This window comes from Erinaceus europaeus, chromosome 14, assembly GCF_950295315.1.
Source record: "Erinaceus europaeus chromosome 14, mEriEur2.1, whole genome shotgun sequence".
Classification (NCBI taxonomy): Eukaryota; Metazoa; Chordata; class Mammalia; order Eulipotyphla; family Erinaceidae; genus Erinaceus; species Erinaceus europaeus.
Window position 1 is genome coordinate 86,251,616 of NC_080175.1, and position 144,179 is coordinate 86,395,794.

Below are 144,179 nucleotides of genomic sequence, written 5' to 3' on the forward strand. Positions count from 1 at the left end.
TGAATTTGGTGGCATAGGAAGAATATTCACTACAAATGAGAAGGGAATTTGGGGATGATGGTGAGAATTTTCTATATCTTTGTTGTGACGATAGTTATGTAACTGTGTATGTTTATCAAAACTCATAAAGCCATGTCTCTAAAAGCATATGTTTTATTGCATTTAAATTGTGTTTCTATATACGTGTTTGAAATGGGATATATTTGCTTTAATAAAATTTCCCTTCACATTTAACTTACTAATAATGGATATAAAAAAAAATTACAGAAACCTAAGCCCGTATAACTAAGTATAGACAAAGCAAAGATTCATCTATATACAGTGACTTGGCTAAAACAAGTCACATTCAAATATCAAAGGGAGGAGTTTATAGTCCTATAGAGCAGGACAATCAGTAAATTAAGTTAAATATTTTTAGCATTATGATTCAACAGACTCATCCTGGACTTTAATCCAAGAGGAGAGGAGATATATATATATGTTTGGAGGGAAAGTAATTCATGAATATAATAATAGAATCTGATAAGCACTATTTAAATATTTAAATTGTCAATAAAGAAATTTAATTTTTGTTTGTTTTGAAAGGAAATGATTCTTAACATATAACTTCAATCATAGATATTATGACCTATGTGTTTTGTTAGGGAGTGGGCCTCAGTAAATAAAATGCTTCTGAGTAATCCTTATTCCCTGAGAAATATTGCGTAATCTAAATAAGAATTGTTACATTTTAATGGGCATAATATTTTAATTTGGTTGTTGTACAAAATTACGCTAGCAGTTTGTAAAATGTGTGAGCATTTGCAAATTAAACTGACATGAATTATTCAAGGACAAATAACTTTCCAGTTAGATGAAAATGAGTGAGGAAAACGAATGTCTTTGTCTTTCTCATTAAAAAAAAAAAGTAAATACAAAAAAGTGAAAAAAGTGGATATAATTATTTATTTGCATTATTATTTCTCTTAATTTGCAAAAGTAGTCTATCACAACATATAGACAATTCAAATCTTTGTTTTTTCAAAGTTGTCTTATATGATTTAAGTCAGTTGAAAAACTTATAAATTAACATAGATAAAAATTTAACTAAGCATTTTAAAACATTTACTATTTCAGCTGTGAGGATATATAATTGTATGTTTCTCAAAACTCATAATATTATTCCCTTAAAAGTGTACATTTCATTCTATGTAAATTAGCAGAGCTCACATTGATTATTTTGGTATAAAGAAGGAATGGAGAGTGGGAAGGCTGAAATTACCAGTGACTATTATGTATTCAATATTTATATTATGATGTATGAACAACCTCTCCTATGGCCTGAATTACTAGAAGTATTTTTTTTTCTTTTTCTTTCTTTTTTTTTTTCCCCTCCAGGGTTATTGTTGGGAATCGGAGCCTGCATCACGAATCTATTGCTCCAGAAGGCTATTTTTTTCCCTTTTTGTTGCCCTTGTGTTTTATCGTTGTTGTGGTTATTATTATTGTTGGTGGTGGTGTCGTTGTTGTTGGATAGAACAGAGAGAAATCGAGAGAGGAGAAGACAGGAAGAGAAAAACACCCGTAAACCTGCTTCACCACTTGTGAAGCGACTCCCTTGCAGGTGAGGAGCCAGGGGTTCGAACTGGGATCCTTGAGCCCGTCCTTGTGCTTGGTGCCATGTGCGCTTAACCCGCTGCACTACCGTGTGAACCCCTAAAATATTTTTACTAGTTTGTAACTAATCGCAATACTAATCTGTCTTCATGAGTTTCAAAATAGCATAATAGTAGTACAGCTCTGATTCCTTCCTTTTTAATCGGATTTTGATAAAATCTTTTTTCTTTTTGAATTTTTAGTTAAATTATACTTGCTGTTAGTGTAGGATTATTATCCTTTCTGTTTAACCATTAAGTGCATCATTGGCACTGAAGTCTCCACTGCATTTATATGGACTAATGCCTAACAGTGTGTGTACTACAAAAGCATCATAGACTTTGATTTCTCTTCCAGTTCCTAAAGCACAAACCTTTCAAGGGCCAATGGCATTGTTAAGAAGATAGTCATTAAAAGTCTACTTTTACCCAAATATCCACCTCTTCTCTCATAAAGTTGATTAATTTAGAATTGGCAAAGCAGCTCACTTGAATAGCATGCTGCTTTCCAGGTTCTAACCTGACCCCCAAATATGGATTTGAATCTATTCTCAGTAATAAGTGATGTACAATCCATTTGGCATGCAAATATCAGCACATTTCTGGGTAATCAACCTGATGAAACAATCACATAATCTGACCAAACAAGCCTAAAATAGTGTGTGAAGGTCATTGCCCTTAATCACCCAAAGTTTAGTCCACAGGAGCAAAAAAGCAATTTCCATGATACAGTAAGTAGACACTACATTGAAGTTGTGTTTCTTGTCCAGCAGTTTTGGTGCATAAAAATAGCACTTACAAAATTTGTTGGTTTGTTTTTTATCAGAGAGATACCAGAAACTCTGATTTATAGTGGGCCAGGGGTTGAACCTGGGACTCTTGTGGTCTTGAACATACAAATGCAATGTTGTAACATGTTAAGATATTGCTCTGCCCTAGAATAACACTTCTTAAAAGATTTTTATCCCACTGTTCTGCTCCAGAAATTTTCAGTCTCTTTGTACTGCAGCACTAGCTGGTTTCTGTTTATAACTTGGACAAAAGAGGCTCTACTGTTAGGAGGATGGTGAGAAATAAACAAAATGCATCTTTTTAAAAATGGAAATCAAGACATAATATAGTATGTAATTTGTGTAACTCCAGTCTTGACTCCATCCAGGGACAGTTACATAGCACAGAAATGACTTTTCTCTGTTTCAGTCATGAGCTGTTTTTTCCATTGTGCGTTTATTCCACAGCTAATAAAACAGAGCAATTCTACTTGTTTTAATGTTTTGCCAATGAATATATTGCTAAGAACAATAAGTATGAAATAAATTCTCTCTCTCTCTTTTGTTTTTCCAGAGAGAATTAGTCTCTTACCATAACGTTTGGCCAAATCAGGCCAAAAAACTATAGAGCTTCAGCTAGACAGTTTACATAAAATAAATTTACGTTTAAACTTTCTAGACTTTTCTAGCAGTTACAAAAGTCAGCAGATAACATAACAATATACATCGGTCTCTGATTTTAGCCGACTTTTAGTAGGATATGAGGTCTGAGACAGAATTGCACATAATACGTTCTAACTATAAATTACGATTTGACACATAACAAGGCATATTATTGAAGATGCTGTTTTTGTTCAAAATTATTCATCCACCCAGTCACTCAATGTACTTCTTTACTAAGTTGATTTTAAGTTCTACCACAGTAAGATTTTATTATCTTAAATGAGCCGCTAAACTCTAAGTTTCAATCTCCTATTTTTAACTTTTTTGTTGTAGTTATTGGGGTTAATTGAGTGAGTACATGCAGTGTACATCAGAAAAGATCTGGCATGTGATAAGATGTCAGTAAATGTCAGACCTTTTTATTATACTGCAGACACTGTACTAAGAATTGAAGGTATAGTAATGAAAAAACTAGGTCTATTGTGATACAAGATGTCTTATAATCTAGAGGGTCACAGACAATTCTCTATGAACTTCTAGTGTTTCTATAAGTCATGCAAGCAAAAAGCCTTTTGTTCTACTTTTCTTTGTAATGTTTATATAGAGAGGACATTTTTGGCACATCAGGATAGTAACCTTCCTTTTAAAGCAGAGAGCAGGTTTGTTTGCTGTTGAAGATAAAATAAATTAATGCCTTTCTCTGGGAAAAGTGTGGGCAGGCTTGTACACAAGCCTGTTCTGAATGCCTGCCATTTTGTGAACTCAAGATTCCATTTCTATAATGCATCTCATTGCAAGTGCATGTGCCACCTGAACTTCCTCACTCTTCCTTGTAGGAACCTGGGCTCAAGCAAAAAGAGTACCTGTGGGTAGTTTTGCTACAAGTATTGCTGTGCTTTATTTCTAACTCCAGAATATTTTGCCTTCTGCTAGCTACTTGTTATATATAATGTGGGGGAGGTCTCAGATTCTTTGCAGTCATTAAGTAAATTACTACTGTAAATCATGCCTATAAAATACAAAATGTACTGTTTCTCTCACATAGAAGACATGAAAATGTCAAATCATAGAGGCTTCAGGGAAACTGAATAATGGTTAATGAAAAGACTTTCCTGCTGGGGTCAGATGGTGGCCACCTTTGAGCACACTTGTTACCACGTGTGAAGACGGGTTCAATCTCCTCATTCCCACCTGCAAGGGGGAAGCGCTACAAATAGCCATGGATGAGTGCTGTGGGTATCTCCCTTTCTCTCTTCCCCTTCTTTCTGTCTCTATAAGAAAAAAAATAAACGCAGCCATTGGAAATTGCCACGCAGACACATTCAAGCCCCAGTAAAAATCCTGACGGGGAAAAAGAGAGAGAGAGAGAGAAAGAAAGGAAGGAAGGAAGAAAGAAAGAGAGAGAGAAAAGGAGGGAGAGTGAGAGAGGGAGGGAGGGAGGAATGAAGGAAGGAAGGTAGGATGGGAGGATGGATGGAAGGGGAAAAAAGGAGGGAAGGAAAGAGAAGAAAAAAATAAGTGTCATGCTTGAGGCTCTGAGATCCCGGGTTCAGTCCCTGGCACCAGCATAAGCCAGAGCCAAGCAATACTCTCGCCTCTTTATATGTTTCTCTCTGTACCTGTCATTAAAATAAAATATTGAAAAAACATAAATTTGATAGGAACTCCATTTTAGAGTAAGATATAGTGGCGACAGTATTCTAGTAGTTCATTAAATTGGTCCTAAAAAACATAGAATCAAAATCAAACAAAAGAATAGTCTAGTTAAAGTTATCGTTCAGTGCTAAAGGGTCATGCTGATCTTGCTTATCACTGACTCTCCAACATAGAGCAGAACACCTGATGCAGCGAATACATCGTTTATAAATATATAAAAAACCTTTATTAACATAGTTTTAACACGTATGTTCTGTACTTGACAATATCTTCCTTGAAACTTTCATTGACAGGGCAGGTGGTTCTCCATGAGGAATATAACCTACTGCTGAGCTTCTTTCTTTCCTCCTTCCTTCCTTCCTTTCTTTCTTTCTTTCTTTCTTTCTTTCTTTCTTTCTTTCTTTCTTTCTTTCTTTCTTTCTTGTTGTTATTATTGATGTAGTTGTTGTTAGATAGGACAGAGAGCAATGGAGAGAGGAGGGGAAGACAGAGAGGGGGAGAGAAAGATAGACACCTGCAGACCTGCTTCACCACTTATGAAGCGACTCCCCTACAGGTGGGGAGCTGGGGCTCAAACCGGTATCCTTAAGCCGGTCCTTGTGCTTTGCACCAACCTGCTTAACCTGCTGTACTACCGCCCGACTCCCACTGAGCTTCTTTTTTTTAGAAGTTCTTCCTTATGTGACATTTCATAAACTATGAGAAGATACTCGATGGTAATGTAAAGATCACAAAGTACTAAAGAATGGCACTACATGATAAATGAATCTTCTCTCCCAGTCACCATTAAAAATGGACAAGGAGGCTCACTTTCCCAGGGACTTTCTCTTTCAATATTGTCTCAAGGAGCTGGAACTCTTCTACCATGTTGCTCTATTGAAAAGTAAAATTAGTGGTCCGGGAGGTGGTGCAATGTATAAAGCATTAGATTCTCAAGCATGAGGTCCCAAGTTCAAACCCCAGCAGCACATGTACCAGAGAAATACCTGGTTCTTTCTCTCTCACCTTCTATCTTTCTCATTAGTAAATGAATAAAATATTAAAAAAGTAAAATTAAAACGGCAGTCTTCTCGCTGTCATTCTTAATGTGAACTAGAATTTGACTTCTTTAACTTAATGCATTTCTTTCAATTCCTTGATTCCTTTACTTATTTATTTTTTAATAAACCATCACAACAAGTTTGTTCCTGTCCATATACTAGGATGTAAATTCCAGTATTTATTTTTCTTTGGTCACTAGTCCTTCTAAATGAGACAGCCATAATGCCTGTAAGCAGGCCTCATATGAAATCATTCTCAGAAAATCCTTTTTTTTTTTTTTTTTGCCTCCAGGGTTATTGCTGGGCCTGGTGCCTGCACTACAAATCCACTGCTCCTAGAGGCCATCCCCCCCCCCATTTTGTTGCCCTTGTTGTATTTATTGTTATTGTTGTCATTGCTGTTGTTATTGTTGGATAGGGCAGAGAGATATTGAGAAAGGAGAGGAAGACAGAGGGGGAGAGAAAGATAGACACCAGCAGACCTACTTCACAACTTATGAAGTGACTCCCCTGTAGGTAGGGAGCCAACGGGGGGCTCAATCTGGGATCCCTACCTTGGCCCTTGCGCTTGGTGCCATGTGTGCTTAACCCGCTGCACTACTGCCCAGCCCCCAGAAGTGCATAGAATACTTCAGATATTTATCAGACAAATCAGATCTGAGTGAGTCTAATTCCCTACGATCTAACCTCCAGAGCTCCGTGTCTATATATAGCCTTTTATACTTACTCAGGAGAGTTATGGGAAACCAGAACAGATAATATTCTTACCAATGACCAATGTTTGCTTTACTTCATTTCATTTCACCCTTGTCACCTTTCCTCCATTTAGACCACTGCCTTCAGGCAGCTATTGTGTGTGTATGGGTGGGGGCTGGAAGGGTGGAGTGGCCACCACACAAACTGAAGAACAAAGACATTAGATTTTCAGCTTTTGCAGTGGGGGGGGGGGGACCAAGAATACCTGGAGATCTAGTTTTTCCTGCTTTTGAACAGATAAGAATTTTCTGGGCCAGAAGCCTTTCTGGAAGAGTCTTAAAGGAAGCCAGAGAGTTAGAAAGTAGACAAGACCATTTGGCAGAGTTTGAGCAATCTGCTGCCTCCTCTCTCCCCTTGCTTTGAAATCAATTCCTGAGAAGGAAAGTCAGTCATAAGTGGAATCCGAAAGGACAGAATACCTGTCCACCTTCCTTTCCTCTGGTAGGCTGTGAGGAGCAGCCTCTCAAGAATACTACTGGAGGGAGTCAGGTGGTAGCGCAGCGGGTTAAGTGCACATGGCGCAGGGCGCAAGGGCCAGTGTAGGGATCACAGTTCGAGCCCCCGGCTCCCCACCTGCAGGAGGTCGCTTCGCAGGTAGTGAAGCAGGTCTGCAGTTGTCTATCTTTCTCTCCTCCTCTCTGTCTTCCCTTCCTTTCTCCATATCTCTCTGTCCTATCCAACAACAGCTATGACAACAATAACAACTACAACAAGCACAACAAGGGCAAAAAAAATGGGAACAATGGCCTCCAGGAGCAGTAGATTCATAGTGCAGGCAAGGAGTCCCAGCAATAACCCTGGAGGCAAAAAAAAAAAAAAGAGACTATTACTTTAATGTAGGTGGGGGTGTCAAAACTAAACATTACGGTGCCAGCTAAACACACATTCTCCTACTCACCCCAACACAGAGTAAATAGCATCTATTACTTTAGATAGAGGAAGAAAAACCTGAAATGTCCAATATAACCAGGAATTGCTAAATACACACCAAAAAAAAATGTTGAGAAAGTCTCAAACTGACTGAGTTTACCTGTGTTTGACTATGATGACTTTCCTGCTTTCAAAAGAAATGGATTCTATGATGGGGAATATATTGTATCTTAGAAAAATGCTTTCAGGTATTTTCCAGGTCCTGGAACAGGATGAGAGAGGACCCAGTGGAGGTTGTATTGTTGTATGGAAAACTGAGAAATGTTATGCATGTACAAACTATTGTATTTACTGTCAGCTATAAAACATTAATTCCCCAATAAAGAAAATTAAAAAAAGAAAAAAATACTTTCAACTGTTTAGCATACATAAGAACACATTATTCTGACCACTACATTGTAAATGGAAAAGGTAGTGGATTTGGATTTAGAAAATCTAGGTATAAGTTACTCCCTATGTGTATTTTATTCCCTAATAACTTCTCTCTTAGGAACAGTTTCATGTAAAACACATGTGTATTCTGACATTCTTCTTTTTTTTCTTTTCCTTCTTCCTTCCTTTCTTTTTCTTTTCTTTTCTTTTCTTTTTTTTTTTTTTTTTTACTTTTAATGACTGAAACAAAACATTTAGTTTTTGGAAGAACCATTTGTTCTTGCCGGTCTTGTACTTCTCCTCAAACTTGACTTTTGCCTTTCAACGTGCCTTGCTTGTAAGGGCAGGATTTTGGAAGACATCCTTGTTGACAACAGTTTAGTCCAAGGGGATAGCCACACAGTACCTCATGGGCATAAGGTGACTGTAATTATAAACTTTCACGAAAGATTTGATCTTTGACCTCTTGGCGACTTTCTTCTTGCTCGTGGTAGCTGTCACTTTGTGTGGGAAACGGTCAATCCCAGCCACCAGAGCATGGCTGTATGGGTGGTCTGAGGTACTTTCATCAATGTTCTTCACGATGACTGCTATGTACAGAGTAGCATCCGGCCAAAACCAGCACTACCTTCCCGGGTTTCATAAACTTGCCCATTTCGACAGCAGCCACCCAGGCCTACAACAAAAAAGAAGAGCCAACACTTCCTGATATTCTTATAGACAGCCTGAGGATATGGAATGAGGCAAGTGGTTTCATAATATTTAAATAATTCAATACCAAACATCTACCACATCACCACTAGTCTATTTCCACCAGCTGGCTGTGGTCTTGAAATTAGACTAGATTAAATGTAAGTGAGTCAATGTTACATATTGATATTATTGTAGTCAGGGTTAGTGTGCCTGCAATTATTCTTTTCTGCATTGGAATCACTTAAATGTTATCAAAATACAGAATTGCATTCCGCAGGTACAGGCCAAGGCCTGACATTTTTTACTTCCAGCAATTTCTCTGATAATAATAATCCTGCTGGAACATACATCACACTTTTAGAAGCAATGCTTTAATTCATATGAATGTTTTTCACATTTCCTGAGTCTGAAGTAACAAGAATTTTATTTCATCTAATAGTACCTCAAAATATCTCCCAAATTTCTTGGTTTCTTTCATCTGTTGATACTAAGTTCTTCTTATTCTCAGCATGACTAAAGTTGATGATGCCATGACTTTTAGGCTTTTAAAAATAAATATTTGCTATTATCCATAAAGAGCATAGTGTACTTCTAGAGGAAGTATAAACAGTTCTGTCCTTGAAACTTTATGTGATTTTTAATCCTGAAAATTTGGCAGCAGGCATGTCATTATTTCAGTTATACTCTATTTTAAAAGAACAGAATTTATAGGAAACTATAAGAAAGAAAACTAAGCAGTTATTAAGGCAGTAAAGATACACACTTTCATTAGTTGATTTACTTGCTTTTCATGCTTTTATCTCCTTGAGATTCAAGAAGGTGGTATATGTAGGTTGCGGGTCATCGCCAATATTTTCTCCCTTTGGATGAAGACTATTGTCAAGTGTGTGGATCAGGACAGACATCAGAGTAGTGCTGTCTGTTGAGTTGCTAATAAACAATTATGGACCAACAGAGTGCACTTTCCTATGACAGAACAGGCAAAATTATTCAAAATGACAGAACTCTTGCATCAACTTATTTCAACATCCCTTTTGAACCATGTACACAGCTTAAGTGCTGGCCTGTGGAAACAGATGGCCTGGGTGGATCATGCTGAGCAAATCCCTTAACCATTGGGTGTCTCAATTTCCTAATCTTTGTAATGAAGATGATTACTGTATTTACTTCATGGGGCTAGTGTGAGGCATAAATGAGCTAATATATATAAAGTGCTTAAGACCTGCCAGGTATATAGCAGGCACTATGTAAAAATCATCATCATCATCATCATCATCGTTACCACTATTACTACTGCTACCTTTTCTCCTTACCTTAACTAAATATTTATTGTGGTTTGATAATTTTAGGAACTCTACCCCAAACTACATTAAAAAGATGCGCCTGATTTTGCAAGTAAAGTTGATATATATTTCCTGAAGTAGCAATGTATTTTATACTTTCCAGTTGTACTAAAGAACTGTTATCATTAAAATCCTAAAAATAAAAGTGTTTTCAAAATTATCATTCACCACACTCAACATCTGATATTATTTTATTGCAAAAATATGAATAAGGCATATATGAAAATGTATCATTTACCTATCCAAGAGACTGCAAAATAACAAAAAGATGTATTTTCTGACTACAGATAACATTAAAAAATCCTTAACATATATGTTCTTCCTCTTTCTACTGAAAGAGACAAAAGCAAATTATATATACATACAAAACAACGACCCCACAGAATTCACAGATCATAAAGTCTTCCAGTTCAAATCAAAACTAACACTTTACCTACCTCTGTTGCTATGAGAGTCACCAAAGAAATATACAACTCTGTCTTCTTCCGTATGGAGTTTACTTTACATATGGAGATAATGACTATACATTCACAACAACAAAAAGAGCAATAATAATATTAACTGCACCTAATTATGTCATGAAGTATAAGGTGCAGGCAACACAAATTACAATACGTAAAGGAAATCTATTTTCAAATATTAAATACTTTCTAGAAGCAGTGCTACTTACAACGAACCTTGGAAGTAGGTGAGATTTTGAATATATCTTGGACATCTATCAGCACAGGGACAGTAATGTCAAAACATCTTTTTTTAGTGTCCTGTTTATATAATAAGACTGAAATAGACTGCCAGGATGAAACTAAATTAGTTTCAGGATTTGATCTTGGGAAAGTATATAAATATAGCATTGTAACAACAAAAATTCTTTAAATCAACATTTCCTCAATAAAATAACATTAAAATATAAAAAGATACTTTTAAGATTTGAACATACATGAGTACTTTTTTTTGGATTCAAGGCAATGCATAAGAACATGTTAAAAGCAAGCACACAACAAAAATAGAGGTGTATTTGATCCTGTTTCATAAAAGTTATTGACCTGAAAAGCACTCCAAAAAGCATTCTTTCAAAACAAAGCATCTTTGTGCTTTTCAGACATTAAACTACTTATAAAAATTGGGATTTGCTCCCAGTGTTCCAAGCTTACATCTCTATACTGGAGAACACTGTCAGTAACGCTGCTTTGCCCAGTGGTTGTGGGAAACCTTGTGAGATAGCTTTTTCACTTTTCTTTCTCTCTTCACAATGACAGCAACAAGGGCCTTTGGCTTCATTTAGCCTAAAATATTTAAATCGAATTATGAAGCAAATATATTAAAATTAGAAGTAAATTTCAACCAGATTGTTTTGGTTGCTGTGATTTATTAGTCCAATTGGTCTTTGTCTGTGACTAGTTAGCCTGGTGGGTTGGAGCAGTGTTAATGATGCCAAGATAAAGGGTATACTCCCCTCTGGCTTATTTAATTATTGCTGTTGTTGTTCCATTCCATGAATGGAATTGCCCCTCCACCCAGACCAGACTTCATATGAATATATTCCACTTCTCAGAGACTGACAGAAAGCGTGTAGTTAGATGAGCCTAGATCTGTCTTTACTATCAAAAACTAGCAAAGAAGTCAACATCCATGTCAAGGTAGAAAATGTACAAGTAGTCTGTCATCTTCCACAAACACAAAGGACTCTATTCCATCGCCAAGTACACATTCTCTACTGGTTCTGTAATGTAAGTTAACAAACATTATATCACCTTTACATCTGTCTTCCAACTTTAATACTATGAAATCTCTATAGAACATACTAGTCAGTGGGACTGTGCACACTAGTCTAAAAACTTTACAACTGAGTAACTAAATCAAAGTAGGAGATAGTTTGCTAGATATAGAAAAATCACTGGGAAATCCATGCCACCTTTGATCAGAATACAGATGATATTTATGAGAAGTTAGGAATAATAAACTCTCACATGAATGTTTTTAAAACAGTCTACGGACAGTACATGCTGACTGCTATGAATTTACACATTACATCTCACCAGGCTGAAAAGCAACAGAATAATACAAAACATAAGAGGCATACCCTATACACAGTTCCCACATGAACTGTGATTGAGGTTGTCTTTGAATTCACAGGCCAGGATAGTCCTTTCACAGGACTGGCTTTTACATTTTTAGATCAGAACTGTTAACTGTTAACTCTCAGTATTCCCAAGTATGCTCTTCCTTCTTTTGAAAAGATGTTTTTTATTTGTTACATGTGCAAGAGAATTTCCAACTGGGCAAAAAGAAAAGCAAGCCTTGGTACATGCAGTGCTTGGGACTGAACCAGAAAACTCAGTCATGCAATTCTGATGCTCTTCCAGATGAAATATTTCCCCTGCTAACTAATTACTCATTCTTAGGCTCATGTTTAATTTTTAAAGAGGTGTTTTTTTTTTTTTTTTTTTTTTTAGTGGTTCTTGCTGCTAGGTCTTGTTCCAAATTTTTGTTCTATTCCACAATTTGTCCAGGTAGATTTGTGAAAATAGAAAGTACCAACAGTTTGAAGTTCCACTTTGGTCAGGTTCTCCACTATGAGTTTTGTGTATATATATATATAAAATTTAGTGTTCCTCATCGAAATCCTATGAATATGTCTGTTACCACTTTGATACAAGAAACATGAATTTCATAGTTTTGTCTAAAGCCAGGTACTCCTTTTATTCTTCCTGCAAGTCGCTAAGGGCCATTTGTGACTCTGTTCTAGTCACCTGAAACACTTCAGCCACATCTTCAGGGATATCTTCCACCTGGTGAATTCTCTAGTCACTCTCTCACTGTATAGCTTACTGGACTGGCTTCCTGCTTACTTTGACCACTCTACTCAAGTTCCTGTTTCCTGAAACTAAGGTGATGTTTCTGATTATATCAAATGCTATTCAGTATTTAAGGAACAACAAAATACAGAAAAGCACTCTGCAAGGAAATTTCTCAATTTCTGTTGGTGCATTTTATTTTATTATTTTCTTTCTTTCTTTATTGAATAGAGATGGCCAGAAGTGGAAAGGAAGGGGGAGACATAGAGGGAAAGAGACAGAGAAACACCTACAGCACTGCTTCACTATTTGCAAAGCTTTTCCCCTGCAGATGGAGACTGGGGGTTTGAACCCAGGTCCTTGAGCATTGCAAAATGTGCTCTCAACCAGGTGCGCCACCACCCATCCCGTTGGTGCATTTTATTTTCCACAGGGGTATCGGCCTACCTGCAAGGTGCATTCTATTTTCACAAATAGACCTGGACAAATTGTGGACTAGAGAACAAAATCACAATAAGATCTGGTAGCAAGAACAACTAAAAGACTTTATTTTGAAAAAAAGTAAATAAGAGGCTAAGAATGAGCAATTAGTCAGCAGGGGAAAGAGCTCATCTGGAAGAGCATCAGACTTGCATGCCTGAGTTTTCTGGTTCAATCCCAGATTTCTGTCCAAAGGAAAAAAAATGTCATTGTTTTAGGGGACAGGTGATGGCTCTACAGGTGGAGCACAAAGGTCACTATGCACAAGGACTTGGGTTTGAGCCCAGGATCCCCACTTGCAGGGAGGAAGCTTCACCAATGGAGAAGCAGGCATGCAGACATCTCTTTATCATTCTCTCTTACTCTCTAACTTCTCCTAAAGGGGAAAAAAAAAAGGGCACTGGAAATGGGGGATTCTTAGTGCCAGTACCACACCCCAGAAATAACCTTAAACCTGGCACATGAAAAAAATACAATAATAATAATAATAATAATAATAAGCACTTGTATAACATCTTAAAGTACTTTTTTTAATTGAATTTGAAGATTTTTCAGAAGCTTCATATTTACTTCTCTCCAAATCAGATTTTTAGATTTTAGTTTTTTTCCTTCAAATTAAACATTGGCATTTTCATCAAATAGCATAGCTTTAAAAACACTTGCTAGATTTCAGTTGCATAATGTTATAATTAGACATCTGCATACTTTACATTGTGATCGCCACCAAAAGTCCAGTTTCTATCCACCATCACAGAACTAACACCCTTTAATGTGTATCTCCTTGCTATCCAAACCAGTTTTTAAAACTAGAAGCCTAGATTTGGGATTATATTTTAATTAATTCTATCAATTAAACACATATTTGATCTAGGAAGATGTATCTGAGCTTTTTCAATTCTTAGGTGGATCCGTTGTCTACCTGCTTCATACAAATACATGAAGTTAAATATATCCAGAAGCCATTTCTTCATAATTAGTACCATCTCATATAACATCATATGGTATTCTAGTAGTTTATTAAAATACTAATGTTTTGGAGTCAGACTTAGGATCTAATCCTAGGTCAGCCGTTCTTTAGATAAATGTTTGGATTTTTTTAAATTTAGTTTCCCTGAACTTCACTATTTTTATATGGAATTAGGTTATAACAACTATTTCTTAGGAGTATTTTGAGGATGAAACGATTAAAAAAGAAAGCAGTCAGTATAAATGCCTGGTTTCTATAGAAAGCTATTACAGCATCCTACAAAATTTCTGTCTCATTTGTCCTTTTCCCACAGAAACACAAATATTTTTAGACACCTGATCTATATAAACTTTTTTCATCTTTTCATAAAAACTTAAAATCATCTAACTAGTCTATCACCTACATTTAGATGATGAATATCTGCTCTTGAACAAAGCTTAAGGAGATTATCCCTTAAGAAAAGCATAAACACATTATTTCCTTTAATAAATATTTAACAAAAGCCTATTAGCTGCTATGATATGGTAGTGAATAAAACATGCTTGCTTTATGCCTTCACGGATTATAAGGGGGGGTGTATGATGGAGAAAAGGCCTGTATTTCAAAACATGGAAGGGTCATATGCAGTGCTATAGGAGAGGAGAATAGGGGGGAGGTGAAATTGAAACTGCGTAATGTTTGAGAATGAGACCTAGATGGTAACTTGGTCATGTGGGGAGAAGAATTTTCTAATAGTAAATGCAAAGACGAAGGCAGAGAGTTCATTCTGCCAAAAGCAACAGAATGAATGGTATGTGCTAGGATAAAATTGCAGCCTGGACAGGAGAAAATGGGCAGGAGGTTGTGGAGATCTGCTGGCAGTCAGAGAGAACTCAACTCCGTGGACAGCGGTCATGATCAGCACAATAAGAAGATGGGAGACAAATTGGTTTATTTGTTTGTTAATTTATTTTCTTTGCCTCTAGTGTTTTTGTTTTGAATATTTTTATTTATTTATTCCCTTTTGCTGCCCTTGTTTTTTTATTGTTGTTATTGATGTCATTGTTGTTGGATAGGACAGAGAGAAATGGAGAGAGGAGGGGAAGACAGAAAGGGGGAGAGAAAGACAGACACCTGCAGACCTGCTTCACCGCCTGTGAAGCGACTCCCCTGCAGGTGGGAAGCCGGGGGCTGGAACCGGGATCCCTATGCCAGTCCTTGCGCTTTGTGCCACCTGTGCTTATCCCGCTAAGCTACCGCCCAACTCCCTCCTCTTGGATTTTTGATGGGGCTCTGTGCTGACCCTATGAATGCACTGATCCTGGTGGCCACTTTTTTTTTCCATTTTATTGGTTAGGACAGAGAGAAATTGAGAGGAACAGGAGATAGAGTGGGAGAAAGACAGAGAGACACCTGCAGACATCCTTTGCCTTGTGAAGCATCCTCACCTGGAAACCGGATCCTTGTGAGGGTCCTTGGGCTTAGTACTATGTGCACTTAACTGGGTGTGCCACTGCTTGACCCCAAAGTGAATTTATTATTTCATGAATTGGTCTATAGTTCCATCTCTCGCATATTACTTGCATATACTCACAAACATCGACAACTTGAGTGTAGTTTAGCATTTTAAAATTAGCATATTTGGGGCCAGCAAGGTAGTTCTCCTGGATGCTATTGCCTGCTCTGTCAGGTTCACAACCCGGGATTGAGTCAGGCTTCCATCACATTTAAGGGAAGCCTCTGTGTTGTGGTGTCTTTCCCTCTCTTCCGTTGTCTCTTGGCTTCTGTCTCTATTTGAAAAAAATCAGCTTAAAGCAGTGAACTCTGGAGATAACTAAATGAGAGAGAGAGAGAGAGAGAGAGAGAGCACAATAGTTCCTAAACCAATACATCACCTGGAGGTCAACATTAGGAACAGTAGTGCTTTGAATGTTCATATTTAAGGTGTCTGTGCAAGACTTATTAGGACACAACATATTGTGTGCCCAGTTTGTTGTGAGGCATCAAAGATATTTTCAATAATTAGTCATACCACAAGCAAGCTTCTTTTTTTTTTTTTTCAGTGATTTACAAAACGAAAGAGATACAAATCTACATTGTTCCCACTACCAGAGTTCTGTGTCTCTCTTCCCTCCATTGGAAACTGCAATGAATCCCCAAAGGTCACAGATACGAGTTGACTATTATGTCTATAACCATCTATATTTATGTATATATTTCCCCATTTTTTTTCCTATGGTCCTGCCTTCTCTTCCTTTTGAAGTGACATCTGCATCTATTACTACTTGCTAATGTCCTTTCTTTTGTTCTCTTCTTTATCTAAGTTCTGATGGAATTGGGGTTCAGATCTCCCTAGTTGTCTTCCTCTAACATTTCTCTTCCTCTGGGAGTATGGACCAAAATTCTTTTTTGAGGTGCAAAAGGCAGAGATTTCCATCTTTTATAATTGCTTTCCCACTGTACATACTCGCATGCTGATCCATACCCCCAGCCTGTTTCTATTTTCCCTTGTCGGGTAGGGCTCTGGAGAGGTTTTGTTCCTGGACACGTTGGTGAGGTCATCTGTCCACAGAGTTCGGGATGAGATCATAGTAGCATCTGCAACTTGGCACCTGTGGTTTAGTAAGTTTCTGAAGAAGTCCTGTATTTTGTTGAGTTTCTAGGTGGCTTTTTGTTGTTTGTTGTTGTTGTTGTTGTTGTTTTTTCTAGTTTCACTGAAGAGCGGTCTGAAAAGGCTCCTACCCCACAGCCATGCCTTGGGAAGTTTGTCCCAGTTGCTTTATTTATTGGTTTTTGTACACCCACTGAAGATACATATTCACTATCCACATTTTGGGGGTATAGTCAGTGATGCTAGTGAAGGCCAATTTTGTAAATTATTTGAATGCAAAGATGGTTTGAAGATAGATTAAAAGTTTTAGGACAGTAAGATGGAAAAAGGGCTTGAGACAATCCCTAAGAAACTAGGCTAGGGGGTCCTGGGTGGTGGCACATTTGGTTGAAAACACGCATTATATTATGCAAGGACCAGATTCAAGCCCCAGGTCCCCACCTACACCTGTGGGGAGAAGGGTGAGAGGAATTTCATTAGCAGTAAAACAGGGCAGCAGGTGACCATCTTTCTTTAATTTTGTAGTTTCTTTCCTTCCCTCTCAATTACTCTCTGTCTCCATCCAAAATGAATAAATCAATAAATAAAGCTCATTTAAAAATGAGGTTGGGTAAGGGAAAAGTTGGAAAAGGAAAGAGAAAGAAATAACAAGCAATATGTAAGCAGACAGATTAAGATATAAGGATATAATGGAAAGAATGTCAAAAGAAGAGAGAAAATTAAGGGGATTAATCCACAATATCAAAATATAAAGCTTATTGGTTAGGAAAATATTAAAATTGAATTTAGAATTTGTGAACATATTGATATCTGATATATCAATAAATTTTGGTAGGAAGATGGGGCAAATTATGACTGTAAGCTAACAGTGAGTAGAATAAGTTTCTGTGGGAAAAGTTAATTTGAGGGATTTGAGAATGACAGAATATTGGACATGTATGTGTGAGGTCCTGAGCATACCTGAATGACCCCCTGGTTCTTAAATAAATATTTTAAAAAGTTACTAATTTCATCTGAGTCCTAAGTTGTTTTTGGCTCTACAAGATAGAAACAGTTATGGTTCCAAAGATTAAATTGCAATACCTTTTTTAAATACCTTTTTTCTTGACACTATTCAATCAAGAATAACCAAGTTTCAGTATTTAACTCCTGGACATTTCCTATGTAGATGATCCAAGTCCACTTCCTCAAATTACTGGAGTAGGCTGCATCAGCAGTGAACACAGCTTAGGTCAGAAAGGTGGTCAAGACTCAACTAATCGTTTATGAAGAGGGTTTGGGTAGAGAATTTGAGAAATCCATCCATGTTGTCTGACATTGGGACCACGAGTTAAATAATCATTGAATTCCAACTGGAAAATTCCGGGAAATTCTTAGAACATTCTGGGTGGGGTCAAAATGTAGTGACTGTAAAACCCTGACTCAGAAGAGTTGGGAATAATTAAGGTTATTTGGATATTCTATTGAAATGGCAGTGGTTGGAATTAAATATAGTAGGAGGACTAAAGCAAAAAAGAAGTAGGGCAGTGAGTGTGAATAGAAGATAAAAGATCCTGGGGAAAAATTTGAGGGACTTTAGTTCAGAAGTGCAAATGTCAAGTTCTATTCCACTACTATTTTTAGTCCTTATAATTGTGACACTTTTAGGTAATAGACATGACAAAAGCGTACACAGTGGTCAGATCTCATTCTCTGATCTGTGAGTCACTACTGTTAAATGCAATTGGCTTGCAGTTTTCCCCACACCCTTTTCCAGCAACTCCAAGTTGGTCAAAGAATGATCTTGCTTCATGCTTCTGTAAATACGTACGCATGAATACATCCATGCACATACACATACATGCCGATATATTCTTATCATGGGATGATGGCGAATTGAGCAAGGAGGAAAGAGATCTGGGGTTTTGGTTTGAATTCTGCATCCAGTTCCCTAGAAGACATTTTTTTTTTTTTTAGGATCCCATTTTTAGTTATCTATGAAGAATGATTTAGAAAAGTTTATCGGCTTTATTTTCTTATTTTTTAAAAAACTGTTTTATTAATTTTATTTTTGAGAGAGATGAAGACACACACACACACACACCAGAACACTGCTCAGCTCTGGCTTATGGTGGGGCGGGGGATTGAACCTGGGATTTAGGAGCCTCAGGTATGAGAGTCTATTTGCATAACCATTATGCTGTCTCCCCCGCCCTGCTTTATTTTCTTATACTAAAACCCTAAACAGATAACTGGGCTAACACAGGTATTTCTGCTCTCCTATCAGAGGACTTAGCTCTTCTTCATAGGAGTTAGCCTTTTTCTTAATAAATAATGATTCCAATCTTTTTTAAAATTTGTTTTCCCTTTTGTTGCCCTTGTTGTGGTTATTGATGTCGTTGTTCTTGGATAGGACAGAGAGAACTAGACAGAGGAGGGGAAGACAGACACCTAGACAGAAGGGGGGAGAGAAAGACAAGACAACTAGACAGAAGGGAGGAGAGAAAGACAGACACCTGCAGACCTGCATCACCGCTTGTGAAGCGACTCCCCTGCAGGTGGGGAGCCAGAGGCTCTAACCAGGATCCTTCCACCTGTCCTTGCACTTTGTGCTACGTGTGCTTAACCCCCTGTGCCACCACCTGACTCTCGATTCCAGTCTTTCACAAGGCATATTTGCTCACTCCTTTGTCTATCTTCCTTCTAGTCTCTAAGTCTGGGAAGATTTTTACATTTACTATCTCATTTTCTTCTGTAAGTACAAGATAAAAATAAAGTGAGGTTCCGGGAGTCGGGCTGTAGCACAGCGGGTTAAGCGCAGGTGGCGCAAAGCACAAGGACCGGAATAAGGATCCCGGTTCGAACCCCGGCTCCCCACCTGCAGGGGAGTCGCTTCACAGGCGGTGAAGCAGGTCTGCAGGTGTCTATCTTTCTCTCCTCCTCTCTGTCTTCCCCTCCTCTCTCCATTTCTCTCTGTCCTATCCAACAACGACAACAACAATAATAACTACAACAATAAAACAACAAGGGCAACAAAAGGGAATAAATAAATAAAATAAATATTAAAAAAAAATAAATAAAGTGAGGTTCCAAACAAGCATACTGTATTTTAGAAACAAAACAAGTGCCCCAATTTGTAATTGCCAGAACCAAGGAACAATCCAGATGTACAACCCAGATGTCTAGATAAGTAGCTAAAAATTGTAGTATATATACATGGTGGAATACTACTCAGCTGTTAAAAATGAAGTTCTCTCCTTCGTATATTCTTAGATAAACCTTAAGGACATCATGTTGAGTGAGATAAGCCAAAAAGAGAAGGGCAAATACCAAGTGATCTAACTATTAACGGGACTTAATAAATAGGGATGGAGAGGGAGAACACACAATGAAACATGGACTGGACATAGCGTATTGCACCAAAGCAAAGGACTCTGGGAAAGAGAAGCAGGAGAGGGTGAAAACTTTGGGGGCCTGGTACATAAGGAAATTGTACACATATGGCAATGACTGCACTGTCAAGCATTAACCCCCTCAATAAAAAGGGGGGGGAAGGAAGAAAAAATAGATGCCCATTATCTCTGGCATATTTCATCTAGGTAACTGTATCATTTGTCATATCACATAGTAAAGGCTAGATGAAACAAACACAAGGGACATGCAGAGGTTGGGTGGGTAGAATACGTACTTACTTCTGACTCTAGCTTCTAAATACTAGTTGTGTAAATTATCTTTGTAATAGACTAGTGGAAGAGACAAGTATTAACCATGCAATTGGACCAAACAATCCATTACAGATAGTTAATTATCTGAAGATAAGGCTGAAGTGCTAAGTGCTAAGGAGGTCAGGTATTGAGGCAAGATTACCATTGCGACCTAGCTTTATGGCCGAATCCAGTCATTTTATTCTCTAGCTCTAAATATTTTCCTATCGTAAGGATCTTTCTCAATCTAATGTAAAGATGGAAGTCTGAAATGGAATCTGAAGTCATTTTCCATGTTGGCATTCACTAACTTCAAGACAGCTTTGATACTTTCTGAGTTTGTAAGTTCTTTCTTCCCTTTTATTATTTTATCTAGTCAATGAATGTTCATGATGCCACACATTAGTGACTGAGATTCAGAGACACGAGTCTGGCAAAATGTCTCATCTGGATAGTTTGCTACTTTTCCATGTATGCAACGCAGGTTTAAGCTCAACCTCCATAAACACATGAAGGGAATTGTGGTGCTATTGTTTCTCTTATTCTATGCTTCTCCGTTATGAGAGATAGATAGATAGATAGATAGATAGGCAGACAGATAGTTCAGAGACAAAATCACAATCCCTTCTCTCAAGCATCCACAGTTATGTAGGTGATATAAACAGTTTTTCAAAAATAGTTGCATTATTTGGAAAGAGATAGAAAATGAAAGGGAAGGGGGAAATATAGAGGGAGAGAGAAAGAGATACTTCTTGTGTTGCTTCCACCACTTATAATCCCCCTCCCCTCACACACACACACACACACATACACCTGCAGGTGGGAACCTGAGACTTGGACCTGGTTCCTTGCACATGTTGATGTGAATGCTGTACTGGACACCCCCACCACCTAGATCCAGTCCTAAGAAATAAGTAATTTTAGATTAGACTGCTGATTATTAATATAGCAAGAACCACATTTGTGGGTTACTGCAGTTAAGTAGATCAGGGATGCATTGGATCGACCTTCTCGTGGTGCATCCCGTGAGTACCCATTCATTGGGGAAACTGACGATGCTTCCTAGCCGACTGAATCCACATGGATCCCAGTCACTTTCAAAGCCAGCAACAAGCAGCTCCTGACAGCTTTCAACCTGACCTGTTGACTGGCTACGGAAGAAGGGCAAATGCTAGAAGAAGAAGAAGATCAGGGGTTTCAAAATTGGTCTTCCGTAGGTATAGTTTTGAATAGTGCTCCCCAAGGAAGAAGAAAGGGGCTAGCAACAAAGAAGGTGAAGGATGTTGGCTGTCTATAAAATAACATGGTGAAAGGAGGGACTGTAGTTGCTATTTAGAAAGGGAGGTCTCAATTCACTTTACTGTACAGACAGTGGCAAGAGATAGGGACTTAAGCGGGGAGCAAGCAGGATTTGAAAGTCAAAGTGATGGGGCTGCAGACAGTGACAAACTATTAAGGAAAATGTTAAAGGAGAGATAAACATCATTATTCTTTTGGGTGTCCTCTGAATGAGACAGAAAGGGGCAGGAGCATAGATTGTGAAGAATGAATCAACACCCGGGGCCTGGAAGTCAGATAGAAGTCTCTGGTAGGAGCCTGGATGAGAGATGCTCAGTGCACTAAAGATTATAGCAGCGGAACTACAGAACTGAGAGGGGAGGGATAATACCACAGAAATGAAAAATTGATTGGGAGGAGTTGGATGGTTCCCAGATTTCCAGCCAGGAAACTGGTAGGTGGGCATCTCAATATTTGAGGTGGGCATTAAAAGTGGAGGATCAGCATAAGAATTGGCATAAGGATCCTGGTTCGAGGCCCTGGCTCCTCACCTGCAGGGGAGTCACTTCACAGGCGGTGAATCAGGTCTACAGGTGTCTGTCTTTCTCTTCCCCTCTCTGTCTTCCCCTCCTCTCTCCATTTCTCTCTGTCCTATCTAACAATGATGACATCAACAATAATAACTACAACAACAATAAAAACAAGGGCAGCAAAGTGGAAAATAAATAAATACTTTTTTAAAAAGTGGAGGATCGGATTGGTGCTGTAGAGAAAAAACTAGCACTTTTATGACACAGGCTCCTAAGGGATCTTTATGAGGTCATTCAGACAGATGCTGAAAAAAAAAGAATCTGAAATACAAAGAACATGTCCAGCCAGGAAATGTCACTTTAGGAAACTGCAGAAATAACCGTGAAAGGTCTTTATATATCTTACTGATGGCAATGATCCCCCATGATAAAGTACGTTTGGAAACTGAACAGGGCAGTTCATATATATCATGCACATGTATCCATCTTAATAGTCAAGGGATGAAAGACAAGTAAATAAAAGATGGTTCACATCACAGTTACTATTCAATTCCTATATTGTTTGTATATCGGAGCACACAGAATGGATACGTGCATAGAGATTTATGCACGTGTCTGGATCACTGTGCATATTATACACTTACAGATTTACATCAAAATGAAGGCTACAGTGACATTCTACTTCCGCATGAATCCACCAGAGCTGCTAACAAACATTTGCTCTAACAAAATGCCACAGACTGGGTGGCTCAAACAACAGAAATTATTTTTCTTGGTATGGAGACTAAAAACCAAGACTGAAATACTTTTAGAGTCAGTTTTTAGCAAGACCTCCCTTCCTAGCTACTAGATGGTCAGTCTCTCTCTCACTGGATCCTCTCAGGCTCTGTCTGACCTCTGTACTATTTTCCCCTATTTTTCCTCTTCTTATGAGAAAGCCAGTTCTAGAATAGAACCACATCCTTGTGAGCTCACTGAACTTTAATTTCTTCCTTATAGCCCCTATATTCAAATATATTGTCGTAATGAAGGTCAGGGCTTCAACATATAGATTCTGACAAAAACTATGCAATTTATAACAGCACCACGACATCTGGCATCCTGATTGACTTTTCCTGAAAGGTTTCTGTCAAAGTGAAAAAGAGATAGCAGTGTCACTAAAGAAGATACCTGGGGACTGACAAATGATCTCACCTGGTGGGACACTGGTCCACTGCCTAGTTCCAAGCACCAGAACCCACATTAGAGTACTACAGCACTGGGAGAAGCTCTGGTGCTATGATCTCTCTCTCTCTCTCTCTCTCTCTGCAAAAGCTGACAGTGATGGAATTGTACATACACACAGGCCTGTTTAATATTATATATAAAATAAATAAATATCAAATGTCATACACACACAGACATATTGTACCCTAGAAGCTGGGTAGGTGGCTCAAGTGATATGTGAGGCCTTGCACTCATTCTCCTCACAGGACGAAAGAAAGATAAAAAATATATATATATGAGTCTCTAGTATTTAAAAAAATAAAAACAATAGTAATAAGAGCATACAATAGTAATAAGAGCATATGTAGGAGGACACATTTGAAAAGGCCAGAAAGTTTGTTCATGTGTAAGTCAAATACTTGCTTCTTTCCTGGTTACATCAAAATGGAATTATATTCCTACAGATTGTTCTCATTTTGGAGAGGGTCATAAACTGCTTGCAAAAAAACTTTTAACCAGCAATTGAGCAGATTTTATCAATTGCATTGTCTATTGCTCCATGAAAGCCAAATTGGAATATCCAGAAAAGTTCGACATCTCTCAAAAATCTCAGACCATGAAGGTGCAAACTTAACGTGGAAACACTAGGAAACTGACTCGCATTCTTGGCGTGCAGGCACTTGCACTAAAGTTAACTTTCACTTAAGGTTTATTTAACATAACCAGATTATTTTGCGCCTGCTCTATTTGACCCCTTTATACTCTTGGCCCTCCTTTGGTCCTTTTTTTATCGCGTTACTGCTGCCTGTAAAAGCACCTTAGATTTGGGAAGTCTTTGCTCCCACAGCCAGGTGACAGACATTGGATGGGAACCTATGGAGCTCTGAGGGTGCCCGAGTTTTTTTTGAATACTATTCCCTGCTGGGAAGTTGAGAGCACTGCAAACTTCACTCCAATCCGCTACCATCCTTCCCTGGAGTCTCTCCCTGCAGGATGACCCACCCGCCAACTCTGCAGAGTTGGCGGAAGTTTGCAAAAGTCCTCGTCAGGGCCTGGGGAGGAGAGGTGTTCCCCCAGCTCCCCAGAGGGCCCCCTCCTTCAGCCCCCGCCTCCTGGTCCTCGCCCAACCCCGGGCAGCAGCGACGGGACGAGCCCCGGGCGTGCATCGTGTTATGTGCAAACCAGAGCCGGGGCTCCCCAGGCTGCGGTGCAGCGGCCGGCTCTGCGGTGCGGCGGCGGGCGCTGCCCTGAGCGCCGCAGCCCTCGCGGGACCCTTGCACTGTCATGACCCCGCCGCGTCCCGGAACCGCCGCGAAAGCGTAGTCGGGGGAGGGGTGGCGCTGGGGAGGTGGGGGACACACTGCAGGGGCTGAAAATGAAGGTGCCCGCGCATGGGCCCCCGCCGATTGCCAGCCCCTCCCGAGTGCGCGCCCCGCGCAGAGCCCGAGGCTCCCCGAGACGCGCCGCGGCCGCAGTAGCTGCTGGAGCAGCGGCCGAAGCAGCGGCGGCGGCGGCGGCGGCGGAGGCTGCGGTGGCGGCGGCTGCGGTGGCAGCTCGGGGGCCGCCGCTGCCCCGGCTGCCATGAGTTGTGCGGAGGTGATGTATCACCCCCAGCCTTATGGAGCGCCCCAGTATCTGCCCAACCCCGTGGCAGCTGCAACCTGCCCCACTGCCTACTACCACCCGGCACCCCAACCTGGCCAGCAGGTGAGTCACCGAGCAGGCAGCCCGCCGGGGGCGGAGGCGAGGGGGCACCGCGAGTATCGGTCTGGGGCTCCCCGGAGAAGTCCCGTCCCGGAGGGAGGCGCGCGGAGGATGCTCCCGGACCTGCGGGAGCGCCCTTGAGCAGAAAGCCACCAGCAGCTTGGCTTCTCTGCAAAGGGACACGCAGCCTGGTGGACGGACGGACGGACGGAAAGAAGGACGGACCGACGGACGGACGGACGGACGGACAGACGGGTGGGGATTCCGTGCGAGGCATTACCTGGCTTGGGGGCTTAGCTGAGCTCTTGTCACCTGAGCTGGGAGGCTGCGCCCTGTGGACACTTGTAGGTCTCAGGGCTCAGTTCTCTCGGAAGCTCACCAAAGACATCTGGTCTTGGGATCACTCTGTGAGTAAACTTCCTTTAAAGTGCATATTGTATTTCGTTTGAAAAGGTGGGATTTTGTTGTTGTTTGTTTGTTTGTTTTTTTAACTAAAAGGATGGAATATATTAACTGACTGAGGGAAGGATACCTGGACAGTGAACTAACTCATAGAATCACATTTTGGGGACTTTTAGAGGGTGGACGGACTAAGGGTTTGTCAAAATTTACCGGAATTTGTTGGTGGTGTCTTTCTTCTCAGGAATAGGATTTAGAGGAAGGGATGGATGTCAAGGTTCTTGGCTTATTTTTAATTTCATCAGAAAGCAGAGTTTTTATAGTCCAGCCTGTTAGATGTGTGTCACTCACGAAGAATTAGCCTTGTAAGACTGACTGGTCAGTGGGTTTCTACAGCAGAAAGTGCTGGATTAAAAGAGCTGAGAACCAGGAAAATGATGCAGTACTTTTAGAAATTACAGCAGACTAGGGGATTTTTGCATCAGGTACACGGCCCAGCAGCAGAATTGTATGTCGAGTCTTAACTTAGCTCCTTATAAAACACATAGGTGATTAAGTAGCACTGGTTTGTACTAAAATGGGAACCTCAGACTCTGAGAATTAAGATGGATTGACTATATATATATATATATATCTCACATATAACTCTCTGAGGTGGAGAGATTCATCAGGGCAAAAAAATGATGTGGTGTAGAAATTACCATTCACAGAAGTTATTTATTTATTGCCAGTTTCTTGGAAACTAATTTACTTTTATTGTAGTTATAAGTTTTCAGCTCTTTAATGTAGCATTTAATTTCTATGTCACCTCCACTTGTGTTTCCTGCTAGACTTATAGTGCTACTATGAAATCCATCTAGTTGTAGAAGGGTGTATGCCCCCAATTTAGCTGTTAAACAGGATGATCTTCTCCAAGACCAACTAGGGCAGGAGAGAGAAAAAAAAAAGGGTTCCGTTTTTCTTTCTATCATTAACAAAGATATTTAGCAACTTCAGCATTTTAAAGAAAGTTTGCTTTGGGGAAGGGGTATTAGAAAACATTTTTTAAATTCATGCTCAAGGGTGACACGTGAAATTTTGTTTATGCTATTTGTGTTTCTCTGGCTTTACTTGTAAAAGATAGAAGTAGTGGAGAAAACCATTAAGGTACAGGTGAGGCCGGTGAGGCAAAGTAATCCTGTGTATCAATTAGTACTTATGAACATTCTGTTCCAGATGAACCACCCTTTCCTTTCCTTCCTTCATCCATTCATCTCAGAGACAGTGGAGACCTTCAATTATCAATTGGAATGTGGATGAGCAACAGACTCAAACTTTACGAAACACTCAGGAAGGTGTTTTTTTTTTTCTTCTTCTGTTTTTTTTTTTTTTTTTCCTTAAAAATAACTTGAATCATGTTAAGTGAGGTAACTCAGAAAGAGAAAGACGAGTATGGGATGATCCCACTCATAAAAAGAAATTGAGACAGAAAAACAGGGAAAAACAAAGTAGAATTTGATTGAGTTTGGAGTATCTCACCAAAGTAAAAGACTCACTCTGGGTGGGTGGGAAAGGATAGATTTTTCAGCCTCACTCTAGGGGGGTGGAGGTGGGGACACAGACCATTGGTGGTGGCGACAGTGTTTATATACACTCCTATTAACTTATAACAAATGAAAATAATGATTAGAGTCAGTAGGAAATGGAGAGTAACTTCTAATTTCCTAAAGTTGTGAAGATGATTTCATTGAAACATGGTGGGTGTTAGAATGACATTACTTTTCTTGACCTGGAAGATTAAGTTAAATAGCGGAAAAAGAAAAATGTAAAATTAAGTTTTCATTAAGAAACATCTCTAACACTTTAGCTTTTGCAATAGGCCTGAGTCTCAGGTCCCAAATTCCTTTTTTTTTTTTTTTTTTGCTAAGTACATCAACAAACTGAGGAATAACCACCACCCTACCCACTCTTTTTTTATCACCTGAATTGTCCATGTCGAGTGGTGACATATATTATTGGGTTTTTGAAGTTATTGCTTAAAGTAGATACTAGATTGAATTGACTCTAAGGACTTGGTTGAAAAGTGTGTTTGGAAATTTTAAGGTTGCTTTTTCTAAAATAGCTTCTTTGGGATAATTTTTTGTTGTTGTTAAGTAAAAAATAAAAACCTATTTGGTTTATCAGTGGCTAGCACATATAGTTGATAATTTCACTACTGTTCTTTTTTTGTTGGAAGTTTATTTTGATGACCTATATTTTTATTGGAAAAAAGAGTAAATCAGGAAATTCTTATCAGACTGACAGCATTTTTAGACTATGTGGTGCGTGGGTGAAGTGGGACTCATATTGACTTGGCCCTAATGCAGTCATCTGAGAATACATATTTTGGTTGTTTTTGCATTCCATAAGGCTTTATCATTATTCTCCATGAAAATTGTTTTCTCCGTATGTGGGAAGTGATCCTAATAGCATCTTGCCTAAGAGACAGAAATAAGGACTATAATTACTGTGTTTGAAAAGTTAATTTGCTGAGAAAAAAAAAAAAGGAAAAGAAACAGAAAAAAAGTGATGGAACTATTAAGAAAATAATGATAATTTATAAAATATTAGAAAAAAAATAAAGTTTTATAATATTTATTTATGAAATTATAGTAAGGTATACTTTTGCTGATTTTTGTCCGCAAATTTGAGAGGCCCATGATTCTTGTAAATTAGTATATTGAGATGGTTCATTATGATGGAACTTTACACATAGATGTAGGGAGTCCGGCGGTAGCGCAGCGGGTTAAGCGCACGTGGTGCCAAGCGCAAGGACAGACATAAAGAATCCCGGTTTGAGCCCCAGCTCCCCACCTGCAGGGGAGTCGCTTGAAGCAGGTCTGCAGGTGTCTGTCTTTCGCTCCCCCCTCTCTGTCTTCCCCTCCTCTCTGCGTTTCTCTCTGTCTTATCCAACAAGGATATCAATAACAACAATAATAACTACAACAATAAAACAAGGGCAACAAAAGGGAATAAATAAATATAAAAAAATTAAAAAGGGAGTCTGGCGGTGGCGCAGTGGGTTAAGCGCACGTGGCGCAAAGCGCAAGGATTGGCGTGAGGATCTCGGTTCAACCCTCAGGCTCCCCAGCTGTAGAGAAATCGCTTCACAGGCGGTGAAGCAGGTCTGCAGATGTCTATCTTTCTCTCCCCCTCTGTCTTCCTCTCCTCTCTCCATTTCTCTCTGTCATATCCAACAACGACATCAGTAACAACAATAAGAACTACAACAATAAAACAACAAGGGCAACAAAAGGGAATAAATAAATATTTTTTTAAAAAATTTAAAAAATAGATGTAATTTTCCCTCTTATTCTGAGATCATATAGCTAAAAATTGATGAGATAATAGAAATCCATACATGTGTATTTTTAACTTTTTTCCATAAAAGCATAAATATGCATTTGAAATTATAAGCTTAGTTTCTTATAGACCGTATTTCACAAGAATAGTAAGAAGTTAGTGACTTTAAAATATAATGAATTGCACATTACTTCATGTTATCCTGTGATATGTTACTTAAGCTTGTCATAGGCTAAGTAAATTAAAGTGATCTGTAAGTAAGTTTAGAGAACAAAAATCTTATTTGCTCATGTTAACTATTAGAAATTGCATGACTGACTGGGTGGTGGTGCACTTGGTTGAGAGCACATGTTACAATGCTCAAGGACACAGGTTCAAGCCCCTGGGCCCCACCTGTGGGGGAGAAAGCTTCACAAGTGGTGAAGCAGGACTGCAGGTGTCTCTCTGTCTCTCTCCTCTATCTCCCCCTTCCTCTCATTTTCTGGCTGTCTCTATCCAATAAATAAATATAATACAAAGAAGTATTTAAAAAGAGAAACTACATGCAAGACTGGACATAATCATATAGTATCCTTTTTTATTTCTTTATTGGGGGATTAATGGCTTACAGTCGACAGTGAAATATATTACTTTGTACATACATAACATTTCCACACAACCATACAATCCTCCCACTTATCACAAAGTATTCTTTAAGGGACAAGTTTTTGCTGAGGGATGCTAAGCTTCCTGGTACCTGTGCCTATCATCTCTTCATACATCTGTGTCAGTACAAGTCTTGACTCAGTCACTCAGCACATGCTCAGAAAGCATGATGACGTGGCAGAACATGTGCAGAAAGGAATGCTTCTGCATTCTAACAGTGACAGTAGAAACCGAGAGAACAGATCTCAAACTGTGTCAGGAAAAAACTGAGGGGAGTAATATGAAATCACAGATTCCCTTCATACTCAGTAGACTTCTCATCCTCAGTGCAGACAATCCCTTATTGTCTAATGCCACCTCCCCCCCATACACATTATCTTCCTAAAGTTAACATTAGAAAAGAATACTAAAGCAAAGCTTTCAGAGTTGTATGTTTTACAAACGAGGCAATAGAAATAGAGGAGTGCCAGCTTTCTACTCATATGTATATACTTAAAAAAAAAAAAGAAAGAAAGAAAAGAAAGACACTCTCCAGTTTTTATACAAACCAGGAAATATTTCCTATCTTCTTCAAAGAATGTGAGGCTGTGTGAATCTGCATGCATGCTTGCATTTAACATGAGTAAGAGCTATTGGGAAGTGAGCTCCAGTTATATGCTTGCAAGAAGTGTTTATTGTTGTTGTTATCCTTCATCTTGACTGTCACTTTGGTTTGGCCATACAAAACCTTTGAGAGTGTTCTTCAGGAAAAAAAAAAAAAAAAAAAAAGGAGCCCAGGAAACTGTACTTCAACCCTTACTTTTGCAAACAGGGAGTTGAGTGGTCACAGGGCTGAAATGTCTAGCTAAAGATTTCACAGCTAGGCCAGGTGGTGGTGCACCTGATTAAGCACACACATTACAATTCAAGAGGACTCAGGATCAAGCCTCTAGTCCCCACCTGCGGGGGGGGGGGGTGTCTTCATAAGTGGTGAAGCAGGGCTGCAGATGTCTCTGTCTTTTCCCCTCCCTACATCCCCTCCCCTCTCAATTTTTCTCTGTTTCTATCCAATAATAAGTAAATGAAATTATTTTAAAAAAAGAAGATTGCACAGCTCCCTAGTGACAGCTTTCGGACCACTGGATCCCTGCTTCCCACTGTGGCATCTTTCCTAGTGCCATACAGACTCCCAAGATGTTTGTGTATGTGTGTTGCACAATAGGCTTATTTTTGTCTTTGGTGCTCCAAATCAACGTCTTGATAAAGATGATTAATATTCAGTAGATTCTTTGGCCTTGGAGTTTGAAATTCTTTCCAAGTCCTTGGTAGTGCACTTTCTTAGCTGAAGCATTCCAAAGCCCTTTTGCAAGCATTTATATTATGCTAATGGATTTTACTATCCATGTTGCATCCACTGTTGATGAAGTAAGATATACACTTAGCAAATGAACACTTACTTGAAAGAGATGCACAGGGATGGCTCCGTCAGTCAACTTTAAGTGCCTAATATGCATTTGCTAGTCTGGCTTAAGTTTTAAGTTCATTAAAGAGGAAAAATGCATTTATAGCCTAATTAATTTCAATAACCAGTCAACTCATTTAAGGCAAAGGATCTGATAGTCTTGTAATTGTAAGCAAGCACTTATGTGGACATACAGGGATCCCGACAAGACTTCCCTGAGAAAAATACAGTTCGTATTATACAACACTACACACATTAACTTCCTGAAGACTTAAAAGATTAAAGTGAACTATAAGTTCCTGTGATTTTGCACTCAGAAAATTCAAAGCTGGTAGAAAAAAAAAAGAGAGAAATGTCAAAATTGAACTGTTGCCTCTGGCGGTTAATCCAAATGGAGATTACATTAATAATTGTTGGGCTCACTTGAGATCCATAAACCATGGGCAGTGAGGATATTTTCACCAGGAATATATTCAAAAGGTTGGGGCATAAGTTTACATTCTTCTGATACTGCTCCATCTAGTACTTACATCTCCTGAAGTTGAAGAGAGCAGAATCCTGACTCATAGCATGGGAAGTGACAGTGATCATAGAGGAGACCCTTGTCATCCTATCTTCCAGTCTTTGAACTATTGAAGAAGTGTTTGCTGACTCCATTGGGTAGCAGATATATTATTGTTGTTGTTGTTAGTAGTAGTAGTAGTATATCGCTGTGCAAAGGGAGATTCCAGTAAGATTAAAAACATCAATACAGGGAGTCGGACAGTAACGCAGCGGGTTAAGCGCATGTGGCGCAAAGCGCAAGGACTGGCGCAAGGATCCTGGTTCGAGCCCGTCTCCCCACCTGCAGGGGAGTCAATTCATAGGCAGTGAAGCAGGTCTGCAGGTGTCTATCTTTCTCTCCCCCTCTCTGTCTTCCCCTCCTCTCTCCATGTCTCTCTGTCTTATCCAACAATGACAACATCAATAACAACAAAAATAACTATAACAACAATAAAAAAGACAACAAGGGCAACAAAAGGGAAAATAAGTAAGTAAAATTTTAAAAATCAATACTGACTCCTTGGGCATTGCCTGAAGCAAATTTGTTGCTATGGGACTGTCATTCTTATACCTGGGCACTTAATTTGGATCCCATATACTCTGTTTCTAGATAGCTAGTCTTTGGAAGTGTTCAAAGTAAGTATGTTCAGTAGTAGATAATTATTTAAGATTTTATCTGCAGGAAAAAGTCATTCAAGAAACAAGAGACACTTTAATATTTGAATTTCAGACTCTGGCAAAGACAGTGGAGGAAATAATTTTGGGGGAAAAAAAACCTTTAATCTTTTAAAATAGTACCACTTTTAGCAGATGGCTTTCTGTTTTAACTATTCATTTAGAAAGACCCAAAGAGTACCTTGAACTATTGGACCCAAACATCTGCTGCTAGAAACACGTCATAAATAGCTGTATTTATTAGATATCTCAGCGGATACCAGATTTATGCCAGTAATTTACAAGTTTGATCTGAACTGGAATAGCTAAACTGTTTTCCCCTCGTCTTACACTTTAGTTGGGAGAAAAAAGGGAAGATGACATAAATTAAGCAGGTGTTTTTTGCTCTTAAAATTTTATTGTTCTAGAATGCCAAAAACACTTGTCCTTGTGGGATTTAGTGGGTGGGGGGTTCAGTGTGCATTCTTTCTTGCTTCTACTATAAAGAGATAAAGGAAGTACCTAAACTAATTAATTCCAAAGAATTGGGCTAGATGACCCATGTCTGGAAATGAATTAGTCTTCAATAGCCTGTAGGGATTTTTTTTTTTTTTTTGGCTAGTGTCCTATATAATCAGAGAGAGTGGCCAAAGCAAGATACAAAATTAAGTGTGAATTTGTTTAGCACTCTAGTGTGTTGCTTACTAGGATACAAAGTTGGACACGATAGCCCAAATAATGAAATCTAAATTCCTCATTTCTAGAAAAGCTGAATGCAAAAGGGTCTACACAACTTCTTGTAACTAGTTTTGTTCAGGTCCACTTTTTCATCCCAGTTGTTTTTTTTTGTTGTTGTTGTTTTTGTTTCTGTTTTTTTTTTTTTTGGTATGTTCCTTACCCATATGAACTTCTATAGAAGAATGAATCAGTTAATAATTTAAGAAGACAATTATATTTAGTAATTAATAATTTTAAGAAGGCAGTGATGCTAATTTATTTTCTCACGTACACATTTCTGTTAAATCCTTACAGAAATAAGACAATGAGTGATATGAATAATCCGTGACACTTTTTACTCACTACTCTTCGTATATACTTTTTTAACCTAACCAAGTACAAACAGTCTGAGTTCAGAGACAGGCTGTGGTTTTCATCTTTGTGGAAAAAAAAGTCTTTGTATAATTATTGACAAAAACTAGAAATTAATTGATAATTGCATGAATAACAGATACATTTAAAAATGAAATCTTACCTTATGTCAACTAGCTGAATTAGACAACCATATCAGAAATTTACACATTGGAAACTGTTGTTCCATTAAATGTAGTTGGTTTAAAAGAGAACACATACCCTCAGGATGTGATCATTGCTTAAAACATTTTGGGAATGCAAATTTTGAAATTCTGTCTGAGCCTGTGGCACATTTTTTTTTTAACATCCTCAAAATGGGAGAAAATTCATCCTTAGAAGGAATAGACTCTTTTTTAAGTGAACAAAATTATCTAGAGGAAACTGTGCTCAAATATAGTTTTTGCAACTTAAAGTAATATTGTTCATAGTTTGCACCTCACTCTTATTAAGACAAAAACTAAGAATAAAAACAAGTAGGATCTCGAGGTGTGGCTGCATTTTACATATTGGCTCAGCTCACATTTCTAAATTAAGACATCCCCAGGAAAACAGAAGGCAATTGTATCAGACTTGCCAATGGGATAATACATTTTCAGATGTAGAATTTCAGTTTCATCTAGACGTACATAAGACAGCATTGTTTTATAACATCACTGGGATGTGTATCTACATTCCCAATTTTTAATGCTTTGTTAAAAGCATAAAAACAACATAGCTTTGTTTTTAATTTTTATTTATTTATTTTCCCTTTTGCCCTTGTTTTTTCATTGTTGTTGTAGTTATTATTGTTGTTATTGTTATTGATTGTTGTTATTGTAGTTGTTGTTGTTATTGATGTTGTTGTTGTTAGATAGGACAGAGAGAAATGGAGAGAGGAGGGGAAGACAGAGAGGGGGAGAGAAAGATAGACAACTGCAGACCTGCTTCACCACATGTAAAGTGACGCCCCTACAAAGTAGGGAGCTGGGGGCTCGAACCGGGATCCTAAAGCGGGTCCTTGTGCTTTGCACCACATGTGCTTAACCCGTTGCGCTACCGCCCCACTCCAGCTTTTTTTTTTATGACATTCATTTTTAAAACATTTTATCTCTTAAAAGATTTATTTATTTACTATAAGAGATAAAATAAGAAGGTAGAGAGAGACAGAAAGAAAGGACCAAGGCCCTGATCAGCTTTGGTATATAGTGCCTGGGACTAAATCTGAAGCTTCTGGGAACTAAGACATTAGAGCTGGTCCTCGGACCACCTGACTGTCCGTGCAGACCGTTGTGGATAGCCTTAGACCACGCTTGGTTAGATGTGATGCTATGCTAACTGCAAACTTCATTTTATTAGTTTTATGAAAATAAATGTGTAGAGACTTATTTTCCATGAGTAGTCCATTTCCTTGGCATATACTTTGTAGTCTGAAAAAAATATAAGATCTAACCCTATCTCTGCCATTTACTAACTTGAGAATTTTAACCAAGTAGAGCAGTTTGTTCCATGCCTAAATTGGGAATGATTTGTCTAACAAACTATTTCAATGTGTATGAGTTAAGGGAGAGAAAAATACATAAAAGGGCTGACGAATGTCCTTTTTATCCTGAGCCACTCTTAACTTGCTTCTTCCTCTTCTAAATAGACTGAAGAGCAAAATTTCAAGTAGTTCTGAGATAGTTTCAAAAACCTTTTATTAAAGTAAATTTAAAAATTGTGATTGGGTCCAGGTGGCGGTGCATTTAGTTAAGCACACACACTACAGTGCATGAGGACATGGGGTTCAAACCCTTGGGCCCCATATGCAGGCAGGAAGTTTCATGAGTGGTGAAGTAGAGCTTTGTCTATCTGCCTGCCTGCCTGCCTGCCTGCCTGCCTGCCTGTCTGCCTGTCTGTCTGTCTGTCTGTCTGTCTATCATCTCTGTATTTATCTCACCCTCTCAATTTCTCTCTGTCTCTATCCAACAAAAAAACGTGAACAAAGAGCATTGTGGGGAATCGGCTGGTGACGCAGCGGGTTAAGTGAACATGGCACAAAGCATAAGAACCAGGGGAAGGATACCGGTTCGAGTCGCCGGCTCCCCAATTGCAGGGGGGTCACTTCATAGGCAGTGAAGCAGGCCTGCAGGTGTCTGTCTTTCTCTCCCCCCTCTGTCTTCCCCTCCTCTCTCCATTTCTCTCTGTCCTATCCAACAACAACATCAATAATAACCACAACAACAATAAAACAAGGGCAACAAAAAGGAAAAAAATATATATATAGAGAGAGCGCATTGCACTGTTTTAATGGACTTTAGAATCTGAAATAGTTAACTCAGTGCTAGCCGTTCTTTTTTATAGACTCCAACCAAGGATTGGGACATAAAAGAATTGTTTCACCAACAGAAGATAGCCATGGCTAATAGCAAAGAGAGGGAAAAAAGTTGTTTCCAAATATCTAATGATTTATTAAATTATTTTTGTTTCTTTAGGGAAAAAGTGTCTATATTTGCACTGTAATTACTTGGTGTTTGGTAGGCCTGTATCTTGCGGAATTAATGACATTTGACTCCCAACACGGGAGTCTTTCTCCTGTCAGACAAATCCTTTCCTCTGAACATTGTGTGAGTTTGTTTTCCTTTGTTTAGATGGCAGGCTGTTAAAGTTCCTTTTGATGGCTTTTCTTACAAGAAAAGAATGAATATTTTTGGAGATCTGGATGTTTTTAGAAAGGGATTGCATTTTTTTTTTTAATTATAGGCTGGGTTGGCTTTCAGATTTAATTCAGGAAATAAATCCAGTTTCTGATGACTTGAGATTTATTCTCCATATTTTTAATTTTTTAAATTTAAGTTTATTTATTATTGGATAGAGACAGAAAGAAATTGAGAGGGGAGGAGGGTAGAGAGGGAGAGAGACAGATAGACACCTGCAGCTCTGTTTCACCACTTGTGAAGATTTCCTCCCTGTAGGCGGGGACCAGCGGCTTGAACATACAGGTCCATGGGCACTGTAATGTGTGTGCTTAACCAGGTGCACCACCGCCTGGCCTCTGAATAGTCTATATTATCTCAAAAAGAAGATAGTACTGGGGAAATTTCACCTCAATAAGCAAATATCAAGTGAAAATGGAATATGACAAAACTAGAGGTGGCATAGTTAGTTTAAAAAGACAAAACAAATTAATTTACAATTACCAAAGAATAAGTAGTAGACACTTGCTGAAGCTTCGCTTCTCTCATGACATGACTGCCAGCAGATGAATCCATTGCTGTTTCAATTTTGCATTTTTGTTTTCTTAGTGTTTACTATTAAAGTTTTAAAATGTCTGCAGATTAAATACTAATGTTTTTGCATGCATGTACTGGTAACCATTACATATATTGAGTATAAATAAACCATTACATATATTGAGGGAATTAATGCATTTACTGATAAGAATGTTTCCTAGAAAATAGAGCATATGATGAAATATTCTGCTGATTTTCACTACTTCATCTTGAGCATGTATAACTGTTAGATTAATTTCTCTGTTTATTGAAATATTATCTTTATTTATTGGATAGACACAGCCAGAAATCGAGAGGATAGGTGATGATAGAGAAGGAGAGAGGCACTGATTCACCACTTGCAAAGCTTTCCCCCTGCAGTTGGGGGCCCGGGGCTCGAACCCATTGCACATTATAGTGCATATTATAGTGCATTTTATAGTGCATGTACTTGCACATTATAGTGCATGTACTCAACCACGTGTGCCACCACCTAGCCCTGGGATTAATTTATTTGCATCCTGCCATTGAACAGTTGGTTAAAAAAAAGGCATGGTATTATATGGTCTTTATGCAATTGTGTGATACTAAACAGATTGAAAATCTGCAGCTTAAATTCTAATGTCAGCAATTAAAAATAAGAATATTTTATTATTGCCATTGTTGATCAATAATAATGATAATGCTGTATTGTCAGTGTATCTGATTTGCTGTTTTCAAATCTTTCACAAGGGGATAGCTTTAATTAATTTGATTTCATCTAAGGATATATACTAATTTGAGTAAAATCAAACATTGCCTTTCCTTGGATAATTAACATAGCAGGGCTCTTTCATTTGAAGAACTCATGTTAAAATTAAACAATTACATGCAAAGTCAAATTCCAGCAGTCTGATGCTGAGCTGGACATTAGCAAGAAAAAGAAACCATTTTCATATATAATAATGAACACCTGTGGACATTGGAGGCCCTCTGTATTTTTTAATTTTCTTATGATACAAAAACAAGACTTTATTCTAAAATGCCAGAATCTTGAGCAGAGTGTATGTACATATGCTTAAAATGGCACAACTTGGGATAATCACTCATCTGCACAGAGATTTATTGCTTGTATTTGACTACGAAGTCCAAATACTCATTTAATTTTATAATACATTGAAGGCAGGAGTAACCAGAGATCAAGTAGTCTGGTGTCCATATTTTAGACATGGTCTATGTGGTGTTTTCATTTATTTATTTAAAAAAGGAAATATTAACAAAACCATAGGATAAGAGGAGTAAAACCCCACACAATTCCCACCACCAGATCTCTATCCCATCTCCTCCCCTGATAGCTTTCCTATTCTTTATCCCTCTGGGAGCATGGACCCAAGGTCATTGTGGGATGCAGAAGGTGGAAGGTTTGACTTCTGTAATTGCTTCCCCTCTGAACATGGACATTGACTGGTTGATCCATACTCCCAGCCTGTCTCTCTCTTTCCCTAGTAGGGTGGGGATCTGGGGAAGCAGAGCTCCTGGACACATTGGTGGAGTTGTCTGTCCAGGGAAGTCTGGTCACATCCTGCTAGCATCTGGAACCTGGTGGCTGAAAAGAGAGTTAACATACAAAGCCAAACAAATTCTTGAACAGTCATGGACCTAAAGGCTGGAATACTGCAGATGAAGTGTTGGGGAAGTCCTCCATTTTGTAGATAGCTAGTAGGCATATTTTAGTTATATTTCAGAGGGTCTTTAGCTATACTAGTTTTTTTTTTTTTTTTTTTGAGCCTGAAATCTGATATGCAGGTGGATCCAAGTTATTGTCTGGGGAGGTGATATCATGGCTGGAAAAGGGCCAGAAAGCTGGATCAGGGAAGAGAGTAGCTCCTTAATATAAGAAAGGGGTGTAAATATTGTTGACTGTAAACCCCATCGATTTGCTTTGGTCTGGGGCCCATATTCAGCTTAGGAGTTTATGTGACCTCTGCATCCCTGTAGATCTGAGCTCACATCCTGTAGGAACATTCCAAGCAGCCCCAATATTACCCCAGCTGTTGGGGTGACCTGATAGTGACTAAAAAGTCATCTTTAAAACATGTCAGTCTCTTGCTTTTATTCAGCTTTTGCAGTCTTTGCTTTGCTAAGGTTAGCTTTGGAGTGAGTGAGAGAATTGTAATAGAAAGTAGGCGAGGAGGGTATCTAAGTCTAATTAGATACTATTTCATTAGGAACTTTATGCTGACTCACTGCAGACAATTGTGTACTTTTGCTTTTAGGTATATATTTTGCCCTAGTTTATGGATACATGTGAACATATGCTCTATCTCATGGAACCTGGTCTATATCTAGGTTTTGGGATTTTGTTAGGAAGTGAACTTCCTAGAATGGAATTAGAGAATACTATGAAAGGAAAGGTCTCGCGCAAAGCGCAGGGACCGGCGTAAGGATCCCGGTTCGAGCCCCCGGCTCCCCCTGCAGGGGAATCGCCTCAAGGGCGGTGAAGCAGGTCTGCAGGTGTGTCTATCTTTCTCTCCCCTCTCTCTCTGTCTTCCCCTCCTCTCTCCGTTTCTCTCTGTTCTATCCAACAGCAAAGCAACGTCAACAATGGCAATAATAACCGCAATGAGGCTGCAACAACTAGGGCAACAAAAAGGGGGAAAAATGACCTCCAGGAGCTGTGGATTCATGGTGCAGGCACCAAGCCCAGCAATAACCGTGGAGGAGAAAAAAAAAAAAAAAGAAAGGAAAGGTCTCACCTGGGTAATGAAGCTGAAGGGTTATCATTCCACACCTGAAGTCTCTGGACACAGTCTGAAGTGAAATGTGCTGAGGTGGTACTAGTTGCGTTGATTAGGTTGGGATCGGTGGATGCAATATTATTAGGTATGAGTTGAGAGAAGCATGCAGGAAAGTGAGCCCCACCCTAATTTTCCAGGACTGGGGGGAATATAGGCTCTATAGTGGAAATGAGAAGTTCATGCTGTTTTAGGGTTCAAGGAGACAATAGGAAGTTATTGTTATAATCACATTTGGTAATTGGGTTAACTTTGAAAAATTCCTTTGTTAGGATTTGTTGTATAATACCCAAAATCACCACAATTTATGTCCTTTGACATTATTTGTATGTAGCTGTGCCACCAGTTGCTTCTGTTCTCCCTGGTCTAAGCTTTTGAGAGAGTCAACATATCAAAGACTCAGCCTATGTATTAAAAAGACTCAGTCTGGGAGTCGGGCTGTAGCACAGCGGGTTAAGCGCAGGTGGCGCAAAGCACAAGGACCGGCATAAGAATCCCGGTTCGAGCCCCGGCTCCCCACCTGCAGGGGAGTTGCTTCACAGGCGGTGAAGCAGGTCTGCAGGTGTCTATCTTTCTCTCCTCCTCTCTGTCTTCCCCTCCTCTCTCCATTTCTCTCTGTCCTATCCAACAATGACAACAACAATAATAACTACAACAATAAAATAACAAGGGCAACAAAGGGAATAAATAAAATAAATATTAAAAAAAAGACTCAGTCTGTGCTTTAAGAAGTTTGAGACATTCAATCAATTTTCCCCTCTCATATTAATTAAATAGTGATTTATATGACTACAAATTAATAGGAGTGTACATTAACACCATTCCCACCACCAAAAGGCTGTGTCCCATCCCACCTACCACCCCCCCCACACCACTCCACCACATCCCCGCTGCCCGGGAAGCCAAATATCCACCCTCACCCTTGCTCCAGGGTTTTTACTTTGGTGCCTACTCCAGATTTAGTCAAATCCTGCTTTTAGTTTCCTTTCTGTTCTTCTTTCTCAAATTCTGTTGATGAGTGGGATCATCCCATACTCATCTTTATTTTTCTGACTCAGCTCCCTTAACATAATTCCTTCTAGCTCTGTCCAAGATGGGTCAGAGAAGGTGGGTTCATTGTTCTTAATAGCTGTGTAGTACTCCATTGTGTATATATACCACAGCTTTCTCAGCACTCATCTGTTGTTGGGCACCTGGGTTGCTTCCAGGTTTTAGCTATTACGAATTGTGCTGCTATGAACATAGGTGTACACATATCTTTTTGGTTGGATGTTATGGAATCCTTCAGGTATATCCCTAGGAGAGGAATTACTGGGTCGTATGGAAGGTCCATGTATAGCCTTGTGAAAGTTCTCCAGACTGCTCTCCAGAGAGGCTGGACCAATTTACATTCCCACCAGCAGTGCAGAAAGGTTCCTCTGTTCCCACATCCTTTCCAGCATTTGTTGCTGCTGTCCTTTTTGATGTATGCCATTCTTACAGGAGTGAGGTGGTATCTTAGTGTTGTCTTTATTTGCATTTCTCTGACAATCAGTGACCTGGAGCAATTTTTTATGTGTTTGTTAGACTTTTGGATCTCTTCTGTAGTATATGTTCTGTTCATATCCTCTGCCCATTTTTGGATAGTTTCGTTTGCTTTTTTGTTGCTAAGTTTGCTGAGCTCTTTGTATATTTTGGTGATTAGTCTCTTGTCTGATGTATGGCATCTAAAGATCTCCCATTCTGTGAGGGGTCTCCTTGTTTGTGTGAGAGTTTCTTTGGCTGTGCAAAAGCTTTTCAATTTGTTGTAGTCCCATTGGTTTGTTTCTGCTTTAGTCTTCCTTGCAATTGGGTTTTTTTCATCAAAGATGTCCTTGAGGTTTAGGTGGGAAAGTGTTCCACGAATGTTTTTATTTAACTGTTTGATAGTTTCTGGTCTAACATCCATGCCATTGATCCATTTGGAATTGATTTTTTGTTTATGGTGAGATAAGGTAGTTCATTTTCATTATTCTGCATGTTTCGACCCAGTTTTCCCAGCACTATTTATTGAAGAGAGCCTCCATCCTCCATTTAATAATTTGGGCTCCCATATCAAAGATTAGATGTCCATAAGTGTCGGATTTTAGTTCTGGGCTTTCAATTCTGTTCCACTGGTCTGTGTGCCTATTTTTGTTCCAGTACCAGGCTGTCTTGATTATGGTGGCCTTGAGACCTAGGAGTGTGATGCCTCCATTTCTGTTTCATTTTTTCAAGGTTGTTTTGGCAATTCTGGGTGTTTTCTGGTTCCAGATAAATTATTGCAGTTTATGTTCTATTCTATTAAAGAAGCTTGATGGAACTTTGATGGGTATTGCGTTAAATTTGTATATGGCTCTGGGGAAGAATATTCATTTTGATGATACTAATTCTTTCAATCCATGAGCATGGGATGTCTTTCCATTTCTTGGTATCATTTTCTATTTCCTTGAATAGTGACTCATAGTTTTCAGTATACAAGTCTTTTACTTCTTTGGTCAGCTTTATTCCTAGGTATTTTATTGATTTTGCTGCAACAGTGAATGGGAGTGATTTCTGGATATCTTCTTCTTCAGATTTAGTGTTTTCATAAAGAAATGCCACTGATTTTTGTACATTGATTTTGTAGCCTGACACCTTGCTGTATTGCCTAATAACTTCTAGTAGTTTTCTGCTGGATTCTTTAGGTTTTTCTATGTATACTATCATATCATCTGCAAATAGTGAGAGCTTGACTTCTTCCCTTCCAATCTGTATTCCTTTGATTTCTTTGTCTTGCCTGATTGCTATGTCAAGAACCTCCAATACTACGTTGAAGAGTAATGGTGATAATCGACAGCCCTGTCTACTCCACGGTCTGAGGAGGAATGCTTTCAGTTTCTGTCCATTGAGTATGATGTTGTCTGTAGGTTTGCTATATATGGACTACACTATCTTGAGCAATTATCCATCTGTTCCCATTTTTTGTAGTGTTTTGAGCATGAATGGGTGTTGGATTTTCTCAAAGACTTTCTCTGCATCTACTGAGATAATCATGTGATTTTTGTTTTTGCTTTTATCGATGTGGTTAATGATATTGATTAACTTATGTATGTTGAACCAGCATTGCATTTCTGGGACAAATCCCACTTGATGGTGATGAACAATCTTTTTGATATACTGCTGTATCTGGTTGGCCAGGATCTTGTTTAATATTTTCACATCTATATTTATCAGAGATATTGGTCTGTAATTTTCCTTTTTTGTTGTGTTCTTATCTGCTTTTGGTAACAGGGTAATGTTGGCTTCATAGAAGGTAGAAGGCTGTGTTCCTGTTCCATCAATCTTGTGGAAGAGCTTTAGAAGTATAGGTATTAGCTGTTTCCTTAAGGTATTGTAGAATTCGTTTGTGAAGCCATCTGGTCCAGGACGTTTGTTGTTGGGGAGATTCTTAATAACTGTTTCAATTTCTTTGTCTGTGATTGGTGCATGTAGTTCTTCTTGGTTCAGTTTTGGATGAGCATGTGTTTCCGGGAATTCTTCCATTTCTTCCAGATTCTCTAGCTTGGTGACATATAGTTCTTTGTGAGAAATCATGTGAGAAGCCTCACATGATTTTCTGGATTTAGGTCAGTTGTGATATCTCCTCTATAGTTTACAATTCTATTTATTTGGGTCCTCTCCCCTTTTTTTAGTAAGTCTGGCTAGGGGTTTGTTAATCTTGTTTAGTTTTTCAAAGAACCAGCATTTGGCTTCATTGATCTTTTGTATGGTTCTCTCATTTTTGATGTTGTTTATTTCTGCTCTAATTTTAGTGATTTCCGTCCTTCTAGTTGCTTTAGGGTTCCTTTGTTCTTCTTCTTCTAAGTCCTTAAGGTGTGCAGTAAGGTCGTTTATTTAAGCTTTTTCTTGTTCTCTAATATGTGATTGTATGGCTATGAGTTTCCCTCTCAATACTGCTTTAGCTGTGTCCCAAATATTTTGATAACTTGTGTCTTCGTTTTCATTTGTTTCCAGGAACATTTGAATTTCTTGCTTGAGTGCCTCTCTGCCCCAGTGGTTCTTAAGCAGTATGTTGTTGAGTTTCCAAATTCTGTGACTTTTAATAATTTTCTGTTTGTTGTTGAATGATAGCTTTACTCCACTGTGGTCTGAGAAGATACTTGGGATGATTTCAATGCTCTTGAATTTTTTGATACTCTCTTTGTGGCCTAACATGTGGTCTATCCTTGAGGATGTACTGTGTGGATTTGAGAACAATATGTATTCCAATTTTGGGGGGGTGAAGGACTCTGTATACGTCCAGGAGGTCTAGTCTGTCCATCTCTTCATTTAATTCTCTTGTTTCTTTGTTCATTCCCTGCTTCTTTGATCTAAGTTTTAGAGTAGGGTGTTGAAGTCTTCCACTATTACTGTATTACTATTTATGTATTTTTGTAGTTCTTTCAGTAGGTGTTTGGTGTATTTAGATGGTCCCTCATTGGGCGCATTGATGTTGATAATTGTTAAATCTTCTTGGTTGATTTATCCTTTACTTATTATGTAATGACCTTGCCTATCTTTTATTACTTTATTTAACATCTATGGTGTCAGAGATGAGAATGTGTGTTCCTGCCCTTTTTTGTAGTCCATGAGCCTGTATGATAGTTTTCCATCCTTTCAATTTAAGCCTGTGTTTGTCTTGTTGGGTCAGATGGGATTCTTGCAAGCAGCATATGGTTGTGTTGTGTTTTCTGATCCATCTTCCCACTCTTTCTGATCCATCACCCACTTTTAATGGGTGAAGTTAATTCATTGACATTTATTGATATTATGTATTGAATGTATTGTAGTGCCATTATTCAACAATTCTTTATTTGCTCTGATATATGGCAAGTATTATAGTGATGTTCTTGTTGATAAGAGGTCTTTTAGTACTTCTTTCAGGGAAGGCTTGGTGATGGTTGCCTCCTTTAACTGCTGTCTGTCTGAGAAGGTTTTGATCCCTCCATCTAGTTTGAATGAAAGTCTAGCAGGATATATTATCCTTGGTTGAAACCCTTTTTCACTCAGGTCTTGATAGATATCTCTTCTGGCTTTTAGAATTTGAGTGAAGAAGTCTTCTGATAGTCTTATGAGTTTTCCCCTGTATTTGACTTTTTTTTTTTTTTCTTGCAGCCTTTAGGATCCTTTCTTTATCCTTGCTTCTTTTCATTGTAACTATGATGTGTCTTGGTGTCTTCAGGTCTGGGTTGATTCTGTTTGGGACTCTCTGGGCCTTTTGAATCTTAATGTCCTTTCTGTTATTTAGGTCTGGGAAGTTTTCTTCCATTACTTCCTCTAGAATATTTACTTCCCCTTCCTCTCTTTCTTCCTCTGGCAGGCCAATTATATGAATGTTACTTCTTTTGAGATCATCCCGTATGTCTCTGTTGTTGTTTTCAGCGTTTCTCAATCTCTTTTTGAGCACTTTTACCTATTCCTTTGTTTTCTCTAGCTCGTCCCCTGTCTGGCTAATTCTGTTTTCTGCTTCTGTTAGCCTACTTTCCCTTCCCTCAGCTTCTTTCTTCATTTCAGTTATAGTATTAGCTTTTTCTACTAGTTGGCCTTTTAGCTCAGCTACTTTAGCTTTCATTTCTCTAATTACCTTGAGGTAGCTTGTATTTTCTTTGAGATTCTCCTCTGTTGTTTCCCTAATTCTGATAGCCCTTTCCTCCATAGCTGTCTTCGTTTCTGTGATTATTAGGCTTACTATTGCTTGCATACTTTTCTTATCTATGGTTACTTCTGACTCATTTGTAGTTTCTTCTGGGCCCCTGTCCTGATTCATTGTGGTAGCAGTTTTATTTGCTCTTGATTTAACCATTTTTTATTGATGTGTTTTTTTATTTCTCTGTTCTGTCGTTCTTCAGTTGTTATGTTTTGAGTACAAGCCATGCTATACTAAAGACCTTTATGACAAGTGCAGTCTTCAACCTCAGAAATTACAACAATAGTAACTGAGGCACGGATTGATGCAGTTCAACCAATAACATTTAGCCAAACAATACCTCCAGTCCAAGAAAAACTAGCAACTAAACTAAAGAGAAAGAGACAGGAAAAAAAGGAAAAGCAAGAATAGACAATGATGCAAATCTGCTGTCCACTATAAATTCTGGATATTGAAAGGGGAGAAAGGAAAGTAGAGAAGACGTACACACAAAGAGTCCACTCTGAGTCAGATTTCTTCCCCAAAATAATTCATAAGCGAGTGTCAGTGAATTCAGAAAACAAAAGAAGGAGGAAGGAAGAAAAGAATTTTAAAAAAAAAGAGTGGAAGAAAAAAGGAAGAGCAATGAAAGGAAAGAGTTTTTGTTTTTTGTTTTAATTAGCTAGGAGGAGGGAAAAAGGAGAGTGAAGAGAAGAGGTAGAGAGAAACAAATTCCTCTCACAATGGATAGGACACCCAATCACCTAGCAATGGAAAGAACAACAGTGGTTAATTTTGGTCAACCTGAAGAAGGTGGATGGAAAAGGGACATGCGTATATAATAATAGTAGTAATAAAATAAAATAAAATACAGTAGAAAACCCTTACAGTCAGTCTATAGCTTGGACAGCTCGATTGGTTGCAGGCAGCCTGAGCAAAGACAGTCAATTGTAAGAAGCATCCAAAAAAACAAAACAAACTTCCAGGTAGTCTTTCCCAGGCAGGGATGAGGCTTTGATTGGTCAGGTATTTTTTCACTCAAAAGAGCTCCAGCCACTTAAAAGAAAGAGAGGGAGAGGGAGAGGGAGAGGGAGAAGGAGAGGGAGAGGGAGAGGGAGAGGGAGAGGGAGAGGGAGAGGGAGAGAGAAGTTAAAGGAAGAGGCTTGGAATGACACCCCTGGTGATCAAGGAATCTTGGTAGAGAAAATAGCTTAGCAGGAAGCCTGCTAGGAGGGGCTGTGGCTGGGCTGCCCCTGGGGGCTGGTACTGGGGTATGGGGGTGGGTGAGATGAGTAATAATCAAAGGATTTTCCTTTGTCCCCCTGACCTCCATTTTTCAACCCAAAAGAGAGTTATGGGACTATATTTTGGTGTCACTCTGACCAGCCCGTGTTCACCCTCCTATAGACAGCCCAGTATCCTACCGTATCCAGCAGATCCCTGGTTGCAAGCTGCTGCCTCTTGGAGCTCACAGCAGCTGTGGCTCCAAAGTCGCCATTTTCTTACAGTGGTGTTTTAACTACTGAAATTTAGTATACACATTCAAATATGTGAGGTGTAAGTTATAAGGAATATAGCCATTCCTTTATTACAAAGGAATGTTCATCAGCAAAACTTGTCAACTGGTAAGAAATCAATTATCTATTCCTCAACAAGCAGTGGCCATGTTGACAAACACTTTCAATGAAAAGCAGTATGTAGAGCCAGGTGGTGGAATACACAGTACTATGTTCAAGAACCTGCATTCAAGTCCTTGTTCCCCACTTGCAAGAGGAAAGCTTCAGGAGTGATGGGGCAGTGCTACAGATGCCTCCTCCCCCCATCTCTGCGTCACCTACTGTTAGTGAAAGACACACACATGTGCACACATGTACACACACACACACACGCACACACACACCTCTACCTGGAACAGTGAAATATATAAGCCTGGTGGGGAATAAAGGCATTATATATGATTATAAGTAACCGTCAGTCAGCCAACAGCTGGTAACATGTCTGAACATTTCAGGACATACCTCACAGGAGAACAACATTTTGCCATTTAAGAAGTGTTTTGTTTATTGAATAATTCATTTACAATTTGGGGCTGGAGATTTTGAAGCAAAAAAAAAAAATTGCCTTAGCCATAAGAGTCTGGGTGACATGCTTCGAAAACATTTGCACAACTGTGTGCTTACTGAGCAGTTGAGAATGACTTGCTTTTTTTTCTTCTTCTTCTCATTCTAGCTCTAGCATGTCTTCCTTTCAGAGATAAGGAACTGGTGTGATAAAAGATCAGGGTTTTCAAGTATACAGGTGGCAGAAAGTAATGTCACCATTGGGAAAATGGATTTGAAGTCTTTAGTATAACATGTGTTTGTGTGTGTATGTCAATTTAAAGTTGTTGATTATAGGAGTAAAGTTTATGAAAGTAGTTCTCAGTGAAAAATGTTTGAAAACAGTGAAAATCAGAAATGAGAAGATAACCACATTCTTACACCCCAGGATAAAATGTAAAGCATAACATTCTATTTGCTTGTTTATTTATTTGTTTTTTACCCCTTCACACTAGAACCCCCAGCTTTTCTCCCACCTTTTCCTCTATTGATCATACATGCTCATGCATGTTTACACTTGCATATTTTTATTACACATTTGGGTCCCACCAGTTAGATGTTCTGTGAAATTTAGCATGTTAGTCCACTACTTCTTGACTTATTTATCTTTCAAATATGGACAGTGATAATAACTACATTATAGCTTTAAAACAATTAAATGAGGTAATAATAGATTGCCTGACATAAACTCTACATTATTACAGCCGTTGTCATCTATGTAAGAAATGATCAATTTTTACTCATTCCTGAAAGTCGTAGCAGCAGTCATTGTTAGTCTCTGGCATTATTTTCAGTAAGCTGTAATAATACCTTTCCCCCCTCTATGGAACATGGAACATCAGTAAAATATGTTCCATGCAAAATGGATCTTCACACAGACTTACTTTCCCATTTTAGTTTGATTTTTGAGAAATGAGTTCAGTACATCTGCCAAGTCCTTTCCTAAGATGCTACATTCCTGCTTTTATTTTAGTTTATTTCATTTATGAAAAGCTCTTTTCTCCATCCCTTCCCCAGATGGTTAAGTTCCCTTTTTCCCCATTCCTCCATGTCACAAACAATAATGTTTATGTACATTCAATCTTTAGAATGTAAAATGACAAGAAAAATTAGAATTTATCTGTCATTAAAAAAAAGGTATTCTCTATTTGATAAATCTAGATTTTTAAAAAGAAAAATTATTCTCCCCACATTGAAAATACACCATCTGATAATGGACATTTTTTTTTTTTGACCAAATTTGAAACAGTGGGTTTGTTTTGAAAGGGTAGGATGGAGAAGGTTGGATTGAGCAGGGCAAAACAGATGAAGAAGAATCAGTTTGTAAACAAATGTGAATATTTGATTTTTTCTTATTGAAAACTAACTAGGTAATGCCTTCTTTTTTACAAACTGTGTTTGATACTGTGTTTTGTTTATTCCATCCCAGAAGAAGTTAGCGGTATACAGCAAGATGCAGGACTCTCTTGAAGTGACCCTTCCCAACAAACAAGAGGAGGAGGAGGAGGAGGAGGATGAGGAGGAGGAGGAGAAAGACCAGCCTGCCGAGATGGAGTACCTTAACTCTCGCTGTGTCCTTTTCACTTATTTCCAGGGAGACATTGGGTCAGTAGTGGATGAACACTTCTCAAGAGCTTTGGGCCAAGCCAGTACCCTCCATCCAGAATCTACCATTTCAAAAAGCAAGATGGGGCTAACCCCCCTATGGCGAGGTAAGAATTGAAAAGCAGATGCTTTCCAGGGCACTGTCTCTGTTTCGCAACCGCTTGTACCCTGTTCCAGCTGGAGGCTTGCCCCTGGAGGATGGATATCCACTTGCTTTTTAATTTTTAAGGACAGCAAGGAATTTCTTTCAGACAAACAGCTGGATCGGTTTTGTCACATGTGGAATGCAGGGTTGGAAAGGATGCAGTCACACCCCTTAAATTCCTCATGAAAGTAGTGATGCAACCGTCAAGTTTATAGTGGCAGGATCGAGCTGCAAAGCATCATTCCTGAAGCCCCGATGGCCCAATTTGGATCTCTAAACAATGGGCGTGCCGGGATCAGCTTTATAAAATGAGCTCTTGTTCATTCCACTAGGTGTGATGTGGTGACAAAGCAGACATCTGATTCTGAGCCAGAAATACAGGCATTGAACGTCTCCTTTGGGTTCTCCGGTTAGCTTTTGCTCTCCTGTTTGTTCGTTTATTGTCCCAGAGCATTGCTCAGCTCTGGTTTATATACCTGGGAACTCAGATCCTCAAGCTTGAAACTCACTTGCATAACCATTGTGCTGCCTCCCATCTTACTCTTTTGAGTGACGTTAACTCTTTGTAGTGTACAATTCAGAGGTGACTGACTGTGTCTGCATGATTTGGACTATTTCACTCTGGCTAGAGTAAAGCAGTCTATATCAGGCATCATTCTCTTCCCTTCTATACTGACATCACAGAGGTATGCTTTAATCGCACTTCTGGCTCCCAGAAAAATAACTGCAAGGTGTCTTAATTGGGATAATTATACGGAAAGAGATGAAAACATTTCAATGACAGTTTAAGACAAACATGTAATACACTCTTCTATTTATTGGGTTGTTTTTTTTTTACATTTTTTAAATGATCTGTATTTATTTACAGCCAGAAATTGAGAGGAAGGGGGAGATTGAGAGGGAGAGAAAGAGACACCTGCAGCACTGCTTCACCATTTGTGAAGCTTTTCCCCTGCAGGTGGGGACTGAGAGCTTGAATCCAGGTCCTTGCACATTGTAACATGTGCGCTCAACCAGGTGCGCCACTGCCTGGCCCCACTCTTCTGGTCATTAGCAATATCTAATAAAATGGTTCTGAAAGTGTAATATCCAGAATCCAGAATTCTGGAACTTGGGCATCACATGGGAGCTTGTTAGAAGAGTAAATTTTTGGACCACATCCCAGAACTTGTGGATAAGAGACTTGGGGATAGATTAATCTGTATTTTATCCAGCTGTAGTGATTCAAATCACCAGGCTTAAGTGTAAAACATCATTAGTCTAATGTTATTGAAAACATGGATTGCAAACCCCCTCACCCTTACTCTCTGGGAATCCTGCTTTCCTATGTGCTCAGTGATCTTACGATGAGGAAAGGCTAGCCACTGTGATAGGAGACAGGTAAAAACTGAGGAGGAATTGGTGTCCACTCTGCATTTGCGGAGTTATTCTAGCCAGTGTTGGAAAGATCCTGGCCAGCTATGTAGACAGTGTTCTTGTCTTCCTTTCTTCCCTTCCTCTGACTGATCTTCCCTTCCCTGACCCTTACTCCCCTCCTTGTCATTTTATCTCCCATTCGTATTTTCTTCTTACCTGCCTTCCTCCTTTGGAGTAACTATGAACAACTCTAGGATAAGAACTGATTATGAGGGAGCCGGGTAGTGGCGCAGCGGGTTAAGTGCACGTGGTGCAAAGTGTAAGAACAGGCATAAGGATCCTGGTTTGCAGGGGGAGTCACTTCACAAGCGGTGAAGCAGGTCTGCAGGTGTCTGTCTTTCTCTCCCCCTCTCTGTCTTCCCCTCCTCTCTTGATTTCTTTCTGTCCTATCCAACAATAATGACAGCAATAACAACAACAAAAATCAAATAACAACAATGATGATAAACAACAAGGGCAACTAAAGGGGGAGGAAATTAATTAATTAATTAATTAAATAAATGACTATGAAAGAGAAAATGGGCTGCAAACCCAAGTGACTGAGACCTTGATAGAACTGAATTAAAAAACTTACTGCTTGCTTTATTAGTGAATATCAGAGGCATACTGTAAGAACTGAGAACGCAGTCCTTATAAGCCAACACTGTTTATGCAGCTAATCGCTGTCCTAATTGACAGCACTTACTAATTTTCATAACCTCAATGAAACAACTGGTGAATAGTTTAATGTATCAGTAAGAAATCCTATAGCTCAGGATAATCCAAAGAATAATAAATGCAATTCCTGCTTCTTGTGGCATAGTGGCATCTGTCACCTCCTACTTGTGGCATAGTGACATCTGTCACCTAGGAATCCCTTGTCAGAATATAGGGAAGAGAACCCCACATTATAGCTGTATGTGAGTAACTATGTGAGGTGTCACAACCAAAAGAGTTTTAAAATGATGCATTGGGCATATGAAAAAGCATTGCAATTCAGTATTTTTCCATAGCCTGCATGACTAAAAAGTCTTTTGGCCAGATGTTAAATTTTAGTATAGAAAGGGTTGATACTGATAATGTTTAGGCAACTATACTATGACTAGATTTCTTCTGGCATTAACTTTAATTTAGTCTTTAAATGCATCTCCTGTTTGTTCATTACCTTGTGTAGCAAACATCTGAAGTCTTTACTATGTACTCTGTGCTCTTCTAAACAGTGAAAAGGTGTCAATGAATATGAGAGTCTAAATCATTGTGGCACTTGCTAGTGAAGGTAAGAGTTAGTAAATATATAATGAAATGCAAAGTGTTCTTTTACTTACATGCTCTCTTTAACACCACATTTGAGCTAAAAACTGAAGAAAATAAATCCCCCCCCATATCATATGATAATATGGCACCTAGGGACATTATTTGAGGTAAAGGGAATAGCCAATACAAAGATCCTTAGGAAAGATTGACATCAATAGATGTTTTTATTCACCTCTTCTGCTTGAGTAATGAACACAATATCTGGCTCTCTCCTCCTCTATAATGCATGTTTTCGTTTGCCATCTTTCTTTGTGAGTTTAAAGTTATTTTACAGTATTATGTATTATATTTTATACACTCTTCAGCAATTGTTTTCTAGTATATTTTCTTCACATTGTGGATATTGTTGCTATTTTTCTTAGCAAACATAGTATCTTGCCTGTGTCTTATGTATTCAACTTTGGTATTACTTACATTTGAATAGATGCTTTTTTCTGGGGGAAACTATTACAAGGATGACATGAAGATTAGGTAGGAGAAGGCTTACCTAGCAGAGCATTTACTTTATTGTATGTGAAGGCCTGGGTTTGAGTCTTGGCACTGCAAGGGAACACCACAGAAGGCACCAGGGAGCTCCATGGATGGTGGCACAATGCTGTGCTGTCTCTATTGTTATTCTGTTGTTCTTCCTTCTCACTTGTACTAAGAAAGAGAGCGAGAGGGAAAGGAAGAAAGAAGAGAAACAGAGACGGAAGGAAGGAAGGAAGGAAGGAAGGAAGGAAGGAAGGAGAAAGAAAGAAGAGAAACAAGGAAAGAAAGAAGGGAGGAAGGAAGGAAGGAAGGAAGGAAAGAAAGAGAGAAAGAAGAGAAACAAGGAAGGAAAGAAGGAAGGAAGGAAGGAAGGAGAAAGAAAGAAGAGAAACAGAGAAGAAAAGGAAGGAAGGAAGGAGTAAGAGAGAGAAAGAGAGAGAGGGAGAGGGAGAGAGAGAGAACTGGATCTGAGACAGCTCAGTGGTATCTCATATAAAAAGTCTTGAGTTCATTCCCTGACTCTTGTCTCTTTCTGTCCCCCTGCCCCGCACCCCACTCTTTCTTCCCTTTATTACTGGATCACTTGTCTACTCTGGTTTACTGTGATGACTGGAATTAAGCCTGAAAGTCTAGAGCTTCAGGGATGAAACTCTTATACTACCTTTTGCCCCTGGCTTTGCATCTAAAAAAAAAAAAAAAGATAAAGAAAAGTGGAGGAGGCGGGCAGGGAGATAGAGTCAAGGAGTTTTGTCCTTCAGCTGTGTGTGTGTGTGTGTGTTCAAGGATTTTTATTGATATAGCTTATATCTCTTATCAAATGACCTACATTTTTTTGTTTTAATAACTGCATTCTTTTTCTTTTAATTTTCTTGAGAGATGCAGAGAGAGAGGGGAGGGGGAAATATCAGAGCACTGCTCAGCTCTGGCTTGTGGTGGTGCGGGGGACTGAACCTGGAACTTTTGGAGCTTCCGGCGTGAGAGTCTGTTTGCATAACCATTTTGCTATCTTCCCTACTCCAATTTTTTTTTCTGAAAGAAAAACTACCGAATGGTTTCTCTCATATGTGCAGTATAAAGAACTGAAACACATGAACTTGTAAAAAGAAATGGCTGCGAAATGGCCTCTAAGATTTTGTGAAAAGTGGTGGTTATCTTTTGTGAGAAGTTGATGGGAGCTGGGTGAGGAAAATAGAACTGTGTTAGTGGGTGCAGTATGGAGCTATACTCATATAATCTTGTGAACCATTATTAAATCACTGATAAAAGGAAATTAGATTAATATAGTTTTTATATATATTTTTTTAAAGTAATGTCCAGGAGGAGGGCTCAGCGGATTGAGTGCAGGACTTTTTTTTTTTTTAATTTTTTATTTAAGAAAGGATTAGTGAACAAAAGCATAAGGTAGGAGGGGTACAACTCCACACAATTCCCAACACCCAATCCCCATAACCCACCCCCTCCCATGGTAGCTTTCCCATTCTCTATCCCTCTGGGAGCATGGACCCAGGGTCGTTGAGGGTTGCAGAAGGTAGAAGGTCTGGCTTCTGTAATTGCTTCCCCGCTGAACATGGGCGTTGACTGGTCGGTCCGTACCCCCAGTCTGCCTCTCTCTTTCCCTAGTAGGGTGTGACTCAGGGGAAGCTGAGCTCCAGGACACATTGGTGGGGTCTTCAATCCAGGGAAGCCTAGCCAGCATCCTGGTGGCATCTGGAACCTGGTGATTGAAAAGAGAGTTAACATATGAAGCCAAACAATTTGTTGAGCAATCATGGATCCCAAGCTTGGAATAGTGGAGAGGAAGTGTTAGGAGGTACTCACTGCAAACTCTAGTGTAGTCCTGCTTTCAGGTATATATTTTGCAGTAGTTTATGGATACGTGTGCACATAAGCTCTCTCTCACAGAAACTGGTGTATATCTAGGTTATGGAACTTTGTTAGAAAGTGAACTACCTGAGATGAAATTAGAGTGTACTATTAAAGGAAAGGTCTCACCCGAGTAATGAAGCTGAAGGGTTGTCATTCCACACGTGAAGTCTCTGGATACATTCTGAGGTGAAGCATGTTGAGGTAGCAATCGTTGCTTTGGTTAGGTTGTGATCGGCAGATGCAATGTTATTTGGTTTGGATTGGGAGATGCATACGGGAAAGTGGGCCCTATCCAAGGGTTCCAGGACTGGGGGAAGTAGGGGCTCTATAGTGAAGATGTGAGGTTCCTGCTGTCTTAGGGTTCAAAAAGACAATCAATAGTTAATATTATCATCACATTATTTGTTAATTGGGTTAACTTTGAAAAGTCCCTTTGTTATGGTTTGCTGTACAGTACCCAGTATCTTGTATATAGCTGTGCTATTGGAAGCTTCTAATCTACTTGGTCTAGGCTTTTGAGAGAGTCCGCATATCAAATACATAGCCTATATATTAAAAAGATTCAGTTTGTCTTTTGAGAAACTTTGAGACATACAATTGATTTCCCCCTCTCATATTAATCAGCTACTGATTTATATGTCTACATTTTGCTAGGAGTGTACATAAACACCATTCCCACCACCAAAGGACTGTGACCCATCCCTCCCGCCCACTCCCACCCCCCACTGGCCCAGGAAGCTACATGCCTACCCCTCACCACTGGGTTTTTACTTTGGTGCCCTACTTACAATTTGGTCAGGTCCTGCTTTTAGTTTCCCTTTCAGATCTTCTTAGTCAGCTTCTGTTGATGAGTGGGATCATCCCATACTCATCTTTATCTTTCTGACTTAGTTCACTTAACATAATTCCTTCTAGCTCTGTCCAAGATGGGTCAGAGAAGGTGGGTTCATTGTTCTTGATAGCTGCATAGTATTCCATTGTGTATATATTACCACAGCTTTCTCAGCCACTCATCTGTTGTTGGGAAAGTGGGTTGCTTCCAGGTTTTAGCTATTATGAATTGTGCTGCTATGAACATAGGAGTACACACCTCTTTTTGGTTGGGTGTTATGGAGTCCTTGGGGTATAACCCCAGGAGAGGAATTATTGGGTCATATGGAAGGTCCATGTCTAGCCTTCTGAGAGTTGTCCAGACTGCTCTCCACAGAGGCTGTACCAATTTACATTCCCACCAGCAATGTAAAAGGGTTCCTCTGTCCCCACATCCTCTCCAGCATTTGTTGCTGCTGTCCTTTTTGATGTATGCCATTCTTACAGGAGTGAGGTGGTATCTTAGTGTTGTCTTGATTTGCATTTCTCTGATAATCAGTGACCTAGAGCAGTTTTTCATATGTTTGTTAGCCTTTTGGATCTCCTCTGTGGTGAATGTTTTGTTCATTTCCTCTGCCCATTTTTGGATGGGGTCATTTGCTTTTTTGCGGCTAAGTTTGCTGAGCTCTTTATATATTTTGGTGATTAGTTTCTTGTCTGATGTCTGGCATGTGAAGATCTTCTCCCATTCTGTGAGGGGTCTCTCTGTTTGTTTAATAGTTTCTTTGGATGTGCAGAAGCTTTTCAATTTGATGTAGTCCCATTGGTTTGTTTCTGCTTTGGTCTTCCTTGCAATTGGGTTTGATTCATCAAAGATGTCCTTGAGGTATATGTGGAAAAGTGTTTTACCAATGTTTTCCTCTAAGTATTTGATTGTTTCTGGTCTGACATCTAGGTCTTTGATCCATTTGGAGTTGATTTTTGTTTCTGGTGAGATAAAGTGGTTCAATTTCATTCTTCTGCATGTTTCAACCCAGTTTTCCCAGCACCATTTATTAAAGAGAGCCTCCTTTTTCCATTTAATCCTTTGGGCCCCCTTATCAAAGATTAGATGCCCATAGGTGTTGGGATTTACTTCTGGGCTTTCAATTCTGTTCCACTGGTCTGTGTGCCTATTTTTGTTCCAGTACCATGCTGTTTTGATGATGATGGCTTTATAATATAGTTTAAGGTCTGGGAGTGTGATGCCTCCATTTCTGTTTCTTTTCCTTAAGATGGTTTTGGCAATTCTAGGTGTTTTCAGGTTCCAGATAAATGATTGTAGTGTTTGTTCTATTCTCTTAAAGAAGCCTGGTGGAACTTTGATGGGTATTGCATTAAATTTGTATATGGCTCTGGGGAGAATATTCATTTTGATGATATTTATTCTTCCAATCCATGAGCATGGGATATCTTTCCATTTCTTGGTATCAGTTTCTATCTCCTTGAGTAGCGACTCATAGTTTTCAGTATACAAGTCTTCCACTTCTTTGGTCAACTTTATTCCTAGGTATTTGATTGATTTTGCTGAAACAGTAAATGGGACAGCAGGAACCTCACATCTTCACTATAGAGCCCCTACTTCCCCCAGTCCTGGAACCCTTGGATAGGGCCCACTTTCCCGTATGCATCTCCCAATCCAAACCAAATAACATTGCATCTGCCGATCACAACCTAACCAAAGTAACGATTGCTACCTCAACATGCTTCACCTCAGAATGTATCCAGAGACTTCACGTGTGGAATGACAACCCTTCAGCTTCATTACTCGGGTTCCAGATGCGACCAGGATGCTGGCTAGGCTTCCCTGGATTGAAGACCCCACCAATGTGTCCTGGAGCTCAGCTTCCCCTGAGTCACACCCTACTAGGGAAAGAGAGAGGCAGACTAGGGGTATGGACCGACCAGTCAACACCCATGTTCAGCGGGGAAGCAATTACAGAAGCCAGACCTTCTACCTTCTGCAACCCTCAACGACCCTGGGTCCATGCTCCCAGAGGGATAGAGAATGGGAAAGCTACCATGGGAGGGGGTGGGTTATGGGGATTGGGTGTTGGGAATTGTGTGGAGTTGTACCCCTCCTACCTTATGCTTTTGTTCACTAATCCTTTCTTAAATAAAAAATTTAAAAAAAAAAAGTAATATCCAGGAGGAGGGCTCAGCGGATTGAGTGCAGGACTTACATGTCTGAGACCCATGATTCACTTCCCTGCAACACATATGCCAGAATGGATGCTCTGACCTCTCTCTAAATAAATATTTTTTTAAAAAAATAAGTAATGAAATATTTTATTTCAAAGTTAAATATTTCTTCTTCTTCTTTTTTTTTTGCTTTATCTTTAGTTATTTTGTCACGCAAATGATGCAAGTTCAAGTCCAGTTTTCGCTGCACTGGAAGAGACTTCCATGCATTAGTGCCTTTTCTTCTCTCCTTTTGTCTGTCTTTTTCAATCTTAAAAAAAAAAAAAAAACCTTTTAAAAAACTATTAAGTCTGATGAAACTATTAGAAACTTGCTATTCCGTGGTGGACTCACCTATGTCTAGTATCAGTTATGCAGTGAGATTTCTGGCGGACTGGAGGTGTTTTGGATGGCTTCTATTGGATAATGTCTTGATTCTTGGTTGTTATTGAAAAAGAAGTGTGCATGTTTCTAAATGTGTGTGTGTCTGTGTATAAAGAGGACCAAAGCATACTCAGATTTCCGTATGTGTTATAGTCTGCATTAACATCATCCAAATGTCAGTTATCATTGAGCCCAAAGTCATCATGGAGTGTTAATATCATACAGTTCTGAATTGCCTCCACTAACAAAAAAGTAATATTTCATGGAAATTGCTCTTGCGGTTTTTCATGTGCCTTTTCATCCAGCAAATGTGGCTATGATTAAATACTCGTAAGCAAAGAGTCATGTAATGAAAAAATTTACATACATATGAAATAAGTACACTGATTCCTAGGCATGAAACAAAGCATATCATCTGTTTCTTTGTATCAAGATATTTTTTTTTAAATAATCAAAATACCAAATAGTGATTGTGAAACCAAGATTTGCCCATAAACATATTTTCTGTTGAATACTGTTTCATTTACTTGTAAAATGCAACATGTTTTTGACAAGGGCTGCCTAGGCCTCTGCACACTTTATATTAATCTCAAGAGACATTCTGACTAGGAAAATATTATGTTTCTTCTAATTTTATTTTTCCCTGGGTCATTTTCAAACTTTGTTCAACCTTTATGGAGTAAATTTTTAAAAATAAATGTTCATTTTCACCCATATCGTGCTCCCTAATCGCAGTATATTCTTCATAATTAGAATGATATATTTGGTTAGGAATTTGTTCATCATTAACGTTTGAGCATGTATATCCGAAGTTCTTAAGTATCTATAAAATAAACATAAATGAAAAAAAAAACACAAATAACTGAAAATGAAAGTAACCTGGGAAATGAGATACATTTTCCATTTTTTTTTTTTTTGCATTTTCATGAGACTTTTAATAAAAGGAACACTACCTCTCGGGAACACACCTGTGGGTTGAGGTTAGCAGTTCTCCTATTGAGATTCTAACTCCACCAGAGACTGAAGGAATTGTAACAAAGTGAAGGGTTTGGTACCAAAAACTAGATCTGTGGAAGCAAAGTGATAGACGTGCCCTTTGTAAAATAAGGAGCTTGTATCAATCCTGTGTACAGTTTTCAACATTTAAACATGTATAGCTATCTTTGTGAATGTGAGAGAAATATTTTACAAATGTCCACTTTCTAAAGCCACAGAATTTTTTTCTCACAGCTTCACAATTTTTCTTATGATCATGAGCAGCCATTTTAATGTCTTTTTAATTTGATTAATAAATTTATTTTTATTTTAGTTACTTAATACTCACTTATAAAATTGTAAGATAACGGGGAGATAATTCTACACTCTTCCCTCCACCAGAGTTCTGTGTCCTGATTACCACCAATGGAAACAATGTCTCTGATATGGGTTAACTATTATATCTATAACTATTTATATTTACATATTTTTGCCCATTTTTTTCTTATGGTCCTATCTTCTTTTCCTTTCTACGTCATACCTACACCCATTGCTACTTCAGAAAGTCCTTAGTTTTTTCCTACTTTGTCTTCTGCTCCCGATAAGAGTTGGAGTTCAGAGCCCTCTGGTCATCTTCACCTAACATTTCTACACCTCTGGGACCAAAATTCTTTATAGGTGCAGAAGGTGGAAGGTCTGGATTCTATAATTGCTTCTTTGTTGGACATGGATGTAGGCAGGTCAATACCCAGCTTGTTTCTGTCTTCCCCTAGTGGGACAGGGCTGTGGAGAGGTGAGTCTTTAGGACACACTGATGAGTTTGTCTGCCCGCAGAGTTCAGGATGGAGTCATAATCACTTCTGCAACTTAGTGGTTAAAATGCAGTAAGATGGAAAGCAAGACAAAATGTTTAATAACAAGAAACAAAAATGTAGGAATAGAGCAGATGAAAATAGGGACTTTAGGGTAGAAGGAAGCTAGGAAGTTTATTCCTAGAGGCCCATGACTTTAATAATAATTTTTATATTATTATTTAATATTTATTTATTTTCCCTTTTGTTGCCTTTTTTATTATTGTATTCTTGTTGTTGTTATTGATGTTGTCATTGTTAGGACAGAGAGAAATAGAAAGAGGAGAAGAAGACAGAGAGAGGGAGAGAAAGACAGACACCTGCAGACCTGCTTCACCACTTGTGAAGCTACTCCCCTGCAGTTGGTGAGCTGGGGCTTGAACCAGGATCCTTGCGCCGGTCCTTGTGCTTTGCACCACTTGTGCTTGCTTAACCTGCTTTGCTACTGCCCAACTCCCAATTTTAATAATTTTTACTTGTGCTTGATAGCTAATATAGAGAGAGGTGGACTAAACATTGCCTGGGAAGACAGTGTCAGAGTTGAGAATAGGGCTAGAAAGCTGGATTAGGGCAGAGAGTAGCTCCCCAACTTGAAGAAAGTATTTAGATACAATTAACTGTTTACCCTATTAATCTACCCAGCGCCCATATATATTCATATTCGGCACAGTACCCTGTGTATCCTCTGGGCCCTTGTCAGTTTGAGCTCATAGTCCATGGTCATAGCTGGGGACGTTCTAGGCCGCACTCATTTTAGGACTAGTCTTCCTTGAGTGGCAGAATGGATGACCCAGCCTCCCTTTAGAGAGTGGGGCTGACCTTAACCACTACTGCTTTGTAGTGAGGGCAAGGTCCTGGAGAGGCCCACAAGAGGGCTTATGATAATATTCCTGATGGAAGTGACCACAGATGGTAGAGAGTGTGATCTACTAGAAGTCTAGGCCCATTATATCTATGGGGGAATTCAAGGATTCCCTGACTAGGGCCCCAGGTGATGGAGTAGCCTGTTATTGGCCAAAAAGGCCATTGTCAGGTGAACCAGAATCTTGCCCTTATCCAGCTGGTGTAGTCCCTTCTTTATCTAAGAAGCTTAGACTTTCTTTCAGTTGTTAAACCATTGAGTGTTATTTCTTATATCCAAACAGGTATTGGGTTTATGGGGTGTAACTTCTAGTTAGGGATAAAATAGACCTAAGGTTTTAGTGGAGTCTATATTAACCTTAAGTTTGACTGCATTTACTTGTGTTATGATTCTAATAAAGGTTGTCATGGAATACAATATTTGTCCTCTAGTTGCTGTGTATTTTTTCCAGTACATGTCCTATATTAAAGACAACTTTTAAATAAGACATATTTTCCCCAATGTCGCTGAATCTTGAATTCTAATTGTTATTTTCTGACAGACTGTAATTGTGACAACAAAGTCACTTAATTCAAAGTTTGCCAGTACTGTTTAAAGGCTTGAAGGACACTATGCATCTGCATACTTCTCTTCGAGAGCATCATTTCCTACATTTCCCTGAAGCTTCTGAGATGAATGAAGGTTCTGTGGAGGCTCTAAATGCCTGATCATAGGAGAAAGGAGAAAAATGATGACACTTGTGTAGGACTGACAGGGAGGGGATGGGAAGGTTTGTGGTGTTGGTACCATAGCCTTTAAGAATGCTAGAGAATGGAAATGTTGTACCACCACAAGGATATTCTAATTGTGTTAGTCAGACATCTCAAGTGGGATTGATTCAAGCTAGAGAAATTTTTCTTTTGGGCAAGAATAACTATGTCTAGAAATTTATTTAAAGTAATAGCATGGCTATGCTAGACATCTGAATGCTTCTGTTTTTGACTACATCCTAGGATTGCTAATTTAGTAGAAAGGCCTAGACTGGCCCTTTTTTGTGGAGCTCAGTATATACTCAGTATATGCTCAGTATATGCATGACGAATATTGTCTGGAACCTTATCCTCATCTGTGGATAGAAATAATTTATAGAACACTTCACAAAATAACCAGTCTATAGGTTCAGAAGATATTTGGAATTAAGTGAGGCCAAGTAGCTCGTATTTTATTGGAAGGAACAGAGCCACAAAGAAGTGAACTGATTTATTTGTAGCTATAAAGAGAGGTAGAGGAGGTAAGCACTGCTTCTTCTTCTAGCGTTTGCCCTTCTTCCGTAGCCAGTCAACAGCGTCAGGTTGAGCCTGATGTAAAGTTTCGAGACCTCCTTTGAATCTGGAGAGGTGGCAGTCGCTTAGCTGGATGAGCTCTAGACTCTTAGCTCAGAACTGGCTCAGTTACACCACATTGTAGGCAGGAGACTGTAGCTACAGGCATTGCTCTGTCTTATCTCAAATCTGACTGGATCACTAAAGTTACTCAAAGTTCCCTGACACTGTCTCAAGACTGAATCTACATTCAGTACTGTGGCTGACAAAACCACATCTAGAGGGGAGTCAGGCGGTAGCACAGCGGGTTAAGCGCACATGGTGCAAAGCTTAATAACCAGCAAGGATCCCTGTTTGAGCCCCTGGCTCCCCATCTGCAGGGTAGTCGCTTCACACGTGGTGAAATAGGTCTGCAGGTATCTGCCTTTCTCTCCCCTCTTTGTCTTCCCTCCTCTCTCCATTTCTCTCTGTCCTATCCAACAAAAACAGCATCAATAATAACTACAATAAAACAACAAGGGCAACAAAAGGGAATAAATAAATATATAAAAAAACACATCTAGATCCTTCTTTGACTGCAATCTCATTTTTTCCCTCACCTTCTGTACGTTGAACTCTTTAGTCTCTCTTTTGTAGGGTGTGTGTGTGTGTGTGTGTGTGTGTCTGTGTAATTTAGGTTTTCTTTTGTTTGTTTGTTTACAGTTTCTTTTCCCTAAAGCAGTCTTTAGCTCTTCACAGCACTGGTCTTAATCACCCTTTCAATTTAGTTCACTTTCTTGGGCTACTTTAATGCCCTTACTCTGTGCATTGTGATGTGGTAAGGGCTACCAAAGGGAAAACAAAGAGGAAGTCTTACCTGTTCACTGTTAGATTCTGATTGAAGCTGTTGTCTCTCTGGTCATCTCTGACCTATATATTCGGTATATTGTTGACTTGCATGGAAAAATTGAGTAGACTTGAGCAGAATTGGGGAGGAGTCCTTCACCATTTCATTTATCTCTAAATGCTTAGTCTTGATACTATCCTCCTATTCTGCAGGCACGCCCTCCAACACATGACCCCTGTTTTAATCTCTTACACTCCTGATTTCCAAAGACTTCACTAAGATATAGAGGTTCAGGTGATGGTTATGGTCCTGTCCTCTTGAGGTACAGTTCTAAAGAGTGCCAGCCATTGGCACAGGTCACCTGTCCACAAAACCCCAATTTCCTACCCGATTGCTAGGAGCTCTTGGGCTTCTTCTAGCCTCAATTGATTTCCTGGTTTATAAAATAGGGATAGGCCAGGTGCACCAGGTAGAATGCGCACAATACCATTAGCAAAGACCAAGGTTCAAGCCCCAAGTCCCCACCTACTCTACCAGAGGCTTCATGTACAATGGAGTAGCTTTTCAGGTGTCTTTCTCTCTCTTCATCCTACCCCTTCAGCCCCCCACTCAGTCTCTGTGTCTGTTCACAGTAATGGGTGAAGATGACTGCTAAGAGTAGATTTACTGTGCAGGCACTGAGCTTCGGTGGTAACAAATAAGTAAATAAATAGCTGCCTCGAAAGCCTGACGTGAGGATTTTGTTGCTGTTATTAAATGTCAACTTTTATTATCCTCAATTCAGAGTCTTATGGCTCACTACAGAAAAAAAAAATAGTTCGGAATATATATAAAAAAATAGTTTGTTGTTGTTGATGATGGAAAATGAGTGGATGTTGATGAGCATGATTGTTATTTTACTCCCATTTGCTACTTCTGTGCTTGAACAAGAACAACAACAAAATGTCCTCGCGTTTAAATAAAGTTGAAAGACATCATCTCCAGACTATCTCAACCTTCCATTTTAGAGAAAACTATGCAGGTACTTACGACTTCTGCTCAGATATGATGGTATCTAGATACCCAAGAGGACATGAAGCTTTTCAGCCTCAGGTTTGCAAACCTCAGCATAGACTGTGATTGTTTAAACTAAGAAAACAGAGGGAGGGGACTCTCTCAGCACATTGAACCCTACGCATAAACTTGGCATGGGAGCTCCGAAGCTTATTTCCTATCAATTCACTTCTGTGTGGAGAAAAAAAGAGGTCACATGAATTAGCCAGCTTGTAAGATACGGAACGAGTAGAGGCAGGCCTCACCAAGAACTGAATCTCAAGTAAATCATTTGTCTTTTTTATCTTCTCAGACAGCTCAGCTCTCTCAAGCCAGAGGAATAGTTTTCCGACTTCCTTTTGGACCAGCTCTTACCAGACCCCATCTGCACCTTGTCTGGGGGGAGTTCACCCAGACTTCCAGGTCACTGCGCCCCCTGGCACCTTTACTTCTGCTGATCCCAGCTCCTGGCCAGGACACAGCCTGCATCAGACTGGCCCTGCCCCTCCCCCTCCTGTGTCAGAGTCCTGGCATTACCCTTTGGCGTCTCAGGTGAGCCCATCCTACAGTCACATGCATGATGTGTACATGAGGCACCACCACCCGCACATGCACCATCGACACCACCACCACCACCACCACCACCACCCTTCTGCTGGCTCGACCTTGGATCCATCCTACGGACCCCTGTTGATGCCGTCTGTGCGCACAGCCAGGATTCCCGCTCCTCAGTGTGACATCACAAAGACAGACCCAACAACAGTCACCACTGCTACCTCAGCGTGGGCCGGAGCCTTCCACGGAACTGTGGACATAGTGCCAAGTGTGGGGTTTGATACAGGTGAGCTGTGGGGTTTCTCCTTTCCTTAAAAAAAAAAAATAGAAGGTAAGAAATAAGTGTAGAAAATGAACAGTTTTTTTTTTGTAAGTTTTTTTTTTAATCTTTATTTATTGGATAGATACAGCTAGAAATTGAGAGGGAAGGTGATTATAGAGAGGGAGAGAGAGACAGAGAGACACCTGCAGCCCTGCTTCGTGAAACTTTCCCCCTGTAGGTGGGTACCGGGTACTTGAACCTGGCTCCTTGCGCACTTAACGTGTGCGCTCAACTAGGTGCACCACCACCCAGCCCCTGAACACAGTTTTAATGACTTTGAAATCATTTTTCTCTTATGTAGAGATAGTCTTTGTCAGTATGTTTAGAGAATCTAAACAGTTCACAACATTCCCTGCACTCCTGCAGAAAGTTGTAGGGTGAACTGATGGAGTAACAAGAAGATCTTGGGACTTTACTGTTTCAAAAAATTTTAAAGATCTTTATTTATTTATTTATTGGATAGAGACAGCCAGAAATGGAGAGGGAAGGAGATGATAAGTAGGGAGAGAGACCTGCAACATGCTTCATCACTCACAAAGCTTTCCCCCTACAAGTGGGGCCTGGGCCTTGAACCCCTGTCTTCATGCATTGTAACATGTGCACTCCACCAGGTACACCACCTCTTGCACCCTGGGACTTTTCTCCCATTTCTCAAACCACTAATCAGTTGCTTTGAACTGATCTCTACTACCTCAAGTTCACAAAGAGTCACGTACATTCTTTAAATCATCCATGTGTTGTGTGTCTCATTGAGCTCAGTAAATAGGACGGGTCAGTCATTTTATCTCTCTCCTTTTTGCTAGAACTTGTTTATAATTTATGAAACAAAGTACTTTGTGATTATAGCCCATCTTTCAATTAAAGGGCCGTAGATTAGATTGTAAGGAAATGATCTTCCCTCCCTGTCCCTTCCCTTCCCTTCTGTCGCTTTCTCTTTACTTCCTTTCCTTATTCTTTCTCCTCTTTCGTCATGACTTAAAGGCCTTCCTTTCCTGATATCAAATGGAAAGTTCAGATTTCTCATGTGAAATTGGAGGGAACAAATTAAATCTATAGTGTCCTTGATACTGTGGGGGTTTGTTTGTTTTTATTTTTATTTCTTTATGTATTTATTTTTTGACCAGAGCACGGCTCAGCTCTGACTTATGGCAGTGCAGGGGATTGAATCGGGGATGCTGGAGCCTCAGGCATGAGGAGAGTCTCTTACATATTTCTCTTTGTACTCTGCACATAGTAGTTTTTCCATCCATTCTAGCAATGGTAGAATGGTAGGCAGACAATTCTTTTAACTTCAAAATCTTGTTGAGTTACATTTCACGTATCAAGAACTTCGCCCGCTTGACTCACACAATTCAGTGGTTTCAGCAGGTTTGTGTGATGGTGTAGTATTTCTTTCTTTCCCTTTATCTAATTCAAAGACATCTTTTCCAACGCCACAAGAAGTTCTGTATCTCTTGGATTCATTTCCAGTTCCCTCCAGCCTACCCACTCACCCTTATGCCCTGACAGCCACTAAACCCAAAACTTCTGCCTCTATAGATTTCACTACTTTGTATGATTTTATGCAAATGGAGTCATGCATGCAATGTGGAACCATTTGAATGTGCTTTCGTTCACACAGTCTCTGTTTTTTAAGCTGCATCCATTTTTTGTGTTGATGAAGACCTAACCTCGTTCCCTGTTAAAGGTGAACGCTATTGGGCCATATTTAAAGTATACTTTCAGAATCTTACAGTTGCATGGCTCTTTGAATTTTGTGCCCAGGGTACCTCATCATTAGGCTATTTTCCTGTTATGTCTTACTCAGTCTCACTTACTGCTTTTTTTGTTGTTCCCACAGGCCAGACTACTTAGCTCTGGTTTCTGGTGGTACTGGAGATTCAATCTGGGGCCTTACAGCCTCAGGCATGAAAGTCTTAGTCTTTTGCATAACACTTACATTATATCTCCAGGACTGCGCTCACTCTCTCTCTCTCTCTCTCTCTCTCTCTCTTGCTGTAGAGAGAGATTATCTTTATTAAGATCAGAATGACTGTTTATGATAAGATGCCTTTAGGGTATCTATATCTACCCTCCTCATGAAAATACCAGTCTGAACCAAAAGGTTATCACAAATACCACAGCAGGCTTTTCTGTTGTCAGTTAATCTCAAAACTGGGCTCTGTGAATTCCACTAGAACAATAGTTCCTGCATGTGATAATAGATTTTTAATAAAAAAGAAAAAGGTTTATGATGAAATGGATTTTCTAGCATTGCAGACTATGTAACACTCTAAGAACACAATTTACTTTAGCATCTAAAAGACCTGAAATATGCTGACTTTGTTATAGAAGATTCTTACACTCTTGCTTTCCAGTAGGTACATATTTAAAAAATATGTATCTGTGTATTAAAAAATATCTTAGCACATTTAAAACTATTTTTTAACACAAGACAGAGAGGGAGGGAACTATTTTTTAACACAAGATAGAGAAGGGAAGAAGGAGACAGACAGGAGTTAGGGTGTGGGGGGAGAACAGAGAGAGAGAGAGAGAGAGAGAGAGAGAACATGGCGCATGGGATTCTGGGAATCGAACCTGGGACTCCATGCTTACAAGTACAGCACCTTATTCATTCACTCTGCCACCTCCTGGACCCTGTATTCAGCAGACTTACTAAGTTTTCATGGAATATTGTACTAAACAAGCTATTTAACTTAGTCTTCACTCCCTCTAAAAAAAAGCCAGTTATTTTTATTACTAACTTTCTTATTTAAAACTTATGTGAAAAGATATTAGAAAGAGATTGATGGAGTAAAGAAAATGACTAGAGGGTCAGACTAGGAAAGAGTACTTGAAGCTTTGTAGGATGAACTAAAATATGCGTAAAGTATTGCTTTCCAGCCCTCTGTATGGCAGAAAGAGGAGAGTCACTTGTAGAAATATTTGTGAATGCGATAGAACATATTAAAAGTGTATAGAGAGAGGAGCCGGGCTGTAGCGCAGCGGGTTAAGCGCATGAGGCGCAAAGCACAAGGACCTGCATAAGCATCCTGGTTCGAGCCCCGCCTCCCCACGTGCAGGGGAGTCGCTTCACAAGAGGTGAAGTAGATCTGTAGGTGTCTATCTTTCTCTCCTCCTCTCTGTCTTCCCCCTCCTCTCTCCATTTGTCTCTGTCCTATCCAACGACGACAACAACAGAAATAACTACAACAATAAAACTAGGGCAACAAAAGGGAATAAATAAAATAAAGAAGTGAATAGAGAATGCAAGATTATGTCTCTTCACATTATGTTCAATTTTTTTATAACATTAAACATATTTTAACCCAGTGATCATATTATATATAAAAAGCATCATCAGGGAATTGCTATCATTTTACTTACTGTTATTGCCAATAAATTATCTATTGTAAAATATGCAATTTTGTATACTGTAATCAGTCTGAATTAAATTTTCATGTAAAAGATCTGTTAATGAGACCTTTCCACTCAAATACAAAGTTGACTTTATTTATAAATTCCACCTCATCTACTGTGTTTAAATTTACCAAAAGAAAAGGAGAAAGACTTTGTGATTTGAATTCCTCTCTATAAACACAAGCTGTTTGCAGATTGAAAATTGTTTTCATCTCAAGATCCACAGATGTATTTTCCTTAAGATCACTGATGTTATTTTAGCTACAATTTTATTACAAATTTATTTTTTTAATTTCACAAATGTCACAATAACACATTATAAAATATACATAAACAACTTAGAATTCACATTTACATGTTTGTTTTGCCAGGATATATGTAGGTAGCCTAATCAAAAGCAAAACAATATTCTATTGTTTATCACAGTTCTAGGAAATTTGGAGCTAAAAAGAAATTAATGTATGTTTATGTACCTTTCCATTTTTCAAAGTATTTGTCAAATAAAGCTTAGCTATATATTTTCATGACAATAGATTTTAGATGTGGTGTATTACGCACTAAGGGTCACCTTTTCAGATACTCAGTGAGATCAAGATTATCTCAGGGAAACTTCATATAGTCAGTAGTCTTAGAAATTGTTTCTCTCAGGAGTCAGGAGGTAGTGCAACAGTTTAAGCGCAGGTGGCACAAAGCTCAAGGACTGGCGTAAGGATCCTGGTTGGAGCCCCGGGCTCCCCACTTGCAGGGGAGTGGCTTCACAGGCGGTGAAGCAGGTCTGCAGGTGTCTATCCTTCTCTCCTCTTCTCTGTCTTCCCCTCCTCTCTCCATTTCTCTCTGTCCTATCCAACAGTGTCTACAACAATAAAACAACAAGGACAACAAAAGGGAATAAAAATATATTTTTCTCTCTCTAAACATATACATTTACAAAAAAAGACTCAGTGGGAACGAAGCATTAGCCACCTAACATATTTATTTCTTATCACAGTGCTCCAGTTTCACACTTTGGAATGGATCACACTTGCAGCAAATTTAGACCAAAAAAAAAAAATCATTGGAGAACCACAATAATAATCAACAGGAAGGTGTGACTTAATAAAATATTAAATCACTAAAGGATCCTGGAGGTAGTGCAGTGGTTGGAGCTTTGGACTTAAAATGCTAAGGTATTTTTTTACTCGAGAGCAGAAATGACATTAAAACAGTTTAAATCATAATTGTTCAACAAAATATAGTTCTGCTCTTCATTTTAAATGCCATTTAATATATCCACCTGTACAAATCAAATAATACAAAGTAGTTTTTATACCTATTTACTTCACAAAACCACTAAAGAAAAGTTATAAATACTCTCATCGTTTACAAAACGACCATACAATGAAAACTGAATGCTTGTTCTTGATTGGACAGACAGTGGAAGTGGTAGCAATAAAAGATTAAGGAGAGAAGTTACATGAAGGGTTATCAGAAGTACATCTTCTAGAGCTTTCTTTCCGCATTGTTTTCACTATTTAGAATGCTGCCTCATGGAATGAGATAACTATAAAAATAAATAGAACCCATGTTGTTATATTTATCCCGTTGTAATATTTTTTCAGTCACATGGATCAAAAGAGTATTTTGTGCTCAGAACAATGAAATTTTTAAAGTTAGGGACTAAACCCTAATCCATTTTCCAATCAAGTATTAATTTTGTAAATAAGCTTATATTGTGTAAATGTAGTAGTATCTCTTTATATCTGAAATGTCTTCCTAAAACCTGAATACAAAACTAGACAATAGTATCATCTTATAGCTCTTATGAACTGAGTGGTCGTCAGCTAGCTATGTCTGGGAGTTAGATATTTTTTTCAAACTATACCATGTCTTCCTAAGTAAGAGCATGTGCTCACTTGAGAAGAGAGCTATAAAGGTTTAAAACAAAACAAACAGGGCTGGGGGGGGGGGCGTAGATTGCGTAATGGTTTTGCAAAAGAGACTCTCTTGCCTGAGGCTCCAAAGTCCCAGGTTCAATCCTCTGCACCACCATAAGCCAGCTCTGGGCAGTGCTCTGGTGTTTCTCTCTCTCTCTCTCTCTCTCTCTCTCTCTCTCTCTCTGCATCTCTCTCAAAAATAAAATAAAGAAAATATTTTTAAAAACACCTCAAAGTAATTCTATTGTGACTCTAAATGGTAAACAACTCACATGGAAAGGCCTATATTAGGACTAAGTGTTGTTTTTTGTTACTATTGCCTTTTAGTCAGAAACTATCTTGTCCCTATGGTATTTCCATCTCCTGTATCATATATGATAGTACATATAAGAAGTAAAATGAAGAAATCTGTTTGAGATTTTTTCCCCTGACAGTTTTTCATTATTTTTCAAATGCATAATACAGATGAATTATAAAAACTCTATACAGCTTCTGGAATTTATTCTTTATTCTCTTTCAGGCAGCTTAACTCTTACTGTTCTGCTTATCAACAGTATGATGTTTCACAGACAAGTTGTCTGTGACCAACATATTTTGAGTCAATTGGCAAAAAGATGAACAGAAAATTTCTTACAGAAGACTGATGAAAGGCAAAATATGCAATCTTTTTTTCCATTTGAATACCTCCTGATACAATAGGAATTTAGCTTTATAAATTCTGTCAACCACAAGTCTGTGTTATAATGTTTATTTCCATGGCTGCTTTCTTTGGGCAGTATCAGGTGATGATTAGTATGTTTATAATCACGGGAACCCTGTTTGTGTTTACTTGGATTGCTCAAAAATGTCTAGTAGGTGTCAGAATGCAAGCTTGTGTTGGAGTCATATGTAAATGAGATAACTATTAGTGATGTCTTCTGGAGAGTTGACACATAGGCAGAATATCTGACTCTTCAATATTTTTCAATGTTTTGCTTCAATGAAGAGATCAGTTGCTTAAATGCAGTGGCCCCGGGTACAGTTGTGTTCATACAGTTCTGAAGTAACTTTATAAAAGCTCAAAATCTTTAAATAGGTCATACCTCAAGTTCAATGTAACCTGTGTTGGTATTTTGTCCTTAATCATATTTTTTATGGGAAATCAATGAATTCAGATGAACTTTTTCTTCAGTTGGATTATCTATCCTCTGGGTTGTAATACTATCACAGCATAACCTAGAATCCTCTTTAAAGATGCATGTTTGGCTGTTTTTGTTATCCAACAGATGTCTGGATACTTAAAATCTCTTGAGAGTATTATAACTTGTGGTTTCAGTTACAATAAGTGATCCAAGCTTTCTTTTTTGATCTCACTCTCCTCCAGTTCTGAGAGAAAGTCTGTAGAAAAAATTAAGGCGGGTATTCCATTTCATTCTTCCCCACTCCCCTTTACTTTTATTTATTCTTTGTCTCTGTCTTATGAACACACACACACACACACACACACACACACACACACACACACACACACACACACATACATATATATACTTTTGAGATTGAGGCCCCTGAGTTGATGAGCAGTCTAAACATGACTGGTTCGAGTCTGTTGCTCCCTATCTTGATGTTTTGAGTAGTTGCCGATTTCCTTTCCAGCTGGACATTTTAGCCTGCACACGTCTTAGGAAGTGGACGCTACTAAAGGCAAAAGCTGGGGAGCCTGTGTACAGTAGATTTTGTGCAGTGGGAGAGAGAGGAAGTTTCTCAGAGGGCAGACAGACCCAGGAGGTGGAGAGTGGAGGTGCTAGTTGTCTGGGCCTGGGAAGCCAGGAGCAGTGGGAAACACCTGGCCACTGAATGCTTGTCACCTGCAGTGTTTGCCTCAGGTGTTCGGGTGCTGTGCTTCTAGCCTAACACAGCAAACTATGGCTTTCTAGTAATGTCAGTGTCGGTGAGTTTTACATGTCTACTCCTTTTTTTAAATTTGAATTTTGACAAGTTCAGACAGTTATACCTCATTTCTGACAGAGTAGTTACATGAAGATTTTAAGTCAATTCTGAATATGCCTTGAGAAAACGTTACAGCACTTTCACAAAACATTGGCAAGAAGATATTATTATTATGCTTTCAGACAGATATGTCCATGGCTCTTGTTTAGTGAGTGAGGATTGCAGTGATAAGAAGGTGAGGGTAGTTCAAATGTCATAATATATTTACTCTTTGGTGTGTATCTTATTTTTCTGGACTTTGGAAGTAACTGTCATCCAACAATAAGTTTCTCTTTTAAATTTATTTATGAAATGGAAATATTGATAAGACCATAGGAGAAGAGGGATACAATTCCACACAATTTCCACCACCAGAACTTCGTATCCCATCTCATCCCCCCCCCAAGGAACTTAGAATATTAAACCATCATTTATAATAAGCATTTCCCATATAAATATTATAGTTCTGGATCTTATGTAGCCAGAGCCTATCCCAGAACAGAAAATCTACCCTGGACAGGAGGGCGCCCTTCCAGGAAGGTGTCTTTCATACAAACCTCCCCCCACACCTACTGAGATTGGGTCAGTTTTAACACACCACTTATCAGCCTGACGTGTACCTCTTTCTGAATCTGGGAGGAAATAATAGTAGAACGCCACAGAAAATTCATGCAGATGTAGGTAGAATATGCCAACTCTATACAGATGGTGATCCTGACTGGGACCTGATAGCTTTTCCTCATTAGTATTCAGACAAAATGATACTGAATAAAAAGACATCCATTACCTAAAGATTCAGTGCAGTAGTGTAGCATGAATATTATGCATGCAGCTCTCTGAAAGGGTTGCTCTCTATAAACTGATAAGGAATAGTTTTCCTCGAGAATATTGCTGGCAAGATAATGGTGGTATAGGGGAGTATAAATAATGGTATGAATATGTACATATAATTGGTGCGGAACACACTCATTTCATTTTTCTATAATGGGACCATCAGATAGAATGTTTTTTTTTCCTAAATACTTGAGAATAAAATGTATTTTTTAGTTAGTGAAATGACTTATTTGCATAGTGAACTTACGTCATTATTCCCATTAACCAGATTTGGGCCAGGCCCACTGTACTATAGTGAGTTTTTGTGCTCCGGTATTTCTGCTTTTCTTTCTATGAGCATAGGGGTGGCACTAACTTGATTTGCAAGCAAGAACTATTGATATAATAGTGTGTTTTGACTTTTTTTTTCAATTTTTTTAATAAGGATGTTTTCATGATGGTTAAACCTGGCCTTACCTAATTTATCACCTGATATGAGATCATTGTCTTAAAACTAGATAGATTTCACTCATAGAAATTCGTAACTGGCTCTTAAACTAGTTGCCCCAGGGCTGACACCAACAGATGAAATTGTATGCTCATTAACAGTGATCACTGCATGAAACAGGAGAAGATGTCATTGCTGTTTCTTACATCCTTTTGTGATATTTGTCAGTATGTGATAAATGTCAGGATAAAGGCTGCATATTTTGTTTGGGCATATGACCTACCATTGAAAATATATTTTATTTTTTCATATATATATATATATATATATATATATATATAATAAGGTAATTCATTTTTCAAAGACTTATGTATAATTTATTTATTACATCATGAGAGAAGAAGCATTTCCCATGAAGCAGAGAGATACAGACATTTTAGTGGGGCTGGGTGGTGATAACCCAAGTGAGTGCACTTATTAACCAAGCACAAGGATCTGGGTTCAAGCCTCTAGTACCTACCCATAGGAGGGAAGCTTTATGAATGGTGAAGCTGTGTTGGATGTCTGTGTGACTCTGTCTCTCCCCTCCACCATTTCCTTTTTCCTTCTTAGTTTTTGTATCCAATAAATATTTCAAAAGATTTGCTTAAACACACACACACAGAGAGAGAGAGAGAGAGAGAGAGAGAGAGAGATGACAGAGTATCACTACAGTAGAATGTAGTGCCAGGAATTGAATTAGGATTAAGGTCTGATGTTGTACCAGTTTAGCTGTTTCTTCCAGCTGTTTTTTTTATTTGTTTCTTTGTTTTTGTTTTTGTTTTTGCCTCCAGAGTTATCACTGGGACTCAGTGCCTGTACTATGAATCTACTGCTCCTAGAGGCCATTTTTCCACTTTACTGGATAGGACAAAGCGAAATTGAGAGAGAAGGGGAAGATAGAGAGGGTGAAAGAAAGACACCTGCAGACCTGCTTCACCAATCCTGAAGTGACACCATTCCCTCCCACCTCCCCCACAGTTGTGGAGCTGGGAGCTTGAACCAGATCTTTGAGCCAATTCTTGAGCTTCTCACTGTCTGTGCTTAACCTGGTGTGCTACTGCCCGCCTTCACCCTCCCCCATGCTTTTTTCTCTAATATACAAATGTTATTAGCTAATTTTGTCTGATAACAAACATTCAGAACCTAAAGGGTTTCTAGATACAATATCTGGAAAAGAAGAAGTCTGGGGAAGACATTTGGATGTACTTATTAGTTAACTACTTTCTTTACTTATATGTCATAAAGTACTCTACCCATTCTTCCAAATCTTGTCATCCTGTTTGCTTTATATCAACGGCACGTTCCCCAGTGCTTGATGATCAAATTACTTCTCTTATCTCCAGTGATAGAGTTGATTGGGTGCATATTCAACTGACTTAAAAGCTATCCAGTGGTGTCATCAGTCATCAAGTGATTGTGCTTCCTTAGAAGTAGGACATCTTTTTTTTTTTAAATTTTTAAAATATTTATTTTTTCCCTTTTGTTGCCCTTGTTGTTTTATTGTTGTAGTTATTATTGATGTTGTTGTTGTTGGATAGGACAGAGAGAAATGGAGAGAGGAGGGGAAGACAGAGAGGGGGAGAGAAAGACACCTGCAGACCTGCTTCACTGCCTGTGAAGCGATTCCCCTGCAGGTGGGGAACCCGGGGCTCGAACTGGGGTCCTTACACGGTCCTTGCGCTTTGCATGGTGCCACCTGTGCTTAACCTGCTGTGCTACCGCCTGACTCCTTTGGACATTTATTTTTTTTTGGTGGATCTGACTTTAACAATAATTCTTTAAAACTCAGCTGAACTTGACTAAAGCAATTCTGAATAGACTTAGTCCAACCCAAAATGCGTTTTATTTGTTCTTAGTTTAAAATAGTGCCCCCCCCCTTTTTTTGTAAAGTTGAAGGCTTTTCCAAGATCTTCCATGACTCTCTCTCTGGTATTGTCTTTGTATTCCTACCAAATTGACAATATCAAAAATACAAATTATCAATTAGGAGGTTGCTACCTATGTCTTGGTTTTGCCATTTCTTTGCTATTTTAGTCTTTCTGCTAAACATATTCTCTGAACCCACTGTTTTATCCATACGTTTTCTATATAGTAATCATTCCAATAATGACCTATTTCACTTGAATTTGGCTTCCTAGCATTTGGGATGCTCCCCAAATGTTTCTGTAGAATGACTTGTGCTGTTTCTTCTGCCGTATCTCAGTACAGGAATATACTGGGAGATCAGTCAGAATGCACTCTGAGGAGCCAGGTTGTGGCTCACCTGGTTGAATGCACATGTTACAATGTGCAAAGACCAGGGTTCAAGTCCCCAGGCCCCCACCTGTAGGGGGAAAGCTTTGCAAGTGGTGAAGCAAGGCTCCAGGTGTCTCTTTGTCTCTCCCCTTCTCTATTTCCCCCATTCTCTCGATTTCTGGCTATCTCTATCCAATAAATAAAGATAATTTTTAAAAAAGAAAAAAAAAAGGTCACTTAAAAAAAGAAAAGAAAAAGAATTCACTCTGAGCTAACATCCAGAATATAAGTATAGGAGGAATATATTGGGGCCATTTCAAGATGTTATGTACTGATTTCATATAGATTCCCCTTAAGACGTGAAGAAGAAAAAAATAAATATGGAGCAAAGTGACAGTAGCGTAGATTTTGTGTTCTGATAGAAAATCTAGGGGATGGCCTGGGATGTGGTACAGTGACTAGAGATTTGGACCTTAGATTATGAGGTCCTGGACTTGTTCATCAGCATCATATGTACCACAGTGATGATCTGTTGTTCTGTTGTATTCTTTATCTCTCTCTCTCTCTCTCTCTCCAAAAAATAAAGTGGTAGAGAAAAAGTGGGGCTGGGGGGTGTCACACCTGGTTATGTGCACATAGTACTAAATTCAAGGACCTGCCTGAGACTCAGGTCTGAGCCCCAACTCCTTTAGCTGCGGGGGCGGAGGACACTTCACAAATAGTGAAGCAAGTCTGCTGGTGTCTGTCTTTCTCTCTTCCTCTCTGTCTCCCTCTCTTCTCTCAGTTTCTTTCTGTCCTAGCAAATAAAATTAAAAAAAAAAAAAAGGCCACTAGGAGTGGTGAATTTGTAGTGCCAACACCAAGCCCCAATAGTAACCCTAGTGGCAAAAAAACAAAAAAGGAAGAAAGAAGAAGTAGAAGAAGAAAAGAGAGAGAGAAAGAGAGGGGGAGAGAGGAAATTCCGAGTCTGTATAGAGCACATAATGATGATGAGTCAGCAATTTTGCTTCCTTTCATTTTCATGGTCAAAACGAAATATACTGGCTCACTATTAAATATATTGATATGCTTTTATCTATTATCTATCAAGAAAAGTCACACTCATGCTTCTCTGTTGCATTTTATTAATATTTATAAATAGTATTCATTAATTACTAGTTTAATAGTTTATTATTAGTGTTTCATTTATGGTTATTCCTTTTGTGTTTTTAACTTGTGTCTATTTTAAAATATACTTATTGAACAAAGGCCAATTTATGTCCCCCCCAAAAAAAACTTCAGTTAAGGATGGCATTAGATATTTAACACATTTAGTCCATAGCTAAGTTTATTCTTGTAAGGCTTTCATTAGACTCCTACTTGAAAACAAACAAGTAAAACTTGAAGAAATGAAATTAGATTGATGGAATGACTTCTGTTACTCCAGATGGAAAATTTAACTATGTTCAGTAGTGCAGTATTTGTTCACAGAAAAAGGCTAACATGATTTTTATGGAGTCACATGTCTTTGCAAAGCTAACTATGAACTCTGATTATTGACAAATGGAAAAAAGACACTCAGCCTACTATTCATGACTTGCAGTGTTGACATTCTATAGATTGATGGGGTCTTTAAGTGTGGAAATACTGAGTCATCCAGAAGATGAGACAGTTTAATAATGGAAAAAAAAATACTTATGCAGTCATCAGATTGTCGTTTAAGGTTGTTTACATTATAAGAGCTACCCTACAGGGATTATGTCAGGTTGCAAATTATTCTAACCATGAACTTACTTGAAAATGAGTAAAGTAAATCCAGAGTGCATTTTGTATGCACTATATTCTTTTATTTCTGCCTTCTTTTGAAATGGATAAGGGTAGTTACTGATCTGTATCTAAGTTTAATAGTATGTAGTTGAAAACAAACATTCAATTGAATCTTATCTATTAGACAGAGTTTTCTCTCCTAGTACATAAATACTTTAGAATGTAGTGACATTTACATTTGTTTCTATAAAATTCTTTGTCTCTTATTTTCTTTTTCTTCCCCTTACATAGTAAATTTGTACATGTCTTAATGTCTCCTATGGCCAACTATCATATGCCTTTGTAATGACACTGTTTTATAATAAAATTCTTAGACAATGGGCAAAAAACATATACAGTCATTGTAACAAAACTTGCAATTTAAAACCATACTGACTCATGTAGCTAATCCAATTAAATGACAGCCAGGCCAGAGTTACAAGTTTTAGATGAAAAAGCTAACCCACAATTCTACTACCTGCTCAGCAATGATCACATTGTATTTCTACACATTTACTTAAGGGTTTTTGTTTTAAGTTTTGGTGTTTGGTGCTGAATAACTTAGAAGCCACCATTATTTTGATTTTTCATTCTTTCAAAGATTAAGTCCCCTGATAAATGTAATGGGAGCTGAAGAGTGTGATTTTTTAAAATTACTTTATTGGGGTATTAATGGTTTAGAATCAACAGTAAAATACAAGAGTTTGTATGTTTGCCAGTTTTCCATGTTAGCAATTCAAATCCACTAGGTTCTCTGCCATCATGTTCCAGGACCTAACACCCCCCCCTTCAACCCAGAGTCATTTATTTTGGTGCAATACACCAGCTCCAGTCCAAGTTCTGCTTAGTGTTTTTGCTTCTGATCTGGTTTTTCAACTTCTGTCTATGAGTGAGATCATCCTGTATTCATCTTTCTGTTTGTGACTTGCCTCACTTAACATGATTTCTTCAAGCTCCATCCAAGAAGGTGAAGACGCCAGTTTTAATAGTTGAGTAATATCCCATTTTGTATATATACCACAACTTATTCAGACACGAAGAGTATGCCTCACTTTCAAGTGAGGGCAAGTACAATGTGTCATGTTATGAGTCCACATCAGAGATCAGTTGATTGACCATATCAGAATCACATTTTTTTTTATATTTTCTGATAATTTTTTCCTAATCATTTAGCAATTGATCTAGAATTCCTACATGTTCATTATTTCTCTCTGCCACTATTTTTTATTAAATTACCTGTAAATTTATGTCCTTGCCATGACCTTTATAAACTATGTTAAATAACCTATGAAGGAGGATGGTGTAAAAATAAACTTAACAGATAGAATACAGGTTTGTGTTATTAACTATGAAGTAATCTTACTGACGAAACCAGACTTAGTTTTTGTATCATGTCTAATTGTGCATCATAATTTATAACCATTCCACTAGAGAAGAGATTTTAAAACATCAGACTGTAATTTATACTACTTTAGTTTTAAGAAAGGTCATTTTGATGGTTGTTGAATATATTAATTAATTGAAATGCTACTTAAGTACCACAAAATTGATTACATCTTTTTTCTTTCAATAGTAGATCCTGCTAAAATTAGAAATGAATTTTATTATATTATTTTATTATTCATATATAATACAAACACAAAACATTTGTTCATTACAAATAGCACTGCTCTAGTTAAGAACTTTTGTCACTTTGTTGGTTGCCTTTTTGAGAATTATTGAGTACAAACACAAAATTTCCTTAAAGACCAGGTTACCTTTAGATCATACTACATAGCTGGCTACACTGTCCTTTTTAATTTCTATATCCAATATATCCCAGGTTATGAGCATTTTTTAGTGTGCAATATATTAATGCTTTTTGTTTGCTTTCATTGCTGTCTTTCTAGGTCTACAGAATCAAGATAAGAGCAAAGAATCACCATGGTACTAAAATGCACAGTACTAGCAAGTTGGGTTAGAGTGTAAATCCATGGACCCATTGGGAAACTATGCTGCCAGGATTTTCCATTCTGCAATCAGACACAATACACATGGAAGAAAAGCAAGCGTCAGCTATATAACTTTGTTTTGGAGGATTTTCTCAAGAAAACAGAGTGGTTCCTAGACATTGAAGGAAAGCATTTTTGTCTGTTTCTTCCTCATCTGAGCCTTTGCCAACTGTGCAACTCTCCTTTTTGAATTTTTTTGTCTTGCTTTCATCAATACATTGTTAAATTTTTATTTTATTTTATTTTTTTTTTTAACCAACCACATTGTCAGGAAAAGACGAACCACAATGAAAATGCTCATTCTTTCAGGAATATAATTTCATAGTTCTATGTGCATCTATTTTTGTAGAAATACAGAAAGTGTGATTTAGCATTTAGGGGCTATTTTTGAGGGATGCATTTTTTTTAATATTGTAAAATTGTTAAGTTCTGTTTAAAGAACTTGCTCTCAGAGAAGCACTGGCAAAAATGTTTAAAATGCTTGTCTTTAAGATGTCTGTGACATGCTCTGTGCTTTCTAGGTTACCTCAAATGTTTGATATTTTCTCATCTTTTTTTTTAAACAAGTAGCATCATACCCAAACCGATATAGTATTGCTTTACATTAAATCTCAGAGAAGATTTAATTCCATGCTAGCTCACTTAGCTTTGAGTTATATGTATCACTTGAGAAAAGATTTCTTTTTAAAAATCACCACGCTCAAGAAAGGATATTTCATTACTAACTTATCCCAAAGAGTCTTGGAAGTTGACTAAGAAGAGATGTTTTATCAGGTGGAGAGTTTGCCTAGAGTATATAATCTTCTTTTGAGTTCATCCAATTTTGACAAGTGGATCCAGAGTTTACGTACAACTATTAGAAAAAAACTAAACAATTATGCTACCGGCAAGTTCCAGTAACTTAGCTTACTTGTTCCTAATTATTAATTCATGGAAATTTCAAAAGTCATAGTTTAAGTTAAATTTTTCCTGGTAAGAATTTGAATAAATAATATGTGGTAAGGTACAAGACATCAGAAGATCTTCAGTGACTGTTTCTGCTAATGCTGTCCCACTGTAAACTGAAAAATGATATACTGTTTATGTGATTTCTTATTATAGCACGTTTTTGTTGTTGTTCAAATTCAATTGTAATTCATTTTATATTTAAAAAACAAATCCAGAAAAAAAAGAATGTCAATTTGGGGTTCATGATATAATTGTTGAAATGTGATTTATATGTTAAAAAAATCTATTACTCAAAAATGCAGGATTCATCTTGACACACCCTCAGGGTCTCAATAAAGTGAACTTGAAATTATCAGTATCCTATTAGGAAAATACTAGGAAGATGAAAATAGCGGTTATTGATATTTTAAGGACTTTCGATGAAAATCCCATTCTCTCTGTTAGCTGTTTCCACAGATGGGTGGTGACTTTTTCAGTATTATATAAAAATTTTAGTTCTGTAGAAAAGTTTCTCCAATATTCCCCTACACTGTTTACTCCTACCCCATGTGAAATGCAGTGTTTAGTGAAATGCTATTTTTCAACTGTCAAGTGTGTGAACATTGTAGCTAAGACAACACATTGTGTTCAACAGGGCAGAGTTCTCACAGGTAACTTTCAAATCTTTCCCTTAGCTTCGTTTTGCTAGTTTTCTCTTCCAATTCAGCATGTGAGTTATAAGTCTATATACACATTCATTCTGTATCCCCACCACTTTATACATAACTTCTTCTGAACCAGACTCTCCTTAATTAGAGTAAGTACGTTCTTATCTAATGTGAGATCAAAATTAAAATATTTTCTATTTGTGTAGTAAATTTTCTATGGGATGGGTTGATTAAAACACCTACATGCTCATTTATAATTTGACTTGATAAAATTATAATTTGCCTAAATTTGTGGAAGCAAGAATTGAATTAATGTATGAAGCTGATAGCATTTTTTGTCCTAAGTTTTTAGACGGCTTAGCAGTTCCAATGGGGTGATTCACTGGGAGTTACTAATTTTCTTCTTCCCTTGAAGCCTATCAACTTTTTTCACAGTTTCTCTTAAAACAATGTTGTCCTTCATCTCATTAGGATTATTCAGTTGTGTTTTCCCAATTAAGAGGAGACTAAATGTTTATTCCCTGTTTCCTTCTTATTCTGTACTGAATTAAACTGAAGGAGAGAGCTAATTAGGTAGCTTCAGCATGAATGTGGACTTTCCTCTATGTCACTCCTGGTAACTATCCAATAAAACATTCCTTGGATTTGGGGGATCAGAAAATTATGAGGTAACAGAATTCTGCTGTACATAAAGAGATTTGTAATGTATCCCATTGGTATTAGTGATAATCTTCTTCTCAAAAGAAGTAAATCAAAAGCTAAGTAAAAGGATTTTTTTTTTTTTTTTTGTGAGAGTTATTTGTGACCTGACAGTCTCTGTTGGGTGACTCTTAAAATTTAAACCATCTTACCTGAAAATCTACTGAACGACTGGTGGTCTATTGTTATAGTCAGATTACCTTTACACCGAAAGAATAAAGAAGATGAGATGTGTGTAAAGATAATATTTTGAATTTATTTTAACTATAAAATGCTATATATATAGTTTTAATATTCTCACATCAAAATGATGCTTTGGAACATAAAGGGTCTACTGAGAGCTATTTTTACAAAGTATGCTACTCAAACGTCCTAATTATCTGTGAATTAGACACTAGAAAATCATCTCATAGTTGTCACCTTTTTTTTTTTTTGCTTTGACCATCAAACTATCATAAGCCAAGGAAAAAGGTTAGATCCTGGTAGGTTATTTGATTTCTCACTGTTTATTTGTACAGAGCCTTTGAACTCTAAAATCAGTGTTTCTTAAGAAAATGAGCAAATGAGAGCTAGTGGATAACATAGTTGCGGAGTAGTTACAGCAGACTTCAAAAAGAAAGATTCTAGCAAATGGTGCCTCTGAGAAACTTCTTATTCATTGTGCCAGTACTATTAGCCCCTTACCTTACTAAAACTTGCAGATTGTAAACCAGAATGTATTCAACTTCTGTAGTTAGTGTGGTTAAATGATACATTTGTCATTTAAAGTGGTAGTCAGAAGCTATAATTTCAAGAAACTGTGTTCTGATCCTTATCAAGTGCCCTTTCTTACTTAATATTTGCCATGTTAAGTCAACTGACTGTGGTAGTAAGTGGTGGAAAAGGAAATTGTGTCAGAATTCTGACTGGGAGATGAATAAAGAGGCAAAATGAATTAGTAAAGTACTGTCTTAGACATTTGAACATTAGTTATTCTGACTTTTATAAGTGGAATAAGGATTCCTAGGCTGTGTAGATTAAAAGTAGTAACCGTTTAGTTTATTGTCCTTAGGAGTTTAGTAATTGAATGCTACCACAAATATCTATCAGTTGAGCTCTAAAATGTCCCTTCTCATACAACTGCACTTTCCCTAAGAAATAATGTGAGAACCTTTGCCTTCTACAGATGTTGACTATAAAATGTAAATTTTGTAATTATCTCTGATTTTTTAATGCATCATTTATGAAGGAAAATAAACCTCTTAGTAATATGTAGGTACAACTCTAAAGTTTCTTACATAGTCCAACATTTTATCCATTTGGGACTCTATGTATTTGTGTTAACTGTCTTCAAAAGCAGTATAACAATTTAACGCTATCAATCACCTCAAGTTTTTATTTCCATTTGTATTTTGGTGTTCTCAAGCACCTGGAATCAAAACATCTCTTCTGAAGTTATTTGATATTTTTCACTTGCCTTGGAGGAAAAAATTGCAAAATATGATGGGGAAAAAAAAATCCTCCTCATGAAAAGAGGAAGGAAAGAGACCAACTCTTTACAATCTCAGTCAGCAGATTTACTCGAGAAAATAAAAATAAAAAAAGAAACTTTATTGGAAGCAGATGTTGACACTGTGTCAACTATTGAAAATGGAAAGAGTTCACTTGAACTGTTACACTTAGAAAGGGTTACTGATCGCAGATAGAATTCTCGTGATTGATCACCTCACAGCAGACAGAAGGACAGCAGAAAAGCAAAACAGAAACTGTATGAAACCAAGACTGAAATCAGCCTGTGATCTGAAATGTACAGATCCTTAAGAACTCAATTTGCTTTGTTTTGTTTTGCTTCCTCTAGGCTAAAAGACACATCTTTCAAGAATTTTGTTTTGGTCTTCACCAGGACTTCATTGTTCTGGACTGACTTTTTTTTAGACAGAGAAGGAGGAGAGAGGGGAAGATACCACAATACTGAAGGTTTCTCTAGTACAATAATGGGCAGTTGATAAGAACCTGGCTCCTGTGTGGCCCAAACAGGCTCCTTCCTAGAATAGCTGTATTGCTGACCTCAGGAAAGTTACGGTTGGTTTGAGCAAAACATTAAAATTTATTATCTAAAATATTGACCTAAGAACCTATAAACCTACTATAGAACCTGTCGAAGACAATTGTGCAAATTACATAAAGGGTGGAGGACTCTGGAAATTAGGACCAATTAAATGTGGTCCACAAGGGAATCTCAGTCATAAATAGCTTCAAAATGTTCATATAGGAGTCACTTGATGGTAGAGATTGGTCACAGAAAAGACTACCAGAATTCATTAAGAGATTTTTTTTCTCTTTGTGCTTTCTGGGAATTTTACTCTGCACACTTTCCCCAAACTATAGAAATAGTCATTATTAAAATATCTTAATTTTTCATTGATGGGAGTGTCCACTATACTTTTATGTTTGAAAATTGTTTTACAGTGTCAAATAATTGTGCAAGCTCTTGCTTTCTAGAGCTTACAAATTTATTTCATCTAGTGACTTTATTTGAATCTTCTTTTACAGTTTCAAGAAGTGCTATTTTTTTTTTTTAATTTCTGTTTAAGCAAAGAATGACACTGAAAAAAAGGCAGGTTACCAGCAGTTAGTTTCCTTTTTAATAATTTCTGGGATAGTAGATTTAGATCTAAAAACTACTTTAAAATACAAGACTCTTTAACTGACTTTGTTGTTGTATGCATAAGATGTGAACTTTTCTAGTGATATCTCTTTATATTAGTAGAGGTGTACATTTTTTCCATGTTGTGGCTAGGACAGAAGTAATTATTTACACATCTGATTCAGTTTCTTAGACTACAATCTTGGATATTATGTCTGACTTAAAAAACACTACTATGCCATACACTTTTTAGGAAAAGTATTTCATTTGTATACTTTGTATCATTTGAAATAGGTTAAATTAAAAGGGAAAACATAGACTCAATTTGTTTCCATATGAATCTAGATAAGGTGAAATACTTTTATGAAGAAATCATAGTATGATAAACTTTGTCTCATTTACTTAAACTGAAAGCTAATAACAGAATTATCATCTTACAACACTGAAAATCAGCAGAATTCCTAATGTTTATGAACAGTTGTTCACTATCTTAATTTTACATTTTAAGAAAGAAAATTGACTTTCGCTATGTTGTCATCTTTAATTTACAAATAATCTTATAACACTTTTAGCATATAAGCTGATTACAAAAATCAATTTTTTTTTTTTGTGGGAGAAGGTAAAGACATTTTCACCTTTTATTCACTGTTCAAATGCAAGTCTCATAACTATGTGTTGATGGTATGTGATGATGGTGGACTTTGTAATAAAAATGTTATTTTCAATTTGTTCAGTTGTTCAATAAATTAATGTGACCTCAATGTTTACATTTTATTGTAGTTGATTTTTGTCTGAATTTTTTGACAATTTACTAAAAACTGTATTTCTTATTCAGTAGAGAAACTGGTAAATATCTGTGGAAATTAAATCTTTGGTTTATTTTTAATGAGGTTAACTTCTAGAGCTAAGAAATTAGTATGTTACAATGAGAAGTGGGTTATAAACCATGTTCTATAATTGCAAGTGTAATAGGCTGTATTCAGTGTATAGACAGCGGGAACCTTGATTATTTTTCTTTAAAATTTGTTACTAGTAATTTCAGTGTAGTTTAAAGACTATAAAAGTACAAGGCATAGTACTTTTATAGTCTTTAAACAAGCACAGTACACCCATCACCATATTTCTGTGCTCCCATAAATTTTGAGTTTTTAAAAATATTTTACTTATTTTTAATGAAAGAGACACAGAGAGAAAGATATACACAGACTAGATATACACAGACTAGATATACACAGCTACTAGAGCACTGCTCAGTTCTGGCTTATAGTGGGGTTGGGGATTGACCTTGGACTTTGGAGCCTGAGGTATGAAAGTCTTTTGCATAACCATTATGCTATTTCCCCAACCCAATTTTTATTTTTTTTTACACAGGTCCTCTAAAGTTATCAGCTGACTCTATGCAAGAAGTTTGATTTTGGGGAGTTGGGCGGCAGTGCAGTGGGCTGAGCGCACGTGGCACAAAGCAAGGACTGGTGTAAGGATACTGGTTCGAGTCCCCGGCTCCCCACCTGCCAGGGAGTCGCTTCACAGGCGGTGAAGCAGGTCTGCAGGTGTCTATCTTTCTCTTCCCCTCTGTCTTCCCCTCCTCTCTTCATTTCTCTCTGTCCTATCTAACAGCAATGACATCAATAGCAACAACAATAATAACTACAATAATAAAAAACAAGGGCAACAAAAGGGAAAATTTAAAAAAAAATTAAAGTTTTGCTTTGTTGTTCCTTTAATTTTTTTGGAGACAAGAAGTACAGAAAAACCTGTTAAATCACTAATTTAAAAAAGAGGGAAAAAGAAGAAAGGGATAGGACAAAAAAATCAGAGCTTTCCTAAGAATATATTGATACCAAAGAAGAGTGCATGTGAAGGATGATTGTAGAATCTTATGGCAGCAATCCCTAATATTTATTATTTATTATTTACTGGACAGAGACAGAAGTTGAGAGAAAAGGGGGAGATGAAGAGGCACCTGCAGCACTGCCTCTTCATCCATGAAGATCTCCCCCTGCAGGTGAGGATCAGGGTTTAAAGGGTACTTTAACACTGTAACCTGTGCTCAGCCCCTCTCCCTGTATTTTCTTAATAAGCAGATTTTTCCTGTGAAACTACAAGACCTGGAAAATAGTATTTAAACCAGTAGGTCATCCAGCATTACAGGTGAAATAATTTGATAGATGCTGCTTAAGTATGTGACACACTTAAAAAGACTACATCACGTGAAATAAATTACTAGGGGTTTCTTTACTTGCCCTATTTAACCAGACTAATGGCATGTACCTTTTCACAAGTTATATTGATTTAAAATAGCACAAATTTATTGTTTTATTTTTCTATAGTTCAGACAGTATGTCTCTTGTGTTAGTAGCTTAAAGTCAAGGGGATAGCTGTATTATTTCCGGATGCTAAAGAGCAGAATCTTCTGCCTTGCTGTTTAAAATCTCTACAGTTCTTTTACAAATATTTTAGGAGAGATGAGTATGGGATGATCCCACTCATAAACAGAGGTTAAGAAAGAAGAACAGAAAGGGTAACGCAAAGTAGAATTTGACTGAGTTTGGAATATTGCACTAAAGTAAAAAAACTCTGGGTGGAGGGTGAGGGTAGATTTTTCAGGTTCACTATAAGGGGGTGAGGGTAGGGACACAGACCTTTGGTGGCAGGAGTGGTGTTAATATACACTCCTAAAAATTAAAAATAAATACTTTTGTTGTCACCAAGGTTATTATTGGAGCTTGGTGCCTGAACTGCAAATCCACTGCTCCCAGTGACCATTTATTTTCCCCACTTCATTTTCTTTTCAATATACACAGAGAAATTGAGGAGGAAAGGGGGGTTAAGGAAGGAGAGACACATGCATCACTGCTCGTGAAGCTTCTTCCCTATATGGGTAAGGGACTGGGGACTTGAACATGGAAACGTGTGCTCTATGTGGCGGACCACTCCCCTGTCACGGTCTCCAGAGTTGTTGACTGATTGCCCCCTGCATCCATATTCAAAGTCTACAATACCTTCTCAAACTCTCATGCAATATCACTCTGTTCCTCTTTTCAGCTTTTCTCTGACATACTTAAGGACTTTCATAATCACATTAGTTGGTCCCCATTTCTAGGCCAATTTAATCACATCTATAAAGTTTTTTTTTTTTATGTGAAGTAACATTAAGAGTTACTGGAGATTACAGTGCGACCACCTTTGGGGAGATATTCAATCACAATGACTCTTAAATTTCTCTGATTTTTTTTTAAACTATTAAATGGAACTATTGACAAGACTATAGGATAAGAGGGGTACGTTTCCACACAATGCCCACCCCCAGAGCTCCATAACCAATCCCCTCCCCTGATAGCTTTCCTATTCTTTACCCCTCTGGGAGTATGGACCCAGGGTCACCAGGTGCAGAAGGTGGGAGGTCTGGCTTCTGTAATTGCTTTCCCGCTGAACATGGGTGTTGACTGGTTGGTCAGTACTCCCAGCCTGTCTCTCTCTTTCCCTAGCAGGGTAGGGCTCTGTGAAGGCGGGGCTCCATGACATATGGTGGGGTCCTCTGCCCAAGGAAGTTGGCTTGGCATCGTGGTATCATCTGGAACCTGGTGACTGAAAAAGAGTTAAGGTATGAAGCAAAACAAATTGTTGACTAATCATGAACCTAAAGGCAAGAATATTGCAGATAAAGCTGTAGGGTCTCCATTTTGGAAAAAGCTAGTAGGTCTATTTTTGGTATATTCCAAGGGGCCCGTGACTTTTCTAGTTTTTGCCTGTGCCTGACAGCTAACATGCAGGTAGACCCAGGTTATTGTCTGGGGATATGGTGTCATAGTTGGAATTCTCTGACATGTTTTATCAATTCAATCTGGGTGGATTTATCACTAGAAATGCTACCACAAATATTATTTTCAATGGTCATTTGTTTAACATTCATTTTCATCTACCTAAGTAATTACATATGAAGAAAATTCATGTTTCAATTTTGTTATTTTTTAACAGTATCAGTCAGCTCTGTTTTTTGATGACACTAGGGTTTGTATATGGGGATGCTCTCATACAAACCCTTGCTTATTGCTTTGGAATCTAAAGGGTTATGTAGTGCTTATGTAAAACAGGCACTCAGGGGAGTGGAGAACAGGACATCTGGTACAGATTCTTCCTAGCTGAAGTGTGCTTTCTCTGGGGACAATCAACTACCCTTTAACTGTTTTGCTTCCCTTTTTGGGAACATAAACCCATCCTGTGATGTCCTAAGTATCCAAGAACCGCATCTGCCCTCCTTAAACGCATTTGACTACGTATCTGTCTCTGTATGACCACCTTGACGTGGCAAGCCTGCTTGCTGTTCAGATTGACTCTTTACATCTGCTATCAGTTAAGCAGTGGAGAAGAACTGTTATGGAAAGCAAACATATGTTGATACATTTAATGTGTAAAGTCGGCACCTATACTGTGGAATGCTGTTGTTCAATAAATGAGCTGCCAGATTCTCTTATAAAACAACAGTCAAACACAACTGTTTTATTTTCCATACCAAGTTTGACCGTAACTGAGTGAAGAACACCAGCATTGATTCTTGCTGTTCACTTAAACAAGAAACTATTTGCAGGGAGCCAAATATAGCAACAGAGGATTTAATATCTTGCCAAAAACTACAAAATCTGTTCCCCTTTAAGCATGACACTCTATCCTTTTCTTGTAGATCTTGTTAAAAGGGGGAAAAAATCTCATCCCTTGTGATGGAAGTTCCTAATCTTTTTCAAATAAGCTCTGTGTGGTTTTGTGGAATTTTAGGCTTCCAAAAGAAAACCTAACTATTGATGAAATCTATTCAGTGTTATCATTCTGGTACAAAAAAGGCCTCTTATTCAAAGATTAGAGTCAACAGCAATAAGGAAAACCACATTTTTGTAACTTCAAAACTTATCAAGGATCACTGAGTCATGTATCTTTCATTTTGTAGTGAAAAAAATAATGAAAAAAATGATGTCAATCACTCACAGGCCTCAGAATGCAGGTGTGTTGCTCTGAATGTTGTCTAGTAGGTAGGTGGACTAGTTCAGCACTCCCTATAATGTGGTTAATGGCAGGATTCTTTTCCTTGGCATGTGACATATATACAGAAATTTGAAAGCAGTTTTGCAGACACCACCGAGAAAATGAGAAAATAAGCTTTCCACAGTGACAACTTTACCAGACATCTCTGTGTGGGATTTTAAAACAAACACATAGCTGTTTGGAAATACTTGGTATATGTAAATATGCAAAATATGCTGAACAGTGCTAACAGCTGTGGGGTGTACTCCCTCATCTTTGAGCAGAATATTTTGGTGGCAAGTGGTGGTTATTTTTTCCATCTTTGCTTGTCATTCTCACCCCCTCATTCCCACCCACTCACCCATCCACAATCTTGTTGGAATACACATACTTGACACCTCCCACCCCACTGCTTCCACACAGCTTCCAAGAGATTCTTTGCAGTGGATTCTCACTGAAAAAGGTGGGCGGGGCCTTGAAGGAATGTTTGAGTTACCCCAATGTTGTAAAGGCTGAGCACCAGGGAACTTGTTGGCACTTGCTCTGACACCAATCTCACACACAGCCCAGATACTCTGCAGGCCAGATTCCATTAGAGTTTGTCACCGTAAAGGAGAGGGAAGTCCTGTAGAGCATGAACTTCCTGTCATGGTGAGCCTCAAGATCTCAGTGATTTATTTTAAGTATGTTATCAGATCCCACAACATTAAGACACTCTCTATTTATAAGAATGAGTATATGCCTTTCTTTGTGCCCCAGAAAAGGAAGGAAAGAAGAAAAGGAAGATGGAAGGGAGGAATGGAAAAGAGAAGGCCCAGAAATTAAAAGTGAAAAGCCTGTCTCAGGGAGAGAGTGGCGCAGGCTGAACAGCACATAGCTCAGTGATAGAGCAGATGTGTTGCATGCCTGAGGCCCCAGGTTCCATTTCTGGCACTGTATATGCCAGAGCAGAACAGTGCTATGGTCTACTTTCTTTCATATAAAAAATAATTTTAAAAAGAAGTGTCTTCTTTTTTTATAGTTTACATTTCCTTTCTTTTTTTTTTTTTTTTTTTTTTTTACATTTTGCTCGGAGCTTAATGGTTTACAATAAAGTTGTTAACACATGAGTACAGTTTGTTTCTCATCTTCCCATGATAGAGGTCTACAAAACACTCTCACCCCCCAACGTAGGTCCATTTCCACCCTCATGCACTGTGAAGTAATCTTCTCCACCCCTTCTCTTCCCCAAAGTCCTTTTCTTTGTTTCAATATTGCCACATGCAAAAAGCCAGCGTTTAACCTTGGGTTTTCCTTTTTCAACTTTGCTTCTTAAATTCTATCTAGATCCTCTATTTGCTCTTCTCTCTCTCTTTCTCTCTCTCTCTCTCTCTCTCTCTCTCTCTCTCTCCTTATCTCACTTAACATGATTCCTTCAAGTTAATCCTTTTCAGATCATATGGGATTTTGACAGGTGGAAGATTTGAAGGGGGAAAATATAAAGAGAAACTCCTAATCCTAGACCAATGTCATAGGTCATTTGTTGATATAATTTGCTCCTGTTTCCTCAGCCTTCCTACCTGTCAGATGAACATCTAATGAAATAAGAAATGTAAACTGCTTTAATTTAGCTCAAGAAATTCTCACAAATGACAATATATAGTTATTTTTATCAATTAAATAACTGTAGATTTGCATTTTTGCAATTCTAATTATAAGCTTTATGTCCATGGATCATTTTTTAAATAATATATTTCAGTGTTTTCTCTCTAAAATAATGATATTAAAAGATAAGAGGACTAAAATGTATAGCTATAGGTAGAGAATATAATTCTGATGAAAAACATAATGTCAGTAGATACTGATTTCAGACTGTCCACCTGAAACCCATGTTATAACCCAATACAAACCTCAGTTATAAAAATGTAACTATTTGGGGGAAGAGAATACATAGCATAGTGGTTATGCAAAGAGTCTCTCATGCCTGATGCTTCAAAAGTCCCTGCTTCAATCCCCTGTCTCACCATAAGCCAGAGCTGAGTAGTGCTCTGGTAAAAAAAAAAAAAAGAAAGGAAGGAAGGAAGGAAGAAAGAGAAAGAAAGAAAGAAAGAAAGAAAGAAAGAAAGAAAGAAAGAAAGAAAGAAAGAAAGAGAGAAAGAGAAGAGTGATTGCTGGGCCTGAGAGATTAAGTACAGTGTTTCTCCAAAGACTCATGTCTTCAGCTCCCAGGTCAATCCGTGGTATCACCATAAACCAGAACTGAGCAGTGCTTCAGTGAAGGAGGAGAAGAAACTGCTTCATAGAGTTTTTATGCAGATTAAATAGTATATAAATCATTTGTGACTAAGTAAACACTGATTTTTTAATTTAAAATTTTAGGGAAATAAAATCATCATTTAAGCTCTTAGAGTTCTTGGCCACAAGTGACTGAAAAAGAGTTGAAAACTAGAGGTAACCACCACTACCCCTGAAAAAAAAAAGAATATTGGAGCCTCTAATTACCCTTCCTGCCCTCCGTACACAAAAGTATCTGTATGTTTTGTTATTGCTATGGCTGAATGTGTGTACATTTTAATAATCTCTTAGCCACTGGAATAAAAAAGGTACTATCAAAAACCAAATATATATATCGGGAACAAGGAGGGGTTACTTTAAGAAAGTAAGCAAATACTTAAAGCCCCAGAGGTCTCAGGTTCAATTCTCAGCATTATCATAAGACAGAGATGAAAAATGCGCTACTCTCTCTCATAAAAATCAGTAACACCAAATCTTTACAAAATGATGCTGGGGTTGGGGCAGTAGCGCAGCAGGTTAATTGCATATGAGGCAAAGCCAAAGACCAGCACAAGGACCTGTGTAAGGATCCTGGCTGGAGTCTCCAGCTCCTCACCTATAGGGGCCTTGGTCACTTTGCAAGCAGTGAAGCAGGTCTTCAGGTGTCTTTCTCTCTCTCTTCCCCTCTCTGTCTTCCCCTTCTCTTTCGATTTCTCTCTATCCTATCCAACAATAACAACAGCTATAACAACAATAACAGTAACAACCACAACAAGGGCAACAACAAGGGCAACAAAATGGAAAAATAGCCTGCAGGAGCAGTGTTTTTGTAGGCTTGGCACTGAGCCCCAGTGATAACACTGGAGGCAAAAAAATTTCCTGAAAAAACAAGCAAGGAAGTAGAAAACGAGATTTTCAGAAGCCAAATAGAGTTATGACAGATTTTGCAATTGCAGAACTTTATTTGTGACTTGAGAACACAACAAATTCTTCTGGCCTGAAACATCATGGTTATTTATCTCCTGTATCAAGTTAACACATTAAAAAGGCAACTCTCCTTTTATGTCTCTCAGGTTTCATCTAATATAAATAAATAAACAAACAAACAAACAAATAAATACATAAATAAATAAGAGTCACTGGGACTCGTATAATCTTGCAGGCTCAGAGTTCCAGTGATAACTGGTGGAAAATAAATTGGAATAGCAAGTGGGAAGAACTGTAGCTTATTTATATGGACGTTATATTGTTTACCTGAAAATGTCAACTGCCTAATCTGTTTAGGGATCGAATCCTGTTTTGTCTGCAAGAAAAATTCAAAATTTGGGGCCGGGTGGTGGCACACCTGGTTGAGAGCACATGTTGCAATGTGCAAGGACCCAGTACGAGCCCCCAGTCCCCCCCTGCAGGGAGAAAGCTTTGCGAGTGGTGAAGCAGAGCTGCAGGTGTCTCTCTGTCTCTCTCTGTCTCTCCCTCCCTCTCGATTTCTAACTGTCTCTATCCAATAAATAAAGATAAAAAAAGAAAAATTCAAAATTATATTAAAATTCTATTTTACATAACCAAGATAATATTTGGAAAGTTGCCCAATTTCTCACATTCTGAGTGCAATTTGGAGGTAGGAATAAAAGGAATGCAATAAATTATCATTTGAAAAACATTTGCTATCGTGCAAAAAGCACACACTATCTTAAATTGAAATTATCTCTGTCAAAAAGCTAAGGAGTTGCAAACGATTTTGTTTTATTCTGTTTACCTTCTACTTATCAGTTACTCAACATGAAGAATACTGGAGTACTCCTCAGAAATTTAAAAATATGGGAATATGTTCTTTGGGACAAAATGGATGGAACTAGAGGTGCTTATATTCATTGACATAAGTAAGGAAGTGAAGGGTAACTAGTGAATGATTTCAAACATTTGAATTTGAAAAATATATGAATATTCACCCCATATCTAAAACTTGGGAAAACTATGGAAATTATCACTGGGGAGGAAGGGCACAGAACTTTGCTGGTAGTAATGGTGTGGAACTATACCCTTGTTATCTTATAATCTTGTAAATCCCTAGTAAAAAAACTAAAATAAAGGAACTGGAGCTTAAATTGATGATTTTTCTAAACTATAAGGATTTTATAATAAATTCATACCTGCTTCTTATAATCTGAGTATTCTGTCAATTCCCAGGAAATTACCCCAAGAGAAGCAATCAGTACTATTTGCCTTCATTGCAATTTCTTCTCTATTCCCACACTGAGAAATGAAAAATTCAATAACTGAAAAAAGCACAACGAAGTTCATTCAAATAATTTAAAGGGAAGAGAGAGAGAGAGAGAGAGAGAGATCCAGATTATACAGTGATTGTGTAAACTAAATAAGAGGATTTGTAGAACCTGCCTACTGAATTCTAAACTTCTTAGGAAGCTTAAGAATTCATCTTCAAGGAGAAGATGAGATATGGGGTTCTGGTGGTGGGAATTGTTTGGAGTTGTACCCCTTTTATTGTTTTATGGTTTTTCTCAGTGTTTCCTTTTTATAAATAAAAATTAAAAAAAAAAAACAGGAAGCATCTAATGAAAGGGATAGGACACAGAACTCTAGTGGTGGGCACTGGATGAAATTATACCCCTGTTATCTTTCAATATTGTTCATCATTATTAAATCACTAATAAAAACAATGAAAGAGAAACAAAAAAGAATTCAGTTTCATATATCAATTAACACCAGTCCCGATGTGTTAGTCATTTGCAATAGGGAACTTTATTTTAAAAAATCATCCAAATAAATCTTCAGTACAGTTTTTCCAAGATGGCCTTTCTTTTGAAGTATAGACACTAAAAAAAAAAAAAAAAAAAAACGTATCCTAAACAGAATCAAAGTTAAATGCTTAGCCAATATTGTTAACTTCAAAGATCGTGTCTTTTCCACTGTGACAGACCGCTTCTTAATCTGCAGAATAATGATCACTGATTTGCCTAATATTTGCTCAATTAGCATGTGGAAAGCAATAGGCACCTGGCCTGGTAGAGTGCACATTTTACCATGTTCAAGGGTCCAGGAAGCCCCCAGTCTCCCCTTACAGGGGGGAAGCTTGACAGGTGGTGGAGCAGTGCTGATGTGTCTGCCTTTTTCTCCCCTCCTCTATCTCCTTTTACTTCTCAATTCCTCTGTCTCTATCCAAATAAAACTTTTAAAAAATGCAAGTAAAAAGGAGTACAAAAAAATCTACTTGAGGTTATTGGATGCCTGATTTCAAAATTGCTATAGCACAAACTATAAGCTGTCCCTCCTGAAATAAATTACTGGTCAGCTAATTTCATAATTCTGATGCCATGATGAACAATTGGAAAACCTAATCCAATATACATGCACTACAAATTAGATTATCATAAATTTGTGGAGAGATATAATAGACATTTTTTCTCTTCCTCTTAATTCCATGAAAATAGGTCTGGAGAAATAGGTCCTTTCAACATCTCAGAATTGAAGTGCCTGTGTGTTTAACACATGCACACGCACACACACACACACACACACACACACACACACACATTTTTTTTCCTTTTTCATTTAATTTATACTATAGGATCAACCATATATATAGTTAGCAATGCTAATATAATACTAATACAAGTAAAATAGCCATGTTTACCCTTGTGAACTATGTTTTTGTAGTCATACGGGTTTGTACTATTTGAAGCAAACTACTTTGTTGTAGATCTTGGCAGGTGAGAATTCAGAACTTGCCTGTTTCCTGCTCCATGATGACCCCCTTACATTTGTCACAGAACTCAGATGCTCTGATTTTGATTCTTTTTATTGCTCTTCCCAGAAAACAGTTTTTGGATTTCTCGTTGTTCATAATAAATCTTTCCTGCCTCTCTTTTAATGGAGCTCTGTCTCCTAGAAATAAGTCAAATCAGCATAGCTTGAAGGCTGTAAGAATTGACTTTGGGAAGTTAAGCACCTTCGGGTTATCTAAGATGTTTGGGGCCAGAGACTTATATAAACTGGAAGGAGAAGAGCTTTAAAATAAGATAATATAATAAAAACTGAAATGAATATTGAATTAGCCCTGGGAGTTAATATCTTTCTTTAATTTTTTATATTTATTTATTTTCCCTTTTTGTTGCCCTTGTTTTTTATTGTTGTAGTCATTGATGTCATTGTTGTTAGACAGGACAGAGAGAGAAATGGAGAGAGGAGGGGAAGACAGAGGGGGAGAGAAAGACAGACACCTGCAGACCTGCTTCACTGCTTGTGAAGTGACTCCCCTGCAGGTGGGGAGCCAGGGGCTCAAACTGGGATCCTTAGACTGGTCCTTGTGCTTTGCACCACGTGTGCTTAACTCGCTGCGCTACCACCCGACTTCCAGTTAATATCTTCTTCTTCTTCTAGCGTTTGCCCTTCTTCCGTAGCCAGTCAACAGGTCAGGTTGAAAGCTGTCAGGAGCTGCTTGTTGCTGGCTTTGAAAGTGACTGGGATCCATGTGGATTCAGTCGGCTAGGAAGGATCGTCAGTTTCCCCAATGAATGGGTACTCACGGGATGCACCACGAGAAGGTCGATCCAATGCATCCCGTTAATATCTTTATAAAATATAAATCACAGGTAACTCATTTTGAAAAACCGATGAGTGTCATAAATACCAAATTCAGGAAAAGTATACAAATTTGCATCAATTACCTGTCCCAAATATGTACATGATACAACATACTATTATTCTAATAACTTGGCTTTATTTTTTACAAGTTTAAGTGTGTTTTTATTTTTGTTACCTTCTTTCTTTTGGTGGTAGAGTACTCATAGCAGAAAGAAGAAAAAGGAACTTCCTATCCATTGTAGAACTTCGAATTCAAAAACATACCAATAAAAGTTCATATTGAATAGTAAAGATTAAAATATAATAACTTCAAGTGGAAAGAAAGTGAGGAAGAGTTAATTTTTTTGAAAGCTCTACATAGCCAAACAAAAGAATAGCCTGTAAGATACTCTTCCCTTCGGCTGGAGAAATGGTACAGTGGCTAAACTTCTGAATTTACAAGCATATGGTCTAAAGTTTAATCCTTGGTATCACCAGTGCAGGATTTATGTTATGATTCTCTTTCCCTTTCAATAAATAAATATTCTAAAAGAAAAATACATAAATAAATGACTATGAACTAAAGGCTTTATGAGCAAATAACCTGAAATTCAGAACAAGGTGGAATGACTTACCACCTGTCTAAAGTAGTAATGCTTCTCTTCATAAAAGGACTTCGGCTGGGTGATAGACCATTTGGCAGAGCTCACATGCTACCATGTCCTAGGACCCAAGTTCAAGCCCCCAGTTCCCAACTGCAAGCTTCACAAGTGATAGAGCATTGTTACGGGGGTCTTTTTTCCCTTCCTGTCTCTATCCATCCCTAGTTCTGCTTATCTCTATCTAAGAAAGGAAAGAAAATTGGGGAAAAAATTGCCCACAAGAGAACCAGTGAATTTGTTGCATAGGAATTGAGAATCTGCAATTAAAACAAGCAAACACAAACAACAACAATAACAAAACCCAGGTGGATAAAAGTAGAAGAAGGAGGAGAAGAAAATGGAGGTAAAAAGGCAGTATTGTATGATACTTGGAGCTATTTATGACCGTGAACCAGAGTTACATATTATGAGTTAAAAAATCAAGTCTTGTATGGCTTATTATATGATAAAGAATTAAAAAAACAATGTTTTCCTCTATTAAGTGGGAAGAAAAGGGATTTCTGGCCCATTTTTGTCACTAAATATATAATGTTGGAAAAAAATGACTAAATTTCCTCTTGGAGAAATGTGAAAATGCACCTTGTGTAAAAATTTAAAAAATCTGTAATTCAGCATTTTCCCAACAATGTGATATTGGAGATAAAAAAACTGAATTTCTTTGATATGTTTCCTAATTTATAAAATAGAGATAAAAAACCAAGACAATCTCAAAGGTTTCTCCTAATTCTAAAAGTTCTATGATTCTACATGTATTTTCTTTATACATAATACTATAACCCCTATAAACATCAGAATCAATACTTTCCTGAAAGAATAACCTAATTGGAAAAGATTTTTTAACTTCTTCAGATATCAATGCAAGTCTGAAGTATAAAAATAATAATATTGTACAAAGTTGAAAAAATTTCCAAGATTCTCTGCAACAAATATTATTGGTATTTATGTAACATGAAATTAAAAAAATATATACATCAATGACTCCCTTAGAAATCCGACATCCTGAAATGTATATTTTTAACAGAATTTATCACTCAAGAAGGCAATATCCAAACCTATGTGTAATTGAGGCATTTTTTCTCAGCCCACATGTTCCATTTGTTGGTTTGAATTAATGTTGGAAAACAGAAGTGTAGAACTAAAAGAAGAAGAAGAAGAAGAAGATGGAGGAGGAAGAGGAGGAGGAAGAGAAGGAGGAGGGAGAAGGAGGAGGAGGAGGAGGAAGAGGAGGAGGAGGAAGAGAAGGAAGAGGAAGAGGAGGAGGAGGAAGAGGAGGAGGAGGAAGAGGAGGAGAAGAAAGAGGAGGAGGAGGAAGAGGAGGAGAAGAAAGAGGAGGAGGAGGAAGAGGAGGAGGAGGAAGAGAAGGAGGAGGAAGAGGAGGAGGAGAAGAAAGAGGAGGAAGAGGAGGAGGAGGAGAAGAAGAAGAAGAAGAAGAAGAAGAAGAAGAAGAAATACAGTATCCTTATTACTCATTTTATTCAACAAAGCAGATATAGTCATAAGTATCTGTCATTAAAGACATCATGGGGGGCGCATGGCTGAGTGCACATTTTATTATGTGCAATGACCCAGGTTCAAACCACCAGTTCCCACTTGCAGGAAGAAAGTTTCATGAGCAGTGAAGCAGTGCTGCATATGTCTCTCTGTTTCTCTCCCACTCAACCTCTCCCTTTCCATTTGATTTTTTTGTCTCTAACCAATACATAAAATATTTAAAAAAGACAAAAGTATCAAGCCTTACCTTTGCTCACTTAACTCTGCCTCATTTTAAACAAACAAAAAAATCCTTGTGTCTAGCTTAATTTTATCAATCCATGTCTCCTATGTCTTTCATTGAGAATCAATATATTTCAATAATAAACATTTACTGAGTACTTATTCTTTTAAAACATTTTGGGAAATTGAGAGGCAAACGGGAGTTAGGGAGGGAGAGAAGATGAGAGACATCTACAGCACTGCTTCACCACTCATGAAGCTGTCCTGCTTGCAGCTGGGGACTAGGGTCTAGAACCCAGGTCCTTGAAGACTGAATATTTAATTTCCTTATGCCCACCTGTATGTAATTGTCTTGAGCCACTCACACTTTTACCAGGAAGAACAATTTATCATACAATGTAAAAGCATTTTCCACCTCTTTGAGATGTCATATTACCTGCTGGATAAAGCAAGTTATATAGATTCCATCTCCTTGTTGAAAAATCTTGCTAAACCTCCCTGACCTATTCAGACCATGCAATTGGGTTCCTTTTCAAGTGTAAATGTCTGGCCATGCCTGTTTATAGTTCTTTTCTGATAGTAAACGTCTAACATATATATGGTGAACTTTTACCTATCAGAACCAAAATTTAGACCAGTCAGTAACATAGTGATCATGCCTTTTCGTGTCTTTTATGGCTGAGCCTCTGAGGCCCCAGGTTCAGTCCCTGGAATTACCAGAAGCCAGAACTGAGCAGTGCTCTGATTAAAAAAAAAAAAAAAAAAAGACAAAGGAAAGGGAGAGAAAATAAATTCACAGATTTAGCAATCAAATGGCTTTATTAAATGATTCATGAGCTAGGCAGCATGCTGTCTAACTAGTAAGAAAATACTGTCAGGAATAATACAAAATGAAAGAGTTACACTATAGAAGCAGAAAGAGGGTGAGGCAAGACTACCAGTAAAAAGAAAATGATTACGATTTTTTTCCGGAAAAACATCTTCCCTCAGGGAAAGCAGTGTGCTCTTATCACACAAGTTACTTCACTGGAGCCAGATTGATTAAGATTCCACTTTAGGGGCAGGGAAATGAGTCCTGCCTTAGTGTGCACAAGAACCAGGCATTGAGCCCTGGCAGCACGTAGAAATGCTTCAGTGACGGGGGAGCTTCATGAATGGTGGAGTAGCGGTATGGTTTCTCGTTCTTCATATGAAATGCAACTCCACCTGGGAATACTGGAATCCTACCTGTGCTAGTTTCCTATACACACACACACACACACACACACACACACAGAGACACACACACACACACACACACACACACACACACACACACACACATCTTTTGGGAGAGGAGGAATGAAAGTGCAATTAAATTAAATGTTGAGTATGTTAAATGTTAAGTATTCCCCACAGCATGAACAAATCCATTTAAAACTTGGGTCACGCCCATGTTCAGTGGAGAAGCCATTATAAAAGCTGAACCTTCCACCTTCTGCACCCCATAATGATCCTGGGTCCATGTTCCCAGAGGGCTAAAGAACAAGAAAGCTTCCAATGGAGGGGATGGAATACGGAACTCTGGTGGTGGGAATTGTGTGGAATTGTATCTCTCTTATCCTACGGTCTTGTCGATCACTATTAAATCAGTAAAAAAATATAATCATTGGGTCGTCCCACTAGCTGCTATTTTTAATATAGCCACCCACCAGCATTATTGTTGCAAATGTGAACAAAACAGTCTTATCCCAGGTAAAGAGAACCTTCTTCCCTTTTATTTTGGGAAAGACAACCACATTTGTTTCTTTGTAAGGCTGGAGACTGTTTGCTTTTGTATCTCTCCTTAGACCTTCCAATATTATACTCAGTATCCTGGTGACATTGAATCCTGGCACTGGCAGAGAACTGGAATGCAAGACCAAGTTAAAAAAGGGGGAAAGCTTGACTGTATGTCCTTTTCCTGTTGTACAATATCTTGCACCTCTTTGTTCAGTTCAGCTTCCAGAAATGACTAGGGCTCATCTGCCGCCACTCACCCAACTTCAGCTAGTTGTGATGGCCACCTGTTCTCTTAATAATGCCCTTCTTTTGGTCCCCATAGAGGGTAGTGACATTCTGATCTCTAGGTTGTTTCACATTTCCTTAGATATGACTATGTAGACCATTTCCTGTATTGTGAGGTGCGTTTTTTTTACAGAAACAGAGAAGCAAAGAGAGACTGAAGGAAACCACAGTATCAAAGTTTCCTTCAATGGAGTAGGGGCCCTGCTCAAACCTGGGTTGTGCACAAGGCAAATCACTATTCAAGTGAGTTATTTCACTGACCCTGAATTTCCTATTTTTAGTCTTCAACGTGGTTTTAGTTCACCAGGCCAGAATGGGACCCTGGCACTTTAGCCTATAAGGAAGGGTCCCTGGAAACAAGTCTTCAATAAAAGATCATGTCATAGAGTTAGTCACATGTTAAAGCATGACGGCATGTGTTACCCTAGCAAGTAGCCAGGAAAGTTTTAATAATATATGGTGTACATATATTTTTTAATAATATATGGTGTACAGTGCCACTGAGACCAGCTGAAGTGTTAGAGCTTTAAGAAGCTAAGCAGTTTCCTGAACTTGACCATCCTGGCATGACAACAATTATAAGTATTATAAAGGTTAGAAAAATATTTGTGACAGCATTGAAGAATTTACTAAAAAGAGTTAACTCAAGATATTAAACTCCTTAAGCACAAATGCATGGTAGTTTTCAGGCTCAGGTAAAATTAATAAAGTCACAGGTCTTTTGGAGTATACTTAAAAAATAGACTTCTTAGCTTCTTCCAACACAACCCCCCCCCAAATCTTGTCTTCTATATTCTTACCTTTATGTCCATGATTATTAAATGATTTGTCCTGCTTTATATCTTAATCCTTTTCAGCCACCAAGTTGCAGATGCTATCATGATGCCATTCTGACTTCCCTGGGCAGACGACCTTACCAATATGTCCTGGACCCCACCTCTCCAGAGCCCTTCCCCATTAGGGAAAGAGAGAGATAGCCTGGGAGCATGGATTGACCTGCCAATGCCTACATCCAACACAGAAGCAACTAAAGAAACCAGACTTTGCACCCCATAAAGATTCTGGGCCTATGCTCCCAGAGGAATAAAGAATAGGAAAGATTCCAGTGGAGGGGATGGGATACAGCACTCTAGTGGTGGGAATAGTGTGGAATTGTACCTCTCTTATCCCACAATCTTGTTGATAATTATTAAATCAATAATTAAAAAGATATTAAAATCTTAGCTCAAAACAAATAAAAAAGATAATTTCATGATGGCTTCAATGAAAAATTTTTATTCATTCCTCAGACAATAACCTAGGTCCACTTGCATATTAGATATTAGACTCAGGCAAAACCTAGTAAAGTCATGAGCCCCTTGGAATATACCTAAAATAGACCTACTAGCTTTTTCCAAAACAGAGACCCCAAATCTTCATCTGTAATATTCTTGCCTTTAGGTTTATTATTAGTCAACAATTTGTTCTGCTTTATATCCTAAATCTTTTTCTGCCACCAGGTTCCAGATGTTACCGTGATGCCAACCTGACTTCCCTGTGCAGTCAACCCCACCAATGTGTCCTAGAGCCCCGCCTGCCCCACTAGGGAAAGAGTATGGGAAAGAGAGAGAAGTGCTGGAATTATGGAACAAACTGCCAATGCCCATGTTCAGCGGGGAAGCAATTTCAGAAGCCAGATCTTCCGCCTTCTGCACCCCATAATGACCCTGGCTCCATACTCCCAGAGGGACAAAGAATAGGAAAGTTATCAGGGGAGGGGATGGGATACAGTGGTCTGGTAGTGGGAATTGTGTGGAAATGTACCCCACTAATTCTATAGTCTTGTCAATATTTCTATTTTATAAATAAAATTAAAAAAATATTTATTCATTTTTTGATATGAGATAGAGTTACACACAGAAAGAGACTGAAAAGCCAGAACTGCAGAATATATAGTTTCAGGGATAAAACCTTGAGCCTCAGGCTTGCAGTCACTGTGCTCTACCAGGTAAGTCACCTCTGACTGCTCAGGAGGGCTTGAATTGAAAAATTGTATCCATTATAGACAGGATTGTAGACATGACTTAAAATCAAGATTAAAACCTTTGGAGAATTATGAAATAAATTAGCAAGGCAACTTTACTTCATGCCTATTAATGCTAGAAATTTTAGTGAAGAAGAATGATTCTCTTAAATAGATGTGGGCAGAAATATTCACATGTCCTCAGGTGAAACTAGAAGTCCTGGACTGTCATAACTAAGTAAAAGTCACAAATCCCAAAATTCATTTTCCAGTTGAAACAACTCCCTTTGTCTTTCTTTCTTTTTTCTTTTCTTTTTTTTTTTTTATAAGCAAGGAAACTTTATTTCTTTAAGTTTTTTTTTTATTTATATATTTTGATAGAGACAGAGAGAAATTGAGAGGGGAGGGGGATAGAGAAGGAGAGAGACAAAGACATGCATATCCCTGCCTCACCACTTGTGAAGCTTCTCCCCTGTAGGTGGGGACTAGGACTTGAACCTTAGTCCTTGCATATTGAAGCACTGCACTCAACCAGATGTACCTCAACCCAGCCTCATCCCTTTGTCTTGCTGAGGAAAGTAGTCTTTCGTGTCATCTATTCACTTCATATCTTATTCTTTCTAGACATGAAAAGCAGAGCCAATAGTTCCAGGACACAATTACCAGTGATCTTGAGAGAAGATGATGTATAAAACACAGGCATCACGAAAGTTGCTTGCGTTTATCATTTTGAACTTTCCTACATGAATGGATCCTAAGGCATGCTAGCCTTAGGAGATGGACTATGAAGTTAAGCTGGTTATACCAGTCAAGAGATTCCTTATGATACTAACTTGATAGCAAGAAATAGTTCTAACAGTTTACTGGATTGACTGATTAAAACATGGATTACACAAAGAACTATATTTAATGAGGTCAAGATTCCAGAACTTCCCTGCAATTATTTAGAGGAAATGATCCAACAGACTTACAAATTTGGTAATGTTTGAATAAAATTATTATGTGTAACTTGCTTTCTTTCTCTCTGTTAATGTTGACTAAAAGTTTGAGAAAACACCCATCCCTGGGGCATTAAAAAATGCATTACAAGGGGAAAAAAAAAAGCAGAGCCCTTGAAAACTGATTGTGGGGAGTCTGGTGGTAGTGCAGTGGGTTAAGCACACATGGCGGAAAGCTCAAAGACCGGCATAAGGATCCTGGTTAGAGCCCCCAGCTCCCCATTTGCAGGGACTCACTTCACAAGTGGTGAAACAGGTCTGCAGGTGTCTATCTTTCTCTCCCCCCTCTGTCTTCCCCTCCTCTCTTGATTTCTCTCTTTCCTATCTAACAATGACGACAACAATAGTAACTATAACAATAAAAAGGAACAAGGACAACAGAAGGGAATAAATAAAAAAAATAGTTTTTTTTTAAAAAAAGTGAAAACTGATTGTGAAAGATGCACAATCTCCATGATTTTAATGGAATTTTGGAAGTTCAGAATGACAGAAAGCAGCTAGCAGTCTTCATCATCAGTTACAATTGTTTAGGTGTCTCAACTAATTATAGGGAGGAATTGCCATTCATTATGGTTTTTTAAAATTTATTTATTACCTTTTGTTGGCCTTGTTGTTTTATTGTTGTAGTTGTTATTGTTATTGATGTCGTCGTTGTTGTTCAGGACAGAGAGAAATGGAGAGAGGAGGGGGAGACAGAGAGGGGAAAAGAAAGACACCTGCAGACCTGATTCACCGCTTGTGAAGTGGCTCCCTGTAGGTGGGGAACAGGGGGCTCCAATGGGGATCCTTTCCCTGGGCCTTGTGCCATGTGCGCTTAACCCACTGAGCTACCTACCGTCCGACTCCCCATTCATAATGTTTTAACAGTCAAAAATCTAAGGCATGGCTAATTGATTGCAGGGCCCATGGAACAAAAGAAATTAATACAAAATATTTCTTGTCCTGTATTATAGGTGTTATACTCAGTAGGGCAAGGGAGCAAAAATCTTATGAATCATTGCCACAGGAAGTCATAACTTCTCATCCAGTCCCCCGCTCCAATCTAGTTCATTCACTTGAACCCTTTGATTGAAGGGAAAACCTGTTTCCCTTGAGAAGGAGCCTGAAATACTGTCATCTAGATAGCCTATAAATCTTCCTTCAGGAGACTGGGTGGTGGCGCACCTGGTTGAGCGATATGTTACATTGTAGGTTCAACCCCCTGGCCTCACCTGCAGGGGAAAGCTTTGCAAATGGTGAAGCAGGGCTGCAGGTGTCTCTCTGTCTATCTCCTCCTTCCCTCTCGATTTCTGGCTGTTTCTATCCTATAAATAAAGATAATTTGAAAAAAAAACTTCCTTTCATGCATCTCCTAATAGAATCTATACTTATCTTGCTATATGTTGTATCTAAGGAAGAGCAGATTCCAGCTACTAATTCAGTTGATGTGGACATGAAATGTTACTATGCTCCACTGAAATTAATGGAAGTTGATTAGTGAATGAAGTTTTCCCTTATTTCAGACTGGGTCTACTGGATTCATGGATGCTTCCTTTGGATACTTTCTCAGTTTCTGATTAAATCGTTGGTAAAGTAGATTAGGAAACTGACAAAAAATTTTTGTGGTGATAAGAAGAGGCATGCAAGGCTAGAGCACAGCTCAGGTTTAAGTAACCACCTGCCCTCAACCACATGGAAAAAAACTTTGGTGATGTGATCTCTTTCACTCTCTATCCTTTCCCTCTCTGAATCTAAAAAATAAAATTAAAAAGTTATGTTAACTCCTCAAAGTTTCTATTTTTATTTTAACAGTCAAATAAAAACAAAGTCCCAGCCCCAGGGGGGTAGAAATAGTCTATCATCAGTTTTTCCTTTCAATGATTAAATGGTAAAAGAATAACAATTTCTAGGATCCTCCTCCCTCCCATTTAACTTGCTCACAAAAATGTAAAAGAGACCTTGGCGAATGGTGTTGACTGTCCTAAACTTAATTAGGTGATGACTCCTGCTTTAACTATTATTCTGGGTATATAGCTTGAGTGTGGTAAATCACAGCAAACTTCATGTAGACATTAATCTGGCTGGTAAAGTAGTTTTTTTTTTTCCCTCTGTAGTTTGAAAGAATTAAGAGAAATTTATCTGAGATGTATCTGAGGGTTACAGCAATTTTCTTGTTTTTGGTCATACTAAAAGTTTTAAGACCTTGATGTGGACATTCTTTAGAAATTCATGACATGGATTCAGGTTAAATCTGGTGATAATAGATTTATAAGTATAAGGGAAATGCTTAGGGATTTATTTGTATGTGAGAAGTAGAAGGTTTAAAAAAAAATGAAAATACAGATACTCAGTTTGCCAGGACTCATAGTGAGTCCCTATGGCCATGTGAAAACAGTCCTAGTCCCATCAACATAATACTGAATTGGATACAAGAAGTGACACTCAGCACTTTAACAAATGAGGGTAAGTCTAAAGAAGTGACTGCAAAAGCTGGATAAAGGTAAAAGACTGGCTGACTTACTGATGGCCTTTTGGGCCACTATCAACCCATTCTATCGCCTGGGGTCCTAGACAGGGAATTCTTGGATGCCTCCATAGATAACATAGGCCTAGACCTCTAAGAGATCACTATCTCTACTATCAATGGTCACATCCATTGGGGACGTCATCATAAGCCATTTTGTGAGCTTCATCAGGAAGTTATCCTCACTATAAAGTAGAAATGGTAGGGACTGTCCCACTCTGAAGGAAGGCTGGGTCATCCTGTCCTGCAACTCAAGGAAGACTGGTCCTGAAATGAGTGTAGCCTAGAATGTTCCCAGCTGTGACCATGAGTTGAGAGCTCAGACTGACAGGGACTCAGAGGTTATACAGGCTCTAGTGCTAGATATGGATGGGGGAGGGGGCTGGACGAGATCAATGTGGGAAATAGTTAATTGTATTCATATATTTTCTTTAAGCTTGCAAGCAACTCTCTGCCCTATTCCTGTTTCTTGGTTCTGTTCTCAACTCTGACACCACCTTCTCAGACAGTATTTTCTAGTCTGTCCCCCTGTAATCTTTCAAGCTCATGCAAAGATTACTGAGATTTAAGCTCCTAGAAATACACTTAAAATAGACTTGTGGCTTCCTTCCACCCTAAGCTCTCTGCTTTCATCTGCTGTGTTCCTACCTTTTGGTTCCTGTTTATTAAACATTTTGTTCTGCTTTTCATCTTACTGCATGTCAGTCAACAATTTTCAGATGCCATCATGATTCCATCCTGACTTCTCTGGACAGATGACCTCACCAATGGTTCCTGAAGCCTCACCCCACTTGGGCAAGACAGAAACAATCTGGGGGTATGGGCCAACCTGCCAACACCCATATCCATCAGATAAGCAACTTCAGAAGCCACGCCTTCCACCATCTGCACCCCCAAAATAATTTGGTCTGTATTCTCAGAGGGATAAATGTTAGGGGAAGTAAACCAGAGTCCTCTGTACCCCCATTCCATGAGGACCCAAAACATTTGTCACCAGAAGAAAGCATCAGTGGAATCCAGGTATACTTATTTGAAAGAGAAGAGGAAAAAGGAAAGACACTTGGAAGCATTAGTAGTGGAGGTAAAGGCAGGACCATTGAAAAAATGGGAGAATACGCATGTATATACATATGCATGTGTTTATATATGGATATAGAAATATATAGATATACAGATAAAATCAGCTGATATTGATGACTTTGAGAGAACTACTGCAGTTTCCAGTGCAGGGTATGGGGACACAGAACTCTGGTGGTGTGAATTATACCTCTACTATCTTTATAATTTTGTAAAATAATATTAAATCACTAATAAAAATATTTAAAAATAATAATAAATAGTCTAAAGTCAAAGACAGTGTAACTTGCTCAATGCCCTTCCCAGAATGAAAAACTGTTGGAGAAGAAATTCGTTTTTACAGAAATCCAATAATGGTTTTGTCTCAGTGCCCCTAGCTTCTTACAGAACAACCATTCATACAATTATAGATTCTTTTACACTGTCATGATCTCTTGAACTGAAACTGGACACTAGCGGTGATTTCTTAGGAAGGAGATGGGGTGCTATGGAGGGAGGAGCAGGAAGAGTCCGGGTGGGGTCTAGTCAGTGTTGATGAGTAACAGTTACCATCACAGATCAGAAAGTTACTGGAAAATAATTAGAGGAAGCACCTTTATCTCCTTCATATGTTAATATCTGGGTTTTTTTTTTTAGACATGCTTTATTTTTTAAATAAACACATGAACATATGAATGTTTTTCTGGGCCTACTTTAAATTTAAACATAGGTTCCAGATGCTGCCAACCGGACTGCTCTGGGCAGACGACCCCACCAATATGTCCTGGAGCTCCACTTCCCCAGAGCCCTGCCCCACTAGGGAAAGAGAGATATAGGCTGGGAGTATGGATGGACTTGTCAACGTCCATGTTCAGTGGGGAAGCAATTACAGAAGCCAGACCTTCTACCTTCTGTATCCCACAATGACCTTGGGTCCATACTCCCAGAGGGTTAAAGAATAGGAAAGCTGTCAGGGGAGGGGATGGGATACTGAGTTCTGGTGGTGGGAATTGTGTGGAATTGTACCCCTCTTATCCTACGGTTTTGTCAGTGTTTCCTTTATAAATAAAATTTTTTAAAAAATATGCTTAAGGAAATACCCACAAACAACCCAAAATCTAAAGAATTCTACTGCAGTTTTAAGTTCAGCCCTCCCTCTTCCCAGAAAGAATTGCTTCCTAAGTGAATACAATTCAGTGTAGCCCAGCAAAGGTTTTCCAAGCACAGGAGGAAAGTCAAGAAAACCTATTCTCTCCTATCCACTTTTCTCCTTATAATATCCAACCTTAAATATCTTAATTCTATGTTCAGTATTCATAGGTCTTGATTTCTCAAGAAAATTTCCCTAGAAAATGATGTGTTAAAGAGTATACTGTAGAGAGTCCCACGGTAGCGCAGTGGGTTAAGCTCACGTAGAGCAAAGCACAAGGACCAGCTTAAGGATCCAGGTTCGAGTCCAGGCTCCCCACCTACAGAGGAGTCGCTTCACAGGTGGTGAAGCAGATCTGCCGTTGTCTGTCTTTCTTTCCTCCTCTCTATCTTCCCCTCCTCTCTTGATTTCTCTCTGTCCTATCCAACAACGATGACATCAGTAACTACAACAACAATAGCTACAACAACAATATAAAAAAAAACAAGGGCAACAAATGGGAAAATAAAAAAAAAAGACTATACTTGTAAATCATTACCTATCCCCCCATAAAGTTAAGGCAGAGAGAGAGAGAGAGAGAGAGAGGGAGAGAGAGAGAGGGAGAGAGAGAGAGAGAGAGAGAGAGAGAAAGTGGGAGAGACCCCATGGCATCTGAGCTTCTGGTTTTGCTGTGGTACTTCCTGGTAGATATGGGGTTCCCATCTCACTATGCTCCTGGTTAAGCTGTGCTTTACACTGTGAATTATCGCTGGCCTCAGAAACTCTGATTTCATACCTTGGTACTATAATTTCCTTTGCCTCTCTACATATACACAGTGAGAAATTAAAAAAGGAAAAAAAATCAGAGAATGGAAGGGAGAAAGAAAATTATATGCTTCCTGAGATAAGTGAGGCATGCTTTATTATTATTAGGAGATTCAAATCACTACACACAGTAAATGCTCTAGAATATTGCTTTGATATACCAAGTGAAATTCTGTCTTGCAGACTTAGAGAGGAGTGAAAAAATGCTTTATTCAAAAATGACTTGAGGGGCCAAGCGGTGGCACACCTGGTTAAGCGCAAACCTTATAGTGCACAAGGATCCAGGTTCAAAGCCCCTGGTCCCTGTAGGGGGAAAGTTTCACAAGTGATGAAGCAGGGCTACAGGTGTCTCTCTGTCTCTCTTCCTCTCTGTCTTCCCCTTTCCTGTCAATTTCTCTCTGTCTCTATCCAATAATAATAAAACAAACACACAAAAAGGACAAAAATGACTTGAGAGATGATTTTGGGGGCAGGCGGTGGGCACCTGGTTAAGAACACATATTATCGGGAGTCGGGCTGTAGCACAACGAGTTAAGCGCAGGTGGCGCTAAGCTCAAATCGGCGTCAGGATCCCAGTTCGAGCCCCTGGCTCCCCACCTGCAGGCAGTTCCCTTCATAGGCGGTGAAGCAGGTCTGCAGGTGTCTGTCTTTTTCTCCCCCTCTGTCTTCCCCTCCTCTCTCCATTTCTCTCTGTCCTATCCAACAATAACGACATCAATAATAACTACAACAATAAAACAACAAGGACAACAAAAGGGAATAAAATAAATTAAAAAAAAAAAGAACACATATTACCATGCACAGGGACTCAGGTTCAAACCCCTGCTCCCCACCTTTGGGGTGGGGGTGGGGAGTTTCATGAACAGTGAAGCATACTAAAGGTGTCTATCTCTCTCCCTATCTACCACCCTTTTCCTTCTCAATTTCATTTTATCCTGTCAAATAAAGTAAAAAAGAGGGGTTAAGGGGAAAGGGAATGGTTGCCAGGACTGATAGATTCTCTGTGCAGGCACCAAGCCCCAGAAATAACCCTGGTGGGGAAGAGAGAGAAAGGGGGGGGAGATTGAGAGAAATGGTTATTATTAAATGAACGTAATATAGTATATACAGATATTGAGTAATAATGATGCCTACATGAAACATACAATACAAAAATGAAACACAATTTTTCAAAAACATGTAATTTTAATTTTTATGAGATAGAGGAAGAGATATGAACACTACTCAGTTCTGGCATATATGGTGCTGAGAACTCAATTCAATTCTCCTGTAATTAGAATTTTTTTTTTTTTAGTATCTTGAGAAGGAATATGATGGCTAAGAGTAATGGATCTAAGAATATGAAGTCCCAGTTTTGATCCCTGGCATCACATGTATCAGAGTGATGCTCTGGTTCTATCATTCCTAATCTTTCTCAAAAACAAAGGTATATTTTAATAAAAAAAATAGAAGCTGTGACTTCTGTGTGAAATAAGTTTTAAAAGCACAATGTAGGAAAAGTTTAGTAAAAGGAACACTAACTTAGGTATCAGAAAAACTGGCATCTCCTGACTGGCAGCAAAATGAATTAATGAGAGAACTTCCACCTGTTTTGTACCTGATTTACTCACCTGACAAAGGATTGATTTGGATCAGAGGAGAGAGGTAGCATAGTGGGTTAAGCACACATGGTGCAAAGCATAAGGACCAACCTAAGGATCCCGGTTCAAGCCCCTGGCTCCCCACCTTCAGGGAAGTCACTTCACAAATGGTGAAGCAGGTCTGCAGGTGTCTATCTTTCTTTTCCCTTCTCTGTCGTTCCCTCCTCTGTCTATTTCTCTCTGTCCTATTCAACAACAACATCAATAACAATAATAGCCCAAATAACGATAAGACAAAAAGGGCAACAAAAGGGGAAAAAATAGCTTCCAGGAGCAGTGGTGTAGGCACCGAGCCCTAGCAATAATCCTGGAGGCCAATAAATAAATAAATAAATAAATAAATAAATAAATAAAATATTCTAAGACTCTAGTCACACTTTCTCTCCTATGTTATCTTGGACATGTGACTCATGTGTAGTAATTTCTTCAAGTATAATGGATATTAAAATAGTACCTTCAAATTATTTTTGCAATTTCCAAAAGAAAGTCATTGTAGGAAGAAGTATTATCTAATTAATAATAAGGAAATCCAGATGGCTTATAATAAACAGAAAGACTCTGATAGTGCATCATTCTGTTGTAGTTGAAAGATATTTTGAAAGAAGAAAAAGAAAAGGAGTACTAATAGTTTCAAAGGAGGGAATTTATTTCAGAATTACGGTTGACATTTCAGATAATTTTTATGTCACTATGATAGACAGTTTGAATAAATCTAAATGAAATATTAGCAATCTGCCTCTAAATAGTGTCAAAACCTCCATGTTCAGGATGACTGTCAAACTCCCAACATAATCCACAATTCCAAGACTCTCCTGAAAATCACAATCCTTTTTTGTTTATATGGGAAATCTACAAGCATGGTAATTGCTTCTTGGTTTTATATATATATGTCAAATTTAAACCATCTGCAGACAGATGGAAGGAAAATGGAATCAGAACTATTACCAAAATCTTTTGCAGCTGTCAGGGTGTGTTTTAGGCAGTTTTAAAGGTTTGTTAGCAAATAGGCAGTACAGCATCCTAGGAGAAAAAGGCAGGGCCTTTGCGGAGATGATCCTCCTTCTTACTGCTGGCTGTTTTAAAAATATAGGCAAGTTATAGTTGGACTTATCATTGTACACTGTGTTTCTATGGTTCCAGAGACAGAATCTACTCAGACTTGTGGCACTTTCCAGTTAGCCTCACTGTAACTTCAAGTGCTTCAAGGGAAGACAGACTTAGTCCATCGGGCACGAAATTCTTACACCTTCCACACCCAGATTCCTCTCCTTAAGATCTTCACCCAAACTTTCCTGCTTGTTTCATCCTTTCAAAAAAAAAAATACAAGGAGAACAATACCACAGGGCTAGGTCATTTAATAAAATACAACAGTTAGGTGTACAGTAGAAATAGGAATGTTTAGAGATACTGGTATACAGTTCATATTGGGTGTATCACTGAACCTCTTCTTATTTCCTGAATTCTCCAGGTGATAATTATTCATGTGTGTGTGTGCTTTAATAATTTATTTGTCTTATGTAAACAAATTAAAAATGCTATTGCTTGATGCCTCATATGGTTTGCCAAAGTCAAATAAATTCTTGGACCATTAGGTCCCATCTTAAAGGAAAGGAAAAGGAGAAAAGACATACAGAAGAAGCGTTCATTTTGGAGATAGAAAGAATTATGTTAAGTGAGCTAAATCAGAAAGATAAAAACGAGTATGGGATGATCCCACTCATAAACAGAAGTTGAGAAAGGGGAACAGAGATGAAAACTCAAAGCAGGATTTGACTGAATTTGAAGTAGGGCATCAAAGTAAAAACCCTGGGTTGAGGGTGAGGGTGGATGTTTAGCTTCACGGAGGGGAGAGGGAAGATGGAACATAGTCTTTTGGTGGTGGGAATGGTGTTTATGTACACTTCTATTAATTTTTAGTCATATTAATCACTGATTAATATGAGAGGGGAAAATTGATTGAATGTCACAAACTTTTTTAATGCACAGACCATAGGCTGAGTCTTTGATATGCTGACTCTCTTAAAAGCTTAGACCAGGGAGAACAGAAGCAACCTGTGGCACAGCTATATACAAATAATATCAAATGACATAAATTATAGTGATGTTGTGTATGATACAGCAAATCCTAACAAAGGGATTTTTCAGTTAACCTAATTGCCATATAGTGTGATTATAGCAATAACTATCTATTGTCTTCTTAAACCCTAAGACAACAGGGACCTCCCACTTCCTCTGTAGAGCCTATACTTCCCCCAGTCCTGGAACCTCTGGGGTGGGGCTCACTTCCCCGCATGCTTCTCTCAATTCATACCAAATGATATGTGCATCTGCTGATCCCAACCTAATCAATGCAACGAGTACCACCTCAGCATGTTTCACTTCAGACTGTGTCCAGAGACGTCAGGCATGAAATATCAGCCCTTCAGTCTCATTACTTGGGTGAGACCTTTCCTTGCATAGGAGTCTCCAATTCCATTCCAGGTGGTTCACTTGCTAACAAAGTTCCAAAACCTAGATATAGATCAGGTCCCATGAGATAGAGCATATGTTCACACGTATCCTTAAAAATAAATAAATAAATAAATAAATAAATAAATAAATAAATAAATAAAAACAAGTGTTTGCTTATAACATGAAGCATATTTGCCTAACAACTCTCATGCATCCTGTGCTTTTGTTGATTTTGGTGTTTAGGGATTCTTTTCCTCCTCCCTTATGAGTTCGTTGTAGCTTTTACTAGTTAGAGAAATAGTCCCATATTAAAATTCTTCACAGTAGCCAAATTGGTCTCCTATTCTTTCTGAGACATGTCACATGCCTGTTAGACTATAGTATGTGCTTACGACATATCTCCTGTCAAAAGTGCTCAGATATTTTTATTTCATTTGTCTCCATTTTACTCAGATCCTCAGACAACTCAAAAATATCTTCTACTCCTTATACAATGTTTATTGCCTACTGCACTTCTAAGTGACACAGTAAATCTTGCTCAGAGACTGTATTTGTCTTATGATCATATAATTTCCCCAAATAGACTCTTAAGCTCTAGTGATCAAGATTCTAAGAAACACTTCTCAGTATTTACAATAACTTTAATGCACCTTACACAGAATAAGAATTCACAGGATGATGATGACGATTATAATAAATTAAGTTCTTTTTAGAATGAGACATTTGGAGTGGAAAAAACAGCTTTAAAAATACTTGGGGGAATAACTGCATCATATAATATTTTCAAGATGTCATGGTAAAGCTGTGCTTAAAGATCAGTCCTGTAGAGTTAAGTTTCACCATTACCATGACTAACTAGTATTCAAATTTGTCTCTTCTCTATGATCAGAGTTCCTTTCCAGCGAGTAGATGGGACACAACACAGTTCTCAGAGAAAAACTGAGAAAAAGATGTTGTGGCCTCATGTGCTTTGAGTGTGTTAGGACAGATCTACTTCTCTACCTTGAAAACTTCCTTAGAAGGAGTTCAGTAGGCTCTGACTTTGCCATGTGGCCACTGGCATCCAAGTATATTATAAGAATATTTCAAATAGTAGCTCCATAACAGCTAACAATAAGCATAGCAGTTATCAACATAGCTCATCATATTAATATGTTAGCTTGCTCCCCCTACATTTATTCCTAGACAGGATACAAGTAACAGTTGCATTATTTTACTTACTTATTTACTTACGGATTTATCTTACTACCAGGGTTATTGCTGGGTCTCAATACCTGTACCACCAGAAACAAACTCACTGTTCCTGGTGGCCTTATGAAAAATACTAGTAATAACTAGAGAAAGAAAGAAACCAAGAGGGAAGGGGGATGGAGAGGGAGAGAGGTAGGGAGATCGATAGCCCTGCTTCACTATTCATGAAGCTTCTCTTCTTTGGCTAAGGTCCCAGGACTTAAGCGTATGTCTTTGCGCACAGTCCCAGTCCCAGGTGTACTCTACCGGGTGTATTACCACCTGGTCCCACCTTGCATCATTTTAGTGCTTCCTTACCTCAGTATTCCTTTAAGGGATTTACATGTACTAACACTCTTAATTCTAACAATAGCCTGAAGGGATATATGCTATCATCATCTGTGTTTATTAGAAAAAAAGGAGAGGCAGACAGAGGTAAGCAACATATATGAGTTCACATAGGGCTAGTGAATGGAAAACACTTGATCTACACACAGTCTGAATCCAAGGGCTAAGCCACCATATTGAACCACTTTGTAGGTTCTTGATTATCTCGATTGATTGTATGGGAAAATTTGAGTGAAGGAGGATTAGATTCTATATTTACAGTTGCTAATTTAAATAGAATAAATCTGACTAGAGAGGCAACATAATGGATATGCAAAAGATTTCCATGCCTGAGTCTCCAAAGTCCCGGGTTCAGTGCTCTGGTCATGCATTCTCTTTTTTTCTCTCTCAGTCTCTCGCTCTCTTACTCCCTCTGTATTCTCCCTTTTAAATAAAATATTTAAATAAATAAATATAATAACTTAACCTTGAGAGAAGTTGCAGTTAGGCGGTAAGTGCATTTCTTATTTGGTGACTTTTCTCTAGTCCCAAGTGGAAACATTTGTGCATGAATATAGTTTGTTACATTTCTGTAGTCATAGTTTGGTAATATCAGGTTCTTGACCATCAGTGGACTGAGAGATGGCAGTTTTGCTTACCCAAGAACAACCAAGAAATTGACAATTTCTTCTGTGTCCATAGCTTTCAAATGTTGATATGATAGGAGGCCCTATTCCATAAAGATCTCCTCTTTGATCTGAAGTTCTTACATGTTATATATATATATAAAAAAGTCCTGTAGTTTCTCTACATTTAATGTCTCTTGGTTGAATCTCATAAAACACTGACAGTCAAGTTACTTTCTCACACTATCTTCTGCAAAGAAGAAATGGTTTTGATTCTAGGCTCTGATTTTTAATTAATATTAAATCTGATAATGTCCTCACTGAATATTTTCAATTTTATTTTATTAGTGATTTAATAATGATCGACAAGACTGTGGAATAAGAGGGGTGCAATTCCATACAGTTCCCATCACCAGATTCCATTTTTCTTTTTAAGTGTTAAGTTTAAATAGGTCATTCATACCAACTGGGTACAACTGGGTACTGTGAGATAAGAGGGGTACAATTCCATACAATACTCTCCCTTCCCTTGGAAGCTTCCCTGTTCTTTATCCCTTTTGGAGTATAAACCAAAGATCTTTGTGTGGAGCAAAAGGTAGGAGGTTTGACTTCTGTAGTTACTTCTCTGCTAGACATGGGTGTTGACACATCAATCCATACCCACAGCCTGTTTCTATCTTTCCCAGCTGGGGTAAGGGTTCTGGGGAGGTGGAGTTCCAGGACTCATTGATGAGGTCGTCTGCCCAGGGAAGTCAAGTTGGCATCATGGTATCATCTACAATTTGGTAGCTAAAAAAGCATTAAGATATAAAGCTGAAGAATTTGTTTAATAATCAGGAACCTAAAGGTAAGAATATAGCAGATGAGATTGGGTGGGGGGTTGTGCTGGAAGAAGCTAGAAAGGCTATTTTAGGTATTAGGGTGCCCATGACTTTACTACTTCTTACCTGAGCCCAACAGCGAACATGCAGTAGGCTGTATATATTGTATTGTGTGGGAAGATAGTGTCAGAATGGGACTAGAAAGCTGAATCAGGGCAGAGAGTAGCTCCCAAATATGGGAAGAGTATATAAATACTATTAACTGTAAACCCCATCTATCTGACTTTGGGCCCATGTCTATTCATATTTAGCACAGGAGCCTGTGTAACCTCTGCATCCCTGACATTCTGAACTTGCATTCCATGGTCAGAGCTAGGAACATTCTGGGCTGTACTCATTTCAAGATGACTCTTCCTTGAGTAGCAGAGTATGTTGACCCAACTTCCCTTCATAGAGTGGGGAAATCTCTACACTAGTCTCCATTGAGGGCGAGGTCCTGTAGAGACCCACAAGAGAGTTTATGATGTTGTTCTTGGTGGAGATGATCAGTGATGGTGGAGAGAGGGATCCGTTAGAGGTCTAGGCCCATCCTATTTATGTGGGAATCCCAGGATTCCCTGACTAGAACTTTGGTCTAGTAGTGACCAAAGGGGCCATCATTAAAGTGTGCTGGTCTCTTACCCTTATCCAGCTTTTATAGTCCTTACTGTATTTGACAGAGAGTTAGAGTGGCTGAAATCATTGAATGCTTAACACTAGACTTAAATTATTAAAGCATTTCTAATAATAACTTTTTTGAAATATTAAATCACTTATAATCTTAAGCCAGGGAGACCAGAAGCAACCTGTTTTGTAAGTATATAAGATAAAGTTATTTATAAATAACATTAAATGACATAAGTCATGGTGAGGTCTTGTATGGTACAGTACGTCCTAACCATGGGATTTTCAAAATAAACAAAAGTCCCAAATAACTTGGTTATAACAATAATTATCTGTTGCTTTCTTAAATTCTTAAATTCAGTGGGTTAAGTGCACGACAGCAAGGAACCTTCCTCATTTCCTATAAACCCGAATTTCTCCCAGTCCTAGAAGCTCTGGAGCTTTGCTCATTTCCTTCATGCTCCTCTCTCTTTTATTTTTTATTGTCGAAGTTATTATTGTTGTTGTTGTTGATGTCATCGATGTTGGATAGGACAGAGAGAAATGGAGAGAGGAGGGGAAAACAGAGAGGGGGAGAGAAAGACAGACACCTGCAGACCTGCTTCACCGCTTGTGAAGGGACTCCCCTGCAGGTAGGGAGCCGGGGGATCAAACCGGGATCCTTATGCTGGTCCTTGAGCTTTGTGCCACGTGTGCTTAACCCGCTGCGCTACCGCCCGACTCCCTTCCTGCTTCTTTTGATCCACACCATTTGACAACATCTGCTGATCTCAACCAAATCAAGGCAACTAGTGCCACCTCGATATGTTACACTTTAGACTATGTCCAAAATGCCAGGCCTGGTAAGTCAACCTTCCAGCTCCAATACTCTGCTGAGACCTTTCCTAGCTTATTGGACTCCTCAATTCCATTTGAGTAGCATAGTTCCTAACAAAGTTACAAAACCTAGGTTTAGACCAGGGCCCATGAAATAGGGCACATGTACACATGTATCCACAAGTTAAGGAAAAATATATATCTTAAAGAAAAAGTGTGCAAGTCTGCAGTAACTCAAATAGTGCAGCAAGTATAAGAAAGATCTAAAAAGAGACTCTGGTGGTAGCACAAAGCACAAGGACCTGTATAAGGATCCTGGTTCCAGCCCCGAGTCCCCACCTGCAGGGGAGTTGCCTCACAAGTGGTGAAGCAGGTCTGAAGGTGTCTTTCTCTCCCCTTCTCTGTCTTCCCCTCCTCTCTCCGTTTCTGTCTGTCCTAACAACAATAATAACTACAACAATAAAACAGCAAGGACAACAAAAGGGAATAAATAAATATTTTAATAAAAAATGTGTATCATAGAAAAGCAGAGATCTAAACAAAAAACCATAAAGCACTTAGTCAAGTATTTTCTACTTAGGCCTAGATGCCCTTCTCACCTGCTTCCTATTTCACTCACTGAAGTGTTTTTTTTTTTTTTTTTTGCCTCCAGGGTTATCGCTGGGGCTCCAGTGCCTGCACTATGTATCCACTGCTCCTGGAGGCTATTTTTTCCATTTTTGTCATTGCTGTTGTTGTTGGATAGGACAGAGAGAAATCAAGAGAGGAGGGGAAGGCAGAGAGGGGGAGAGAAAGAGAGAAAGATAAACACCTGGGGGGTCAGGTGGTAGCGCAGTGGGTTAAGTGCACGTGGCGCAAAGCTAAGGACCAGCATAAGGATCCTGGTTCAAGCCCCTGGATCCCCAACTGCAGGGGAGTCGCTTCACAGGCAGTGAAGCAGGTCCGTGGGTGCCTATCTTTATCCTCTCCTCTCTGTCTTCCCCTCCTCTCTGGATTTCTCTCTGTCCTATCCAACAAGACATCAATAACAACAACAACAATAATAATAACTACAAGAATAATTTTAAAAGGGGGGACAAGCAAAAAAAAAAGAAAGAAAGAAAGATTAACACCTGAAGATCTGCATCACTGCTTGAGAAGCAACCCCTCTGCAGATAGGGAGCCAGGGGTTTGAACCTAAATCCTTACTCTGGTTCTTGCACTTCGTGCCATGTGCGCTTGACCCGCTGCGCTACCGCTAGGCCCCCACTCACTGAATATTTTTATCATCTCTAATCTGAGAAATAAGTTACATTTTTTTAATAAGTTACAATGACTTTAAATGAGGTGTCATAGAAATGTCTTTGTCTTCTTCATGAGTTTTTATTTTATGGAGGAGGGGTGTGAATCATCTAAAGTAAAGTTGTCCATACTTGGGTATAATTTGTCATTTCCTGGTGACAGATGTCTGGAGAACATGGTCACCCCCAATGTCGGTCCTTTTCCACCAACATGTACCAGGGAACCCCAATGCAGTTCCCAATATTTCCCTTCATCCCCCCAGAATCCTTCACTTTGGTACAAGATACCAAACCCAGTCAAAGTTCCATGAAAATCTTTCTCATCATGTGGACATTGTTGTGTTACTTTTGCATTTTTAGCATACTCTTGAAGGCATAAATTTGAACTGTGTTACTAGTCATTACTTTCAATAAGGTAATTATGTTTTACAACATGAATCCTCATATTCATTTCAATTCAGGATTAAGACACTCTTAAGCATCTTCTTAAGATATAGTTCCATTTCTAGACATATACCTACAATCAAACTCTAAATTTCAAAAGCAAGCACAGACGAGAACATTCTTCACATTTGCCAGTAAGAAGACTTCTCTTATAGCAGTTAAATACATACTCATTTAGGGAAAAGGGAAGAAAATTTCAAATTATTTCACCAATGTTCCCTTTTCACCTACTCTTCCTACTTGATACCTAGGGAATTTCAAAGTACATCCCTGGATGTCTGACAGAATAATTGCAAAACCTGTAACAGCCAAAATAATCCAAATTATTTTTTGTAAACTTTTGGCTTTCAGTTAAGACTTTCAGAAGTTGCGAAATTATTTGGAATTCTTGGAATATTTTCTCAAGACCAAATGCAAAGGCCTAACTTCCCACTGACCAGTGATTCTTCATCTCACTCCTCCTTACCTCTTTTTGGCCTCTCATGACCTGATCCCCTAGGAAAGGTATACATGCTTTTGACACTTTTTTCTTCATTAAGTCCTCAGTATTGATTTTTGAAATATTTTCTCCACAGATGACATATTTAACAAGAGAACCCGAGTGATAACCATATCAGAGATTTTTGTGATTACACATTCATATATATATATATATATATATATATATATATATATATATATATATATATATATATATTTAAATAAGCTAACTTCGGCAAGTTTTTTTTTTTAACTTTATTTATTAATGAGGCATGGGGGAGAGGGAGAATCAGAGTATCTGACATAGGTAAGGCTAGAGATTGAACTCAGGATCTCATGCCTCAGAGTCCAATTCTTTATCACCTGCACCATCCCCTGGGTTGCTGGCCATATAAATGGCCATATAAATATTTTAACTTAATTTTTTTCACAACTAAGTCTGAGAAATTTTTTCTTCTTCCTTCAGCACATTCACCTGGGGCAGAGTCTGTGGAAGTCTGTGGACAGACAGGAGGACATGTACGCTCAGATCCATACAGTTTTCTGGGTACTGGTGGGTTATCTTCTTCCTGAAAATCATGATTGATGAGAGCTGCACTACAAGAGAGGGAAGGAGTGTTTTTCTTGTTTCTTCCTCCTAACTTCCAGCAAGAGGGCTCTCTTGTATATTTTAATATATTTAAATTGCTGTCTGATTTTGAAGAACCTGAGTAATTTTCTGTTGTGCTTAGATTTTTTTTTTTGTTTCATGTGGAAATATAGTGACACTCTGAGGCCTGATCCTAGCCTAGAAAAGAACACGGATGGACTTTTGGTTTCCTGTTCTCAAAGTAAGTAACTTAGACGCCATCACTCCATCCTAGTAACAGACTAAGCATACTAACACACTGAAAAGTTACAAATCTTCTTGTGTACCCAAGGGGGAACACACCCGTGAACAATACTGCTCTCCCCACCTCCAAAGTGGAGAGATGGCAGATAGATGGAGTCTTGATTTATAGAAGCAGAAATTAAAACAGAAACTGGTTTAGGAACCATGTCAGGTAGACCATCCTGAATTTTAATTGATACATTTCTGAAAGTTCTGTGTAGACAAATCTGAGAGGTAAAAACTCCAGAGGAAGGGGCTGGGTTGTAGCACCATAGGCTAAGCTTAGCACATGGCTCAAAGCAGAATGACCAGTATAAGGATCCGGGTTCTAGCCCCTGGCGCCCCACCTGCTGGCACGGCCCGAGGTGGTGGGGGTAGGGTAGGGAGGGTCTTAGTGGAGAGCTGCCTCACTGGTGGTGAAGCAAACCTGCAGCTGTCTGACTTCCCCTCTCTTGATTACTCTTTGTCCTATCCAATAGTAATGGCAACAGTAACAACAAGGTCAATAAAATGGGACAAATGGCCTCCAGGAGCAATGGATTTGTGGTGCAGGCACTGAGGAGCCCAGCTCCAGAGAGAACCCTGGAGACAAACAAACAAATAAACAAAAAAACCCAAAAAACTCCAGAGGAATTCAGTCACTAAAAGAGCAAAGAGCTCCAAAATATTCTTAAAAAAAAAAATATATATATATATATATATATATATATATGTATGTATGTATGTATGTATGTATATGTATATAATATTGACAAGACTATAGGATAAGTAGGGTACATTTTTTCACAAAATGCCCAACCCGGAACTCCATATCCCATCCCCTCCCTTGATAGCTTCCCTATTCTTTATCCCTCTAAGATTATGAACCCAGCCAGGATCATAGCCAGGTGGAAGGTCTGGCTTCTGTAATTACTTCTCTGATGGACATGCAGCTTGATCTATACTCCCAGCCTGTCTCTCTCTTTCTCTGGGGAGGTGGGGCTCAAGGACATATTGGTGGGGTCATCTGCCCAAGGAAGTTGGCTTGGCATCATGGTATCATCTGGAACCTGGGGGCTGAAAAAGAGTTAAGATATAAAGCAGAACACTTAACTAATCATGACCCTAAAGGCAAGAATATTGCACATGAAGATTTGGGGTCTCCGTTTTGGAAAAAGCTAGTAGGCCTATTTTAGGAATATTCCAAAGACAGACTTCCATGAGCTAGACCAGATTGCTGCATTAAATACCCAAGAAATTCCTTCAGGCTTCCTACAGCTAGGGGTGGGGGTGGGGGTGGGGTGGGTCAATGACTGAACTTTTGAAATAAAGTGATCTGCTTTTAACAAGACTTGCCTTGAGGGGAAGCTAGTTAACCACAATTTAACCATCTGGGGTTTTATCAGAAAATGAGTGACTTTGAGGAAATGGAATACCCAACTCTAGCCCTCCCCAGGGGAGAATGGAAAAATTTAACTCAAGCCTAAACTAGTCTAAACTAAGTGGAGAATTTTCAAAAAGTGTAACAGAAAACAGAATGATCTGTAAGTTTTATGACCCAGAGGTATACAGTTTTACTAAAAGACTGAAAGCAAACAATAAAAATTTGAATGCAAAATTGTGGGATGTCCCTCCTACACCTGCTTTGCAAAGCTAATATGTGTCTTGCTAGTAATACAGAAAGTCAAATAGGTCACACCAGCTTTTGTGAGGGAAAGATTGGCTTGATGCAGGTCAGAAAGCAATAGAGACAGAATTGTTTCTTTGCTCAATATTATTCAGACATACCTCTGCACTCCTGATTCAGAAAATATTTATACAGGTAGAAGGAAGGGCTAGAGACCTTTTTAAAAATATTTTTGAAGGGATTTTATTTGTTTATTGTTATAAGAGATAGAAAGTGAATGAAATAGGACAGAGCACTGGTCAGCCCTGGCTTTTGGTAGTATCTAAGATTAAACCTGGGGCCTCTATCACACAAATCCTGTGCCCTTAAGCATAACTATCTCCCTGGCTGGAAACTTCCATCCTGGTTATTTCTTGGAGGGAGGTATTAGTGTAAATAGATTTGCACCTTGAGGTCATCAAGTTAATCTGACTTTCTGGATAATAATGAGCTATACTTTGTTATAATGTCTGTTTGTCCTAAAGGCAAAAAAACAATCTGGGACAAGGTTGATGTTCATCTTGAGGGCTTTATGCCTTCCAGCCATCAATCTTTCTGGATTCTAATGAGTCTTTCTTCCTTCCTTTCTTTTTTTCTCTTTTCTTTTTTTTTTCTTTCTTTCTTCATCTCCCTCCCTTCCCCCCTCTCTCTTTCCTTTTTCATGTTTTTCCTAATGAGTTTTTCTTAAATTCTGGAAAGTAATTTTTGTAAACAGAATGCAAGTGAGTAATCATCTTTTCCCTTAACTCAATACACCAGTGGTGGGTTTTCTCCTCATGTAGGACATGTCTGTTAACACCGACCCTTTAGGGTCACCTCTACACTTCTCCACCACACTACTCAAGGACTATTTGCAGCAGTTCCTTCTATTTGGTATGTGTTGTATTTTACAAAAGAAAAATTACTCCTTTCAAAAACACAATTTGAAGTGACAGAGGAAGTATTAGCGGTGATACAGGAATATCTGAAGCTTAACATGGGTCCTCTGCCCAGTAGCAATCATGACTCAAACATTACCATGCCGACATTTGCATGAAAGGAAAAATGCTCATTTTACCCTATGCACTGTCAGTGGAGGTAGGAACTGTTCTCAAATCATTCCTTTGCTCCCTCTGTTTTCAGAAGGCATTGATAGTTTGAACTGGGGTGAGGGTAGAGATGGAAACTCAAAAGCTGAACTTAGAAGCAAATAGGGAAGGATCCAAGGCCTTCAACTCCACCTTGAATGCTCAATAATGATCTCTTCAATCATGTTGGGCTTTCCCTGAATATCTTAGAAAGAACAAATAACACCCTTATAATAATATATCCTTCCTACCTTATTAGTTTCAAAACAAGTTTTCACTGAGAAACTTTTATGGCTTAGTTTTAAAGTCAAACAAGTTATTTTTGAGCATTTGCCACTTCTTATGTTTCAGAATAGTTACCATGTAAGCACAGTGTCTTCGAAGGTGTGCACACTGCATGGCCCTGCCCCAGACTTCAGAGTGTTCATCCTCATTCCAGAAGCAAGAATTCCCAGTAAAGATGGGCCGGCATGCTGAAGTACTGTAGTGCTTGGGTGACAAGAGCCTGTCAAAATTGTGTGCACTCTGGAACTCTGAGCACAAGTCCACTTGCATATTCTTGATCAAGTCTCCATTTAATGTAGACAAAATTGTAATGGAGTTGTTGAAACTTTTTTTTTTTTTTTAGCAATCAAATGGATAAAATGTTTGCTTTCTATTTTAAAGAGATGGTTTTTCTAAAGCAAAAATACTTGAATTGGTACACAGTGTAATCTCCAATTGTAATAGTTAATGATCCCATTGAGGAAATGTAACCCATGCAATGTGAATAAATGGAAAGTAAACAGAAAAATAATAAAAAAAGAACAAATCCTATAGTTGTTCTTAAATTATTCTTCATTACTGTAAAAGGACAAATGATCAGAGTCAGATTGAGGGTTGCAACGAGTTCCCAGTAGTTGTATTTTATATTTTAAGGCCACTTTTAGCACATCAATTGCTGAGAGAGCAATGACAGTGATCCAATTAGTCCTTTTCCCAATTAATCAACGTCAGTTTACCTCTACTCCTGAAGGCATATAACACAGTCCTAACCTTTGGGAACTGTGCTTTCTTTGTTAGACCTGGAATTTACGGGAAAAAAACAAGCAAACAAACAACAACTGCAGCAACAAAATCCTTGGTTAGCATGTTAAAGGTTACAGTAGATAAAGTATACAGAATATAAGAATTTAGGAGAAAATTCTACAGTTCAAAAAAACTAGCAGACATGAGGAAGTCTTTGTTGGGCTTATTATTAAATTGAGTATAACTAAAAAAAAATACCTCTGAAGTAAAGGGAATATAGGTAGAATTTTCATTGACCTTATGTAAAATAATTAAACTCAGAAAAAAAGAAAGGAAGGAAGGAAGCGTCCAAGGACTAGGAGATAATAGCACTAACTTCAAGAAGACATATTTGCTTTTTTTTCATGAGCACACCTACTCTAGTCATTCCTATATTAAAAGAGGACTAAAGAAATCAAAAATAATTTTTTTCTGTAATTTTAGAATTGAAGCTCTCTTCCCCTCCCCCTCACCATTTTATTCGCTAGGATAGAAATAAATTGAGAGGGGAGGGGGAGGTTGAGAGGGAGAGACACCTGCAGACCTGTTTCTCTACTTGTGAAGCATTCCAGCTGCAGGTGGAGACAGGGAACTAGAACCTGGGTCCTTGCGTGGGTTGTTGAGTTAGTGCAATGTGATCTTAACTGGATGTGGCACAGCCTGGCCCCTATATCACCTTCTTAATAGTAAAATGTTTTGGCATGATAATTATCACCTTTTTCTCTTTACAGATTTTTAGAGGGCAGGGGAGATAGCATAATGGTTATGCAAAGAGACTCAAAGTCCTAAGTTTGTTGGGAAATTGTGCAGATGTGGTCACATCCACCATGTTGTCCCCTCAGGGTATTGTCAATTCCCAGGAGAAACCCTATTCCCAGAGTGCCTTGTTTCCTAGCCAATCCTGTCCCGACTTGTCACTTCCGGAATTTCTTCCATTAAAGCCCTTCCTCTTCTGCCCCTCTCTCTCTTTTTGCCCACTTTTCACGTTGGTGACCGGACGCAGGGAAGGGTTGTTGTGCATAGCAGGAGGCAGCCATTTTGCTAGCTTCACTTGGCCCGAACTGCTGCGCTGTCACCCAACTCTGAGGTGCCCTACCCCCCTTTCCACCACCACCACAAGCCAGAGATGAGCAGTGCTCTAGTAAAACATGAACAAACAGATTTTTAGAAGCACACCTTAATCTTTCTATTCCCCAGTATTACACGTAACTCTGGGTCTCAAGTCAGTCAGCATAATACTGAACTGTAATTCTCCTTTGTCGTATTCCTCCAAATCCAGATGTCTCTTTCTCTGCCTATCTAAAGCTTTCCACAACTAAGAAATTAAATTATCTGTGAAAAACACCTGAATTTCTTCTGTCCATCTCTACTTCTAACTCTCCTGTAAGCCTATTTTAGTGTTATCATGTCTTAGTAGTTTCCCTCCTCCAGAAACCAGTCATGTTTGACTTTATTTTCTCCCCCTCACCTTTCCTTCCAATTACTGTATGTCTTAAGTGCACTGTCTTGAGAGTAACTGTCCCCAAATCCATAGGAAAATGGCTAGCCTCCTTTATACAAGCTTCTTTTTTTTTTTATACAATCAAGGATACTATTACAGTGATCACCTATTGAGAGAGTTCAGTGAGATAATGGAGGTCTATAAGAGATAGCAATGACTCTTTTTTCCTTCCTTTTCTATTCTAATATTTTTTCTTTTCTTTTTTTCAATTTTTTCTTTTTGATTGTTGTTGTAGTTATTACTGTTGTTGTTATTGATGTCATCATTGTTAGCTAGGATAGAGAGAAATGGAGAGAGGAGGGGAAGACAGAGAGGGGTAGAGAAAAATAGACATCTGCAGACCTGCTTCACCGCCTGTGAAGGGACTCCCCTGCAGGTGGGGAGCAGGAGGCTCCAACCAGGTTCCTTATTCCAGTCCTTGCACTTTGCACCACCTGCGCTTAACCCTCTGTGCTACCTCACGACTCCCCTAATGTTTTTTAAAATTTATTTTTAGTGACAGTGAGAAAGATACACAGAGAGAACCACCAGAGCACCGCTCAGCTCAAGTTTATGGTGGTGCTCCGGACTGAACCTGGGACTTTTGAGCCTCAGGCATGAAAGTCTTTTGCATAACCATTGTGCTGTCTCCCCAGCCTCATGACTGCCTTTTTCTGCCCTCATAAATTTCCATAGGCATCTCTTTCTCTGCTGGGTCCTTCTGTATATATCCAAGTTTTTAGGAACATATTTAAGATTCTTCACCATCTGCCTACATCTACAACATCTGCATGCACTCAGTGTTCAAGTCACTCTGCATTGTTTTCTCAATTAGTATCAGGCCTTGCTTTTTCACAGTTAGCTCTGCTTTCCACTGTTGGTCTCACTGCTGAAAATGCATGTGTGCTCCTGCTCACTTTGCAGCTCTCCCAGTAAACTTGAGAAAAAGTTATGTTTCCTTGGGCTTTTGTTTTCCAAGGAGAAGACAACAAACAAACAAACACAGAAAAACAGGAACTAGAGAAATAGCATAGCATTTATATAACAGACTTTGATGCCTACAACACAGAAATATTAATTTCAATCCTAGGTACCACCATAAGTCAGAGTGCTCTTATTAACAGAAACAAATCGAACAACAAAAATTCACTGCACCCTGTAAAAATGTGTATTAAAAGTTAATAATGGTCTTAAATGTAACACACATACATTAAAAAATGAAGCTGAACCCAAGAAGATAGCACAACCTCTTGAAGCACCAATTTACTTGTCTGGAGATTCAGAGGTCACAAACTCAGTCACCTTATCCCAGAGCTGAACAGTACTCTGGTCTTCTCTCTTTTTTCTCCTCATAATAAAGAAATAAGTAAACCTTTAATAAGGGAATTCCTGGGATCTTTCTGAGGATTAAGTAAAACTTTATATATTTATAATATAAGTCGTCAGGGATAACATGTGGAGACAATGAATATGAGTCATTAACTAAGATTAAATCATTATTTATTGGGACGGAGAAGTAGTATAGAGAGAGCACATACCGCACTATGCACAAGGACCTGAGTTCAAACTGTTGATTTCCACATGCAAAGGGGAAGCTACATAGACTGTGATGCAGTGATGCAGTGAAGCAAGTATCTATTTTCCTCTTCTTGTTCTCTTTGCAATTCCTCTCTGTCCTATCAAATAAAAGAGAGAAGAAGAAAAGAATAAAAAAGAGGAGAAAAAAAAAAAGGTCACTAGGACCTTTGAATTTTTTGTGCAGGCATCAAGCCCCAGCAATAATTTTAGTATTGTTAAAAATTTATATGTATTGGTTACTATTTATTTATTTATTTATTTAAAATTTTCCTTTTGTTGCCCTTGGATTTTTTTATTATTGTTGTTGTTATTGATGTCATCGTTGTTAGATAGGACAGAGAGACATGGAGAGGGGAGGGGAAGACAGAGAGGGGGAGAGAAAGATAGACACCTGCAGACCTGCTTCACTGCCTGTGAAGAGACTCCCCTACAGGTGAGGAGCTGGGGGCTCCAACCAGAATCCTTATGTGGGTTCTTGTGCTTGGTGCCACGTGCGCTTAACCTGAGGTGCTACTGTCCGACTCCCTAGGATAAGAGGGGTACAACTCCATACAATTCCCACCACCAGAACTTCGTATCCCATTGGTTACTACTTCTTATCATCATCAGTAGAAACATCTTCCCAGAGAGCTCTTATATAGCCTTCAAGAACTAGTCAATATATCTTCTCACCATGAGGACTGCTTGAGGGAAATCTGTTCATTCAAACTGTTGTGACTCCTTATTTGAAACTGTGTTAATCTTCTCACAGCTTTCCATAGGATGTTGAATGCAGAGATGCCTAGCAGTAGTCTTTTATTTTTAAATTTATTTATTAGCTAGTGACAGCCAGAAATCAGAGGGTAGGGAGAGATAGAGAGAGACACACACAGAGATACTTGCAGCCCTGCTTCACCACTTGTAAAGTTTTCCCCCTGCAGATGAAGACCAGGGGCTCAAACCTCAGTCCTTGTGCATTGTGCACTCAACCAGATGTGCCACCACCTAGCCCCTCATAGAAATATTCTTTATATTTCCAGTTCCTAGTGAGGAACTGAATTTGGTAGGTGCTTTATAAACAAAGTCTGGAGGAATAGACAATAGCAATAACATAATGAATCATTATATTCTTAGTGTGCAACAAATGGTCCCAAGATCTTGCATTATGATTCTCAGTTCTCTGGGAGTTGGGTGGTAGCACAGCGGGTTAAGCACACGTGGCACAAAGTGCAAGGACCCCACGGAAGGATCTCGGTTCAAGTCCTGGGCACCCCACCTGCAGGGGAGTCACTTCACAAGTGGTGAAGCAGGTCTGCAGGTGTCTGTCTTTCTCCCCCCCTCTCCATTTCTCTCTGTCCTATCCAACAATGACAACAACAATAATAACTACAATAAAACAAGGGTAACAAAAGGGAATAAACAAATAAATATTTTTTAAAAAGATTCTCAGTTCTCCAAGTATCCCTGGAAATAGTTACTCCTATTGTCAGCCTCATTATATAATTGGGGATTTGAGAGGTGTAGACATTTGTCACATGGTCACAGACACAACTAGAAACGAGACTGTTTGAATACACACTTTGTGTTTTAGTCTTAATATCGCATTTCTTTTCCTGGCCAAGAAAGGTGGCAGGTGAGGCCAGAGAGGTACTTGCTGTTCTTTGCAGTTCTTTCTACTTAGCATCCTGCTATTCTAGCTTTTGTCTCAGAGTCTTTGAAGCTAATATATGCAGAAATAATAAATACAAGGTCTGTTATTTCTGCAGACATTTTATGAAAGTTTCTAACTGTTCATATTTATTCACTGAACATATCTAGTCTGGTTCAATTATTATGTTTCACATCGATTAGCTATAGCATGCCGACTCATACTCTCACCTACTTATACTTTTATTCAAGTTCATTTTATTGAGATAATTGGCTCTATTTTAAAATGGAATGAATTTGGAGTTACCTTGAATCTGAAATTTTGTCATCTCCAGAGTTTAAGCTGTACCACTCATCATCTGAAATGTAAGTTTTGCTCCAGATGTAATTTGACTAGGTTTATATAGTAAGAAACACTTTGCATTTATAGTGTTACTACTGATAATTTTTATTTATTTTGTTATTGTTGCTAGACTTTACTGCTCTGGGTCAATTTTTTTTTTTTCAGAAAGAAAGAGTGACAGACAGAGAGAAAGTGAAGGAAAGATATTATAGCAACAAAGCTTCCTCCAGTGAGCTGAGACCTGGATTCAAACATGCATGTATAATATCCAGGTGCCGTATCTTGCCAGTCTTTTTCTTGGGATTTTCAAAATAGCTGCCAATATGTTAATATGCATGTTGACATAACTACTGTAGAAATAGTGACAGGTGACAGATCTTATGAGAGCCGAAACTGAATGAGACAAGGAAGAAAGAAATGCCAATACAAAATTTGATTACTACTGTGGATTCAAATCTACTGGAGATCGTTAGATTTTTTTCCCTGAAGAAAAAAAAAAAAGCTACAGTTTTCAGGATGACTATTATTATTAGCCATTATGCCCTCAGGGGCATCGATTAATTTTCATTTTCAAGTGGCCTGATGTGCAGAATGATCCAGGTTCCTATAATTATTATAAAAACTATAAAGCTGAAAACCAGAGAAGAAGGCATTTGAGGTGGCAAGAGAAAATATGAGCCCTCCACAAATCTAATTGAAATTGTAGCTTTAGTGTTGTTTTAAATATATTTATTTATTTATTGCCAGTTATTCCTGAGACTTGGTGCCAGCACAAGTCCATCACTCCCAGTGAATTTTTCTCCCCCCCTTCCCTTCTTCTCTTCCTCCCTCCCTTCTTTCTTCCTCCTCCCAACCCCTTGGATAGAGAGAAATTGAGAGAGAAAGGAAAGATAGAAAAGGAGAGAGAGAAAGAGAAATACCTGTAGTCTTCATGCGAATTGGGGCCAAGGGCTGGAGCCCGGGGCCAAGCCCATGGTCATGTGTGTGCTCTATCAGTGTGCCACTACTGGACCCCACCTCAACTGTTCTTAACACTGAACCTCCGAACCACCCACTGTAGCACCTCTCCTTACTGCTCAGTAATGTGGCTGTCCTGGATTATATTCAATTTTTAATAATTCTCTTAAGCCCTAGTGGAATGGAACATCTTGAAAAAATAATCTTTGGAAAATGATTTACATTTTATTTTATGGTGGTGGAGAAAAAGAGCAGCAAGAGAGAGCAGACAGAGCGAGCAGAACACTGCTCCATCATACACAGTGTTGAGAACTAAACCTGTGATCTCAAGCATGGTATGCACATATTCTGCCTGCTGAGTCACCTCTCCAACTAAAAAACAAACAACAACAAAAAGCTTGACTTGTTAGAAAGCTAGAATTCTTGCTATGGTAGTGGATCATAATGCTTTAAGTTATACTCGTGACCATTCTTTATTACTCATTCAGCAATACCCTGACGCTTGACCAATAAAATATTTTCTTCAAAGAGTAAGGCAGACATTTTCCATGAACTATCTTTGAGTCCTTTAATTGCTATCAATAGGAGATGGGAGCACAGCGGAAGGAGAAGAAAGACAAATAATTAATGATGGTCTCCCTTTATGCAACTAATGCTTAAGGAGTGTTTGTTTGGGAGGATGTTAATAAGAAGAGAAAAATAAAGGTTGACTTTAAGGAAAAGTACAAAGGCGTAACTGACAGGACTTCATTCTTGGCATAAAAGGAACAAGGGAGATGAGGGCAGAGCAACATGACTTGAAACTTGAAGGGGTAACAAAGTGCTCATTCTAAGAATTCTTTAGGAAGACACAAACACTGGTCCAGAATCACGGAAATGCCATGCTCAAACAGATGCACCAGGTGAACCAGCTGCAAAGAACACAAATTAAAAGCACCACTTATCTCATTTTCACTTAATTGTTCTTCCCACGCATTGCAGATGCGCACTGCTTGTCCTCATGAATGTTCCAGCATTTTGACTCATCCATCAAGACAACTCAAAATAACCCAACCATGTACATTTCACAATAATTCTTGTGTATTCGCAGGACCAAAAATGCTGAAATTGTCTTTTTCAACAAATACTTAAGCGAGAATAAAAATAAAGCACAGGCTGAAAGTATTTTAAATGACTCAAGTTGAGAACACATTTGAATCAACTTAAACCTGCAAGTTGTGGTTAAGTTAATCCTACCACTAGGGGAGGGTGGACATTTTTCTTGCACATATTCAGATGTTGTCTCCTCCACTATGTGAACCAGAAACATTATGAAGAAATAATGGAATAGACGCAGAATATGACACATCTGGTGGGCATTTGTTTGAACATCGCTGGATGGGAGATCATTTAAAATGAAATGAAACTTTATAAAACCTTTAACTTATTCATTCAAGCCCATACCTTCTTGTATACTGCATTACTCCAATTCTTCTATTTAAAGATAGTGTTTATTTTTGTATTCATTTTATAGACATAAACACAACAAAGTTGAAGGTCATACTGTAAGTTAAAATGGTCTTCAGTGTTTTGGGTTTGGCTTCACAAAAAATGTATTGTGCCCAACACTTTTCTCTCTTAATTTTTAAACCTTTGTGTATTTTTAAAGAAAATAAAATCCATATGTTGCTTATGCATTTGCACTTAACTCATCAAATTCTTTTTGTGGAAGAGTGACTTAGAGACTAAAGACTTTGAAAATAATTTATTTGCCTTTAGGGCTCATTTTACTAGGAAAGGAATAGAATCTACTTCAGTACAGATCTTGCTTGTTGTACAGGGAACTGGGTTTTTCAAATATAGATAACTTTGTAAAGGATATCTCTATTTGCCTTTATGTCTTTCTTTTCTTAAATATGTATTTATTCCCTTATTTGCCCTTGTTGTTTTATTGTTGTAGTTATGACTGATGTCTTGTTGTTGGATAGGACAGAGAGACATGGAGAGAGGAGGGGAAGACAGAGAGGGGGAGAGAAAGATAGACACCTGCAGACCTGCTTCACTACTTGTGAAATGTCCTCCCTCCAGATGTTAAACACACATGGCAATATGTGTGTTTAACATGGTGTGCTACTGCCCAGCCCCCCAAAAGAAAAAATTCTGTAGAGATCTCAAAATGAGACTAGTTGTCCAGGTGAAGTCATCTATTGGTCAAAATATTCAGTTTTTATCTAAAAAAATATTTCCATGATATTTACTAGTGCCAGTTGTTGGTGCAAGCCTCATACAAATACTAATGTATTCAATTCTTAATCTTTGGTCAAAATTGTTGCTCCCCTAATTTAGAAGTGAGGAAACTGAAGAATGGGAGACCGGCAGTAGCTTATCGGGTTAAGCTCACATGGTGTGAAGTGCAGGGCCCCGCACAAGGATCCAGGTTTGATCCCTCACCTGCAGGGGGTGTGTGTGGGGGGGAGGAACCACTTCACAAGCCTTGAAGCAGATCTGCAGGTGTCTACCTTTCTCTCCTCTTCTCTGTCTTCACCTCCTCTCTCTATTTCTCTCTGTTCTAACCAACAACGACAACAAAATGGCATCCAGGAGCAGTGGACTGACTGGTAGTGCAGGCACTGAGCTCCAATGATAACCCTGGAGGAAAAAAAAAAAAAGGAAATCAAAGATCCTTCTAAAATTGCTATGTGAAGATGATTCAGGCATAAGCGGGATTAAATATGGCAGTTCCAGAGTTTCTGCTTTTTGCTCCCACAGGAGAGTTCTGATACGGAAGCCACATGCCCGAAGAGCGACATACAGTCTCAGGAGAAACAGTGGCCCGGCGTGGTCAGAAACAACGTCCTGGGGCGGGTGAAAGGGGACAGCCCCACACTGAAAAACCAGTATTCAGTGAATCGCTGCGATCACTGGGATGACAAGATTCTCTCTCAACGTTAGGAAGACCTTTCCCAGGCATTACAGAGTATGATACTCTGAAATTAGTGAGTTAGACACAAAAGTGCTGGGAAGGTTTGCAGTAACACAAATGAAAAGAATTTGGTAAATATGATAGGATGTGAACTGGAGCTCATAATACTTCTAGAGGTGGATATTTAAGATCACAGTAAACTGACAGTGTTAGGCAGAAACACTGAGCGATTCCTCTGAGATTCTTTCTGCTGTTGTTGTCAATTGTACTTTACTGGGTTCTCACTGGTACAATAAGAAAGATGTTGGTATCTTTTGAGAAAATGAAGAAAATGATTATGGGAGATATCATAATTGTTAAACAGAAAGGCTCTGATGCCTGAGGCTATGAGGCTTTGAGGCTCTAAGGCTCCGAGGCCTCAGGTTCAATCCCCAGCAGCACTTTAAACTGCAACTGATTGGTGCTCTGGTCTCTCTGTCTTTCTATTTCTTTCTTTGTATCTCTCAGTCATTAAAACATAAGTGAGTAAAATAAAAAAAAAATGAAGGTGATTATGTTTTCCAATGAACTACACCCATGCTTCACCTCCAGTTACCAAGGTGCATATATTGGAAGTGAACTTTAACTTGTCTATCCATTTTTTTTATTATCTTCATTAATTTATTGAACAAAGATAGCCAGAAATCAAGAGGGAAGGGGGCCACAGAGAGGGAGAAAGACAGAGAGACACATGCAGTCCTGCTTCACCACTCACAAGGCTTTCCCCTTGCAGGTGGGGAATCTGGGATTCGAACCCATGTCCTTATGCATTGGAACATGTGCACTCAACCAGCTGTGCCACCATCTGGCCCCTGTCCTGTTTTGGCTAGACACTGTTAGTTTGTGTACTAATTAAGTACCTTCTGCATTAGCTTCTCAAATAGGTGCACTTTGAAAATCTTTCTTTTCTTTTTCCTCCAGGGTTATTGCTGGGCTCGGTGCCTGCACCATGAATCCACCACTCCTGGAGGTCATTTTTTTCCCCCTTTTGTTGCCCTTGTTGTTGTAGCCTCGTTGTGGTTATCATTATTACCATTGTTGATGCTGTTCGTTGTTGGACAGGACAGAAAGAAATGGAGAGAGGAGGGAAAGACAGAGAGGGGAAGAGAAAGATAGACACCTGCAGACCTGCTTCACCGCCTGTGAAGCGACTCCCCTGCAGGTGGGGAGCCGGGGGCTCGAACCGGAATCCTCACGCTGGTCCTTGCGCTTTGCGCCACGTGCGCTCAACCCACTGCGCCACTGCCCGAACCCCTGAAAATCTTTCTTTAGTCTCCTCCGACATGGTCTCTTCTTTAGTTTATGTCATGTGGTATTGCTTAGCTGTTCTAGTCTCAATTTGGGGTGTACTACTAATGTGTTACTACGACGGGGACACTGATTGTTGCTTTAATTACTGCTCTTAAGAGCTAATTGATTTTATGCCAATAGCAACAATGCTTTCATCCTTTGTGGTCTATTATACAGTCATATGGACCACTTCTTCACTGCAATCAGTCTTTTCTCAGTAGAACTTCAGCCTTACAGTCAGTCAGTTCACTCACAGTATTTTGCGCACCGTGGACCACATATGGACAGTGGATGCTTCTCTGCCCAGTAAGCCACCTCCCAGCCTTGCCTTGTTTTACTAACAAAAGCAACAGCTGTTTTTACATCTTGCAATTAACTTTAAAACCAGAAGTAAAAGTTAGGACTCATACATTCCCAAACCTGTTTTTACAGTATATCCCATGAATCAGAAGCACTAGCATCAAATGGACACTTTTCAAAACGGGAAATTCTTTGATCTCCCCAAGTAATTCTGATGTATGCTAATGTCTGAGAAAATATATCTCAGTCATTACTTGTTTTTTTTTTATTTCTCAAATATTCTGTACTACAACCACATATAAGAACTGTCTTGTTTCCAGTTAGACTTTATATTTTCATTCCCATTCTCTCCCTTTAAGCAAAGCACTGCTCAGCTTTGGTTTATGGTGGTGCAGAGGATTGAACCTGGGATTTTGGAGTCTCAGGTGTGAGAGTCTCTTTGAGTAACCATTATACTATCTTCCCCACTCATATTTTCATATATTTATGCTTTTAAGGTACTTGTCTCAGTAGTTCTTTCCCTAGTTGGGCAAAATTGCTAACTTGGATAGCATGTTTCTTTTTTTAAAATTAATTTTTAAAAATATTTATTTATTCATTCCCTTTTGTTGCCCTTGTTTTGTTGTTGTAGTTATTATTGTTGTCATTGTTGTTGGATAGGACAGAGAGAAACTGAGAGAGGAGGGGATGACAGAAAGGGGAAAGAGAAAGACACCTGCAGACCTGCTTCACCGCTTGTGAAGTGACTCCCCTGCAGATGGGGAGCCGGGGGCTTGAACCAGGATCCTTACAACGGTCCTTGAGCTTTGTGCCGCCTGTACTTAACCCGCTGTGCTACCACCTGACTCCTGGATAGCATGTTTTTATGCCCCTCCTGTGACTCAAGCACAAGCTGGGTGTCCACTGAATTGAAGAAAGCGTTGGTGCTGTGGTCTCTTTCCCTCTGCACGTCTCTCTCTCTCTCTCTCTCTCTCTCCCCTTCTCTCTCCCCCTCTCTTTCTCCCTCTCTCTCCCCCCCCAATAATAGTTCTTTCTTTCACTTTCAGATGTTCTCTCACTCTTTGAAGTTGTATCAAAGCCAGCTCCTCCCAGCCCTCCCCAATCAGTATCATGTGCTCCTCTCTTTTCTGTGTTCAAATATTTTGATTTATGTAGTCTTTTTATAGTTCCATTTATCTCCTGCTTTGTGTTTAAGCTATTCATGTTCAGAGTTTTCTGCCATCATATTAGATCTCAAGGTTTATTGAGTGCAAGGTCTATATCTTTTGTGCTATATAATCTCTTTCATTTCTTTCTCAGTGAAACATCAATATAAACCCAATGGATCAGTGTATCTGAAATTGAGCAGTAGAATAATAATAATAATAATAATAATATGATTCAGCTTACAAAACTTTTATCTTATTTCTGAAATCTTTAACTGCTTTTTAATTTTAAAGCTTTTTTGTGCCAACTTTGTGTATATTGGCTACTAGATGTTATAAACACATACAGATGTACAAATTAAGTTTGAAAATAGTTAAATAACTGACTATAAAATGACACATCACAGTGCTAGTAAGTAGCTCACCATACACAACTTGCTGTGTGTGCAATTCTGGGCTCAGTTTCTGACACCACATGGGAGCATTATAGATGGAACTAAAACTCAGTAGAGAGTGGAAAAGTACTGTGAGTATGTTCTCTCTCTCTCTCTCTCAAAATAATAAAACATCACAAACACTGGCTTCTCATACTTTTTCTTATTAGTAAAAAAATAACCTATGTATGTAATTATATAGATTTATTTTTGCTGTTTGCTTTGCAATTGTTTTTAATTTCAAGTCTGACTACTTTTGCTACAATAGATTTTACTCCTCCAGTTAACTACTGCAAAGTTATTTCTTTCTTGAAAATCATATTTCCCTTTTTGTCTTAAATGTCCCAACATTTTCCTAAAGGTATTTAATTGGTTTTGTGGTTGTATTTTTTTTTTTATAGCATTGTTACTCTAGCATGAAAACAGGTTTATAATGTCTGTGCAGTTGAAATTTCATGTAGAGATGCAGTGAGCATGTAATCTTCTCATATCTTCAAATTGCTTAGAGAACATCGTATTATCACAGCAGATGTTTGCTGGCTTTAGATGCTGCTGTTTCTTTCTGTCTAACTTGTAATACTAGAACTGTTATTCTTAGTGATGTCTCGTCCTAAATGCAAGGAGTATCATTCATCATATTTACATGATAATATAAATCATGTGTCTTTTTAAGACTTTTTGTTTGTTTGTTTTGCTTTTGCCACCAGAGTTGTTATTCACATTCCCTTTCTTCAGGATGACTTCACCATTTCTGGTGGACATTTTTTTTTCTTTTCATATAGAGACACAGACACATTAAGTAGGATAGAGGGGAAAAGAGAAAAAGCGACACCTGGAGCACTGCTCCACCGCTAGAAAAGTCCCTCCCCCAGGCTGTGCAAGTGGGGACTGGGGTCTGGGTCCCACACAGGGTAACACATGAGTTCCACAGGGTACGCTACCATCCAGTCCCCAGACTAGTCCTTTTGGACAAGTTATATATTTCTCTTTTCTTCTTATAGGGAGGCTGTCTTTCAACTGTATTATCCTTTGAGTGCAAAATGTCTTCTATGGCAAAGAAAATTGATTTAGAATAGGTCCAACATGTAGTGTACTATTTAAGAGATGAATGTTTGAATATTATGTGACAGGCTAATAAACATTAATTATAAAAATAACGTCTAATAGGCTCACAAACACAAATGTGTACATATATATATATATATACACAATCCTATTGATCTTGTTTAGGTGCATGAGAAAATAATGCAATCTGCAAATATGACTTCATTTCAGTCATCTGACATATACAACAGGTGTATGTGTCATACTGTCATTACTATTATTATTATTATTGCCAGAATAATGCTCAGCTCTAGTTTATGGTGTGAAAGATTAAATCTGTAAATATGACTTCATATTCAGTCATCTGAGCTAATGACAGGTATATATTATTATTATTGTTATTATTACTAGTACTACGAGAATCCTGCTCAGCTCTACTTTATGGTAGTGTGGAGGACTATACCAGGGACTTTGAAGTCTCAGACTTTAAATCTTTTTGCATAGCCGTTGTGGTATCTCCCCCATCTGATACATGCAATTTTAATTATGTATCTCTTTGATCCATAAATTCATCACAGAAAGTTTCTTCTTTTTTATTTATTATTTTTTTACCAGAGCATTGATCAGCTTTGGCATATGGTGGTGTGGGGACTTCAGAGCCTCAGGAATACAAGTCTATTTGCATAACCATTATGCTATCTACCCCTGCCTACAAAAAGTTCCATTTGTGGGGCCAAGGAGTGATGCACCTAGTTGAGTGCACATGTTCCAATGTGTAAGAACCTGGGTTTGCGCTCCCAGTCCCCATCTGCAGGGGGAAAGCTTTTCAAGTAGTGAATCCATGTTACAGATGTCTCTATATCTCTCTCCTTCTCTATAACCTCCTTCCCTCTAGATCTCCGGCTGTCTCTACCCAATCAATAAATAAAGATAATATAAAATTTGTTTCCATTTGCTTTTGTTGGAAGTAGATGTTGAAAATATCTTAAAATGGAACAAGCTACTAAGTGGTAGAATCCCATCTATGGAAAGTAAACTCCAGACATGTTTCAATTTTATATTGGTAAGTGTATTAATGATGTTCTTTACTTTTTTGTAGTTTTTTTTTTTGTGTGTGTGTGTTTAAAATAGTTTGAATCTCTTGATAGTCATTACAAAGTTATGAGTCAAAGGAAGGTTAATAATCTTCATAGGGAAATTGGAGCCCATTGTGGTTAAATAAATCATAATGGGTCACACAACACTGCTTAACAAAACCAACAAATATCAGACCTCTGACTCAATGTTGTTTTTTTTCCAAATTTTACCACTAAAAACCATCAATATATATTTTATTGGTGATTTAATAATGATGAACAAGATTGTAAGATAACAGGGGTACAATTCCCACCATCAGAGTTCAGTATCTCATCCCCTTCATTGTAATCTTCCCTATTCTTTATCCATCTGGGAGTATTCTTTTTGTGGTGCAGAAGGTGGAAGGTCTGAACATGCGTGTTGGCAGGTCAATCCAAACTCCCAGCCTATTTCTATCTTTCCCTAGTGGGGAAAGCCTCTGGAGATGTCAGGTTTCAGGACACATTGGTGAGATCATCCGTCCAGGAAAGTCAGGATTGTATCATGGTAGCATCTGCAACTTGCTGGCTGAAAGGCAGTGAGCTATAAAGCAGGACCAATTGTAAATGGAAGGCTTTTCTCATACTACTTATAATATCCAGTTGGTGGTCCTCAGTCTTCCTCTATGGCTACATTGCTTCATTGGTTCAACTTTCTTTACTAACAACTGAGATGACTTTAGTGTGCTCATTTATTCTAGAATTTTCTCAGCAAATATGTGAATAGCTATATACACAGGGAGATCCTTTCATCCTAACATGTGAAATTTAAAATCATAAAAAATTTATATATTGATTGATAAGGTCAATCAATTGGCCATCTATACAGTCTAAATAAAAAAAAAAAACAACGGATAAGGAGAAAGTGACTCAGTGGCGAGCATGTTTTTACATGTGTGAAACCCTAAGATTGATACCCAGCAGTAGATGAAACAAGAAAGACCAAGACAGATAGAATATCATGACTAGTGGGATAGTGTTTTAGTCTCCCTCATTAAGAAATATGTATATAATGGGGCTGGGCAGCTAAGCACACAAAGCTCGAGAACCAATGCAGCAATCCCTGTTCGAGCCCCCCCGCTCCCCACCTGTAGAGAGGTGGCCTCACAAGCAGTGAAGCAAGTCTGCAGGTGTGTATATCTTTGTCTCCCCCTCTCCATCTTCCCCTCCTCTTTTTATTTCTCTGTCCTTTCCAACAACAACAGCAACAACGGCAACAAAATGGCCTCCAGGAGCAATGGATTCATAGTGCAGCAAGCCCCAACAATAACCCTGGAGGCAGAAAGAGAGAGAGAGAGAGATGAATATTTAGAGTACTAAAGTAGAATTGATTATATGTTGGCCCTCTAAATCAATTTTTTTTTTACCATTTCTAAGCCAAACTCAGCATTGTTATATTGCCATTTCTATTGCTTTCAATACAACAGTTACCTTGATGAATGTTCAATTTTTAATGTAGAAGCTGCTTCTGAAAATAATGAAATGCAAACCCACAAATACGACAGTACTGTGCTTCACATTTTATGGAGAGCAATGTTATAGTGCCGCTGCTTCTGACAAGAAACAGTCTGTTCTACAGCCCTGATGAGGTTCACTGATACACAAGTAGCTGAGAGCATCAAATGGCATAATAGGACTACAATTACCGCTCTCAGAGTTTGTTCCATCACTGGTCATATCTGAATTGTACCTATTGAAGTAGTAACATGACCACTTATTTTTGTGTTTTTTTCTACTCACTTTTAGACAACAACGTTTTCATATTTGTTCCACAATTTGGTTTTTCTCAGAGAAGTTGTAGGGGTATACTGACTTACATTAACAAAATGAAAGTATGGAAAATAGTCTTTGAGTACATTAGAATATAAACATCTAGACCTTTGGGCATGGCTCTATAAACATTTTGGGAAGCAAGAAAACAAAACAAAACATATCAAGGCATTTAGTGTATGAAAAATAAATCTGGTGCTTAAAAATAAACTTTTAACTTTTTATCTTCAAACTTTTCTATCTTTCAGTAAATTACCTCAAAACTAGAAAAATCAAATAAATACTAACTTTAAAACATCAATAAATAAAAATTGGATGACTTCTAATAATTGACATTTTTGCTCAAGTACTTTTTAAAAAGCATTGATTTATTTACTGTGAGACAGAGAATAAGAGAGGGAAAAACAGACTAGAGCACAGCTCAGCTCTGACACAATGTGGTGTTAGTGACTAACCCTGTAGCCTTCGGGATTTCAGGCATGTAATTGCCTTCTGGTCAAATCATTTATTCTTAAAGGAAGTATTTTTCTCAAAGACTGCAGTGACTGTACATGACTTGAAAATTGACTATAGGGCTGGGTAGACAGCATAGTTGGTTCTGCAAAAGACTCATGCCTAAGGCTTTGAAGTCACGGGTTCAATCCCCAGCAATGCCATATGCCAAAACTGAACAGTGCACTGGTATCTCTCTCTTATCTCCCTCTTCTCTCTTTGTCTCTCATTAAAATAAATAAAAAAAACAGTAAAAATGAACTATATAAAATATTACATATACTCATATACAATATAAATAATAGAAATAATAAAAGTACAGTGGTTATGTATATATTCATAACCAGTCAATATTTTTGTATATAAGAGCAGTTAATGTGGTACATATACTACAATGATAATAAAAAATAACTTTACCCAAAACCACAGTCTGTAACAATTTAAAATCTGTCAAATCTGAACAAGCAGATGGTTTCACTCATATGTAGAGAACTGAAACACATGGACTTGTAAATATACAAACAAACAATAGAAGTAAACAACTGCCTCGGACTTTGTGAGAGCCATGGTGTTTATCCTTGGGAGGGCAGGGCACACAGCTCTGGTGGCAGGTGTGTTGTGAAATGACACCCTGCAAACTTATAATACTGTGAACCATCATTAGTCACAGATAGCAAATGGCTTGCAAAACTAAATAATTAAATCGATTTTTCAAGTCTACTGCCAGTTGAGAAAAACAGAAATATTGCTTAACATATCGAGATCTCATTTAGTAGGAATGATAAATACAATATCTGCATGGAAGGGTTGCAGTGAACTGTCTATATAGTTAGTTATCTGTTAGGGGACACTTAACTAAGCAGAGCTATTTTAAGAAAAATGTTTACCAGGCATCACATCTAATAATGATATTTTTAAAAAATTAAAAATTAAAAATGTAAGATCGCACTTCCACAAAGAGTACATCTGAAAGATGAAACAAGTGAAGATTTAGCCAAAGATTTCCATTATATTTACATTTAAAAGAAAACAGTGACTTGAGTTTTTGGCCACCCATAGTTCTCCCTTCTGGATTTAATTTTTCTTTAAAAATATATTTATTTATGTATTTACTTTATCATATATATATGTGTATATATATATATATATATATATATATATATAGAGAGAGAGAGAGAGAGAGAGAGAGAGAGAAACGGACTCTTTCATAGCCAATGCATGGAAGCAAACTCAGGCAGACAAGGAATGAACTATTCTTAGGGTCCACCCACTTGGCCAGGTAACCAACTTTGAATGCACCTGTAGACATCTCACTGAATCAGAGTAGATCTTAATATACCTTAATTCAGACAAAGGGCTGGTCACCAAAATCTATAGTTTGCAAAATTCAGTAACAACAACAACAACAACAACAACAAAAATCCAAACAAACCAATTATAAATAAGGAGAGGACAGGGACAGAATATTCACCAAAGAAGAGATCCAGTGGGTGAACAGACATATAAAAATACTCTCAAAGTCTCTGACTATCAGAGAAGTGAAAGTAAAGATAGCAATGATATAACACTTCCTAGCAATGTCATAGGAAGGACAGAAATAGTAAGTACTGGTGAAGACTCAGAGATAAAGAAAGACTTCTACACTCTTGGTAGGAATGGATTAGTCTCTGTGAAAAACAATGTTGAGAGTTCCCAGAATTTACAAATGAGCTTATCATATGAACCTGCAATCTATGAATTTATCCAGAAAGCATAAAAATATATATCCAAAGTGACCTATGCAAACTTCTAGTCAAAGCAGTGGTATTTGTAATAACGCAAATTCAGAAACAATCCAAATGCAGCTTGAGGAAGTTGTGGCGTACATATGCTGTAGAGTACTTCTCAGTTGTAAAGAATCATGAACTCTTCTCTTTCGTTACATCATGTTACATGAGATAAGCCAGAAGGAGAAGGATGAGTACTGAATAATCACACTCAGAGGAGGAACTTCTGAAACAAATATAGTGAAACTTAAGACTAGCTACTACAGCACATCCAAGAACTGTAAAGGGAGGAGATAGAATAAGATTTTACTAGGTGGTGTGTGTGTGTGTGTGTGTGTGTGTGTGTGTGTGTGTGTTGCAAATATCAATCATTCTTCTTCTTCTAGCGTTTGCCCTTCTGTAGCCAGTTAATGGCTTTGAAAGTGACTGGGATCCATGTGGATTAGGTCGGCTAGGAAGGATCATCAGTTTCCCCAATGAATGGGTACTCACGGGATGCACCACGGGAAGGTCGATCCAATGCATCCCAATCATTAATCATAGGGAGATACGAAAATATTGTTATGTAAAAAAAGAAGGAAGGAACTATCTTTATATGACAACAGCTGTCTTTATTTACCCCAATAAAATGATAAAAACTAAGCATAAAATATACAAAAAAGCAAAGAGCAGATATGAAGAATAAATCATCTTTTTTACATTTCAGTGAACACATAGCTATGTGGATCAATAAAATAAAACTACAGTGATGCTGTGGGCTAGGCCTTAAGAAAGTGAACACTATCCTGCAGTCTTGAAAAACTCACTTGGAGAACTGAACCACCACACGCAAGTGCTGAACACACTGAGTCTGCTCTGCTAGAGGAGCTTATAGACAACTTCTCCGCAACTCCTGCTCAAGCTCTTGACTTTCAGTCCTCTCTACCAAGGCTCCAGGTGTAGAAGCAAAACTGCCCTGAATACCACACAAATCCATCTAGTGCTGAATAAAAGTACAGTCTTAGTGGAAACCATGCAAAATAGCTCAGCAGAGTTCTGCCTGAATTCTTGACTGATAAGAACATGAGATATAAAACATGAGGAGACAGATGGGTTCTGTTACAGTGGTTATTACGGGGAAGTGGTTCATGTGAGTTTAGTATGAAACTATACCCTTGAAGCTTTACACTTTATACTTTTGTAAGCTGCCAAGTCACTAATAATAAATATTACCGAGAGAGAGAGAGAGAGAGAGAGAGAGAGAGAGAGGTTCTAGATATCTCCCCCCATTTTACATAAATCATTTTCAACATAGACGAAACCAGTAAATGCATTTATCTCTACCTGAAGTATCTAGAGCTAGAGGCTTTAGTTTCCTGAGACAAATCACATAGTGTTTCCTATGACGTCCTTGTAGTTTGGGTTCCTTCTGTCCTTCACTGTCTCAGCTGAAGTGATTAACAAACAAACAAGCCAGAATTAAAGATGGGACCCTGTTTAAATGTCACCTCTTCAGAAGCTTTCCCTGACTGGCCTAGTTAAGAATGCATCCTTCCTGATCTTCTTAATCTGTGTCATTTTTCAACACACTTAGCACTACTGATATTAGTCAAGTATACAATGATCATTTTCACTTTTCTATGCACTCCCAGAATGTAGTTTACTGCATAAAACAGTGACTGACATGTTATACCTAAAAAAATTCCTTGAGTGGGTTTGGGGGGCTCCAATCCACAATGCTGGAAGAGGAACAAAGTTTTTGATGGGAACAGAGTGCAGACATCTGTCAAAGATAGGTCAGAAATTCTACCCAAGTAACAACTGCCTTGAAAGTCATTACTACCCTATTTTTTTTAATTGCTAAAGAAAACAACTCTAGATATTTTATCACAAAGATGTACACTGTATTTTTTAAAAATATGGTGTTTTAACCATGTCTAAAAATAGACATTTTCAGTTTTCAAGAAATGATTAATTGGTGGTTAGTTTTTAGGACTGATTGTTATAAATATTTATTTGACTACCATTTGTACATCCATTTAACATTCACTTTTAAATATACTAAAACACAGTTCTCTCTGAAGTTAACAATTAACTTTTTGTTTTTCATTTTGATTTAGGTTTCTTTTATAGGGTTGTCACTTGTATATGAAATACAAGCTTTCAGAGTTGATGTGATTATCTGTAATTCATGTTCACGGGGGTGTCAAGTCATTTATTTTAGCATGGTTACATTTGCAACACCACTGAAAGGTTATGCTGATAAAATTAATTATCTTATTTGACAAAGCGTACAGAGAAATCTAGCCA

At 38.4% G+C, this 144,179-nt stretch overlaps 1 protein-coding gene, 1 long non-coding RNA gene and 2 pseudogenes across 4 annotated transcripts; 2 read left to right on the forward strand and 2 right to left on the reverse strand.

Moving 5' to 3' along the window:
- Positions 1-6,116: 6,116 nt before the first annotated feature.
- On the reverse strand, positions 6,117-8,491 carry LOC132532826 (large ribosomal subunit protein eL27-like; annotated as a pseudogene).
- Positions 8,492-9,286: 795 nt separating this feature from the next.
- Positions 9,287-21,273, reverse strand: LOC132532827 (uncharacterized). Its single transcript, XR_009544769.1, has 3 exons — positions 21,186-21,273; positions 15,673-15,912; positions 9,287-9,480 (listed from the first exon to the last, which is right to left on the reverse strand). It is a non-coding gene; the product is annotated as an uncharacterized LOC132532827 (long non-coding RNA).
- Positions 21,274-24,959: 3,686 nt separating this feature from the next.
- On the forward strand, positions 24,960-84,177 carry VGLL3 (vestigial like family member 3). 3 transcript variants are annotated; one of them, XM_016192579.2, is made up of 4 exons: positions 24,960-25,093; positions 48,398-48,680; positions 63,339-63,866; positions 78,395-84,177. In XM_016192579.2, the coding sequence occupies exons 1-4, from the start codon at positions 24,968-24,970 to the stop codon at positions 78,436-78,438; spliced, it is 981 nt and encodes a 326-aa protein (XP_016048065.1). In that variant the 5' UTR covers positions 24,960-24,967; the 3' UTR covers positions 78,439-84,177. The 3 variants fall into 3 exon arrangements, with proteins under 3 accessions (XP_016048065.1, XP_060028095.1, XP_060028096.1); XM_060172112.1 differs by having other exon boundaries at positions 48,401-48,680; XM_060172113.1 differs by having other exon boundaries at positions 48,563-48,680.
- Positions 84,178-86,293: 2,116 nt separating this feature from the next.
- On the forward strand, positions 86,294-88,274 carry LOC103122742 (uncharacterized; annotated as a pseudogene).
- The last annotated feature ends 55,905 nt before the right edge of the window (positions 88,275-144,179 follow it).

Excerpts from the sequence above, each read along its gene's own strand:
- VGLL3 (XM_016192579.2), top strand. The coding sequence starts at position 24,968 with ATGAGTTGTGCGGAGGTGATGTATCACCCCCAGCCTTATGGAGCGCCC. Across the intron at positions 48,681-63,338 it reads GCTAACCCCCCTATGGCGAG|ACAGCTCAGCTCTCTCAAGC; the intron begins GTAAGAATTGAA and ends TTATCTTCTCAG. Across the intron at positions 63,867-78,394 it reads AAGTGTGGGGTTTGATACAG|GTCTACAGAATCAAGATAAG; the intron begins GTGAGCTGTGGG and ends CTGTCTTTCTAG.